The sequence below is a fragment of the Phasianus colchicus genome, chromosome 10, assembly GCF_987193195.1.
Source record: "Phasianus colchicus chromosome 10, bPhaCol1.hap1.1, whole genome shotgun sequence".
NCBI lineage: Eukaryota > Metazoa > Chordata > Aves > Galliformes > Phasianidae > Phasianus > Phasianus colchicus.
In genome coordinates, this window is record NC_143445.1 from 13910424 (window position 1) to 14021425 (window position 111002).

The 111002-nt window shown below is 46.6% G+C and overlaps 3 protein-coding genes and 1 long non-coding RNA gene across 5 annotated transcripts; 1 reads left to right on the forward strand and 3 right to left on the reverse strand.

The window, feature by feature from the left end:
* Window positions 1-4596: 4596 nt before the first annotated feature.
* LOC116230847 (putative cation-transporting ATPase 13A5) lies at window positions 4597-32673 on the forward strand. The gene is made up of 30 exons (XM_031596224.2): window positions 4597-4767; window positions 8573-8746; window positions 9697-9843; window positions 10070-10140; window positions 10217-10297; window positions 10843-10912; window positions 12164-12298; window positions 14026-14098; window positions 14884-15015; window positions 15642-15812; window positions 15945-16102; window positions 16357-16545; window positions 16822-16883; window positions 19227-19377; window positions 20329-20412; window positions 21342-21498; window positions 22915-23032; window positions 23558-23682; window positions 23782-23945; window positions 24580-24702; window positions 25474-25553; window positions 25777-25819; window positions 26565-26674; window positions 27699-27795; window positions 28363-28435; window positions 28611-28785; window positions 29495-29685; window positions 30631-30719; window positions 31278-31358; window positions 31853-32673. The coding sequence occupies exons 1-30, from the start codon at window positions 4705-4707 to the stop codon at window positions 32045-32047; spliced, it is 3582 nt and encodes a 1193-aa protein (XP_031452084.2). The 5' UTR covers window positions 4597-4704; the 3' UTR covers window positions 32048-32673.
* LOC116230849 (uncharacterized) lies at window positions 23272-29295 on the reverse strand. The gene is made up of 4 exons (XR_004167318.2): window positions 29133-29295; window positions 27292-27407; window positions 25444-25664; window positions 23272-23612 (listed from the first exon to the last, which is right to left on the reverse strand). It is a non-coding gene; the product is annotated as an uncharacterized LOC116230849 (long non-coding RNA).
* Window positions 32674-32932: 259 nt separating the features above from the next.
* PLAAT1 (phospholipase A and acyltransferase 1) lies at window positions 32933-35862 on the reverse strand. Of its 2 annotated transcripts, none has more exons than XM_090147384.1 (4): window positions 35715-35862; window positions 34862-35067; window positions 34372-34640; window positions 32933-34074 (listed from the first exon to the last, which is right to left on the reverse strand). In XM_090147384.1, exons 2-4 carry the CDS (start codon window positions 34998-35000, stop codon window positions 33973-33975), a joined length of 510 nt encoding a protein of 169 aa, XP_090003510.1. In that variant the 5' UTR covers window positions 35001-35067; window positions 35715-35862; the 3' UTR covers window positions 32933-33972. The 2 variants fall into 2 exon arrangements, with proteins under 2 accessions (XP_090003510.1, XP_090003509.1); XM_090147383.1 differs by lacking the exon at window positions 35715-35862 and adding an exon at window positions 35519-35670 and having other exon boundaries at window positions 32934-34074.
* A 2514-nt stretch (window positions 35863-38376) lies between these two features.
* LOC149916620 (IgGFc-binding protein-like) lies at window positions 38377-109532 on the reverse strand. The gene is made up of 104 exons (XM_090147783.1): window positions 109465-109532; window positions 108021-108070; window positions 107781-107930; window positions 106178-106440; window positions 105433-105514; window positions 103748-103813; window positions 103235-103479; window positions 101600-101883; window positions 100697-100974; window positions 98194-98789; window positions 97448-98018; window positions 96676-96875; window positions 96195-96575; window positions 95322-95608; window positions 94360-94631; window positions 93129-93278; window positions 92263-92519; window positions 92087-92171; window positions 91887-91967; window positions 91530-91771; window positions 91153-91436; window positions 90776-91053; window positions 89937-90532; window positions 89191-89761; window positions 88834-89033; window positions 88358-88738; window positions 87706-87992; window positions 86856-87127; window positions 85996-86145; window positions 85132-85388; window positions 84944-85028; window positions 84744-84824; window positions 84387-84628; window positions 84010-84293; window positions 83633-83910; window positions 82793-83388; window positions 82047-82617; window positions 81690-81889; window positions 81214-81594; window positions 80562-80848; window positions 79712-79983; window positions 78852-79001; window positions 77988-78244; window positions 77800-77884; window positions 77600-77680; window positions 77243-77484; window positions 76866-77149; window positions 76489-76766; window positions 75649-76244; window positions 74903-75473; window positions 74546-74745; window positions 74070-74450; window positions 73418-73704; window positions 72568-72839; window positions 71708-71857; window positions 70844-71100; window positions 70656-70740; window positions 70456-70536; window positions 70099-70340; window positions 69722-70005; window positions 69345-69622; window positions 68505-69100; window positions 67759-68329; window positions 67403-67602; window positions 66927-67307; window positions 66275-66561; window positions 65425-65696; window positions 65006-65089; window positions 64131-64280; window positions 63267-63523; window positions 63079-63163; window positions 62879-62959; window positions 62416-62499; window positions 62027-62110; window positions 61638-61721; window positions 61249-61332; window positions 60860-60943; window positions 60471-60554; window positions 60082-60165; window positions 59693-59776; window positions 59295-59387; window positions 58061-58308; window positions 57588-57765; window positions 56382-56490; window positions 55792-55883; window positions 55046-55222; window positions 52783-52985; window positions 52346-52490; window positions 51375-51613; window positions 50706-50870; window positions 50154-50278; window positions 49147-49415; window positions 48258-48466; window positions 47684-47825; window positions 46193-46443; window positions 45458-45587; window positions 44588-44753; window positions 43203-43379; window positions 42071-42201; window positions 41163-41362; window positions 40116-40254; window positions 39668-39799; window positions 38934-39048; window positions 38377-38605 (listed from the first exon to the last, which is right to left on the reverse strand). Exons 1-104 carry the CDS (start codon window positions 109530-109532, stop codon window positions 38452-38454), a joined length of 23847 nt encoding a protein of 7948 aa, XP_090003909.1. The 3' UTR covers window positions 38377-38451.
* Window positions 109533-111002: the final 1470 nt, after the last annotated feature.

Consider the following 111002-nt stretch of genomic DNA (forward strand, 5'->3'; position numbering starts at 1 on the left):
TATCCATTGTTAAATGGTGAAGGTGAGAGGTTTTATCTCTTGCCCTATGCAATGCATGCAGCTTCAGAAGAAACCATGAGAGTAGGTTAGCGGTGTTATTCCTGCCATCCTCTCTTTGGGATGCAGTAACAATTTCCTTGGAGACCAAATTGACTGTCCCATTTACAAGCTCCTGCACACAAGAAATGTTGCCGCATAGAACAAACTGGCAGCTGCAGTAGTTTGCAGACTAGGCATATAATTTATGTTTATGTCACAATTGGGAATGGCATAGAAGCGTCAGCTCTTTGTAAATGTGTGGTTCTTGTAGCGTTGACAGGATAAAGACCTACTTGCCTACTAAGACTGAAAGACAGCTTTACCTGCAGGAAGAGAGAATAAAGATGCTAGGTGGTATTTAACCAATGCTACTCATTCAGATGCCAATCATTTGCTCCATCTCCCTTTACAAGTCCAGTGTCTCCAGCCATAGTGGGTGTAAAACACCAGAAATATCAATGCAATGGTATGGTAATAGAGGAGGTGTAACAACAAAGGGACTAGCACAATGGAAAGGTGTTACAAAGAAAAAGTGCTCACCTGTCTCTGAAGCTCTAGGCTCACAAGGAAAACTCCACAAGGGAGGAATCTCCAATCAGAGATCCTTTCACAGCAGCAGTCAGCCCTTAAATGAGGTCTAAGAGAGGTGCAGCCAGGCTCCACCCCTTCTGGTGTCACAGGTGAATTGCCTTCACCTGTGCTCCCAGGGCTGACCAGGTCCTTTCACCAGGCACTCAATCAGTGGTTCAGGCTGGGACTCGACAGTTATCATAAAGTGGGGGTGTGTTTTATCATCTCTCCTCACTCATGTCAGTCACAGATCAGCAGTGCTATGTGGTGTGCCCCTGCTGCACTGAACTGGTTATGCAATGTAACTCTGTGGCCATCAGGAGGCAGGAGAGGTGCTGCAAACATCATCTCTGCAGAGCGGTCATAAGCACACATCCAAGACCCCATGTTGTGTATCCTCACCTCTGGTGGGACATCAGAGTTCACCCCCAACATCTTACTGATAGGGCAGTCCCCTCAGACTTGGAATGGGGTGATATTTAGGATCATGCTGAGGAATAAGTTTTCAATTTTGCTTTTTGAGATGCTCATTAATTTGGAAGAACCTTATCCTTCTGGGTACCAGGTTGTCACGAGCAGTAACAAGCAGCTTCCACTTTCACAGTCTGTCTGTCAGATATGGGCCATGTGCTTTTTGTCCATACTTATATGTCTGTGCATAGAAGAGAGGCAGGTACAATCTAGGTGCTCAGTTCTGCCTATTTGCTGCTTAGCTTTCCCAGGCTGTTACACTGACAGAACAGTTGAGAAACAGAGACAAACCTTACCCATTTAATGAGAAACATTTTTTCAGGGGATATGAAATGAGTGTTTTGCAAGTTCCAAGGCTGCATAAAGGCAGACACAGCCTGGCAGACCTGGATGAGCCTTCCACAGCCCTTGTTGGCAGCCCTAGCTATCCAAACAGAGCTCAAATCCCCCTGAGGCAACTGAAGATCTGGGCTCACTTTCTCCTTTTATGACTGGCAGTGGACACCGGTTGGATGGACACCAGTGATCTTTGCCTGCAGAAATGTCCATCCCAGTTAGCACAGTGAAATCAAAGGGGCAGGCTGCCTGCAGCGCTGGCAGTGTGCTGAGCTGTACAAGCCATTCTTAACAGCTAAGTTCAAAATTGGATTTTTCTTTGAAACACAATTGTCCTAGATAATGAGAAAAGGAAATTGCATTATTTTTGTCCTTCTCCTTTATTTGTTACTTGTTTACTTTGATACAGTCATCACAGTTTCTGTCTACTGCTCAGCACGCCTGCTTGGCAGTGCACGGGAGCAAAGGAGGAACAAAGCTCATTCTAAAAGATGCAGATCTTTTGCTTCTTTGGGGACAGAGAGTGCTATTTTACTTCTGTCTGCACAGTACCTGCTTTTTCTTTATAATGCAACTGAGCCTTTTGGCATGGCTACAGCTTCACATTTCTGTATAGTTGAGTGGACACCTGGCTCTCATGCAAGAACAGAGTTTTATTGAGTGCACAAATAAGAAAAAGAAGTTGGATTGCCCTGCAGAAGGGCCTACTTCTCCGCTGCAGCCCACAAAAGCTGGAGACACAGCCTTCTGGTTTGACCTATTGGTTAGGAAGGCAGCAAGAGCCTCTTGGCATAACTTCCCACATAGAATGAAGGCAACTGCGATGCATCTCAGGGAGTGCTGGCAAAGCAGAATTCTGATCAAACATATCCATGTGAAATGGAGAGTACCAGCAGGGCACCATCCTGCCCCAGCTCAGAAGGGCTCCCAGACTTGCCCTTTGGTTTTAGGGTTCACAAGTGCATTTTTGCAGGGTTCTACTTTCACCTGTGTAGAGTTACTGCAGAAATTGAAGGAGTTGGTGGGGCCCTGACATGGTTGTTTTGCTTGTCTCCCTGCTCTGAGACAAGATCCACCTACCCTGAGATCATCCTTGGCAATTTTTGTCCTTTTCCTTAAAGCAGGTGCAAGATTTTCCTCTGCTCTAGGTAGCATTTAAATACTCTTTAAGTTAGAAAATCTTCCTGAATATCTAACCTAGCTCCAAGAATCTAATTGTTTAATCTAACTAGAAATGTAAGTTTTCTCCCTGATCTCTAACAAAAGTAAGAGAAAAAAAGAGTAGATGACTATCTTGTTTTACAGGAGATACAGTATGCCAGTTCAGCCTTTTCTTTCATCATTCAAACAAACTCAGTTACTCAACACTGCCTCATGGGTCACGTTTTCCAAACATTCATTCTTGTTACCATTTGGACCCTTTCCATTTAGCTCACACCTTCATAGAGCCTGACCTCCCAGTGAGGCCTTGCTAGAAGCAAGTGGGGTGGAATAATGTCCTGTCTCATGTATCTCAGCAGCCTCCTGTAACCATGACTCAACAACAGTCACATTTCTGGCAAGGATAGACAACTGTGGTGACCTGCCTCTCCTTCTCCAGCACACACCTGCACCACCTCCCCTGTTTTTTGCATTTTTTCCCTTCAACTACTAAGTGCAGCATTTGGCTGAACTTCCTATGGTGATTCCATGTAGCTAGCAGCCCCAAATCTTGCTGCCTCATTTCATCCCCCTAAGGTAAGTGACTAGAAGCTCTGCGTTATGAAAACATATTAGGTGCTTCTCCATCCTGTTATATAAGCTGCTAAAAAAATACGGATATTTTGGGTTCCATGGGATGGACAATGAACCCCTGACAGCTACTTTGAGTTCAACCCTCCAGACCATCATAAAAGCATTCTATTTCCCAGTACCGTAACATCTCATGGAGAGTGCATGGGTGGACATAAAACATACCTCACCCAGATGGTCAGAATGGAGAGAATGAGTTAAACATCTCTCTAACGACACCTTGCATGAGTTTCCTTCCCCTAGTAGGTTGCAAGAGGCATTGGTTGGCATCAAGAAGTCACCTGCTTGCACTGGATTGCTCTTTATCTCTTTGGGAACAAGTGTTTTGCCACAAGAATGTCCTCAGATGGACCTTGTAAAAGGCCAGGAACCAGTACTACCCAGCCTGTCACGAATGAGTATTTCTTTTTAAAAGGAAGGCCAGGAGTGACCTGCAAGTGTATCATATCTGTTGGGCTTCAAGTTCTCAATGGTTCTAAATGACACTGCTTAGAAAAAAGAAAAAATGTGTTTTCTTACCATCATTCTGATTTTTCAAGTTTCTTCAGTATTTGGTCCATCTTTGCTGCTTCATAGACACAAGTGCAGCTGACAGAACTCCCCAGACATGGATCTGGTTGAATCATGCAGATCCATCCTTTTTAGGAGCGTTAGTCTGCCATGAGGCCTCCCCTCAGCCTCTGCTCTGGGCTCAACAAACCAAGGAATGGCTGCTCCTTGTACATCTTGCCTTCCAGCCCCTTCCCCATCTCCTTTGGACCAAAATTCAGGTTTGGGGAGAAGCCCAGAGCGAGAGGGAGTATTCAAAATAGGTCTCCTGTGAAGACCAGTGCCATAGCATGCACCTGCACTGTGCTACAGCCAAGCCCAGGCCCAGCTCTGTGACTTGGACCCCAGGGGAGATACCTTGCTGACACTGTCACAGGACACGGGGTCTCTTTGGATATTGGATTATATAACAACAGACCACGGATGAAGTCTGATGGATTTTATTGTAACTACACACACCGATTACCAGTATAATTAAGCCTGAGTGGAATGTGAGCAATCTAAGCATAAGAAAAAAGAAAAAAGGGAAAAGCCACTTGCCATGCAGGCACAGCACAATACTGTTAGCAATCAATCTTACCTGTCGATGAGCCATGGTTGGGCAAATTTTTGGCATCTCATGTTCTCTGTCATGCTATTTGATTTCTCCTTCACTGGGCATCCCCCCTGGGCCAGCCTGTCCCACCCTGGTAAACTCAGCAATGTCAGGGAGCAGAGAAATGCATGGGTTACACAAGCTGGGCATTTAAGGGCTTTACACGTGAGGCTGGATTTTCCTCCCTCTCTGGGAGTGTATTAAAAACTGTGCACATTGTGAGACATTCAAAGGCAGCAGGAAGGACCATGGGGAGAGCTATCTGTAATGCTGCCCTGAGTTTAAGTCAATAGCTGTGCTTGATGTTGCGTGACCTCACCAAGGACATCCAGGGCTGAAAACAAAGCAGTCAGATGGAGGAAAAGATTTGGAAGGATCATTATGTGCTCCTCAACAAGGATGAAGAAAATGAGCTGGTAAGGAGTTGGGGGCTGTGTTGGGGGTCGGTTTCCTTGTGTGCCTCTTTCTGCTTATGCTTGTTTTGGATCTGCCTCTGCTTCTTCACCTCTGCTCCTTATTTGGGTATGGTTCAGCACAGCATTGGGGAATGATGTTGGCCAAGTAAAGAGTAATTGAGCAATGTAGTACTTCAGTCCAGAAGAGCTAAACATAGAAAAGACCACTGCCCACCAGAAATCATCCAGCCACAGAGCAGTGTCCCCTTCTTTTCTATTTCATTATCTTTTTCACCCTAACCATAAGGATCTCTACTTACTTGGCAAGGTGCCTTCCCCTTGCCAGGCCATCAGAAAGCAAGTCATGGGAAAGGTGCTTACAAATGAGGTTCATCCTGGGTCCTTCTCTGGAAGAGTGGTTAAATCTCTTCTCCTTGCTTGTTAGGGTCTCTGCTGCTTAGCAGGTCTAGGAAAGCTGGGCAGGTGTCCAAAGTCTACTGCAATTCCTATGAGAGCAATCTCTTGTTCCTCACTCTCTTATGGCAGCATTTACAAAGAAAAATTCTGCCCTTAGAAGGCTTTTAATTAATGTTAATTGAATCTTCTTCCTGGTTTTGACTGTAACTGATTATTGACTATTGATCATTGATTATACACACTAAGGTACTGCTTTGCAAATGCAACGAGTTGGAAACTTCCTGTACATGGACTGATTACTTTGAGCCAAGTGAGGGTGGGAGTAAGGCTTTCTTCTCCAGCCTTCTGTGCAGACACCATCTGGAATTCAGGTATTCCCAGTGCACAGAAGTAGATGGCTCTGCACAGCTGTAAAATATAGCCCTGTTGATCCATTTTGTGCTAGAGATGCATGTGTGATGCATACACTGGGAGCACAGCTGTGCACTCATCCCATGATGCGATCTTCTGTCCTCTGCTTCTAGTATCTCCACCATGTCACCCCTTAACCAGCCATGGGGACTGAGATGTGCATCCTCCATGAAATGCAGATGCTCAGGGCAGACACAGGTGGAAGGGATCCTGCCCTACACTGCACAACTGTGCTTTTGCCTCAGGATTGCTCACAGGGCTGCTGATAGCGGTGGGGCTGCAGCTCTAATGCTTGCCTCTGGTAAATCCCTGTTGGGCTTTGCTTGCTGCTCATGCAGCTCATGTGAGCTTGCTGTAGATTAGGAACCTCAGGCTGGTTGAAACTGTTTGCATTCAGCACAAAATCAGAAAATCTGCCTTGGAGGCAGGTAAGGAGTCAACCAGTGATTGTCTGTGTCATGTTCATAGCTACTGTGTCCTTCAGGGTGTCCCTTGCTGCTATGGGGGAAGTGATCCTTCATGCATGCATACATGCATGCTTCTGTTAGTGTAGGAAGCAGCAGCAGTATCAACTGCCAGATGAGGATGGAGGGCCAGCAAGGGTGGGTGGAGCCAGCCACTGCCACAGGCAGCCTTTATCTGTGCTCCCCAACTGAGCTGTACCCACTTTCAGAGACATCTCCCTACCCATCCAGCTTCCATCCCTGCTGGCAGAGAAGGGCCTGACACTGCCTGCAGGCTGCTGACAAAGCATGACATGTGAGAGACTGTCTGGCTTGGGCTGGGCATTGCTTTTTGTCAAACATTCTCTCACTGCCCTGTCTGCTAGAGCAGCCTTGCCTCCATGTACTGCACTTCTTGGGAAATGTTTCTCAGTGCCAGCTCAGCGGGGCACACACTGCAGCTCTTCCCAAGCCTGGACTGAGGACTTGATCCTCTCAGTGCCTTCTGGGAGAGCTGTGGTCCCAGCTACCACACCATGATTACAACTTTCCAGACCTGCCTTCAGATTTTATCTATAAAACTGCTGTTGTTACAGAACAAGCAAGCAAAGATCACCATGAATCTAGCTGTGGAGACTGGTTTGTCCTCCAGCCCTGAGAACATCTGTAATTATTGCTTTAAACTTCTGAGTCCTTCAAATAAATAATATTTTGCGTGCAGCAGGGCTGTGAACTCCAAAGCTGCAGAGCTGTTTTGAAAAGGGTTTTGCTAACCTGGTACAAGGGCCGCATGACTATTTTTATTTCAGTTGAACTGCATTGATTTCAGCTTAGTTTATGTTGATTATGATCAGAGTTCAGATAAATCAAGTTAATTGCTCTCTTAAAACGAACTAGGTGCTTACTCCACTGCCTTTTAATCACTTCAAAATTATACCTGAAGTTGAACCTGTATAATTGTTGATACAAGCCCTTGTCAAGGAGCTCTGCTTTGTTGCATATTCTATCCCGTAGAGCACCACTCTTCCTTCTGGCATTTCTATCATGTATAATTCAGAACTGAGACTTCCTCATTTTTATTCTCTTTACATTTTAAAAGTTTCCTCCCTCCACTCAAATTCTGTGTCAATAGCAGGTTACACTGCCCCATCATGCTGTGTATTTTAATTGGCAGACTGTGTCAATTAGGCATATCCAGGCTGGACGTCATGATATGCCCAATGGGTTTTCACCCCTGGGGACTGTTAGCCCCAGCTGTGGATGGAGCGTCTCCTCCTGTCCCATGGGGGCTTAGGTCCTGTCCGAGCTGAGCTCTGCTGTCTGCTCAGAGCAGCGCCTCTATGGCAGGGGAGGAGCCAAAACCCCAATGTGAGAAGTGATTCCCTGTGAACTTGGAGTTGTGGGTTTCACTCCAGGCGCTGCTTCCTTTGGAAGGAGATATGAGCGCTTTGCTGTGCAGAAACTGTGAAGAAAACACCCTGCTCGCAGGGAAGGATCCAGATATACTACAAGCATTAAAGTTATCATTAGCCCTGTGGGGAAGCTTAAGTCAAGCCAAAGTGTACAAAAATTTAATGTTTTTCTCAAGGGGACAAACTAGAACCAGTATCACTGCTATCATAGAATCATAGAATTGTTTGAGTTGGAAAAGACTCTTAAAGGCCATCTGGTCCAACCCTCTGCACTGAACAGGGACACCTACAGCTCCATCAGGTGCTCAGAGCTCCATCCAGCCTGATCTTGGGTGTCTCCAGGGATGGGGCACCCACCGCCTCTCTGGGAAACCCATGCCAGTGCATCACCAACCTTACTATAAAAAACTTCTTCCTATATTCAATATAAATCTCCCCTCTTTTAGTTTGAAACCATTTCCCCTTGTCCTATCACCACAGACCCTGCTACAGAGTCTGTTCCCTTCTTTCTTATAGCCTCCTTTGGGTGCTGAAAGACTGTGCTAAGGTCTCCCCATTGCCTTCTCTTCTCCAGGCTGCACAGCCTCAGCTCTCTCAGCCTGTTCTCATAGGGAAGGTGTTCCATCCCTGGGATCATTTTTGTGGCCCTCCTCTGGACGTGCTCCAACAGGTTCACGTTATTATCTCCTATGAGAAGATGAGTACTGGGTTATCAAAGAGAAAGAGCAAGTAGGGGAGATGATGTGATTGGGGAATAAATAAAAGGAAGAGAATGTACAAAGCTAAAAGTTCCTTCCTACACTTGTTTTCAAAATGTGGTGTACATGGTAGAAAATAACATGGCAGTAGGAGCAGTACCTGGCAGCTGAGAGGAGGTGCAAGGGGGCTTGGCCATTTTCTTTCCCTGAGGCAGAAACTGTTCCTCTTCTGCAAAGTGCTTAGCTCCATGGAGAGCATTCTCCTTGCAGAAACTGCATGTACTTAACTATGCTATGTCAGTCAGCAAGATCTAATTTACAAAAATGACTTTATGCTGTTAGGAGGCCTCAGTCGCCAATCTTTCTTTCCAATCAGCTCGGGCTTTCTGATGAATGAACAGCATGGTTAAGCTTGGTAACAGAGTGTTTTGTCTTTGCTGTGCAGGAAGCTTTTGGCTACAAAACCCAGGTCTGCCGGAGGGCCCTGAGCATTGCTGGGTACATCTTGTCCTGCGGAGCTCTGCTGCTGCTTTTCTACTGGAAACCAGAATGGGATGTGTGGGCAAACTGTGTCCCCTGCAGCTTGGAAGAAGCAGATGTCATCCTGCTCAGAACAACTGTAGGTTAAACCCTCACACCTTACTGCTACTGTGAAAACTGATGGTTTTCACAGATAGAGCAGCTTGTCTCTCTTTGCCCACATGATGCAGCAGGTTGATAACACTGTCTGTGTGTGGAGATCTAGGGGCAGGGATGAGCCAAGCTTCCCATTCCCTATGCACTGTGGTAGAGCCAGCTGAGCCCTTTGAAGAACGGAACGTTCTCAGACATTATGGCTGTTAGTAACCTTTCTGCTTGGAAGTTATCAGTCAGACAATGTTGAGGAAATGGGCTTTGGAGAGCTGGGTTTTAGGCTTTGGTTATACCCTAGGACTCCATCCCTGTACATTAAAATCCCACACAATTCTTTCAGAGCAAATACTTACTACACTTAATGCTCAATATTGCAACGATATCCCTTATACAAATGCACTCAAACCACTTAATGAGTAATGTTTAGGTTAAGGCCAAACTGATTAAAGGATAATTCAGTCTGACAAGTGCATCTGCAGCAGCAAAACTGAATTGCTTTTGATTGTAGATTTATAACGAGTAGCAACATTATAGATTTGTAGAGCTAAGTAGCTGGTGCTGAGGTTTCAGTGCTCACACTGAGGTATTTCAGAAGGCTCTTACATGCAGCTAGCTCTAGTTTGGTTTATAGACTGAATATCCATCCAGTATCTATTGAAGCACATCTAGTTCCATTTCATCTTCTTTGAAATAGCTCTGAAGTATAAATCAAAGCAAATGGAGATGATTGTGTGTTTGACTTCAAAGTGCGTTACTGCTTGGTACTGAAGCACTGATATCTGGCATCCCTGTTGCTATGGACTGACATTCACTGTGATTGCAATGAGGCCACAGGATTGTAGTTCTCTGGGAGTCTCATATGCATCTTTCAGAGTCAGGAACCATTATCACGGGCAACATTTCAGGTTGTCACTGAACTGGGCTCTATTTCTCTAGGATGAGTTTCAGAAATACACCCGGAAGAAAGTGACTTGGATTGATTTGTCCACTTTGGCACTACCCATTGGCAGTTACTCAGAATGTCCTCTCGTAGCTGATAAAGACTCTGTTATAAACAGAGCCATAATGAAGCCACAGTTAAAGGTAAGTTGTCTACAAAATGGAGAAGAAAGGTGGAAGGAAGATGGTGGGTGAACTGCAGGAGTCAAAGCATTGATAGGCTTCCAGAAATGCACTGTTAGCATCCTCCTGCAAGTCCTCTTTTAATAAGCTGAAGCTTTCTCATAGAAGATTATGGAAATGTTTCCATAACACAGTGAGGTCGATTTCCCTGAATGCCAAGAGGAATTTTTGCTGTTTGATCTTGCAGATGAGATGTATCCAGGTACAGAAAATCCGTTACATTTGGGACTTTTCTGTAAAAGAGTTCAGGAAAGTTGGGTGAGTGTTGACAACTTGCCACAAATCCTTTTGCAACATGGGAATCCCCTGTGTGAGCTTTCTCCTGTTATCTCAGATCACTGGAAGACAGCAACACGTGTCACAGCATACACCACAAATTTGGAGCTGGCCTGACAGGGGAAGAACGGAAAATCAGGTACTGTCTGCATAAGAGTAGGTGCATGAGTTAATTATAACAGTATGACCTATTAAATCCCCTTTTAAATTCATGTGAGCTTCTTGCTGCTCACTGTAGTAGTAAAGCAGTGTGAACTATGTGGGTGGCATTCAGAAAGGTGAAAAGTTATCACCCCCACATCTTACTGAACTTATTCTGTTCTGAGCGATGCTGAGGCAAGGCTGGGTTCCCCACCAGTTCCAGCCATGTTTTAGGGCACAGCAAGCTTTGGCTATCTGCCTTTTCCAACACTGCCTTAAAAGACCTCTGGAGAGCTCATCACAGGGCTTAACAGCAAGGTTTACAATATTTTCAACATGGAAATAGCAAACTTCTGCCCCTGGGTGAAACCCTTTCAGGTACAGTAGCTTCCTGACAGATTTCTTTGTGCTGCTCAATTGTCTGTGCCCCCAGGAATCACCTGTTTAGGTAAGTGTTAATATTATTTGAGCTCACATCTTTCCTGCTGCCTTACCTGTGTGACTAAGCTGTAGCATCAGGAACTCTTCTCTCCCTCCCTACAGGCAGCTGGTATGTGGGCCTAATGCCATTGAGGTTGAAATCCGTCCCATTTGGAAGTTACTTTTTAAAGAGGTCAGTAAGTCAGGCTGGCATGGGGAAGGACAGTCGTGAGATGGTTTTGAGTCTTTGTCTACGAATGATGAGTCTCCAAGAAATATGGTCAGCACATTTCTGAACTTTAGGAAGAGTTTGTCTGAAGATGTACAAAATACATGAAAAGCTCCGTGGCTCCTGAAATTGGTTGGATGTGATATCACCGACTTTTCAGTGCCCCTGGAGATGATCTTGAAGAGAATTCCAGTACAGTGCTCTACAAAAGTTTATCTAATTTGAACTTTGCACTTCCATCCAAGTCTGAAGATTCGTGTTTGAAATATTAATGGTACTGCCTGAAGGCAGAGGGGTCCTCACAGGCAGGTGGTATTTCAGCCCAGATACAGCTTCAGCAGCTGTAGACTGGCATCCTGATTTAGTGTCTGTCTCTTTGTCCTAGTGAATCTTGAATAGTGTATTAAATTTTCATTGAGGGACCAAATTTGTCAGATGAATAATTCATTTCAATTCAAATCCATATGCAGAAAGCTCTTTCAGTTGGTATTTTCGTTATATCAGTTCTACAGAAAGTCTGTCACTCTTCACATAGTGGGCAATTCTCTGAAAAATTTCATCTAATTCTTTTGTTGTTAGTTAGAGAACGAAAACTGTGTTCTCTGCTGGACTTCATTAGGGCTTGTTTCCTGTTTTAGCATATTCAAAGTGAGCGATGACTAGTATTGTAAAACTGTCACAGTGTGGAGTGGCCAGCAGTGTGGCAGTGTGAGAAAACCCAGTCTTCAGCTTAGTCGTAGTCTGAGACTTATTACTGATGGCCTCACAGACCCTTAGATTCTTCCCTTCTTGCAAAAAAAAAATTATATCCACTTGACTTTCTTAAATTACAAACTGTTCAATACATTGTCTGCAATTCACTCTTTTTCTCCCATATTCTGTGTAGAAATTACTTAGAATCAGCAATGTTAAGGTCACCTTTGTCAGTGGGAAACTGATTGACTGAAAGGCTCTTAAATTCTGACTTTAAATGGCCAGCATAGTTGCTGCTGCATAGTTACCAGTTAGCAACAGCTTTCAATTACAAACACTGTGAACAATTTTGTAAGCTGTGAGTTCAGAGAAGAAGCTATGAAAGCATATTACCTTGAAATGGAAAATAATTCAAGTTGGTGTTGGAGACATTGTGGTGATATGTTCTCTCCTCTTCCTCCACCCCATTTCCCGCTATGCATTATGTCCATTCTCTGACAGGTACTATGTTTGCATTTGCAGATTTTAAACCCCTTCTATGTGTTTCAAGCCTTCACTCTCACCCTATGGCTGAGCCAAGGCTACATTGAATACTCAGTGGCAATCATAGTCCTGTCAGTCATTTCTGTTGGCCTAACTGTGTACGACCTCAGACAGGTGAGTGCCATGCAATCTGCCAACTAGAATAATGAAATTGTTTGAGTTGGAAGAGACCCTTACAGGCCATCTATTATAACCACCCTGCAATGAACAGAAACCCATCCAGCCTGACCCTGAACATCTCCAGGAACTGGGCATCCGCCACCTCTGTTGGCAACTTGTTTCATTGCCTCACCACCCCTGTTGTAAAAAACTTCCCATACCATGCTGTTAGTGACTTCACTGCAGGTGTGATAAGCAGCTGTTTCTGTGCTTTTTCTGGTTATTTTCTATTTCTCTGTATTTTGATGTGTTACTGTAGATTTATTACAATAGAAGAGTTAAAAGGTTCGGTCCCAGTAGTCTTGAGCTTGTCAAGAATTAAAGAGGACTGAAGTCTTGACACATAGGATTCATAAGAATGAAATGGCCAGTACCAGTGAATCTGGTTCCCACCATAATTTAACAGTATTCTCCTGGAGAAGCAGCCCATGGCTTGGACAGGTACAATTTTTCTGGGTAAAAACCTGGAGGGATGGCTGAGCCCAGAGAGTGGTGGTGACTGCTGGCAAGCAGTCACTAGTGGCTTTCCCTAGGGGTTGTCTGATTGATGATCTGTATGAGGGAATTGAGTGCACACTCAGTAGGTTTGGAGATGACAGCAAGTTGGGGGTAAGTGTTGATCTACCTTAGGCTAGGAAGGCCTTACAGAAGGATCTGGACAGGCTGGTTCAATGGACTGAAGCCAGTGGAGTTCAACAAGACCGTGTGTCAGGTCCTGTACTTTGATCACAACAACCACATGCATCTCTACAGTCTTGGGGCAGAGTGGCTGGAAAGCTGCATGGAGAAAAAGCATCTGAGAGTTGCAGATAACAGCTAGCTGAACATGAGTCAGCAGTATGCCCAGGTGGCCAAGAAGGCCAATGGCATTCTGGCTGGTATCAGAAATAGTACAGCCAGCCAGAGCAAGAAGGTGATCATCCCTCTGTACAGTATGTTCAGTGCTGCGCTCACATGGCACTCCATACAGATCTCTGCCAAGGGCATGCTTTTATTTGCCTTATTCCAGCCTCACACTGCTCTCAGAGAACTCCTTGTGAATAGCTGGGGCTCCTATCAGTGCAGGTGTATTGGCCATGAACCCTGTATTTTTAATCTCTGACTAAATCTGTATGTGTTATGTAGAGTAAATAGCACTCCTGTGTTGAATGAGCACTTACATTGCTGTAAGAGCACCTGTATCCTTAAAGTGAAGATGCTGTGTTCTGGTGTAGCAGAGCACCAAGGAATGGTGTGTTCAGCTTTTTTTTTGCAAGGCTGGTTTTACTGTGTGACTGGTAACTTTGGCAGGAAGAATTACATTAGGAAGAATGCTTGAGACCTCCGAATATTCTTCAAATTGGTTTGACATTCTCATAAGAACAAATGAAGTAATCCACTCCTGGGGTTAACTTTTTTCAATTGCAACTTTCTAAATCAAGATTGTGCTTTCTCTCTGGTAGCCTTGCAATGACAGTTGACTTCATCGTTATCTCAGGGTACGCAATTGCTTGAATTAGATTGCCAAAAAATAGAAAAAGCCTAGATTCAGCATCCTGACTGCTAAAGAGAGGTGTGAAAACTCCCCTGGATAACTCGGTGGAACTCAAGTTTCTCTGATATTAGCTCAGTCACCGAGTTGTAACATGCTACTCAGCTTGAATGTTGGTGTTTCAGCATTGCGATCTCTTTCCCACCAACAGCAGTCTACCAAGCTGCATGACCTCGTTGAGGAGCATAACAAAGTCCAGGTTACAGTCTGCACAAAGAACGAAGGTGAGTCATCTGTGTCTCGTTTTCCTCACAGCCTGTGTAATTAACTGCCGTGTTGAAATGTATCTGAAATTGCACAGCTCCTGTTGATTTCCACAGCTGAAATGTGCAGAGTGAGCTGTGGGGAGAATGGGGTGGAGGGAGGTGAGTGGGGCAGGGCAGCAAGAGGAGTGAGCTAAGGCCTGTGCAGTAATGATGTATCTGTGTCATTGTCATCAGTATCTGCAGCATCTGTAATGATACAGGTGAACCTACTAATTTGTGTTAAGGGCTGGAAACAGCTTGGAAAACTCAATTTCCCAAACAAGCAATCAAATAACAACTCTGGTCTTCAGAGATCTGTTTCCCTGCTCTGCTATAGGCTACTTTCGCAATCTTGTAAAGTAGCTAGTGAGCAAGTTTTCAGGAGTCTAGATGTATGTTTAACACTGAGATATGCACTTCCTTCCCCACACCTCTCTTCCTTGTCCATAGAATAGGAAATATAGCTATTTTTGCCTCCCAAAGACTGAGATGTGCAGTCACTGGGATGGTGGGGGATGTAAGGCCTTGGTGAGCACTTTATGGACACTAAGCCAATAAAACTGCAGGCAGCCACTTGGAGGCAAATGCTTAGGGAAGGGCCAAACGTTACACTATTGTTTTTAGGCCAATATTATTTCTAAGAGGCACTGGCTTTAGATCAGGCAGTGGAGAAATGTAGTGATGCTATGTGTGCCTGAAACTTGGTTTTTTTATGTCTTGGAACTTATGCACAAGTTAAGTTCATTTTCATATTTTTTCTACAGGTTTCAAAGAACTGGAGTCTCGTTACTTAGTCCCAGGAGATGTTTTTCTTTTAGATGGAAAAAAGCTCTCTCTCCCATGTGATGCTGTCCTGATTGATGGAAGTTGCATTGTGAATGAAGGGATGCTCACAGGTACTGCCATGGTGTTAGGAATGCTAACGCCCTATGCAGGTTCTCTGCCAGGGAGATGTCTCTATCTGTTCTGACAGCAATTTTTTTTTACTATTTATTTAGAATAGTTTGCAGCAGGAGATGGAAGAACTGTGGCTTGAATAATTCACAGTTATCTTGGGCTTTTGAACATTACCATTGTATAATATACATTTCAAATCCACATGAAAACCAAGTAGGATTAATATACTGTCAGGAGTAGAAAGTGCAAATATTCAAATTCATTGAATATGGTTTTTTTTGAGTTTTTGGATTCTGATCTTGCAGCAGCTCAGCTCAAGCAGGTGGTGTATAAGCATGGGGGTCAGTGCCACAGCTAACACTGAGCCACCACAAGGCATGATCTTGGGTCAGGGCAAAATTTGACCTGTGCCCACTGACAGAAAATGCTCAGAGAAGCCATCTGATATGCTCTGAAATGAAAACTGCAGTGGCTGTCAGCATAAATCCATATCTGTAAGGACATAAGCTAGCTAATTAGTCAGGCAAGCTTAAGCACCAAGAGGGTACTGTCATTATTTAACACACACACAGTCTGATAAGACCTTTAGATCCCCTTTAAATAAAGCACATGCTGCTCTTCTCAGGTGAGAGCATTCCAGTTATGAAGACCCTGTTGCCTCTCACGGAGAGCCCGGAGCCCTGGAAAACCCACAGCATGGAGGACTACCGGAGACATGTCCTTTTCTGTGGGACTGAAGTTATCCAGGCAAAGTCATCTGGCAGAGGGCTGACGCGGGCTGTGGTGTTGCAAACCGGTATGTCTATCCCTAAACTGGTAAGAAAATGGCAAAAGTGGCCTCCAAAGAGGCTTCCCATTTCTCACAGAGCTCCCTTACTGTCTCACCATTTGGTCAACTCAACAACCTGAGGGTCGTGTCTTCACACAGGGTTCAACACTGCTAAAGGTGACTTGGTGAGATCCATCCTCTACCCCAGACCTCTGAACTTCCAGCTCTACCGAGATGCCTTCAAGTTCATTGTAGGCCTCTCTGCCATTGGTGTGTTGGGATTGATATACACCATTTGTGTGTTCACATACCACAACGTAAGTACAGGCCATGCCTCCAGGTTTCAAGCCAACTCCAAGACCTCGGTTGTCCATGGTCATTAGAATATTATCCAATCCTGTAATCCAGTCTTCTGATGCCAGAAGTGAAGTGTTGGGGGCAGAACCAGGATGAATAGATCCATTGTTCCCATGGTCAGAGCTTAGGGTGCATTGCTCCATGTCAGGAGGATCAGGTCCCAGAGTAGCAGGGCTGTTCCTACCCTACCGCCTGTTGTTCTGGCCGTTTGCAGAAGCCAGTGGCAGACGTCGTGGCCATGGCCCTCCTCCTCCTCACCGCGGCTGTGCCTCCCGCCATCCCTGCTGCCCTGACCACAGGCACCGTTTATGCCCAAAGGAGGCTGAAGAAAAAGAAGATTTTCTGCATCACTCCACAGAGGATTAATATCTGCGGGCAAATCAACCTCGTTTGCTTTGACAAAGTAAGACACTTCCTGAGGCAGTGACAGATGCTGAAGGCTGCTGGGAATATGGTGGTTATTTTATTTTTTTTATTTTTCTATTTTATTTTTTATTTAATTTATTTCTATTCCATCTCCTCTAACCCACTCCCCGGATAACGTCCTCTACAGGTGCCTGTGGGGCAGGGTGGCACTGCAGGCAGGAGGCTTTCTTTGCTCTGCCCATAAAGGAGCTCTGGGGTCTCAGAGGGGAAGCGGTGAGCAGGAACAGGATAACAGATATTTATCTCAATTTAGACGGGCACGCTGACAGAAGATGGACTGGACCTGTGGGGCATCCTCCCTTCTGAGGGAAGCCGGTAAGGAAAGATTTCCTGCAGTGATAACTCTTCCCCAGTGTGGATGTACTGGCCCAAAGTCAGGTTATCAGGGCTGGTATTCCTGCTCAGCTCATTTCCCCTCAAGGAAGTAGGCTGGCCATCGTAGCTGTCAGCGTGGCTGCTAATTCAAAGCAAACACACAGCCCAGAAGCCAGCAGCAGTGGGAGTGCTTTTAATTACTCTATGGGGATTTAGAGAATACGCACAGAGCTTTTCAATTATGTCATTCACAGCATATTCAATAAATATTCCTAATCTATTCAATAAACCTTTCATCCTTTAAGTGTTAGGATAATGCTCCCTCTGTTGAAATTAAGTGTTGCTAGCTTCAGTGCCTGTCAATTCTCACCTATCTTCTGTAAACACTGCAAAAATCCATGAAAGCACAGATCAGACCTGCAGAGCCTCGGTGTCCTTACAGACTGCCTCCCAGCCGTGGCAGGTTCCATCTCAAATTCAAGCCCAAGGAGCAATAAAAGCCTCAAGAGATATCCAGTATGTAAATATTAAACTTGACTACAACCAGAATTATGCTATTTAATTCATATTATTAAAATACAATAACAGACTTCAGCTTTGCAGTATAACTTGCTTGTTACACCAACTCAAAATATCAATCTTTTGCAGTGGCCAGGACAAATCACACACCCCATACCTACTCCCAGATTTCATTAGTTGCTGTTAATATATCAGATACCTCAACACCACAGAGATAATCATGCCGTAATGAATGAAAGGATGAATTGATTACAGGAGGAGAAAAATCACATTCCCAATGCTTTCTCAAAGGACAGAAAGAATATTGCTATCTGATGCAAATTAATGAGAAGAGATTAATAAGTGTCAGCTGATAAAATATTCCTCCAGCAGTACCAATCCATTGGCATATAGCATATTCTCTTCTAGGCACCCACCCAGTGCCCCAGGGGTTCAGGCTAAGCTTGGGCATGCTGAGTGGGCTGGGAGCCCACCAAATAGCAAATGGCAGTGATTCCACTGAGATAGCCTTCCAGGCAGTGTCTGCTCATGTGAGCAGCAGGACAAAACCGAACTGATATATGAGGATAAATTCATGTAATAAAGAATTGTGAGGTGTCAGAACAGAAGGCTCTCTTTGCTGACGTGCCCAGTCTACATCCAGCTGGGAAGTAGTGCTGGTGGCTTGCCAGTACACAAGGAGGAGCTATCACTGGCTGTGTTGATCTCATTAGTGCATTTACATAATTATTCTTTCTTATATATTCACATTCTTAAGCACATAAGACTAGCTGTCAGCTAATCTGAATACTGCGAGGCAATGACAGTAAAGGAATTTCATTCCACTTGCAAAATATCCTATTGTATGCTTAATAAGATACGAGCGTTTGTTGGTTTTGTGTTGTTTAACATTTTCATGGTGTCTCTCAAGTATTAATTAATTAATAAGCCAATTATGACCAGCCTGAGAACAAGGTATAATTTGCTGGAAACAGAACAGACTGTGATGGCCCAGAGGGATGACAGGTCCTGGGATGCATTGTTCCTTTTAACAGAGCTGCGAGCTGTCACGCTGCTCGCTTCCAGATTCATCACATTGTGCTTCTTTCAGTAACAGGGGATGCTTGCGGTGATCAAAGGTAAATAAAATCTATTTAAATTTCTCCTTAACATGCCAGCCTAAATGGTAATGGGCTGTGTTCTGGTCTGGCAGGCAGAGCTTGTCAGCTAGCCAGTTTCTTAGAAGGAAAATTGTGAGAAAACTCTGAGAAATGGTGCAGTAACAGAGCCTTGCCCCAGCCCAGCCCCAGTGCTCTCTCTGTTCTGGAGGGGTCACACCTCAAGGCTTTCAACAGAAATACATCAGGGCATGCATCTTTAATAGCATGCCTCCAAGTAACTCAATAGGAGTCAAACATCCATTTTTAAAACCAAAGTGAGGGACAAGTAACTGATGTCTGGAAATGTGGATGGAGCTCTACCAGTGGAAGCAGAGGCTCTCCTGGGATATATTGCTCGGATTTTTGGAGATCTCAGCTGCAAGTTTTCTTTCTCACAGTGTCTTCTCTGCTCTAAACAGCAGCTGTCAAGCAGTACTCCAGTGCCCATGCAAGCTCCTCTGAGTGTCTTACCTTTCCAATTGCTTTGCATCAAGTTAAACTATATACTTAATAATTTTGGGAGATTTCTTGGCCACCTGAGTGCTGATGAGTAGGACAGTGCATTGCTTGATGTAATTGGGCTCAGTACCACTGAATGCAGCAAAGCAGCACCTGTACACACTAACTGAGGACTTCTCTGCATCCCTCTCCCAAGCACTCCCTCTAACCCTCTGCTTCTTTTCAGCTTTCAGAAAATCCACAAGTTTCCATCCAGCACTCCTCTGCCATGGGGACCAGTGTGTGGAGCCATGGCAAGCTGCCACTCCCTTGTGGTTCTGGATAAAAAGATACAAGGAGACCCACTGGACCTGAAAATGTTTGAGGGCACACACTGGGTAATGTGACTCATGTCTTCTGCACCCTACAGAGTACAGCCCCAGGGCTTATTCAAGGTCAAGCCCAAATACGTGTCTGTAGGGATGTGTGCAGGCATGTTTCTGTGCCCACATGCTGAGGGCTGTTTTCTCCGATGAGCAAAGGGATGTATCCCAGTGGAGAAGCCTCGGGCTGGATGAACAGCAAATCTGAGAGTTGGGAAGGGGACAAGGGGCTGAGCCCAGGGCACATCTGTGGGGATGGGGAGTGTTGTGCTGGTGGGAGCAGGATGGGAGGAGGCACCAGAAGGAAAGCAGTGGCTCTTCTTACAACTGCAGCCTGTATGGGCTCAGGGATCACTGCAGTCAACTGCCCCATCATCCCTTTCTTCTTCAGCCTTTTGCTCGAGAGAGTTGAGTCAATAAATAAAACAGATGGTAGCTCTTGCAGCAGCACTGCGGGAAGGCACCAGGCTGGTGCTTGCTGCTGTGGAAGGATAGACAGAAGTGGAGCTGTGCAACGGCAGAAGGAGGATGATGACAGCAAATGAGCCTTGGCAGCATGTGAAGTAGCAGAGCTAGCCGGCTAAAGCATCCTACACCCGAACTCTCCACCCTGTTCCTGCATAAAGTCTTTTGAAGCTGGAGATTGGAAAATAAATTCAGTTAGATAGGGACTATTTCTCTTTCTCAATGTTGTACGGCATTAGACTGATGTGGAACTTGAAGTTAGAGAAACAACAAAATTTGATGCAGGTTTTTTTACTCTCATCAAGTCAAAAGATGGAGGGCTCCGTGGGCTTCTATTAAGGACAAGACCGCAGGGAGGCTGTCAGTTGTGATGGCTAGAAAGACCCCACAGCAAGGGGGAAATTCTCCCATATGCTGCTGCCTCTGCTTTTAACAGTCAGGTGTGACACCAGGAAAAAAAAAAAAAAAGCACTATCAGAATTAATGCTTTTCCCCGTACAGGAGATAGAAGAGTCCAGCACAGCTCGGGACAGAGCTGGTGCTACTGATGCCTGCATCGTTAGACCGGGACTGAATGCCAGCAGTGTGAGTCCGGCTCTTTCTGGGGATGAATGCTCAGTGCTTTCAACCTGCAGCTTGTGAAGATTCTTGCACGTGCACAGTTAATTTGCTGGGTTATAGGCTGCAAACTGCCCTTCCCTCAGTCTTGGTCTTATGTTGCATCTTTCCTGCAAACAGACCTCCTGGGAGCTTAGACCAGAAAAACTGTATGAGTGTTCTAAGTAAAAACCAGTGCAAAGAAATCTTGCGAACTGGATAAAAGTCTAAAGCAGGAATACACCTGCAAGAAGATGCACTGTAAGGTCAGGACACAACAGACAGGAGTGTGGACCATAAGTCCAACTGGTACTGGTTGTGCAGAGCCACTGATAGGTTTACCAGCCTGAACCCAAAGCAGAGTTATTTGCTTCCTTCTCCCTCTCAAAAGGCAGCAGCTCTGCATTTTGATGGTTGAAAATTTTTATGTTTCCAGCCCAAATGCTGAGCCAGCCAGCTTCTTCCCAGAGAAAGGAGGCTGATTTCTGTTAGCAGCACCAGAAAGACGGTGCTGTGGCAACAAGGAAATCAATCTTGTTTCTCACATTGCTCTGTTCCCTTGGTAATGTCACTGTAACATCAATTTTCAGTTCCCCTGTCTGTAACTCCAGGAATATTGCATCAGGATGTAATTGCTAAGAAAAAGCCTGGGACAAAGCTTGAAAAATTGAATACTGGGAGAAGAACTGAGGTTCCCAGGAAGTATGCTAGGAAGCCACTGTTTTTGAAACTGTGACTCCTAAACTTATCAACGTTGATCTGATAACATAGTCAAAAGACACTGAAATATTCTCCTATCAATAATAAATCTCCTAAGCCAGAAAGGCTCAGATGAGCTGAAGCTCAGGATGGATTTACTTTGTGTAATCCGTGAATCAAATCCCCAAGCAACATCTCTCTTTCCTGACCTCTTCCAGGCTCCCGTGGAAGGAATTGCAATCCTACATCAATTCCCATTTTCCTCTGGGCTGCAGAGGATGTCTGTTGTTTCGCAGAAGATCGGAGAGGAGCAGTACGACCTGTACATGAAAGGAGCACCAGAAACAGTGTCCAGCTTTTGCAGACAAGAAACCGGTATGGATGTGGGGGAGGGCACCTTTCTAGCATTTATTAGAACTTAATCCAAAGCAGACCTTGAACTGTAATCCTAAAAGATTTGCAGCACTCACTCTGCAACTGCATGTATACGATTCCTCCTACAAACAATCTTGGGCTTGTGCAGAAGTAAAGTGTCATTAGTTAAAAGCACAAATAAGCTTTCGTTGCTTATTTGTTTTTTATTTGCTTATTGTGCATGTTGGGATGCACACAGCCCAGCAGGTAGAGAGATGCACAGCCTGTGGTTCAGCTGCACTTCATCACTTAGCTGATGTGCATCAGCTGAAGATACAGCTTGTAAATAATGCTGATATGTCAAAATACTCAGGATAGGTGTGGGATGGTGGTAATTGCATGTGTCACAGCCACTCTGTTGTGCTGCATGAGTTCTTAAATTTTCTGTTAATTTATTGACCTGTAAATTCAGTATTTATTTACTGACCCAGCTTACATAGGCTTTAAATCTCAGCAATGGGAAACTTGCTGTGGACATACAAATTACTGTTATTAAGGATAATTGCTATTAACACTCGAGCCAAGGCTTCTGTCCTCTCTCTGCAAGTAAACATCAGCTTTTCTTTTGTGTGTGAGAGCAATATAATAGGCCTGTTCTCAAATTTGCCTGCAAACTTGAAACCGAGGTCACATTTGCTGAGCGTTTTGGAAGGGTGCCAGCTGTGCAGGAGCAGCGGTCTGTGTCTCTGTGGTTTGTTATTTGAGATGGCAATGACCTGAGAACAGGTGAAAATGGTTTTGAGGGACAATGGAAAGGTTTAGTTTAAAGACCTCATGACACAAACCGCCAAACAATTCCGCGTCAGTAAGAAAAATATCTTTTAAAAAGTTGTTCCACTTTCTCAGGTTTCTAAATGGCTCCTCTCATTTGGTCTTGATTGTTTCTCTATTGATTACAGCTTAATAAATAATAGGGTTCCACATTGTAAAGCTATGATGGCAGTATGTTGTGATTACAAAATACTGTGAAGTTAAAAGGAACCCTTTGTTTTTAGAGTCACTGGAACAATCAGAATTGAAAATTCAGGATATGGGAGAATTTTCCCATTAAGGCATAAACATAAAAACAACTTTCTGAGCATTACTCAGCACACACACAGAAAAGATCAGGCCAGAGCTATGGAAACACTCATTTGTTCTCTGCTGGGTGATGCACTGTGCATAACTGCACCTTAACATGCATTTTAAAAGTATGAAATCGATGCATGGATCAGTCAGTTGCACAGCCATTGTACAAACCAACTCACCTGTATGAGAGGGCACGGTGTTGAAAGGCTATTGAAAGGCTATAAAGTATGTTACACAGACTTTAACCACAGAGGAGCAATCAGCAATGATGGAGCATTCTAACTATATAACTTTCTATCCTGTAAACAGTCCCATCTGATTTCTTGGAGGAGCTTAAGACATACACAAGCCAAGGCTTCAGAGTCATTGCCCTGGCTCATAAAGTGCTGAGCCTCCCAGAGGATGTAGATGTGGGTGACCTGGAGAGGTAAGCAGAGCTGAAGAGCTGTGAGCATCGCTGTGGGATCACTTCTCTCCCTGTTGGTTAGGCCTACCCAGCTCAGCCTGGCCCTTCCCCTCCTCTCCTGCCCAAGGATGTACATGGGGAAGCTGAACCCCATCACACCTTCCTCTCAGCAGATGCTGATTATGCTGTTAATTGCCTTGCAATTAACTACTGCTCTTACAAGGCTCACTGAGCTGAATCTCTCAAGCTGGTAATTGTGCTTCAAAAGGGTCGTGGATTAGGACTGTGCTATGCTGATGTGTGTTTCAGCCAGCCTGAGCCTGCCACTCTCTGCATTTACCTCGGCTGTGCAGGTCCTTCTAGGAGACAGCATAGCAAGGACTGGCAGCTGAAACATGGACACTTGTTGAGCAGTGCAAGCTCATGCCAGTCATGTTTCATGTTAGAGTGAACATGTTTCCAGCTAAGCATGGCTTTGCCAGCAGTACAACCACTGGAGAGCCTTGTTCCCAGGAAGCACAACCATGTTTCTTTCCTTCTCCCAAGAGAGGAGGTGGAGTCTGGGCTGGAGTTTCTGGGCCTCCTGGTGATGGAGAACCGTCTGAAACCAGAGACAAAGCCTGTGCTGCAAGAGCTGGCTGCTGCCCGCATCAGGAGCATCATGGTCACAGGTGAAGCCCCTGCAGCCATGGCAGATGGCAGCAGCTCGCTCCTACAGCAGCCCCATGATGGAGGGCTTGGGGAGCCAACCTCTCTGGTACCATTGGCAGGGGACAACCTTCAGACAGCAGTCACGGTGGCCAGGAGTGCGGATATGATTCATGAGGCCAGCAAAGTCATAATCGTTGAAGCCAGTGAACCAGAGGGCTCTGCTCCAGCTTCCATTGCCTGGCGGCTGGCAGAAGGCAGCAAAACAAGTGCAGCTGCTCCCAGCGTGAGCACAGCCAAGGGAAGGCTATTGGGTGCCAGGGTGAATTAGCAAAGCATTGATGTCTAATAGCTGTTTTTTAGGTTTGGGCTCTCACTACAGATTTTGAAGCAACCCAGAGGAGCATTGGGTGGGTTCCTATCTAGCCAGGGTATACAGAGTGAATCATCCATCTGCAAGGAAAAAATAACTAATACAGACGCTTTTTACTCAGGACTGCATATATAACTGGCAATGCTCTGCAGATCTCATGCTTGATGTGTACCTAATTAATGCATTTAGAAATACTTGTTTGGTCCAGCAAGTGTTCTCACAGACTTCAGTGTGTAAATGAGCCAGCTATGCCTAACAGGTATGAGTGACGCATCAGAACATAGCTAGAAAAATCCAGCATTGCCAGGGCTGAAGCCCAGGAAAGGCTGCTACACACCAGCCTCTTTCATGGGAGGCTGAAATATGGTGTGGGTCCACGGAAGAGATGGACGCAAAGTAGAAGGGAACATTCTGCCCAGTGGCAGGCAAGCTGCCCTGGCTGAGAACTGGTGGCTGCCTGTCAACTCTAGAGATGGGTCTGTCCTGGGAACAAGTCTTCAAAGTCTCATGACCTTCAGTCTGAGGATAAATGCTGTCTTGTCTCTAGGAGGTGTGTGCCAACGCCCAGGAAAAGATCCTCCAGGAGGGAGAAAGCTGCCACTACCATTTTGCAATGAATGGGAAGTCCTACCAGGTTCTTGTAAAGCACTTCTACAGCTTGCTGCCAAAAGTAAGTGCAGAGGAAACAAAGAATTTACTCATCCCCCCTCCCCCCCCCCCGACTTTATGTAAGTGACAGTATTGTTCCAGCTGGGGAAAGGTGTCAGTACCCGAAGTGCTGACACTTCTGACAACTCAGAAGCCTCTAGCACAGTTCAGGGTTAGACCAAGCAGCTTGCTGTCAGCATCTGAGACACCTTGGGTGACCAAGGCAGCTGAGGTGTGCAAAGAGCATGCCATGGTGGAATGACTCTGTGGTCACCTCCTCCACTTCGATTTAATTAAAAACAGCAGCCCCATTCCCACCTACTACTACTACCAGAACTAGCAACGTCTTCTGCTCAGCAGTGACAGAAGCAGCATGAAATATCTGAATTTAGCAGCAGAAACCTTCAGCTCCTGTCACCCTCCCACAAAATAGCTGCTGCTGGGAGAAAGATTTCTCTGGACAGAACTTTATGTTGGAAATACCTTGATGTGAGCAGCATTATTGCCACTGTCACCAGCAGCACCATCTGTGCTGCAACAGGGAATGGCATGGGACACCTTATTGCTCCAAGGCTGCTGCAGAGCACGTGGTGATGCTGGTCTGCCACAGAGAGGCAAGACAGAAACCAGAGTAGGATGAACTTGACTTAAGGTGAAATCTGATCTTAAGGGCAATTAAACCACTGTTGGTGCTGGGAGACAGCATTAGAGGTTTGTGCCATCAGGGATCCTGACCCTGCCTCCATGGAGCATGAACACCCACCTCAAGGCTGTCCCTTGCTCTGTCCCGCAGATTCTTCTGAATGCAACTGTCTTTGCTAGGATGTCTCCTGGCCAGAAATCCAGCCTTGTTGAAGAGCTTCAGAAACTCGAGTAAGATCCTGTTCCCTTTCTTCTTAAACCCAAGCAAAGAAAGGTGCAACCAGCTCCACCAGACCCTGCTCCCACCTGCTGTGGCTGCATTGAAGGCTCTGTGAAATGGAGCTGAGATAAAAAAAAAAATAAATCACAAACAGACTCCAACATACAAAGACCATCCTTCCCCCCCAAATTTTCACTCCTTTCATTACTTTTCTCCCTCCTTTCCCTCCACCAGTTACTACGTGGGTATGTGTGGTGATGGAGCCAACGACTGTGGGGTACGTAGGAGCAAATCCCCCACTCTCCTTCATATCACTTCTTTCAACCTATGGGGTAAAGGGGTGAGATATCGCCTGGCACTCCATGTCACAAGCACTTCCCAAGTTAGCCCCTACGTATGCTCAGTCAGAATGCTGTTATAAAACACTACCTATGTGCATATTTCCCCTAGAAATAAGAACAGATACACTTCTTACATATTTGGTCAAATGCAAATCTGAGGACCTTAATGATCAAAATCATCACTATGTTGTCTATTACACTGCTACAATAAATGTGTTATTATAATATAGTTTTGTAACAGCATTAGCTGGTTTGATGTAAGCTATCTATAACCTGTTCCTCAGTGCTAGGCCAGAGGGGACAGCTGGCTCACATGGACCTCATAAGACAGGAATAAAAGAAATATGATCAGGAGATGGAAAGGAGTGGAATGAGAACATGCTAATTTAAAGTTTGGCAGTTGTTCAACAGGAGAGGTATGCACAAACCCCAACAGGGTTTGTGGGAGACAGAGCAGGGTAGTTCAGAGAGCTGTAAATAGGCACAATGGGATTAAATGAACAAAAGAAATATTTAAGCTCTAGAGGAGGAAAGATATCTGAAAAATGAGATCAGCTGGGCCATAGAATAAGGGAACATCAATGACAAAGCATGCTTGAATTAAAACATGTAAAGTACTACTAAATACAATGGGAGGGGTGGATGGGTGCCTCTCCAGCCTCCTTCTCTTGTGCATTTCAGGCTTTGAAGATGGCCCACGCTGGGATATCGCTGTCTGAGCAGGAGGCATCGGTGGCCTCGCCTTTCACCTCACAGATCCCCAACATCCAGTGTGTGCCAGAGTTGATCAGGTTGGTTTGCTGCTTCCCTGCGTTGGGCTCATGGCAATGCCTGCACCAAGCTCAGTGTGTGGGATCATGAGTGGGAGCTGCACAGCAGTGCACAGGCATCCTGGGGAGCTTGGCAAAGGAAATAGGTTGTTTATGTTTGTATGGCTGCACACATATACATATGTTTATGGATAGCTGTGTGCACATGCTACCCTCAAATATGCTGATAAATCAAACTTAATTTCTCAGTAACTACATAAAATCCATAAGTTCCAGAGTGTTGTGCATAGGAACTGATACGTCTGAAATAGGTAGGACAAGAGGGAACGGCTTCAATTTGTGCCAGGGGAGGTTCAGGTTAGATAATAGGAAAGACTTCTCAGAAAGAGTGGCTGGGCACTGGCACAGGCTTCCCAAGGAGATGGTGGGGTCACCATTTCTGGAGGTGTTCAAGAACTGTGGAGATGTGACACTGAGGCCATGGTCAGTGGGCATGCTGGGATGGGTTGGGGTCAGACTACATGATCCTAGTTGTCTTTTCCAACCTTAATAATTCTATGACTGCAGGTACAGAAGTACAGTTCCATGAAAAGGCAGGTATAACAGTTAACAGAACAGATTTGCTTGTTAGTACTTACAAATTTCATATCCAAATGCAGTCATTAAACAGCCAGGAATAATGCCATTTAGCCAAATGTATGCAAAGACGATTTTGTGTGGCAGTGCACTTGATTCCCAGAACTGCTGAGCAAATCTGCAAAGAAAAAACAACAGCAGCTTAAGCCAGGTATTAAAATCGTAGCAGCAGAATAAACATGAGGAAACAAAACACTGCAGATGAGGGGTAGCTAAGTGGCTCTGCAATATCTTAAGGCCAAAATACATCTATGGAATTTAAACTATTTTCCATTCTTCTTTAAGACTCTTAACCAAAGGATTTACTCTGCTTAGAAGCAGTAGCAACCTGCAGCACTATAGCATCAGGATGGCACAACATCTGCTGTGGTAAGGGGGCAGTTTCAGCTTTGTTTTGTGTTTTGAGCAGGGAAGGTCGAGCTGCTTTGGTGGCTTCCTTTGCTGTGGTTAAATACCTCACCCTGTATGGCCTGATACAGTTTGTTGGCACTGCTCTGCTGTTCTGGGTAAGTGTATAATGCCCACCTCTCACTGGCAAGCTGTGCTCACGTGGGCTTTTGTCTTTAGTTGTATTACTCAATAGGGACGAAACAGCATATAGGTCTTCAGGGAATAACAAACATGTGAAAAGCTGGATAACCTATTAAATGATTATTCTGTTAAGCATTTCAGTTAATATCAGGATAGTTGAATCAAACAACAATGACATAACCCTGCTTCAGCAGCCATTAATTTGGGTGCACCAACCATGTCTGTGTCCTCACTACTCACATAAGTTTAAAGCTTGGCACAATGTGGAACTCTGGCCGTGCCTGTCATTACCAGGGGCTACAAGTGACCTGGGTGCTCTATAGGGAATGGTGTCTGCTGGGATAAGGGTGGAAAAACATTCACCTGCCACTGGGTCACTCACAAGCGTTCTGAGTTGTAAGAAGCTGGGTGGAACTTACCTGGGCTCACTCTGCACCTATGGGTGCATCCAGATGCTGCTGCTCTGAGATAGTATGGGGCTGTGTTTTGTATTCCCCAAACAGATGTTGGTAGTCAGGTGGTGCTTTCCTTCTTTGTTTCAGCAGCTGCAAATCTTTGGGAATTACCAGTATCTGATTCAAGACATGGTCATTACCCTCCTGGTCTGCCTAACAAGTAAGCATTGTGGGAAAACCCTTGTGCTTGTTTGAAGGCATGAGTGTAAGTAGTCAACTTAATTTCCGAGTAAAGATTAAAGCAAGGAGCCAAGTTCTGCCATCAATAACTGTAACCACCGATAGCAGAACAATCCCTTGGCTGCAAACTACAAATCTCTCTGCTTTCTCTCCAGTGAGCCTGACCGAAGCCTACCCAAAGCTAGCAACCTATCGCCCTCCTGGCCAACTCATCTCCCCCCCTTTGCTGCTTTCTGTTGTCCTCAACGTGTGCTTTACTATAGCCATGCAGACCTGTGGCTTCCTCCTGGTAAAGAAGCAGCCCTGGTATGTAGCGCTGGCCAGCTGGAGGTGAGTCCCTCTCCTCACCAGGACCCCCAGAACACAGCTCTGGTTATGGGGTACACTGCAGCTGTCAGCAAGACCAGACCACCAACATGTGGACATGCCACAGAGCCAGCATTTCTGGAGCAGTATGCAAGAAACTGGGCCTGCTCCTCATTGCTGTACCTTGAGTATTGCTGTGGCTGCCTAGCTGGGGGCTGAGATGTGGCACACAGCAACAGTTAAGCAGCTTTCTAGGAAATATATTGTAATGTGTTAGAAAGCATAACAGCAAAGTCCTAGGCTGTAGCAGGTGAGGAGCTGCTCAAACGTGGCAGCTGTGGGTACAGAAACAAAACAAAGAACCTCCTTACCTTTAGAAGACCTCAGGTAGGCAGGGATCTCGAGCAAGATCCTCTTGCCTCCACTGCCAACCCTTAAATGAGGTCTGGGAAGGGTTGCATCCTGGCTCCATCCCTTCTGGCCACCCAGGTGCACTCAATACACCTGAGCTCCTTGGGTTGGCCCTGCCTTCCCACCAGGTGCTCAGTCATTGCTTCAAGCTGTGACTTTCAGCTACGTATATGTATACATAATATCTATTCACTGTGTTTTTTATTGCTGTGGTTAGATTGCTGTGGATATCTGGTTACTGTGGGTAGGAAAGGAGAAGGGGTTGCTGTTGCAGCTCACTCTTGCAGAAGGCAGGGACAAGATGCTGATTGTCACTTTGCAGACACTGTTCACTCAGGAACCACACCTTGCCCCCCACTGGCCCAGAGGAGAACAGTACCAGCAGCAGTGCCCAGAGCACCGTCCTCAGCTACGAAGGAACAACGTTGTGGCCGCTGTCCTCCATCAACTGCATCATTGTGGCCTTTGTCTTTTCCAAGGGAAAGCCCTTCCGCAAGCCTATCTACACCAATTGTGAGTAGAGCTGGAACACACGTGCTCTGTACACTTCCCTTCCTGCCCCAAAATCTTCCTGGCAGGAGAGAAGGCAAAGGATGATGTAGCTTTTTCTGTACCCACACCAGTGACTGGCACGTGATGTAACTGTTGTGTATGTGAGCTCCTGCTTCCCTTCTTAAAGTATCTCAGTGAACACTGCCTACGTTACTTTCCCTCTAGCAAAAAGGAGAAGCAGAGCTGAAAAAGAAGACTGTGTTTTGGAAAATAGATGCTTTCCAGAAGATGATGTACTGCATTTAGTGCAGAACTGTGTATTACTGAGAACACAGTGTGCAAGGATCAGACGTATTTGTTTCAAAATCCACACATCAAATAGAGTTCCTTTGAGATTCAGTTTTACCTTGCCTGACTTCCATTCCTAGAGATGAGAGAGAAAAGCCTGTGATAATATCACTGTTAAAATCCTCTCACAATAACCTTTCCTTCTCTATTTGAGATTTGCAGAGATGATTTACCCCTACCAGCCTCCAGCTGACTGATAGCTTCTTTGAAATTGCAGCTTTTTACTCATGGATGAGAGAGCAGGATCTTGCTTAACCTTAGAAGAGCTGATTTCATTAGACTTTTTGGCAATAGGCTGGTCCCAAACTCATTTCACAGAGCCCTGATGGCCTGCAGAAGAGAGGGGACATCAGAAGGAATCTGCTCTGCAATGCCAAATCACCTGGGTGAGAGAAGAAGTGTAGGTTGGGAGGTTTGCAACAGACCTCTAGGGAATAGCTCAGCTAGGTTTCAATCCCATAGGTCTTCTAGGCACAGCACCCCACCAAACAAACAACACCAAAAATGTACAGGCTAGCAGCAATACAGCACTAGTGTTTGGGTCTGCCTTGAGTGTACCTGAAGAGTCCACCCACCAAAGCCCCTTTCCCAGGGCCACTCATGCTCTTGTTTCCTCAGATGTATTTTCAGCCATCCTGATCCTCCAGCTTGCCATCTGCCTCTTCCTCTTCCTCGCTGACATGGATGCTGTGTACAGTGGCATGCAGGTAAGTGAAGACAAAACATGCATTTATTTTTTGTTTTGCTGGACCTTTACCTATGCACACAGAGCACAAGCTACAGGTATGGCCACGCTGGAAATGAACTCACTGGTTTGATGTTGCCTGGGCATCTCTTTCAAATTTCTCTATCATCCATTCAATAAGGACTTGATTAATGAGGCAGCCCTCCCCTCCAGACTGCAATGGGCAGAAGAAAAAGCGCTTTGTATCTTGCTGAGCTGTTCTTCCTAACAAAAAAAACACAACAGCACAGAGCGTGGGTTTGCATGTAGGAGGCTGCAGCTCTCTGGAATATTTGAGCTCTGAATGCTGAGCTGCTGGTATCAGTCACAGGGTCAGTGGTGATGTGAGGCAGCTGCATGCTGTGGGGAATCTGGCATCAGCCCCTCCAAATCTCTGTGACAAGGAATTACTGTCACTGCCTACGGACTTCTCCATGCTTGCCATCGAGAAAGTATTAGTCAGCCTCTCCAGTCATTAGGAACAGATGCAAATCTTGGCAAGGCACTCAAACATAATTGCTTCTCCTGTCTTTTCCAACAGTTTCTTTGCACTCCTGTGATCTGGAGAGTTTATGTCCTACTGATGCTCCTAGTCACCTTCTGTGTATCTTTTTTTACAGAGGTGAGTGCATTCATTTACTGTCTGTTCCCAGCAGTGAGAGGCATCTGTTCAGGACTTTCTTCCTCTGTTTGCAGCCACGTTCTTCCTACAGAAGGACAAACCCTTTTTTTCATTTTTCCTCCTTTTTTTCCTTATTAGCCACTGTGTGTCAATCAAATCTACCTGATAGAGCACCAGAGATGACTTAGCCCACATGCCTTAAGCTTGTAGTGTGTGAGCACTGCCACACATCTGACACAAATGATGCTTTGTGGGCCCGAGATGATTGTGCCACCCTGGGTGGGAGCATGGAGTTGCATCCAGTGGCAGGTATTGTTGCCTGCAAGGCAGCAAGTGTGCAGGTGTCCCTCACAACAAGAGCAAAGTGCAATATCTGTACCACTGAAAAGGATTGCTGTGGCTCATACAGGGAGTTGAATGTATATGGGCTGGCACGTGTCACAGGGTCTGGCTTCGGTCTCCTCCCACTAATGCTGTGCTGTATCACTCCGCAGGATGTTCTCCTGCAGAACAAGCACCTCTGGATGCTGATTAAAGCCTGCGTTGGGTATCAGTCAAAAAGCCAGTACCGAAAGTGGCAGCGGATGCTGCAGAGGGATCCAAACTGGCCTCCCGTGAACACCAAGGACTTTGAAGCAAGAAGCACAGCTGAGGTTTACATTAACCCCAGCTATGAGCACAGGGACTAGGCGAGAGCCTGCAGCTGGGCACAGGGCTGCCTTGTCCCCGCTGACTGGTCTGTTTGCATCGCTCCACAAGTGCCAGGCTTGGATTTCTGTGCTCGCTGAACAAAACCCTCCATTCAGAGGCAAGCTGGCTGTGTCCTGGAATAGGGGCGAGGATTATTCTTTCTCTTGCTGCTAAAATAACAGCTTTGACTCTACACCATGGCAACGGTAGCTCTCGAGCCTTGCTAGCACCTCCTACAAAGGCTCAACAACTCTGAGCACAGCAAAACTATGATTGCTGCTACTCCAGCACTTAAGACACTGCTCCACTAAACCCTGTCACTGCACCCCTGGGGCTTGATGACCCAATTAGTGACCTAACCTTGACTGCACCAAGGAGCACATGAGCAACTGCAAAATCCTGCATTAAATGAAACTGCAGCTTCCAAGCAAAATTCCACTTACAAAGCAATTCTGGTTTTCTTCTGTTCTGGAGTGAATTACGAATGTGGGAGGGTGCAGTGCTGTCCTTACTTCACCCTCCCTTGCCAGTTTTTGCAGACACAATGTGCTGAGCACAGGGAAGATTTCAGCTCAAGCATTGCAGCAGGCTGGAGCCGGGCTGCGATGCACCCAGGGAATGAATAGCTGCCTCCTTACCCAAATTTAGTTCTATCTTTGGTGCCACGTGGCTCTGTTGCTTTCAGGGCACACTGGGTGGAAAGTTGCACAGAACTGTTTGCTTTACCCAAGTCACGCCACAAAGCAGAGGTTAATGTGCACCACTGCTCTTCAGTTGCATCGTTCAGGAAGCTGAGCCAGGCTGCTTGTTCTCATCCTCATATTAATCAGACACTTCCTAAGTTTAGTCTTGAAAAAACTTCTGGCTATATTTACAGGAAAACAGTACAGGGCTTCTAGGTTCTGTTACTAAGAGCCCAGTTTTATTTTAATACATTTCCCATGTTAAGAAACAAACAAACAAAACAAGCAACAATATTATTTCATTGTATTAACTACAAAATATGTCCAGAAGGCTTGGCTTTGTTATTTCAAACACTGAAACAACCGTTGTTTAAAAAAAGCTTCTGGTCCAGTTATATACACGGTGAGAGCAGACAAAAATAGCAAGCTGCTTACTGACAGCTCTTGCTCCCATCTCTTCTTACAGTCCAGAGAGCTGCATGTGGTGAAGGCACAGTTAAATTTCATTTCCTATATGCAACCTGCAAAAAAATACAGTTCCAAATATGCAAGCTAAATACTCTCAGTGAAGAGTAATAAAGCACTCTTCCACTCAATATCTTTCTCCTAGGAAGAGCTGCACGCCATCTTTGTGGCTGGAAACAGTAAGACTCTGTAGGCATGGAGATGTTACACAGCTCAGCCTCCAAGCGGGGACCTGGGCGGTGCTGTCCTGCTGGTTAGGAGAAGACTTGTGCTGGAACAAGGGTCTGTCATGCTGGTCAGTGCAATGGGCCCAGCACCAGGCACAAAGACCACCCTGAGGTGCCCAGGGACTTTTCTTTATATTCATGGAACCATAGAATCATTATGGTTGGAAAAGACCTCTATCATCATCTATCTAGTCCTGCACGGGCCTCTACAGGAGCGCTGCTGCATTACTTCTGGTAAGGAGAAAAAAAAAAGGTTAGAAACAGAAGTAAAAAAGTGCTCCTTCACACAGGTTAGGAAAGGTTATTCATAGAAAGCCCACAGGATGCAGTCTGTAAAAACAGCTTCTGTGCCAAAAGCCCTCAGCAGATCCCTGAGGCGCGAGGATAATTCGCTCGTGAGCGCTGCCAGACATTGCTGGCGATGCCATGACAGCAGCTGTAGCAAACAGACTGGGGCTGTCCTCTGAGAGAGGAACTGCTGGGAGTAAGGACACGAACCACCTTGTGTCGCCAGCAGCTCCTGCCTGGCATCTCCTGCCTGGTGGGCTCTCAATACTGCCTCTCTCGGCTTCGGCTCCGCAACAGGCCCAGCAGGGAGAAGGCACCTGCAGCCGCCGTCACAAACCCAATGGCACTGATGGCTCGGTTGGCCTGCAGAGGGGGAGCAAAACACAGGCACATGAATGAAGAGCAGGTAGAGCTAATCAGGGCAGTGAAATGAATAAGTGATCCCATGCCTTCACCCTTGGGCTGAACAAAAGCAGTACCCCAGGCCCCAATGAGCATCCTGGTTCAGGGTTCTTTTGTGAGCCTGTGATGATTGGGACCCCAGCCCAGGGGGTGTACTGTCACCATGCACTGCTAGGGCTGTGCCACAGTGCAGGGACACACTAAGCGTTTCCACACCAACCCCACAAGGATGGGCCCTGGGCAGTACGTGTTGCCTACCTGCTCAGAGACCCCCTCGCCATAGCGGAGCAGCGTGACGAAGTGCTCGCAGTTGTTGCCCAGCAAGTCGTAGGACACCTCTTGGTTGATGAGGTACTCAGCACGTCGGATGATCTCCTCCACAGGGAGGGGAGCGTAGGTGCCATCGTACTTGTTGTTGATGCGGTAGGTGTCGTTTCCCACCACCTCCTTCAGAAGCTGCATCCTCACCATGGCCTTTCGGCTGAACACCGACTTGGCGCTGCCAAATGTGGCTGGCGGTCCCTCCTCTGTGGAAGACAAAGGGTGAGCCAGGCAGGTCCCACACAGCCTGGCCAAGACACCAGAGAGCTTCTGTCTAGCCCCTGGAGGTGCCACCCATGGGGTTTGCAGCCCCCATCCTTTCCTCTCTCCCATCTCTGCCATCTGGGGCTGACCACTTGCCCTCAGTACAATGCAGTGCTCTCAGCCATCCCAAAGCACCCACCCCACCCCACCCCACCAGCCTTACCCACAGGTGTTACATTGATGATGTACCCATCTCCCAGGTAGAGGGCCCAGTGCTGGTACGCCGGCCGGAAGATCTCAATCAGGTCCCCGGGCTGGGGATCTCCAGGGTGGGTGGCACCGAAGCTCTCGTTTGCTGCCATTCTGCAAGATCCAGCTCAGGACATTCTTCTCTGGCTGGGCAGCCTAGGGCAAGGCACAGGGGGAGATCTGGGGTACACAGAGGTTGTTTGCTGGGGGCTGGCATGTCAGGAGGTCATTAGTGCCTGGCACTTGCAGCACAGGCAAGTGACAGCTGGCCACTGCTGTGCTGGATGCTGTTTGCAGGGCCTGGCTGTGATCAGTGTGCTGGCAGAGGGCAAGGAATGAAATCCACCCTTGTCCTGCTGAGCAATGGAAGCAAAGAGTGAAGCCATCGTGGGCCAGCAACAGCTCCCAGCACTCACCCCCATCCCGTTGCTCTCTGCTGGGGTGAGGGGGCCAAGCTGCCCCCCTGACAAGTCCTGCTCCCATTGAGGCTCTCCCCAAAACAGCCCCCCCGGGCCGGCTCCGTCGGGCGATGGCAGCCGCTCTCGCACGCCGACGGGGCCGCAGTGCCCCAGGCTGCCGGGCCGCATCCTGCTGCAGGCGCCCGCTCCCCTCCCGAGCTCTCCCCGCTCACCCCTGCGTGCGTCCGTCCTGCTGCCGCCGCGGTCCCGAACGAGCCCGGAGGCGGAAACCGCCCCGATCCCAGGCTCCTCCCGGCCGCTATAAATAGCGAGGAGCGGGCAGCTGCCTGCTGCCCTGCGTTGCTGCTGAGCCCGATGGCCGGGTGTGCAGCGACCCAACGGAGAGAGGGGTAAATGAGCATCTCTCACCGGGAGTCCTCCAGAGAAGGAGCTGCGGTGCGGTGTGGAGCGCTGCGCTGCCACTTCGCTTCTTTGCTGGCAAAGGGAAGAGATGGAGGTGGAGCTCAGAGCCCGTCCCAGTTGCCGTTTTAGGGCAAAGACGTCCAGGATGGCTTTCCATGTGTCTTTGTGCTGTGATCCATGGATTTCCTCCAGGTATAGGAGTGCGTGGCCGTGCCCAACACGTCCTCCGAGCTGAGGGGTGGGAGAGTGCAGCTGAGCAGCTGTGGCCACCCCCATGGCTGTTGCCAGAAAGAAAGGTTCACCACCAGCAGATGTGTGCTCTGAGTGAGCTGAACCAGGCGGGGGATTTAATGCCCAATGTCGGGAGAGCTGATGATTTGCAAGATCTGAGTAGTGTCAGATTTGTCATCTTTCTGGCTTCTATTAACAAGAATTAGATAATTCAGTGAAGCACTGCATTGCAGTTCTGCTTTATTACCCCCTTTAAAGTCTGAAGCACTTACAAGACTTTGCAGTGGAAACCCAAAGCAATTCCTATGATACTGAAATAGCAAAGTGTAACCATGGAAACCCCCAAATCTGCTTCACCTGCATACATATAGGCTGCATTACCTGGGAGAGATGGAGCTGTGATCCTGCAGGGTGTGGGGTATCCTGTGCTCCCAGCAGCTACAGCAGGAGGTGAGCACGGTCAGCAGCACTCAACGTTCACAGAACTGCACTGTTAGCAAGTACAGGAGAGCAATAGGAAGCTGCTGCTGAACAGGCAGGAAAGCTGCTTTTAGAAATGTATGGACAGCTGGCATGTTCTTGAATGGACCCAAGCTAAATGCCTTTTGGCCACCTGACTGCCCATGGGGATTACAAGTGCTTTTCTGGCTAGCAGTGCTGAGGGAGGTTGGGAAGCAAACATTTGGTAGAGGGGTAAAAGGAGGTCTCTGCAGGAAGGAGGTAAGGTGTTGGTGAAGGAAGGGGCCTTGCTGAATGCAAGGAAGCTCTTGTCTGACATATTTCCTTAACTCATGAGACCATGCAGAACTGCTGAGCAACAACAAGTGAACTTAGAGCAGGGAGAGATCATCGCAAATGATACCTGGGCACTCAGGAAGGTTAACAAGCAGTAATTTTGGTGAGGGGAGACCACTTGAAGCCCCACCAGCCCATTTCCAGAGTATTTTAAATCTCAAACTGCACATGTGAAGTAATGGTGTATAAACAGTGTAACTCAGTGGAGCTGTGTGTGCACGCACTATCATCACCAACAGATCAGGAACTGGACCAGAAATGTGGCTGAAACCCAAGATGGCCATCCCAACCTTTCCTCTACCTCTCTCCATCACTCCCTCCCCCCATTATGGGTTGTTCAGCCCTTTATAAAATAATGAGGTTAACTAGCTTCTGCCAAAATGGCTGCTGCTATCAATAAAATTTTTAGTCAACTGTTCCTTGTGTCTAAGAGCTTCACTGGAAATTTGTTCAGGGCTTATACAATGCCTAGGCAGAGCTTCTGCCCCCTGAGTGGTGTTGGGACATTGGGTTAACACTGGAGATCCAGCCTGTCCAATGCAGGAGCACAGGAACACCAGCAATATCCTGTTATATCTGAGCATGATGTCATGTGGTTTGGAATATTCCTCTGCTCATTGGGACCAGCTGTCCTGGCTGTTCACCCTCCCAACTTCTGGTGTGCTGCAAGCCTGCTCTCTGGCAGGGCGATGTGAGGAACTGAAAAGACCTTGACTTTGTGTAAGCACCATTTGGGAGTAACTAAAGCATTGGTGTTTTATCAACATTGATTTCTCTTTGTTGTTGTTGTTTCTTTTCTTTTTTTCCCCACAAATCCAAAACACAGCACTATTGGAGCTGCTCTGATAAAAATCAGCTCTATCTCAGCCAATATCAGTACAATGCATAAGTCTTGCCACAAACACTTTTGATATTCTGCTATTGAAGAGTTCTTAGTGGAGTCCCAGCCTGAGCTGATGCAAGTCTCTAACCACATCTGTAAGTGTGACAGCTTCAAAGTTTGCAAAGACCTCAAGGAGAACTTTTGACAGGATCTCATTGTTGATGTAGGTTTTGTTGCTTGGCATTAGCACCCATAGGCAAGGGCCAATGACAGTCCTCATTCTTGTCCACTCCAGACAGACAGCAAGGAGGGTGCTGTGATTCAACCAGTTACTTCTTTCAGACTGGCACTCCCAGTGGGGTGGATGGAGTGGGGTTATCTGTTATCAGATGAGTTTGATGTTGTCTTATTTTTTCTTTTCTCCCCAGTCAGTCATGCCTTGCCAAAAGAGCAGAACTGTTTCCAGCTCAGTCATCTGTTTCTCTCCTGTTTAAGTATTTGGATATGGTGGTCTCATGACAACCTGCTCAAGATGCTATCATTAATTCTGACCTTGTCATTCTGCTGCTAGTGCCTCTATCAGAGGTATGGATGTGATGGTGTGCAGCACAACTGTGCTTCTGAAATCTGCCTGGATTTAATGTTATCTCAACAGCCTCTGTGGACAATACAGTGTACAATGTGAGTTAAGACTTACTTCGGTTTGAGTCTGCAGCATGAGAGCTGAGATATATTCCAGCTGAAAAACTTCAGAAGCCTTCAGTAAATGCAATTATTTATTTATTATTTTGAAAGTGTTAGAAATATTATTAAAATACAAGAGCAGAAAGTAATACATATGAATTGGAAACAAACAAACAAACAAACAAACAAACCGCAAACAAAACACGCTAACTACAGGTATGTACTCTGGGGTTCATCTTGGTCAAATGCAGCGTTCACTACGTAGCCATAATTGTGTTCACGTACTCTGTCACCTGATGTATCCTCAGACTTGTGCAAAGATGAATTCCGTGCACTGATATTTGCATCTGCCTTTCTCCTCCTTCTGTACACAAACAAACAAACACCAACAACCATCTTTAATTTTTTATCTGCAATGGGAGGTCAAACTGTGGTGTGAGTGTGTATGTCAGACCCTGAAGAATCCTAAGTTTTGTGGTAGTGATGCATATGCCTTATGTCATAGGAATGGCACATCTTCATTTCTGTAGAAAAAAGCTTTCTCTCATATTCCTCAAATGATATCTTTAATGCTGTACTTCCTTTCTGTTTTTGCAGATGTGGGAATAGCAGGGTTTGGGGGTGTACAGTTGCTAAAATGAGTGTATGTGTCTTGCCCTTGCTGAATGTAGCAAAGCCAGGAATAGTCTTACCTGAACAGATACACTGCAGAGGTGATAAGAATGACAACAGCAACCACTGCTACTGTAACTCCAACAGCGATGGCAACTGTATTGCTCTGAGAACTCTCTGGGATACTTGCGTCATCTGAAGAAGAAATGAGCCCGGTCACTATAAGCTAAGAGAACCGAAGATTCTCCCCAATTTCAAGTGCGAAACTGCACTCTGTGGAACCAGACGTGTTTGTCTGTTTGGTTTATATTCTGTTCTCTGACTGAACTGGCTTTCTGGAATGGTGTCAGAGCAAGGTCCTGTACGCCATGCAGAACCCTGCTGTCATGCCTTCTAATACCTCTTTGCTGAGGGACCTGCCCCCTTCTTTCTGTTTGAACACACCAGAACAGACCTGACCACCCAGCTTGTGGTACAAGGCCCGGTTTTTACCTGAAGGAATAGTGTCACTGATTTGGTAGGAACGTGTAGAGGAATATTTCAGCTTCCACTCTGCCTGTGACTAAAATACAATCTGCCCTTGAAAAGATGCGATAAGGTCCCAGACTGATCTGACAACCCCTCCCACTGGGTTACTTATTGATTTGCAGCATGGAAATTAAAAGCCAGCTCAGTCTTCTCCATAATGACACATCTCTTTTTCTCTCTCTCTCTTTTTTTTTTTTTCTTTTTCTTTCTCTCTCTCTTTTTTTTTTTTTTTTTTTAATAGTGGTGTGAGTAATTCAGGCAGCAAAATCCAAAATAATTTTATTACCTATCCTTTCAATGTTGCAGCTTTGTCCTGTGTACAGCTCTGTACATTCACAATAGTAGTTGTCAGAGGTGCCATTGGTTGTTTCAGAGCAAATTCCATCATTCTGGCAAGGACTTGGCATACATGGTCCAACTAGCAAAAAGGAAGGAGAAACACTTGAGAACCTCAAGTAATCCAGCCCTGAGAGAACTGCTCTTGGTTAGATTACACTGCTACTGCTGGACATGCCCTGTATTTTAAGGCCTGTTATTTGTTTTGTGTTTGATAACAGGAGTATGGGAAAGAAACACTTCCTATGACAAACCATCAGAGGAAGTTCTCCAGTAAGCTTATTAAGTCATCTTATTATTTCTTCTGTTCAGACTGTTGCATATACCCCAGACCCAGATACGTCCTATAAGCAGTAACTCAAGACTTCTTAGCAGTGAAGGTTTAGTGGTTCACTTACTCCTGTAGCACCCACGAGTGTAGTTTGCGATGTTACAGATTTCATCAGAACCACACACTATGTTAGAGCAGGTGACAGTGGAGCTCTCTGTGCACTGGCATTTCTGGGAGCAGTCATCAGTGGTGAACACTTCTCCAATCTGGAAGATAGCAGTTGAATGTTAAAAAATATCAAAATATCAGTATCAAAAACATGGCTGGAACACCGGAGCCCCATGGTACTCTGATTCTTCCTGATGAAAGACAACATGGCAGATCTCTCTTTTTTGTACTTTAAATACAGAAAGCAAGCAAGCAGCTCATTAACACAGCTTCTTGGAACTCAAGGAATATTGATGAAAATTTGAGGTGTGAGATCCTAGCCCCAGGTTGGGTACACAAACAACCATCAATATCAAACTGTTGCTGGCAATAAAGTATGCATCAGGTTGTGCCTCCAAGACAATGTGCAAAGGTGCCATGTGCCACTTCTCTAGCAAGCCCCATTTGTTTAGAGTGTCTTCCTCCTCCCATAAAACCATTTTTACTTGCTTTAGGCCTTGTCTGTACCAAATCTTCAGTGCCAAAATCACTACAAAGCTTTTTATCCCACAGCTGGAAGGGTGGGATCTCTGGATTCCTCAGAATCCAGCCTTGCCAGGACTCTCTTCATGCTGCAGCCAGCATTACAGACTCAGCCCCTCCTGTGACACTCTTCACTGAGAGGAGAGGGACCATGGTGTCCAATGACTGGTGTATTGTAAGTTTTAGAGCCTATTCTGGCTGTTCACCGTATTAAAGGTGAAAAATTAACAAGGAGGTCAGAGTGTAATCATATTCTTCCCCCAAGTGCCTGCAAAGTATTCTGACAGGCAGAGTTTCAGAGGCAGACTGAGCAATGCATTCTCTCTTCCCTACCTCCAGGGACCAGAATATTATTAAATAAATTGCTCTTTGTTTCTAATGCAAAGTTACATGCTGAGGAGAACAAAGAGATTATCAAAATAATTAGCACAAGAAAATATTGTTTAGCACTGCGGGAGCTGTCTGGCCTGCTGAGACACTGTACCTCATAATATTTGTCAAGGTATGTGCAGCCACATTCTCTGTAAGGCACGCAGTTAGAGTCACTAAGAACGTAGCCAGGGAGACATTCACAGCCTTCAACACAAGGCGATTCACACTCAGAGGGGCTGGTCATGTCGCTGCAGGATGCTGGGCATGCAGTCATGCATGAGTTGTATTTGCTGTTGGGTGGACACGACATCTCTGTAAGAATAAGGAGAGTCCAGTTATAACAGGTTGCTGCTACACATTGCCTCTTCAGAGCTGTTTTGTAAGGGCAAAATGATGAACACACATACACAGAAATGTTCATATGTATATAATGGTAATGAAGTGAATGACTCCAGAGTAAGGAAATCCATTCTCAAAGCTATTCATATGCTGTGCTCGGAGTCCAGGTTTTCTCTGATATCAAATTACTTCTCACACATATGGAGTAGCTATCACTGAAAGCATCAGAGTAGTTTCACAGCTCTAAGAAGTGAGTTTCATCAGAAATACAAAATTCTCTGCCCATGGGTGATGCAAGGTAAATATGGCCTGGATTAACTATTCAGCTTGGGAAAAAAATGTTAGGAAAAAGTGTTTTGAGATTATCATAAATTCTGTTTCAGCATTTTTCAGTCTGAAAGATCAGTTGGGAATGGAGATGTTTTATTTTTCTCATGGAACTTCTCATGGCAGGGGAGCTGACTGCTCTGCTCCCCTAAGTAGCTTTGTAAGGTGGAGTCTAGTACAAAGCATCAGCAAAAGAGGCAGCAACAAAAGAGCAAGTGAACAACGACTGAAGTGTGCATCAATGTTCGTAAGACCTAAGAAGCTTTGACATACAGTCAAAGCAAAAACCTCTAATCTCACATTTTGAGAGTCTATTTGGCCGAAACCACACTTTCATTTTCTTCCTGTACTTACCACAAGCCGTCTGTTGCCTCCAGCCTTCCATACTGACTCCTTGCTCCTGACAAGCAAGCACATACTCTTTCAGATGGCGACACAACGTCTCAGCAGCATCTTCTTCCACACACATATCGAAGACGCAGTTCCTATGTGCAACATGAGAAAGCATTCATGCACTATACCTTTTATTTTTTGTTTGCTGGTGCTACCTTCTCAACTTTGCTGATCATCTGATTATCAGCGGCCTGATTTCCAGAGGCAGTGAGAACTGAGGTAAATGGGATCTGCAAATATACAGTATCTCAGAAAAATAAAGCAGCCACTAAGAAAGTAAAATGGGCTGCCCAACCAGATTCTAGAGTGAGGAGAAAGTGGTCCATTTGTTTGGTTTAAGGCACTTTCATGTTCCTCTCACAGCTAAGAGAGGCTTGGAAGTGGGCACCGTTCTTTGTACGTTACTTACAACTATATGAGTAAAGAAATTTGGTAGCTGCTTGGCCATTCTTTGACTGATGATGGATGAATGATGATCCTAAGATCATCAGGTCACCAACAGGTTTCATATGGTTCAAAATCAGGTGTGTGGGAACTGTGTATGTAGGAGGCCAGATGAACAGAGGGAACTTTCTTGCCACTGCCATGTGAATTAATCTTCACTAAACTTTTTTTTTTTGCACCACTCTGTGAAAGTATGAAGAACTGTCACTGACAGCTTTAGTCTCTGCAGCTCTGACTTGAAGACTGCATTTTGCAAAACTACAATTGCTGGAAAGAATCCAATAGAGACAGGTACTGATGGAATTATCACTGAATGTGAATGAGAACTCTGAGCACACTGGAAATCCCAGCCTACAGGTATAATGTTCAATGCTGCTGCCTTAGGTAAAGAGGAAGCTACTTTCTAGAGATAACAGAAAAGTAAAACTAAATAGAGAGAAAAACAGATCTTAATTAAAAAACAACAACAACAACAACAAATAAGGGGAAGTAAACATATAATTAATAGAAGCTCTGGGCCCAGTTTTCCAAAGACATTTGCTATCCTCTGTTCCTAGAAACTGAAGATGTACAGTTCTTATTAGAGACAAGCTCCAAAATTGTTTTGGAAGTGCAGAGAAAAATTGCCCAGATTGCAGCAGACACTTACATGGAATAGGGCTCTGGTGGGACTTCAGAATGACAATTTGCAAAAGGACCATCCAATGCAGTCAGAATTTGACATTTAGAAGTGCTGTTTTCTTGCATCAGCTTATTTTCATTGCAGCCTTGATAGAGCCCTGTATCTGGTTCCTCATCAGGCTCATCTTCCACAATGGTTTCTCGCCTGGAAATGAAATCATTATGAAACCATCAGATCTCTGTACATCCAGCATTCATAGCACTAGTTTGCAAGTAGCAGCATCTCTGCCTTGTGATAGAAGTGTCAGCTTATTTCTCTCTCAATTTTTATACTGAATGTGAAGTGGGTGTATAAAGTAAATCGAAGATGTACTAGAACAATTCCTACCATTTCAGAGATATATGGGTTTTTAGATCTAAAAGAATAGCTGTTGTTATCTCCATGAACATTCTATATGACATAGGTTTCATCCAGGCCTCCTTCATCTAAGCCATTCAATAATAATTGAATGCTAGGCAGCTGGAGTACAGACCACCATTTCTTAGAGGTATGTTCACTTTTATTGAAGAACTGGCTACATGCCTGAAGTGTCAGAATTCTTCTTCAGACATAACTTTCCAGAGCCTCTCTACGCTCAACATTAGCCTACTTGCTGCCTTCTGCTATTCTGCTGGACAGGTTTTCACAGCTAAATTGTATCCTGACAACTAATACAATTCTATTTACATACTGAAAAAAATACAAATAATATAATAATTTCTGTTGGTGATTAAGCAAGCTCAAAAACATTTCAAAGCAAATTGAAAAGCTGGAGGGAGAGAAGAAAACTTAGTTCCCTGTTTCAGTGTTCTGTATGGACTAATTAGGGCAGCTTGGCCTGATCACAAATACCACACTGATTTTTATTCAAAAGAATGTCCCAGGTTTTTTTTGTACTAGCAGAAAACACAATGTAGTTGTGAAAATAGGGAAATTAAATACTTGAAGAATCTCTTCTGTGAGGAACTGTGAATTCATCTTGATGGATTTTGAAAGTGCCTTCATGTTCCAGAGGGAGGGATGACACTAAACCAGGATCTGCCTGTCCATCCAGCAAAAGATGCACTTAATCTTTGTCAGGACACATAAGCTTGGCAGATACCTTATTTATCCCTGTGCCCTAGCTGTTGTAATGGCTGTGACTCCAAAGGACACTGAACTAAAGCAATGCAGCTCAGGACTCTTTTGGCAAGACGGAAAGGCACTGGTATTCCACCTTAATGTTGAGTAGGAAAAATCCCCACATGAAGACCAAGGGAAGAAGAAGTAACAGAAACGTGACTACATAGTTAGACCTGAATATTAACTATGGCTTGATTTCCTGACTTCCAGTGGTTGTGCTTGCCAGGGATATTAAGTAGAAAACGAGGTACCTGAAACGAGAGGTTCTTTTCACAGGAACCTTCCAGCTCTCACCAAATGCATTCACACTCTTCAGCCAAACACCATCTGGGTTTGTGAAGTCATTTCTAGATCTCCCGTCAAAGTCACCACACAAACCTTCTACTCTGTTGTTGTAGGTGTTGGCCAACTTTATATCTAGGAACGTTCAAAGGAAAAAAATAGCTATTACTAAGAAATATTTTCTTCCAAGTATATGGAGGAAGTGGAAAGAAGTGTGAAGTATGAATTCCATGATTTAGACTGAAGCTGGTAGTGTGATGCAGGATTCGAAATCATGTAACCATGGCTGTGTTACATTGTAAAGCAGGGGTAACTCCACTTTGAATAGAGGAGGTAATGTGTTTTCAGCTTTACACCAATGAGTTCTGTATGCATGATATAGAAGTCCTGCTGAGAAACACTAAAGAATGAGATTGTCTGGAACACACTTGAGAGGAAGCATGTAAAAGAATGCACTCTCAGTTGTTCAGCTTGAGGACCTTGAGTTGTGTAACTGGGTTAAGCTGGGAAAGGGGCAAATTCACACTTTGCCCCTGTCTTTCTGATCAGCAGCTTAAAGTCATTTGCTTTTGTTTCCATCATTCAGGCCTTACTTAACATTAAAAATAGCAGAACAATCTGACTCCACATAGAATTTCTCCTAAATTCAGGTGGATGCAGATAAAGAAATGCCAACTTCCATGAGAAAAATTTTTGTTTCAGTTTTCTGGAAGTTCGTGTCACAAAAAACCACAGGCTTAAGGGGTTAATTTTACCTTGAGTTTAGACCTACTTGGTAATGATAGCATTTTTTGACATAGTGCATAATTACTCCTGCAGATTGTTTTAGTATCACTTACCTGCATTTTGATCGCCATCATAGCTCAAGTATAAGCCAAAATCTGTCTCCAGGTAAATTCTTGTTATCCTCTGATATATACGAATACCATCATGGGGACGAACAGGGGGTCTCACCCTTACACCATCCAACTAAAAGGAAAAGAATAAGTTAATGCTTATAATATACTTGCCAAATTCATATGTGGCTTTGATACAGTTAAATACTGCAAAGGAGCATTCCTCTTTTCTGGTTTTATGATAAATACTTGATATTTTAACCAGGTAAAAAATGCAGTATTTAACTTTTAAAGTAACAAAATCATATATTAAGGAAAGTGATCTGGACACAGTATTCTTACATCACTGTCATTCCTGAGAGATTTCCATTGCTGAAAAATGTATGTATGAGCCAATGTAAACCATTATGGACCAACAAAGAGGGCAGAAATGAAGTTTTCCCAGCATAATTCACTCTTGTCCCTACCACTGATCATATTTTGTGTGGCTTTATTGTAAGTTTTGGATATTTGGTATTTTATTCCTAAATGTCCATTTATTTATTCATTTTAAGTGGAATCTATCTTTCACAGCATTAGAAAACAATAACACAACTAAAACCACACTTTTGCCCCATAGTACTGCTGTAATAACATTGTTAGCTTTAACATTACATTCTTTAGAACAAACCTTTTATTTACCCGTTTTATTACAAAGGAGAACCTTTGTCTGTGCTCTGCAGTCAGTGAGAGACTTACCAGTATCTGCTTGCCTTGCCTAAATCGCACTTCGTGATTGTAAACATTGATGATGACCTCTTTCAGGTAAGTAATGTGTCGATTCAGACGAAGAGGATAGTTCACGCCTTCAATGCTGAACTGTGTCAGAGTATCAGGTAGGTCAGGGATGGTCTGAGTCAGAATATACGTGTATTTCCCTTGGAAGTGGTGCACCAAACCATCAAATGTGATGTAATGTGGATCACCTATGATCCGGCACTTCCCAAAACCTAAAGAAAAAGAGCTTCATTGCCTTCCAATCTGAATACACAAACTAAATCTTATACATAAATCTGTTTAATACAGATTAGATAAAAATAATTGCTGCTGACATGCAATCCTCTCAAAATAAAGATGGGTGCTCAGGCATCACCCTTGCAAATCGGCACTCAGATGGAGAGCCAACCAGAGAAACTCATTCTTCTGCTGAGAACCAGTGGGAACCAATAGGACCGAAGCATGGCAGTAGGGTTTATTACCTTTATAGGCACTAAGCTGTATACATCTGTCCTCTGCAGAGGACATGGCTTGCAGTGGGCTTGTAAAGATGTTGATTTCATAGTCCTCAGCAATATATTACTACAAAATTATTTGAACATGACAAGCAGCGTCTAATTTTGAAATTAGACAGTGTAACTGCTGTAACACTGATCTGTTTCGAGGTTACTAAACTGGTCATTGTGTTCACCAGACCTTTCAGATGCAATGACTATCATCTAAGTAATCTCTTTCGCTACAGTGTGCAAAGCCAATTCCTTGAGACTGCTGTGGTGCTTCAACTGTGAGATTCTGTGAAAAGGGAGCAAGGGCAAGATGGATTTGCTCTATGCTCCCGCACTGATCATCAATACAATAGGACCTATGCCATTCTATTCTTGAAAATTGAAGTGTAAGGGCATTGGGCAACAAGATACCTACTAAACTGTCCAATTTACCATGAGAAAATGGGATTAAACATAACATAACAGGGCCGACACCTCAGTGTAAGAACTTAGCCAAAGCAAGTACAAGATTGGCTATTAAGTACTTGTTGAGATATGCTCTGTCCTATTTTGCCTCTATTTTTCATATTTTCAAATCAATATGCAGGAGAAAATAAAAAATTAATTGCCAAAAGGATTCATAGATGTACATATTAGACTTCTATTTTTAGTAAATGCAGTGGATATATATATATATATATATATATATTTAAATCAGCCAGAATGACCTGCCAAGTTCCTAGATGTACATAGATTTTCAAACTCTTGTTCTACTCCTCTCTTCAAATTCCCTGTCTCGTACTGTAACTTCCTATTCTGAGAAATGAGGCTTTTTTTGTGCTTAATAATGTGTCATCAACAGTACTATCAGACCTGCCTCTTCATGTCGTAAACGTGGGAAGTGCCATGCAAGACAGAACGGGCACTCACATCCCTCCTCCTTCTCTAGTCTTCATGTAATAGCAGATGAAGATCTGCTTGCACATACCTGTTGGATTGCACTTGTATTTTCCACTTTTGATCAAGCAGGTTTCTTTAGAATCACATCCATAACTCTGACATTTGATGACACCATTCTGCTGACACTGACATCTTTTGGTGCAGTGCGGAGTAATCCAAGTCTCCCCAGCCTGGACACAAATTATGCTATATTACCAAGGTGCTGAGCAATGGAAAGTCAGTAGCAAAATGAGTCTGGTTAGGTGCATCCTGCTGGCCATTCCACAACTGCTCAATCTAGGTGTAATCTTATCAAGAAACTGGGAGGGGGGCAATCTCAGTCCATTTATCTTCCACAAGGGAATTGGAACATATAACAGGAATAGGATAGACCACCCAATTAATTCTTATCAAGTTTCCAGTATGCCTCAACATTGGCTTCAAGGTGCAAATTACCATGTTCCTGCATCCTCTAACAACTTAAGCCCACAGCTTTTGCTAAACAAACGAAATGTATTTAAAATGGTAGACTCTGAAGACTTTTCTTTCTCATTCTGTTGGACACAGGACCAATTTCCTGCAAGTTTTGCTGGCAGAGATTTACCCTACAATGAACTACTTACACTGTAGTAATTGTTGTCATCATCCCTGCAGCCACAGTTGCTGAGTGGAACACACTTGTCATTACTGAGCACATAATTATCATCACACTCACAGCCCTCTGTGCATGATTCTGTCTTCTCACAAAGGGATGAGGCAAAGATGTCATTGCATGTTGATGGGCAGGCAGAGGCACAGGCCGTGTAATGGCTGTGGGATGGACAGGGCAATGCTGTGTGGATGAAGAGAATAGAAGCAGTGTTATTAAACACATTAAAACAAATGTTCTTGCCTGATATCTTCAACTTGACCTGTAAAATAGTAGGACCACCTTCTTATAGATCATTTTGCTCATCAAACAAAAACTTTACCTTCTTTTCTTTCTTTTTTTCTTAATTAGATGTTAGCTTTGTTGAATGGATGGAGTGTGGCACATACAGTGGAATTAATCCAAGAACTTGGCCCTTAGTAAGCAATTGCCTGAATTGTCAGTGAGTGGCTTTGATCCCTGTGTTCAGTTCAATTTCCCATTTTGTTTTTAATTTATGATTGTATTACGGTTATTATAGTTGGACTTGAAGATCTTTTCCAACATAAATGGCTGTGATTCTATTATTTCTCCATTTTAGACTCAATGAAGTAGCTCAAGATATTCATTTGGCTATGAAAACAATTCTAACTCCACACTATCATCCACAACTCATCTAGTTGTTATCACTGGGTTTAGTTCAGCTCACAAACAGTTCAGCAACAGAGCCAAGTCATAAAATCATAACAACAGAATTGCTTATTTTGAAAATTTTGTCTTAATTATCCTTTATATAACTTGTCTACCTAATAATGCTAATTTGTCTTACACCGTCAGCCATCCAATTTACTGTTTTTTTTTTTTTAATTTCTTTGTGCACTTACGACAAAATGTGCTATTCCTCCATGTAATGGTGATGCCTTGATTCCTGCAGGTGTCCACATAGAACTGAACTATGTCGCAAAGAGCAGACTTCATGCCATCATATCGACACATGTCATAGGTGCAGATCTTTATGAAGTCTTCAGGCTTCACCAGATCATGACATGCTTTGAATTTGTCTGATTTTAGGACATTGCACTGGCTTTCAATGATTGGTTTATTCTCATTAGTGCAAGGAGGAACATCATCTTCTCTTGAGTCTGATAAACAACTGCAAGAAAGCACAGAAACATCTGCACTTGAGTTTCAAAGACATATGTGAGACTGAGAAAGAAACTGGAAAGTTTGTTGCCACTGAAAGGTACTAAATAAATAGTGCTGGAGACTGCAGTCTTACTTCTGTCTACAAGTGGAAGAATAGCAACAGAAGATCTGCATGACAATCACCATGCTCCTTCTTGACCTTGGTTACTCACTCAACCTGACCCCGACGAGAGGACTGATTTCCCAGCTTGACTTTGGACCCGTCTCATCTCTGCAAAGTTGTGTGGTGATCTGGACTCTTCACTGAACCTGGCTGCCACCCGTGGGCATGCACTGCTTGCCTTCTGTGGAGACTGTGGCATGGGCTTTGGCTGGTGAACCCATGGTTGTACAAACTGTGTTACCATGATGTACCTTAGGGAACATCTGGCCATCACTATTCCTGAACTCCATCCTCCTGCTATAAGTATTTTTTTCAGTGTAAAATAAACACAGGCTGTGTCCACACTGTGGGCTATTCCAAAGCTTAATCCCCAAGTGTTTGTGTGGATCAGTAAAATGGCTGTGGTTTCCATTTGGCCTGTATGGTGATTTCTGGTGGTGATGGTTTTTTCTTTTGAGCTTTTAACTGAAGAAGAAAAAGATCTCATGCACACTGTTTGTATGTTATGAAGTCGTAAAATAGACAAGGCAATTAGAGGAAGAGTGTTCCAAAGAAAGATGGAAGGTATGAAGTAATGCTTACCCTGCATCACTGTCTTCTTCCACTTTCCAGCTATTTCCAAACTGCGTGACACTGACAATTGTACCATTTGGCAAGGACAGATCATCTTCATAATTGTCGTTGAAGTTACCACACATGCCTTGTACCTGCAAGCAAACGAGAACTATACTTCAAAAACAATCTGCTCTACAGCAGCTTCCTCAGTAAGTTCTTAATCATTGCCTCTGGAATGATGAGGTAGAAACACTAATGACAATCAACCCTGTACTAAATATTTCAGACACACTGACTGCAACAATAGAAAATAAATAGATGCTATGATACCCTAAGACTTCAAGCCATTTAATTCTATAAACTGGGATGTATTCCCCTAGCTGGGTCATTTTCTACCAGTTCTCCTTTGGAACACAAAGAAATTGGTGTGAAGAGAAAAAATAGGAAAAAAATGATGTGTGTTACAAAACAGCTATGAAGAAAGATGCAGTAGCGAAACATGAGAACAAAGAAAATGAAAATAAATACACAAGCAGTGATTTTGAAAGAATACCAATATGTTAACACAGTAAATCTTACCTTTGAGAAGTAAGATTGTGGGAGGGTTATTTCCAGATGATCATCGCCATCATATTTCACTGTCACACCAAAGTCTGTTTCCACTACTAGGTAATTGCCAATATTTCCTATGGACACGCCCCGCACCCGGTTCTCCACTGGAGTGTAGACCCTCTCATTGTTCAGCTGGAGACATAAATCATTTGTCAGTATGGATGATCTCCCATGAATGCTTTTCTGCTCGAATCTAAATTCCTCGGAGTGCTGAAGATTACTCTGACAGTTTTAGATTCTTCATACTTTCACTATTACATATTCCACCTACAGGTTGCAAAAATCAGCTTTTCAGCTGAGGTGGGCTGGGCAGGGCTCTAGCTATAGGTGATTGAGCTGACAACAGTTAATGAAGAAGGGAGGTACATTCTTTAGTTCAGACAACAGTTCTTAGATCCAGAGGCTCTGAGCTCTACCTCCAAGATAGGCTAATAGAACAATGAAACTAGAAGACAAGCCTTGGGAAATGGTCAGAAATTATATTTCCCCCCAACATCAACTTAAGGGAGATGTCTGTAAATATTAAGGATATGCATACATGTTTCTTATGAAACATAGAGGTCCTTTTTCCTACAGCTACTGTACTGAGCTGATTTTAAGATAACTCTTGCTGGAATAAATAGCACCAACACCTACCAGGATTTCTTTGCTTTTCCGAAGGGTGATTCGTGTGCCATACACATCTATGTAGACTTCTTTCAGGTATGTGGCCCCTCTTAGCCCTCGGTCTTCATTCTTGCCAAGGATGGTTATTGGGTTGACATTGTAGCTGACAGACTTAACCAAGGTGTAGGTGCAGGTACCCACAAATGTGTACATCAATCCATCAAAAGTGAAATAGTGAGGATCTCCTGCCACCTGACACGTTACTTGGCCTGAAAGTGAAAAAAAACAATCTAAGGATTTTGGACTGGATTTCACCATGGACTCAACTGATCACAGGCATTTGTATTAGTGCAGCAACTTAATCCTCATCATTATTACAAGGAGAAACTTTCACAGAGGTATTTCAGATTCACGGCAATGGCATTTACCTGGAAATGAGAATTTTCCAGTAGATATCTCCTAAATTTAATTTAATAATTACATACAAACTGGCAATTTGTCAACAAATCAACCTATTTATCTGCTTCTATATGCTGTTGTAACCATAATGCATGCTAAATAAGAGTAGTCCAGAGCTTTCCTATGTAGTAATATGAGAATACATAAATATATGAGTAAATATAGGTATCGATATGAATGTAAATAAATATGTATTTGTATACATAATTATGTAAGAAACTTGCTAACAAACAGTCTCTCAGAAATGGCTCTCAGACCCAAATTTAGAACTTGTAGCACTGCTGATTTGTTTCTTCAATTTGTATGATCAAGATAAAAAGAATCCAAGGGACCTTACAGGCTGTTGAGCAACATCAATTTTTGCAGATATCAATTACAGTAGAAGGGAATCAGTGACCACAAGACAGATCATCATGTCTTCTTTTATCTTACTACTAGCAGCAGTTAGTTGGAATTGGCCATCGCACATGAAAAGATGTTTATGAGAAAGTTAGAGAGAGTCATGGAACTGACCCTGGGAAGAATTTTCTGGGAGGACTTACCATTGGAATGGCAGCCCAGCACACCATCCTTAACACTGCATTCTTCTCGTACTCCACACTCCCAGACTGAACAAGCAATCACGTTATTAGCATTGCAAGTGCAGCGTTCTGTGCAGGAATAACTGGTGAACCAGCTTTCACCCAGCTGAGGGTACAAAAATACATAGAATTATATACTATATGATAAATAGGATGGTAATGTCATAAGAGACAATCTAATTACCAGTGTTTGAATGTACACGATATGTGATCATTTACTCAGTTACAACCACAGAACTCAATGATCAAGAAGGCTGGCAAAGTGAATCTTTTTCACTATTATTAACAGTGTAAATAGCAATTGTGATAGTGTTTTTTTTCTCATAATGGTAGCAACTGAGCTAATTTGTTCTTTCTTTTTTGTTGTTTTTCTTTAAATGCTGTCTATGGTAACTTGCCTCGTGATAGTGGTTTTTATCATCAACACAACCACAGTTGCTTTCTGGCACACATGTGTCTCCACTCAGAACATAGCCGTCCTTGCAGAAGCAACCCTCCACTGGCAATGAGCTACAGGTATTAGCAGCCGAGGAGCTCACACAAGTAGAGGGACACCTAGTTCCACAGCCTTTGTAGATGCTGCCTCCAGGACAGGACATTGCTGGAGGAAAAAGGAAAAAATAAGATCACTAAAAAGGACAAAATTATTATAAAAATTATCCCGATGCTTTCATTTTCACTGTTTGCTCCTGAAAATTAGGAAAACTGTTGGATGAGAGTCTGACACTGGAGAGTACTGATTACCAAGAATTTTCTTGCACCAGGAGATGGTGAGTGGCATTTGGCACTGATGGGCAAGACTAGTAGGCCACCCTGCACTTATCTCACTTGTGAAGTCAAACATTGCAGGCTTGCCCTGAGTGTTGGGCTGATGTGATCATACAGACCTAAATGTGCTTTGTTCTGTAATCCTTCTTCTAGAGGTTTAAAGACATCCAGATGTGCTGGAAACTAACCTTTCTGGTTTTGGCTGCCTTTATTGTCTAAACAGGATTACAGCAGCAGTACAGAGCTGTCTGGTAGTTTTTATGAAAACAGTTTAGCTGTGTTCAAAGCCCTGAAGATCACTAGCAGGCGACAGGCAGTAGGGAGGTCGTGGAAAAGAGGAGCATGGAAAAGATAAAACACCTAAGTATGTACAATGCAGCTATGTCATGACAGGTAAAAGTTGCTGAGGCCACTGCTTTCAAGTGTCATCAGTCAGAACCATCTATGCTCTGTCCTCCCACCTTTGGGCAATTTAAGACAGAAAAGAGAGTACAGAGAGGAGCTGGTTAGAAAGCTTGGGCTGGCCAGGAGGGATCACATCTTTTCAAATCCAGTTTGCATTACATGGATCTAAACCTCATTTTCAGCAGTATAGTGGACAATAATAAATTTCATAAAGCTTTAGTTTGAACCATCACAACTCTCAAGGCTACTCATATCCAGGGATTAAATAGAGCATTTCACTCCTGTGAGCTCTATTATTTCCTGACCACTCAAGTCACTCAATTTAGGGAATAGAAGCATCTCTTCATGTACCAGCTGGTATGTCTCTGTTACTGCAGTTACTATCTGAACACCTGTCACATTTGAAAATGGATCCAAAAATCAGATTCTTTTCCATTGAGATCCCCTGAGAAAATACATTGTACTCTCGCACCCCTCCCTCTCCTCAGGGAAAATACTGTATTTTACAGAAGTCTTGAAGCATTTGTCTATTCCTGTGGTCTGAAAAAAATGCCTAAATACTATTTATGTGATAATCTGTGAAAGATCACCACTTGTGAGTCTCACTCACTTCTGTAATTGCAGTAGGATCTCTTACTCCTGACAGCAAAAGCCGCCAGTCATCTGCCTACTTCAGATTCCCAATTGATTTTTTGTTTGAACTACTGATGGAAGGACCATTTGAGAGACAGTCCTACTAATATGACTGAGCAGTCATCTTCTCTAACACCATTACCAAGCCATAGGTATTTAAGTCCTGGAATATGGCCTTATACTGTAGAGCCTGGAAGTCCATACTTTCAATCTGAGTTGGGGGCTTTGAAGCTATTTACTTCTTCTGTCTTCTCTTTATAGACAAATGGTCAGTGCTCTGTCCTAGGGTTGACTTATGTATGCTTCTAATCAGAGGCCATTCTAAAATCATTCTTTTACCAAACTGAGCAGCTCCTGCTTTAATATTATCCAAAACATAATTAGTCTGGAGGTAAATGAGAATACTTCTGTAAACTTTCTAGAAACACCTGTATCTTAAAATGTCTTACTAAACTAATTTTTGTCCAAAAGCCATCAATGAATATTGAGAGCCTAGATTTATCAGTGGTTTGCTCTGCAGATGATGGATTTTCAGCAAAGCAAAGTAAAAGTTACTCTCCCAGCGTAGAAGATCACATAAGATACAGCTGACTATAATTCAAACTTTGCAATAAACTAATAGGAAATTATAAATATTTGAAGAATTAGACCCAAATGTATCCAAAAGTTCATTCAAATTATTAAATTATATAAATACTGGAATAGTACTTAAGGTAAAGCAGACTCCCAACATACCAAAAGACTATACTTGAAGCACCACATACAATGAAATATTATACATGAAAAACATAGAGGAGAATGTGAATAATTTAAAGTTTAAATACAGAATAAATATTTATAAACCACAGCACTCACGGCAAAGAGTAGCATTTCTCCACTCTATACAAATTCCTGCATTGATACATGACTCAGCGTAGGCCTGCAGTCCATAGCATAAGGATGTTGCCTGTCCCTCAGTGAAACACATGTCATAAACACAGTTATTGAAGAAATTTTCTGGAGGCACTTTGTTGTGGCAGTCCTTGAAGATTCCTGTGTAAACAAAGAAAGATATATAGAGGAGAGAAAAAAAAAAAAGGGGGATTCATCACCATCATCATCTATTGTATGTCATAGCAAATGTATTGAGTTTTCCAGTCTGACTTTGTTTAGTAAGTTAAACCAACATTTGAAAATGAGCACATACAATAAAACCCAGCCTGCCGGATCAGGCTCATTTCTTCTCCCAGTGTGATTTACACAACATAGCATACATAAATTAGGACCTGCTGGCTAGGCAAACCAATAATTACAAACAACTTCAGGGGATCTCTAATGTGGGAAATGTCTACAGAATTTCAGATGAAGTATCTATAATTTATGCAGTGACAGTGCCCTCTGAACTATTTATTTAGAAAGCAGAAAGCAAGTCACTACAAATCAAAGAGCAGCAATGATCTGATGCTCATTCTCACATAATCTACATGAACATCTTTGCACTGTCTCATCAGTTGACATGTCTTGACCTATGAATTTAATTTTGGCTGTTGGCACTGGAGATTTTATACACATTCAGTGTAAGCTCAGAACAATGGGCAAAAAGACAACTACAAGAATTCTACCTGTTGGATCTGTGATCATGCCACATGCTGTATTCTTCTTTGCTTCACTCTCCAGCACAGCATCACATTGGTCTTCTGTTCCAACAGAGCACCTTGTGAAAATAAACAAAATAAAGTGTTTATGTACATCTCTTATTAACAGATCTTTTGTGGAATTCTGATACATAATATCCCCACATAACAGGGTGCATTTTGTTACATCAAAAGACTTTATCTAGCTTCTTTGAATGGCTGATATGATCCCATTTCTGAATGAATGCCCTTTTCAGTGCCTTTTGGGATAATTAAAAGACTGTTCTTGCTGGGGGGGGGGGGAAAGAGCTATGGGATCCATTAAGTTAGTGATTTCCAGTTAGGAATCTGGACAGAAATCACATCTGACTCCCATACACAGTTCTTGCTTTGGAAAACAAGGCTTAAAGGATGCAACCCCTCTTCTCCTTCCCACTTTAATTAGAAGAGGGTGCTTCCTACTTCTAATGGGTAATTGGAAGATGCAGAATAGTACCCAGATGACAAAGCCAGTGAGTAGATAGATATTTGATTTCATAGAGTTTGATTAGCAAATGCGATTGGATTCCTGTACATACATGGTGTTATTCTCAGGTACAAGCCAGCTTTGTCCAAGTTCATTGGAATTACTTGCAATGTCACCATTAGGCTTTATGTTGTCATCATTTGGATCACCATTATAGTTACCTGTGAGGGTAAAAAAAAAAAAAAAGTATTTATAGGATACATCAAGTTCACACCTGTAGAACAAACAAACATTTCAGGCTATAAAAGAAACTGCAGTTGAACTAGTGAGAGTATATATCCAATGCCAATGTGCACGAGGCAAAATAAGAAGAGTGCCTGTGTTTGGATCTCATCCGTAGTGCTGGACTAAAAATCAAATAGTATCATTTGCATCATTACATTCTTGGGTAGGTTTCCTGAACTGAAAGTGAAAAACAAACACACAGAGATAATTTAACTATAAAATTTCACATAATCTAGATCAAAGAATAAACAGAAAACCAGAAACTCATAAACAAGATACTATCACAGTTTCTATAATCCCATTTCCATCCTGATGTATGTTTCATGTAATCAACTGGGTTCCAGAATGTTGTTCCAACTAAACCTTCTCAGATTCAGGCATTGCCAACATGACTGATGAAAAATGACTGATTGCTACACCAATTACACCCCATTCTCATTAGCTACATAAATTGTCTGTAACTCTGTTACTTCATGTTTGTACTGTAAAAGAATTTCTTACAGAATGTAGTAGAATATGCCCTTTATGTCTGACCTGTCCTTTCTCAAAGAACTGTCAAAGGATTCTATCTTTAGTGTTGTATATAGCACTTAATGTTTTGTGGCATTTGAATTTTTGAGATTACATATCTATTTTTTCTTATTCATCAGGTCTGTCACCTGAGGATCATCCATACTTGTTTTACTTCATTGCTTTGTTTTACTCTAGACACTACCTATCTAAGGTAGAATAGAATCATTACTTATGCTAATTTACACTGATAAGTGAGTTCTGTGCTTTTGTATTTTTAAAATCCAGCTAAAAATATTATTTGTAGTTATCCCTCAAAGCATTCCAGGCAGTTAACATATCACTAGATATTTGTAACAATGTGCAGACACTGAAAAAATTCAGTAATTTTTCTTTGCTGCTGTAAAGTCTAGTTCCTTCAGTAAATGGTAGTTTTATGTAGATTAAATACAACACTAAGAAAAAAGTTTAAGTATCCACTAGTCTATACAGCTCATTAAAAAGTGATTAGACTATGACTTACCACATAGGCCACAGAGCAGACCACTATAATCAGAGGGCACAGAGACTTCTGCATAGTGATTTCCATCATATCTCACCCACAGTCCAAAGTCAGTTTCCAAGAGAACATAACCACCGCTACTTTGAATACTGATCTTCTTTTCAATAAATATGGGTAGATTCATTCTGCTGCCATTCACCTACACAGCAAGTTGTAAGAGTTAGTGTGTGGCTGCTGGAACTCATCCAACTGCAAGCAACTGGAACAGTTTAGTAAAAGATGTCATTTTGTGCACAAGGAGAATGGGACACAATTAGATAATATTTCATCTAAGCAAATTTTTTTGAAATCTCACTAGAAAAGGTGCATGTATCCAATGACAAGAGAAAAAATACTATAAATTCTACAACAAACAAACAAACAAACAAAAAACCCAAAACTTAATTGTCTGCACGTTAGTTTAAAAAATGTATTTTAAATAAGTATTTTCTTACATTCACTTTCTTGCTTTTCAGCATAGAAATCTGGTAGCCATAGACTTCCACTTGTACTGACTTCACATAAGAGACTTTGGTGTTGGATCCTCTGTGCTCATTTGTTGTGGACACATCGAAGTATGGAATATTCTGAGAGATGTTACACACTTTGGAGAGGGTGTAAGAACAGTTTCCCATGAAATTATGAACTCTGTGGTCAAAAGTGTTGTAATGTGGATCCCCAGAGGCACTGCAGGAAGCATGGCCTGGAAATAAAGACAGAATAATTTCCTCTGAATTTCTGCTGTAAATGCTGCAGTCACTTTGTTTTACTTTCTAATTGCTGCTCAGCTGTGACAGTGATGGCTACAGTCAAGAACAGAGTACAAAGGAGGTATGAAAACTTTCCACAGGAGAGACTACCCTTCTACTGCAAGTGGAAATCACCCACGTTCTGTGGTAATTCATGAAGAGCAAGCCATCTGATCCAGGGACTCATTTTCTGTATATTGGAGACACACCATATGAAACATGATACCTAGGAGTTGATCTGAATAATGAACATCCAACTAAATGTCAATAACTACTACAGCCAAAACTAGAAAGGAGACTGAAAACAAGACATTCCAAAGCCTGGGCTAGACTCCAGACTTTGTACCCAAAAACAGTATGTACTCTGGTGTACCAGAAATCTCTGCTAGAGGCCAAAGAAGAAATATGAGAAAAAAGATATTAAAACATCAGTATATAAAGTGAAACAGTGAATTTGTAGTGGCCTATTCTGAAAGGTGATCTCTGAATGTATAGAAATAATCTACACAAAAACATTAGAAGGCTGGCTCCTATGTTATGGCAGATGGAATGAACTGCTACAACTGCTCTCAAGAGTTCTGAAGTAATTATGGAAATTAAGCAAAACCTCTGACTCTCCAGCATAACACTGCTACTTTGGCAGTTAGACCTGAAGTAAGAAAACCAAACAGGTAAAATAGGCAAAAAGAAATGGGAATGGGAAACAAAAATACTTGAGCTTGGGTGGGGAGTGGATTGTGTTTGTAGAGGCTTAGGTGAGGTGTCAGGCAATGGGCTTGTGGGCTTTGGTGTCGATGGAACTGCAATAAGACAGGGTTAAAGGAGGTATGAGTTACCATGGGATATTCGCTCCAAGCACCTGATAGAAATTATATTAAGAAATTTGTATAATGGCAACAATTATCACAGATAAATAGACATTGGGAAGAGAAAAACACACCTGAACTTGGTGTAGGTGTTGGTGCAGTAGGTGAGTGTGGAGGTGGCGTTGTGATGTCTGGCAAGGGTGTCCCAGGTTTTGGTGTTGATGGACCTATTGCAAGAGAGAAGTAGTGGAGAGGAGAATCAACAGGGCAGTTTTCTTCCCAGCTGGCAGTATACCATTCCCAAGCATCCCAGTGCCACCCAGCTGAAGGCACTGGATAGGCTGCACACAGGGACACTTCTAAGAAAACTGTGCCACTCAAGTACTCTCCCAGCAGCATGGCTGGGGGAAAAGGAAAACACAACCTCTGTACTACAGCCATACGTGAGAAAAAGCCGAGCCATTGACCCTGAAGGAAATCTGCAAAACATTTGTCAGAAACAGCACAAAACGCTCACAGGTCATGACAATACCTGAGCTTGGAGTGGTTGTTTTCTGGTGTGGAGGCGGCGTTGTGATGTCTGGCAAGGGTGTCCCAGGTTTTGGTGTTGATGGACCTATTGCAAGAGAGAAGTAGTGGAGAGGAGAATCAACAGGGCAGTTTTCTTCCCAGCTGGCAGTATACCATTCCCAAGCATCCCAGTGCCACCCAGCTGAAGGCACTGGACAGGCTGCACACAGGGACACTTCTAAGAAAACTGTGCCACTCAAGTAGTCTTCCAGCAGCATGGCTGGGGGAAAAGGAAAACACAACCTCTGTACTACAGCCATACGTGAGAAAAAGCCGAGCCACTGACCCTGAAGGAAATCTGCAAAACATTTGTCAGAAACAGTGCAAAACGCTCACAGGTCATGACAATACCTGAGCTTGGGGTGGTTGTTGTCTGGTGTGGAGGCGGCGTTGTGATGTCCGGCAAGGGTGTCCCAGGTTTTGGTGTTGATGGACCTATTGCAAGAGAGAGGTAGTGGAGAGGAGAATCAACAGGGCAGTTATCTTCCCAGCTGGCAGTATACCATTCCCAAGCATCCCAGTGCCACCCAGCTGAAGGCACTGGACAGGCTGCACACAGTGACACTTCTAAGAAAACTGTGCCACTCAAGTACTCTTCCAGCAGCATGGCTGGGGGAAAAGGAAAACACAACCTCTGTACTACAGCCATACGTGAGAAAAAGCCGAGCCACTGACCCTGAAGGAAATCTGCAAAACATTTGTCAGAAACAGTGCAAAACGCTCACAGGTCATGACAATACCTGAGCTTGGGGTGGTTGTTTTCTGGTGTGGAGGTGGCGTTGTGATGTCCGGCAAGGGTGTCCCAGGTTTTGGTGTTGATGGACCTATTGCAAGAGAGAGGTAGTGGAGAGGAGAATCAACAGGGCAGTTTTCTTCCCAGCTGGCAGTATACCATTCCCAAGCATCCCAGTGCCACCCAGCTGAAGGCACTGGACAGGCTGCACACAGTGACACTTCTAAGAAAACTGTGCCACTCAAGTACTCTCCCAGCAGCATGGCTGGGGGAAAAGGAAAACACAACCTCTGTACTACAGCCATACGTGAGAAAAAGCCGAGCCACTGACCCTGAAGGAAATCTGCAAAACATTTGTCAGAAACAGTGCAAAACGCTCACAGGTCATGACAATACCTGAGCTTGGAGTGGTTGTTGTCTGGTGTGGAGGCGGCGTTGTGATGTCTGGCAAGGGTGTCCCAGGTTTTGGTGTTGATGGACCTATTGCAAGAGAGAAGTAGTGGAGAGGAGAATCAACAGGGCAGTTTTCTTCCCAGCTGGCAGTATACCATTCCCAAGCATCCCAGTGCCACCCAGCTGAAGGCACTGGACAGGCTGCACACAGGGACACTTCTAAGAAAACTGTGCCACTCAAGTACTCTCCCAGCAGCATGGCTGGGGGAAAAGGAAAACACAACCTCTGTACTACAGCCATACGTGAGAAAAAGCCGAGCCACTGACCCTGAAGGAAATCTGCAAAACATTTGTCAGAAACAGTGCAAAACGCTCACAGGTCATGACAATACCTGAGCTTGGAGTGGTTGTTTTCTGGTGTGGAGGCGGCGTTGTGATGTCTGGCAAGGGTGTCCCAGGTTTTGGTGTTGATGGACCTATTGCAAGAGAGAGGTAGTGGAGAGGAGAATCAACAGGGCAGTTTTCTTCCCAGCTGGCAGTATACCATTCCCAAGCATCCCAGCGCCACCCAGCTGAAGGCACTGGACAGGCTGCACACAGGGACATTTCTAAGAAAACTGTGCCACTCAAGTAGTCTTCCAGCAGCATGGCTGGGGGAAAAGGAAAACACAACCTCTGCACTACAGCCATACGTGAGAAAAAGCCGAGCCACTGACCCTGAAGGAAATCTGCAAAACATTTGTCAGAAACAGTGCAAAACGCTCACAGGTCATGACAATACCTGAGCTTGGGGTGGTTGTTGTCTGGTGTGGAGGCGGCGTTGTGATGTCCGGCAAGGGTGTCCCAGGTTTTGGTGTTGATGGACCTATTGCAAGAGAGAGGTAGTGGAGAGGAGAATCAACAGGGCAGTTATCTTCCCAGCTGGCAGTATACCATTCCCAAGCATCCCAGTGCCACCCAGCTGAAGGCACTGGACAGGCTGCACACAGTGACACTTCTAAGAAAACTGTGCCACTCAAGTACTCTTCCAGCAGCATGGCTGGGGGAAAAGGAAAACACAACCTCTGTACTACAGCCATACGTGAGAAAAAGCCGAGCCACTGACCCTGAAGGAAATCTGCAAAACATTTGTCAGAAACAGTGCAAAACGCTCACAGGTCATGACAATACCTGAGCTTGGGGTGGTTGTTTTCTGGTGTGGAGGTGGCGTTGTGATGTCTGGCAAGGGTGTCCCAGGTTTTGGTGTTGATGGTCCTATTGCAAGAGAGAGGTAGTGGAGAGGAGAATCAACAGGGCAGTTTTCTTCCCAGCTGGCAGTATACCATTCCCAAGCATCCCAGTGCCACCCAGCTGAAGGCACTGGACAGGCTGCACACAGTGACACTTCTAAGAAAACTGTGCCACTCAAGTACTCTTCCAGCAGCATGGCTGGGGGAAAAGGAAAACACAACCTCTGTACTACAGCCATACGTGAGAAAAAGCCGAGCCATTGACCCTGAAGGAAATCTGCAAAACATTTGTCAGAAACAGTGCAAAACGCTCACAGGTCATGACAATACCTGAGCTTGGGGTGGTTGTTGTCTGGTGTGGAGGCGGCGTTGTGATGTCCGGCAAGGGTGTCCCAGGTTTTGGTGTTGATGGACCTATTGCAAGAGAGAGGTAGTGGAGAGGAGAATCAACAGGGCAGTTATCTTCCCAGCTGGCAGTATACCATTCCCAAGCACCACAGTGCCACAATAATGGAGAGACAGGAAAGTGTCAACCGAGTGACTCTTCCAAGAAATATTTGCAATTCAAGTGGTTTTCCTGCATCACAGCCGAAGCAAAGGGACCATGATAGAAAGCAAGAGAAATACTGCATAGGATATACAATATCACAGTTTTTTCATTTGATACAGGCCATTAAAAAAATGGCGGAAGGTACAGAGAAACCAGTCAGTTATCAGCACCACCTTCCAGCTCTTCTCCCCTTCCTACAATGCTAAAAGCACTGCGTCCCAACAACCGCTCTCCTCCATTCACCTGAGCCTGGCTGTGGTGTTGGTGTGGATGTTCCTGTGCCAGGTGTGGTGGTGCCAGGGCGTGGCGTTGTGGTCACATCGCCTACAAAAGATACAGTGGCACATGCCAGTCAGTCCTGCTTGCACACCTCCTGCTCAAGGCAGAAAATACATTGACTGCCAAAACAAGCAGGCTGCCTTTCCCCAGGCAGTGTCACGTACCTGGACAGTATCCCTGTTCAATGGACAGATCATCCAGTGCCACGTCGCTGCGGAAATCTTCCCCCCATTCTCCCTCAAGGACAAGCTAAGGGAAAGGTTGGTTTCTACCGTTAGCTCCGGCCATACACTCCGAGTGACATTCTGCAGCACTCTTTGCATCAGACGGCAGTTAGAGCCCCTGTCCCTACCTGCAAGTTTCCTGTACTGTGCACGGTGACCTCTCCCAAGATCCATCTGTCCCCGTGGTTCCCAACTCTTTTCCAGACCTCCAGTAGCTTCCTGTCCTGAGCCACGTACACCCGCAGGGCCATGGTTTCAGCCACTCCATACATGTGATACCAGAAGCGGAAGCAGTGTGGTCCCGTTGAATTGCACACTGGGCTGACCAGCTGTGACACGAAGCCGGGGTAGTGATCGTCGCCATGCAGGTAGATGTAGTAGCCATCTGAAACAAAGTGCCAGCCATGCCTCATGCAACATCAAGCCTAGACAACAGCCCCAGGGAAAACCCTCCTGAGAGCACATCCTGCGGCAGTTTGAGGCAGGGACAGGGAGTCTAGAGCAAGAGATTGTCCTTCATTTGCCACAGTTCCCTCAGCCCTAAGATGTTCTAAGGAAACTGGCTCTCTAGGCCCTGACAGCTGTATGGCTTGATGTGGGAAACGCCGTCACCCCCAAAGCATCCCCTCAATCCAACCACGGCTCTGCAGCTTTGGGGCTTTGGGGGCACTCATCAGCGGCTCCTGGAGAAGCCAGCATCCCCTAAAAGAAACCTGTTCCTGTTTCCCTGAGACAGCCCGGCACCACGGTTTTATACTACTGACCCCCTTGCCTGGCAGATCATTCCCTGTTCTGATTACACCAGACTGATCCCAGGGCAGAAAAGCTTCTTTGAAAGAAGGCTCCGACCCTGGGGGAGGCTGCTGCAAAGGCCTCTGGATCAAAGCCAGGGTATATATGGTTTGTATTTGCTCTTAGAAGATGTTTGTCACCATCTTTCCAGGGACACCACTCTGCTTGAATGACCACCGTGTGCTGGCTGATGTTCCTACCTCCAGTCGTGTGGTCAAAGGAAGGGCCGGTATCTGGAGAGGGCGTTGGTCCCTTGTGCCTTATCCAGTCAATGCTGCTGGACGGCTCCTGGACCCACTCACAGAAGTCGACATCAAACGTGCAGGAGAAATTGCAGGCTGCTGGGGAAGCTGGACATGGTACAGAAAGGAAAGCAGAGTTTTAAAAGTGAGACTGTGCAAAACTTTCCCAGTATCCCTCAGTGTCCCTGGCGTGATTACAGCCAGGTGACGATGGTCAACAAAATGCAATTCCACCCTGGCCATTGCACACTGTTCATTGCTCAAGGCTTCCTCCTTTCTCCCTCAATTTCATCACAGTCCCCAGGCTTCCTCTCTCCACCTCTACTGGTGCTACCTTGCTGAGTCTCCCGGGAGGGATGGGGCTCTCTCTTGGGCTCAGTATTACCAGTGATTTCCCACAACTTTAAAGCCTTTCTAACTGGTACTGGAAGAAGCACTTCAAGGCAGAGAGGCAGCAAGTCTGAAGTCTCTCGATGCGCAGTCAAGATGCCACAGCCCGGCATCCCTCTGGAAATGTTTGCCTTCATAAAGCCCTCCATACATGTGATACCAGTGGCATACCGACACCACAAGCTGGGTGTGCTGCTTAAGGACTAAGGACAAGACTGCCCTTAAAAGACACTGTGCAAGACAACACCGGAACAATACAATTTTGGAAAGTGCAGGGTGAACTCCCTTGCAGCATTTAGGGTGTCTGTGATCTTTATACTGCTGAATTGTAGCCAAAGAAGTCAAAAGAAAAGAACATCCATGAGCACCAAAAAAAGGATTTTGATTTTTCCCTCCCTGCAAATACCACAACCCATAGAAGTTTGGAAATAAGAGAACCATACGTGTGTTTGTCCCAGGGGGTGTTGGGCTTGGAGGCTTTGTTGAGATGTCTGGCAAGGGGACCATGGTCGTTGGTGTTAATGGACCTACAATAAAAAAGCGTAAAAGGAGATCTGAGTAAACATGGGAGTCTTCTTCCAAGCACCAGATACAAACTGCATGAAAACTCTGCATCATAGCAACGGAGACCAGAAGTAGATATTCCATAGTGACATCTCAGTAGCAACAATATAATAGGATGAGAAACTGAAGCAAGCAGAAGGTCAGTCCCATTTCAAAAGGTGTAATACTGAAGGTGGGCACTGAAGATGATGAATGGAATAGTTAGACAAACCCACATTAAGGTAACACAGAGAAGCATCCACTAGAGATGTACACATCTGTGAACCGGGGCCACAAAGGAGACCAATGGAACACACACCGCAGACCGTGCCAGCGCTCCAGTCTCCCAGAACAACCCCTGCCGCAGCACAGGCTTCAGCATAGGAACTCAGGTCACTGCACAGCTGGTCCGTGCTGCCACCTGTGCCACACTGGTCATAGACGCAGCTCTCAAAGTACTCCTGGGGTGGCAGAACTGCATGGCACGGCTCAAACGGGCCACCGGCTTGTGTGAGCATTTCACACTTCTTGTGAGCTGCCTCCTCCTCCGACGGGGAGCAGGACACAGGAGGGACAATGGTCGTGTCACACCTGCAAAGCAGAGAGACAGCCCTGAGCTCTCAGCAGCCCGTGAACCTCAGCCACAACCTTTCCCCACTGGCATGCCATGCAAAACTTCAGTCTTTGTGGAGTCCACGTCTCTCCCTAAGACAAGGCACACGCAGCTGCCATCTGCAAGGGTCAGCAATGAGGCCCACATTCACCGTTCCCCTCTGGGGCTTCACAGGGGTTGAGGAAAATGACAGAGGCAGCACTGACCATGGCTACTTGGGAAAACCGCCCTGCCCGTGGCCCGGCCTACCTCACTCTGGGGTCGGAACGGTGAGATACAATGGGATGCAGGGCTCTGCACAGAGGCAGCTGAGGGCCCCAGAGCACAGTGCCCACGCACGGGGAGAGAGCACCGCTCACACCATGGGTGGATGGAGCAGAGGGGGGAGATGCAAGGGCTGTATGCCTGCTGCCTTGGAGCTTTCATGCGTTCAAACACGCTTTCCCACAGCTTCCCCCGTCTCCCCTTCCCCATGCCAGCCCTTAACCACCCTCCTCCCTTGGGCCGCTCACAGCTAACTTCTGCCCGGCCTCTATGCAACAGAACAAGCGCTCACTTCCACTCGTCATCAGGCACCATCCAGCTGGCTCCAAAGTCATTGAAGTCAGGCACAACGACCCCATCAGGTCGCCTGAAGTCATCTTCCTTGCTGCCCGTGTATGTCCCACACAGCCCACACAGCTTGCCCTTGTGCTTCTCCGACACCCTCACCAGGAGGTCCTGGTCCCCGTTGAACTGCAGCTGCAGGCCCAGCTTGGTAGAGACTTGCACGTAGGAGCCACTCAGGGAAACGGTCACGCTGGGCGTTGGAGAAGAAGGCAGGGTGGCCAGAACACCATTGATCTGAAGAAGAAAGACAGAGGGAGAGAGAAACATAAAGAGATGCCCCTCCGGTGACAAGTCGCTGGTCTTCACTGCAGTGCTGATGCCAGGAGTCAGAGGCAGTGACGGCAAGAGAAACCTTGCCCAGGCCTACAAGAACAACAGCTGCTCTATTACCTACGGCACACCAAAAGCTGCGGGAAACCAGTTGGATGCCCGCCTCTGCACCTGCACTCAGGTCTGCCTCACTCAGAGACCTGCCGTGCTCTCGTGTGAGCATGCCCGCAGGCTCAGGGAACATCGAGCTCTTCTAGGGGATGGGTACGCGGCTACGTAATGGTACTTTCGATATCTGTGGTTGCCTGGGCTAAAAATCAGGGGCTTACATAGACGTCCTTCTTCTTGCGCAGTGCAATGTGGAGGCCTTCCATGGACAGTGCCACGGAGTTCAGAGCCGTCCAGCTCGGGTTGCCCCGATGTTCGTTGCGAATGGTGATGCTGAAGCCAAGGGAGGAGTTGTCACAGGCCGTCACCACTGTGTAGTTGCAGGAGCCCTGGAAGTGGTGAAGCTTCCCATCGAAGGTGTTGTAATGCGGGTCGCCATAGATGTGGCACAGAGCCGTGCTGGCTGGGAAACAGCCCCGCTGGCCGTTCTGGATCTTGCAGACCTCCTCCTCACCACAGGACAATGCAGAGCAAACCATCTGGCCGCTGGCTTCACAACGGCACTGGCGAGAGCAGTTCTCGCTCACAAAGGACTCGCCTTCCTGCAGGCAGAGAAACCCCGAGCACGTCAGACACAGAAGGAGATGCAAAGCAGGGCCGTGGGAGGGGAGGGAGACGGGGCAGGGTTTTCACTCACGCTGTAGTAGTTGTCCTCAAAGAGGCAGCCACAGCGGGCCTCGGGCACACAGGTGTCACCGCTGAGGAGGAAGCCAGAGGCACACGCACAGCCCTCCATGCAGGGCTTGGAACAGTTCTGCGGGGCTTGTGGGTCAACGCAGGTGGCAGGACAGCCAGTCATGCAAGGGTCATAGTAGCTGTTGGCAGAGCATGGCAGGGCTGCAAAGGGAAGGGAACATTAGGGCCAGAAAGCCCACAAGGAAGGGAATACCAAGGGAAAAGGGAAAGCCAAGGGAAAGCCCAAAGAACTGGCCAGAGCTACAGGACACAGGGAGAGCCCCATTTCCCTCTGGCAATCCAAAGGTGGGTACTCACGGCAGAAGGTGGCATTCCTCCAGGGGAGCAGAGTCACACCAGCTGCCTGGCATGCGTCAGCGTAGGCCTCCAGTGCACCACACAGCACCTCCTGCACACCACCCATGGCACAAAGGTCGTAGGAGCAGGTCTCAAAGTAGCTCTGCGGGTTGATCACGGCATGGCAGCTCTCAAAAACGCCTGGTCTGGCTGTCAGCATGCCACAGAACTGCTCGGACTCGTAGAGCTTCTTCTCATCCTCAGGGCAGGGCCCCGGTGGTGGGGGCACGCCACAGCTGGGGTCACTGTCATCGCTTGGGACCTGCCAGCTCTCCCCCAGCGCATTGGAGTCTGCGGCTTGCTGCCCGTTGGGCATCATGTAATCGTCCTCTCTCCAGTTGTTGAAGTTCCCGCACATGCCACAGGTCAGGTTGAAGTAGCTGGTGGGCACCTTCACCTCCACTGAGTGGTCAGCGTCGTAGGACACTTGGAGGCTGAAGTCCGTCTGCAGGACGACGTAGCGGCCGCTGCTGCTCACGGTGATGGCTCCTCCTGCTGCGCTCACCGGCAAGGTCCGGAACACACCGTTCACCTGGGGCAGACACAGCGCAATGCACCGTGGACTCCCTGGGGCCGTCAGCCCCATGGCAACAGGCTCCCTTCTCACACCAAAACTCCTGCTGCTTGCAGATAAGACCCTGCCCAAAAAAGCCAGCCCTGCCTTGCAGACCCACCACCTTACGCACACGCCAGCCCCGCTCGCTTACCAGCACTCGGCTCCTCTCCTGCTTGAGTATGGTAATGCGCTCTCCGTACACATCAACCACGACTTCACGCACGTAGGACACTCGGGGGTTGCCACGATGCTCGTTCTTTGCCTCAACATTGAAGTAGGGCACGGAGGTGTTGGAGCACACTTTGGCCAGCGTGTACGTGCAGTTCCCCATGAAGTTGTGCGTCACCTTGTCAAAGGTGTTGTAGTGAGGGTCCCCGTGGACGTGGCAGATGCCGTAGGAGTGATCCAGGCACTCGGGCTTCCCATTCTGCACTCCACAGAACTGGCCAGCAGGGCACGACGCACTGGAGCACTGGACTTTGCCTCCTCGCGCGGGACACGTGCACTTGGACGAGCAGGTGTTGTCCGTCCAGAACTCTGAGCCCACCGGGTAGTGCTGCCCGTTGTGCCAGCACCCGCACTGCTGGCTGGGCACGCATTGCTTGTTGTAGAGCAGGTACCCGCTGTCGCATACACATGCCTCCACACATGGCAATCCACACGTAACTGGTGCCATGGGGTTAACACATGTAGCAGGGCAAGCAGCAGCACAGGGCTCGTAGTGGCTGTTGGCTGGACACGTGATGGCTGCCAAGACAAGAGGAGAAGGAGTGAAATCATCAGTCATCCGACACTCGCAATGCTCTCAAGGGAGACAAGATTCTCTGGAGGCTTTGGAAGGATGCAATCACCCCACAGCCACACCCAGCTGCCCACGTGAGATGCCTTCTGCATAGAAAGAACCACGCTAGTGATTTGACCAACAGAGGGTTAGCCACACACAGTGGCTAACCAGCTCGGAAAATGGGGTGCTTTTCTGCTTCTGACTTACGGCAGAATGTTGCGTTCCTCCACACGGGGATCTGGACACCAAGCGCCTGGCAGGCATCTGCATAGGACTGCAGGCTGTTGCACAGCGCCTCGCGATCAAGCCCCAGCTCACACAGGTCATAAAGGCACGTGTTGAAGTAACCGCTGGGACTCAGCACAGCGTGGCACACCTCAAACGGGCCGCTGGTGTCCGTGAGGAGCCCACAGAAGCTGCTGCTGGCAATGACTTGCTTGTCTGTCTCAGTGCATGCTGGTGGGGACTGCGTTCCGGCTGAGCAGCTACAGTGAGGCAGAGAGAAAGGCCTCCAGGTTATCCGTAGGCTTCCCCTGGCACCTCCACTCCAGCCCTCCCCAGACCTGCTGGGGCACCACACACACCTGCTGTCGTTGGACACCTGCCAGCTGTTACCCAGGCTGGTGGAGTCTGGCTCCTGCACTCCGTCCGGGTTCAGGAAGTCATCTGCTGCCATCCCGTTGTAGTTGCCACACATGCCGCAAACCTTCTGCCCAAAGGTGCCTGGAAGCGTCACCTCCACCCGATGGTTCCCATCAAACTTCACGCTCAAGCCAAAGTCTGTGGTGACCATGGTGTAGAACCCGCTGGACGACACCTGCACACCCGCAGATGGGGTGCAGGGCAGCACCTCTGGCTCTCCGTTGACCTGGAAGGACAGAAACCAAGACAGGGTTGGAGCATTGCCTTTGGCACGGCTCTCCCTCTGCACAGCCCCGCCATTGCTCCCCTTTGTGCTTACCATCACCACGCCATCCTTCCCAAGCCTTATGCGCTGGCCGTACACATCAACGTCCACGTACTGGACGTAGGACACGCGAGTGTTGCCTCCTCTGTGTTCGTTGGCCGCCTCCACGTTGAAGTAGGGCAGCGAGCTGTTGCTCTCGCACAGCTTGGAGAGGGTGTAGGTGCAGTTGCCCATGAAGTGGTGTATTTGCTTGTCAAACGTGTGGTAGTGAGGGTCTCCCTCCACCACACACGTTCCTGACAAAGGAAACACCAGAGAAACCAGTCAGTTATCAGCACCACCTTCCAGCTCTTCTCCCCTTCCTACAATGCTAAAAGCACTGCGTCCCAACAACCGCTCTCCTCCATTCACCTGAGCCTGGCTGTGGTGTTGGTGTGGATGTTCCTGTGCCAGGTGTGGTGGTGCCAGGGCGTGGCGTTGTGGTCACATCGCCTACAAAAGATACAGTGGCACATGCCAGTCAGTCCTGCTTGCACACCTCCTGCTCAAGGCAGAAAATACATTGACTGCCAAAACAAGCAGGCTGCCTTTCCCCAGGCAGTGTCACGTACCTGGACAGTATCCCTGTTCAATGGACAGATCATCCAGTGCCACGTCACTGCGGAAATCTTCCCCCCATTCTCCCTCAAGGACAAGCTAAGGGAAAGGTTGGTTTCTACCGTTAGCTCCGGCCATACACTCCGAGTGACATTCTGCAGCACTCTTTGCATCAGACGGCAGTTAGAGCCCCTGTCCCTACCTGCAAGTTTCCTGTACTGTGCACGGTGACCTCTCCCAAGATCCATCTGTCCCCGTTGTTCCCAACTCTTTTCCAGACCTCCAGTAGCTCCCCGTCCTGAGCCACGTACACCCGCAGGGCCATGGTTTCAGCCACTCCATACATGTGATACCAGAAGCGGAAGCAGTGTGGTCCCGTTGAATTGCACACTGGGCTGACCAGCTGTGACACGAAGCCGGGGTAGTGATCGTCGCCATGCAGGTAGATGTAGTAGCCATCTGAAACAAAGTGCCAGCCATGCCTCATGCAACATCAAGCCTAGACAACAGCCCCAGGGAAAACCCTCCTGAGAGCACATCCTGCGGCAGTTTGAGGCAGGGACAGGGAGTCTAGAGCAAGAGATTGTCCTTCATTTGCCACAGTTCCCTCAGCCCTAAGATGTTCTAAGGAAACTGGCTCTCTAGGCCCTGACAGCTGTATGGCTTGATGTGGGAAACGCCGTCACCCCCAAAGCATCCCCTCAATCCAACCACGGCTCTGCAGCTTTGGGGCTTTGGGGGCACTCATCAGCGGCTCCTGGAGAAGCCAGCATCCCCTAAAAGAAACCTGTTCCTGTTTCCCTGAGACAGCCCGGCACCACGGTTTTATACTACTGACCCCCTTGCCTGGCAGATCATTCCCTGTTCTGATTACACCAGACTGATCCCAGGGCAGAAAAGCTTCTTTGAAAGAAGGCTCCGACCCTGGGGGAGGCTGCTGCAAAGGCCTCTGGATCAAAGCCAGGGTATATATGGTTTGTATTTGCTCTTAGAAGATGTTTGTCACCATCTTTCCAGGGACACCACTCTGCTTGAATGACCACCGTGTGCTGGCTGATGTTCCTACCTCCAGTCGTGTGGTCAAAGGAAGGGCCGGTATCTGGAGAGGGCGTTGGTCCCTTGTGCCTTATCCAGTCAATGCTGCTGGACGGCTCCTGGACCCACTCACAGAAGTCGACATCAAACGTGCAGGAGAAATTGCAGGCTGCTGGGGAAGCTGGACATGGTACAGAAAGGAAAGCAGAGTTTTAAAAGTGAGACTGTGCAAAACTTTCCCAGTATCCCTCAGTGTCCCTGGCGTGATTACAGCCAGGTGACGATGGTCAACAAAATGCAATTCCACCCTGGCCATTGCACACTGTTCATTGCTCAAGGCTTCCTCCTTTCTCCCTCAATTTCATCACAGTCCCCAGGCTTCCTCTCTCCACCTCTACTGGTGCTACCTTGCTGAGTCTCCCGGGAGGGATGGGGCTCTCTCTTGGGCTCAGTATTACCAGTGACTTCCCACAACTTCAAAGCCTTTCTAACTGGTACTGGAAGAAGCACTTCAAGGCAGAGAGGCAGCAAGTCTGAAGTCTCTCGATGCGCAGTCAAGATGCCACAGCCCGGCATCCCTCTGGAAATGCTTGCCTTCATAAAGGCAAAAAGCTGCTGACAGCATAAGCTGGGTGTGCTGCTTCAGCACTAAGGACAAGGATGCCCTTAAGAAGACAATGGGCAGGACAATACAGGGAAACGTTATGGGAATTCCAAACTGTCAGTCTGCAAAATGCAATGCAAAACCAGCTGATTCAACGCAGTAGTGAGTAGGAAAGAAATCTGAAATGTCAGACACCAAAAAAGGGAAGCTAAGAATCCATTTGTGAAGTAGAAATTCAAGAAATTATTAGTGATAGCTCCTGAATAGAAACCAAGCCGATTCCTCACCGCAGACCGTGCCAGCGCTCCAGTCTCCCAGAACAACCCCTGCCGCAGCACAGGCTTCAGCATAGGAACTCAGGTCACTGCACAGCTGGTCCGTGCTGCCACCTGTGCCACACTGGTCATAGACGCAGCTCTCAAAGTACTCCTGGGGTGGCAGAACTGCATGGCACGGCTCAAACGGGCCACCGGCTTGTGTGAGCATTCCACACTTCTTGTGAGCTGCCTCCTCCTCCGACGGGGAGCAGGACACAGGAGGGACAATGGTCGTGTCACACCTGCAAAGCAGAGAGACAGCCCTGAGCTCTCAGCAGCCCGTGAACCTCAGCCACAACCTTTCCCCACTGGCATGCCATGCAAAACTTCAGTCTTTGTGGAGTCCACGTCTCTCCCTAAGACAAGGCACACGCAGCTGCCATCTGCAAGGGTCAGCAATGAGGCCCACATTCACCGTTCCCCTCTGGGGCTTCACAGGGGTTGAGGAAAATGACAGAGGCAGCACTGACCATGGCTACTTGGGAAAACCGCCCTGCCCGTGGCCCGGCCTACCTCACTCTGGGGTCGGAACGGTGAGATACAATGGGATGCAGGGCTCTGCACAGAGGCAGCTGAGGGCCCCAGAGCACAGTGCCCACGCACGGGGAGAGAGCACCGCTCACACCATGGGTGGATGGAGCAGAGGGGGGAGATGCAAGGGCTGTATGCCTGCTGCCTTGGAGCTTTCATGCGTTCAAACACGCTTTCCCACAGCTTCCCCCGTCTCCCCTTCCCCATGCCAGCCCTTAACCACCCTCCTCCCTTGGGCCGCTCACAGCTAACTTCTGCCCGGCCTCTATGCAACAGAACAAGCGCTCACTTCCACTCGTCATCAGGCACCATCCAGCTGGCTCCAAAGTCATTGAAGTCAGGCACAACGACCCCATCAGGTCGCCTGAAGTCATCTTCCTTGCTGCCCGTGTATGTCCCACACAGCCCACACAGCTTGCCCTTGTGCTTCTCCGACACCCTCACCAGGAGGTCCTGGTCCCCGTTGAACTGCAGCTGCAGGCCCAGCTTGGTAGAGACTTGCACGTAGGAGCCACTCAGGGAAACGGTCACGCTGGGCGTTGGAGAAGAAGGCAGGGTGGCCAGAACACCATTGATCTGAAGAAGAAAGACAGAGGGAGAGAGAAACATAAAGAGATGCCCCTCCGGTGACAAGTTGCTGGTCTTCGCTGCAGTGCTGATGCCAGGAGTCAGAGGCAGTGACGGCAAGAGAAACCTTGCCCAGGCCTACAAGAACAACAGCTGCTCTATTACCTACGGCACACCAAAAGCTGCGGGAAACCAGTTGGATGCCCGCCTCTGCACCTGCACTCAGGTCTGCCTCACTCAGAGACCTGCCGTGCTCTCGTGTGAGCATGCCCGCAGGCTCAGGGAACATCGAGCTCTTCTAGGGGATGGGTACGCGGCTACGTAACGGTACTTTCGATATCTGTGGTTGCCTGGGCTAAAAATCAGGGGCTTACATAGACGTCCTTCTTCTTGCGCAGTGCAATGTGGAGGCCTTCCATGGACAGTGCCACGGAGTTCAGAGCCGTCCAGCTCGGGTTGCCCCGATGTTCGTTGCGAATGGTGATGCTGAAGCCAAGGGAGGAGTTGTCACAGGCCGTCACCACTGTGTAGTTGCAGGAGCCCTGGAAGTGGTGAAGCTTCCCATCGAAGGTGTTGTAATGCGGGTCGCCATAGATGTGGCACAGAGCCGTGCTGGCTGGGAAACAGCCCCGCTGGCCGTTCTGGATCTTGCAGACCTCCTCCTCACCACAGGACAATGCAGAGCAAACCATCTGGCCGCTGGCTTCACAACGGCACTGGCGAGAGCAGTTCTCGCTCACAAAGGACTCGCCTTCCTGCAGGCAGAGAAACCCCGAGCACGTCAGACACAGAAGGAGATGCAAAGCAGGGCCGTGGGAGGGGAGGGAGACGGGGCAGGGTTTTCACTCACGCTGTAGTAGTTGTCCTCAAAGAGGCAGCCACAGCGGGCCTCGGGCACACAGGTGTCACCGCTGAGGAGGAAGCCAGAGGCACACGCACAGCCCTCCATGCAGGGCTTGGAACAGTTCTGCGGGGCTTGTGGGTCAACGCAGGTGGCAGGACAGCCAGTCATGCAAGGGTCATAGTAGCTGTTGGCAGAGCATGGCAGGGCTGCAAAGGGAAGGGAACATTAGGGCCAGCAAAGCCCACAAGGAAGGGAATACCAAGGGAAAAGGGAAAGCCAAGGGAAAGCCCAAAGAACTGGCCAGAGCTACAGGACACAGGGAGAGCCCCATTTCCCTCTGGCAATCCAAAGGTGGGTACTCACGGCAGAAGGTGGCATTCCTCCAGGGGAGCAGAGTCACACCAGCTGCCTGGCATGCGTCAGCGTAGGCCTCCAGTGCACCACACAGCACCTCCTGCACACCACCCATGGCACAAAGGTCGTAGGAGCAGGTCTCAAAGTAGCTCTGCGGGTTGATCACGGCATGGCAGCTCTCAAAAAAGCCTGGTCTGGCTGTCAGCATGCCACAGAACTGCTCGGACTCGTAGAGCTTCTTCTCATCCTCAGGGCAGGGCCCTGGTGGTGGGGGCACGCCACAGCTGGGGTCACTGTCATCGCTTGGGACCTGCCAGCTCTCCCCCAGCGCATTGGAGTCTGCGGCTTGCTGCCCGTTGGGCATCATGTAATCGTCCTCTCTCCAGTTGTTGAAGTTCCCGCACATGCCACAGGTCAGGTTGAAGTAGCTGGTGGGCACCTTCACCTCCACTGAGTGGTCAGCGTCGTAGGACACTTGGAGGCTGAAGTCCGTCTGCAGGACGATGTAGCGGCCGCTGCTGCTCACGGTGATGGCTCCTCCTGCTGCGCTCACCGGCAAGGTCCGGAACACACCGTTCACCTGGGGCAGACACAGCGCAATGCACCGTGGACTCCCTGGGGCCGTCAGCCCCATGGCAACAGGCTCCCTTCTCACACCAAAACTCCTGCTGCTTGCAGATAAGACCCTGCCCAAAAAAGCCAGCCCTGCCTTGCAGACCCACCACCTTACGCACACGCCAGCCCCGCTCGCTTACCAGCACTCGGCTCCTCTCCTGCTTGAGTATGGTAATGCGCTCTCCGTACACATCAACCACGACTTCACGCACGTAGGACACTCGGGGGTTGCCACGATGCTCGTTCTTTGCCTCAACATTGAAGTAGGGCACGGAGGTGTTGGAGCACACTTTGGCCAGCGTGTACGTGCAGTTCCCCATGAAGTTGTGCGTCACCTTGTCAAAGGTGTTGTAGTGAGGGTCCCCGTGGACGTGGCAGATGCCGTAGGAGTGATCCAGGCACTCGGGCTTCCCATTCTGCACTCCACAGAACTGGCCAGCAGGGCACGACGCACTGGAGCACTGGACTTTGCCTCCTCGCGCGGGACACGTGCACTTGGACGAGCAGGTGTTGTCCGTCCAGAACTCTGAGCCCACCGGGTAGTGCTGCCCGTTGTGCCAGCACCCGCACTGCTGGCTGGGCACGCATTGCTTGTTGTAGAGCAGGTACCCGCTGTCGCATACACATGCCTCCACACACGGCAATCCACACGTAACTGGTGCCATGGGGTTAACACATGTAGCAGGGCAAGCAGCAGCACAGGGCTCGTAGTGGCTGTTGGCTGGACACGTGATGGCTGCCAAGACAAGAGGAGAAGGAGTGAAATCATCAGTCATCCGACACTCGCAATGCTCTCAAGGGAGACAAGATTCTCTGGAGGCTTTGGAAGGATGCAATCACCCCACAGCCACACCCAGCTGCCCACGTGAGATGCCTTCTGCATAGAAAGAACCACGCTAGTGATTTGACCAACAGAGGGTTAGCCACACACAGTGGCTAACCAGCTCGGAAAATGGGGTGCTTTTCTGCTTCTGACTTACGGCAGAATGTTGCGTTCCTCCACACGGGGATCTGGACACCAAGCGCCTGGCAGGCATCTGCATAGGACTGCAGGCTGTTGCACAGCGCCTCGCGATCAAGCCCCAGCTCACACAGGTCATAAAGGCACGTGTTGAAGTAACCGCTGGGACTCAGCACAGCGTGGCACACCTCAAACGGGCCGCTGGTGTCCGTGAGGAGCCCACAGAAGCTGCTGCTGGCAATGACTTGCTTGTCTGTCTCAGTGCATGCTGGTGGGGACTGCGTTCCGGCTGAGCAGCTACAGTGAGGCAGAGAGAAAGGCCTCCAGGTTATCCGTAGGCTTCCCCTGGCACCTCCACTCCAGCCCTCCCCAGACCTGCTGGGGCACCACACACACCTGCTGTCGTTGGACACCTGCCAGCTGTTACCCAGGCTGGTGGAGTCTGGCTCCTGCACTCCGTCCGGGTTCAGGAAGTCATCTGCTGCCATCCCGTTGTAGTTGCCACACATGCCGCAAACCTTCTGCCCAAAGGTGCCTGGAAGCGTCACCTCCACCCGATGGTTCCCATCAAACTTCACGCTCAAGCCAAAGTCTGTGGTGACCATGGTGTAGAACCCGCTGGACGACACCTGCACACCCGCAGATGGGGTGCAGGGCAGCACCTCTGGCTCTCCGTTGACCTGGAAGGACAGAAACCAAGACAGGGTTGGAGCATTGCCTTTGGCACGGCTCTCCCTCTGCACAGCCCCGCCATTGCTCCCCTTTGTGCTTACCATCACCACGCCATCCTTCCCAAGCCTTATGCGCTGGCCGTACACATCAACGTCCACGTACTGGACGTAGGACACGCGAGTGTTGCCTCCTCTGTGTTCGTTGGCCGCCTCCACGTTGAAGTAGGGCAGCGAGCTGTTGCTCTCGCACAGCTTGGAGAGGGTGTAGGTGCAGTTGCCCATGAAGTGGTGTATTTGCTTGTCAAACGTGTGGTAGTGAGGGTCTCCCTCCACCACACACGTTCCTGACAAAGGAAACACCAGAGAAACCAGTCAGTTATCAGCACCACCTTCCAGCTCTTCTCCCCTTCCTACAATGCTAAAAGCACTGCGTCCCAACAACCGCTCTCCTCCATTCACCTGAGCCTGGCTGTGGTGTTGGTGTGGATGTTCCTGTGCCAGGTGTGGTGGTGCCAGGGCGTGGCGTTGTGGTCACATCGCCTACAAAAGATACAGTGGCACATGCCAGTCAGTCCTGCTTGCACACCTCCTGCTCAAGGCAGAAAATACATTGACTGCCAAAACAAGCAGGCTGCCTTTCCCCCGGCAGTGTCACGTACCTGGACAGTATCCCTGTTCAATGGACAGATCATCCAGTGCCACGTCACTGCGGAAATCTTCCCCCCATTCTCCCTCAAGGACAAGCTAAGGGAAAGGTTGGTTTCTACCGTTAGCTCCGGCCATACACTCCGAGTGACATTCTGCAGCACTCTTTGCATCAGACGGCAGTTAGAGCCCCTGTCCCTACCTGCAAGTTTCCTGTACTGTGCACTGTGACCTCTCCCAAGATCCATCTGTCCCCGTGGTTCCCAACTCTTTTCCAGACCTCCAGTAGCTCCCCGTCCTGAGCCACGTACACCCGCAGGGCCATGGTTTCAGCCACTCCATACATGTGATACCAGAAGCGGAAGCAGTGTGGTCCCGTTGAATTGCACACTGGGCTGACCAGCTGTGACACGAAGCCGGGGTAGTGATCGTCGCCATGCAGGTAGATGTAGTAGCCATCTGAAACAAAGTGCCAGCCATGCCTCATGCAACATCAAGCCTAGACAACAGCCCCAGGGAAAACCCTCCTGAGAGCACATCCTGCGGCAGTTTGAGGCAGGGACAGGGAGTCTAGAGCAAGAGATTGTCCTTCATTTGCCACAGTTCCCTCAGCCCTAAGATGTTCTAAGGAAACTGGCTCTCTAGGCCCTGACAGCTGTATGGCTTGATGTGGGAAACGCCGTCACCCCCAAAGCATCCCCGCAATCCAACCACGGCTCTGCAGCTTTGGGGCTTTGGGGGCACTCATCAGCGGCTCCTGGAGAAGCCAGCATCCCCTAAAAGAAACCTGTTCCTGTTTCCCTGAGACAGCCCGGCACCACGGTTTTATACTACTGACCCCCTTGCCTGGCAGATCATTCCCTGTTCTGATTACACCAGACTGATCCCAGGGCAGAAAAGCTTCTTTGAAAGAAGGCTCCGACCCTGGGGGAGGCTGCTGCAAAGGCCTCTGGATCAAAGCCAGGGTATATATGGTTTGTATTTGCTCTTAGAAGATGTTTGTCACCATCTTTCCAGGGACACCACTCTGCTTGAATGACCACCGTGTGCTGGCTGATGTTCCTACCTCCAGTCGTGTGGTCAAAGGAAGGGCCGGTATCTGGAGAGGGCGTTGGTCCCTTGTGCCTTATCCAGTCAATGCTGCTGGACGGCTCCTGGACCCACTCACAGAAGTCGACATCAAACGTGCAGGAGAAATTGCAGGCTGCTGGGGAAGCTGGACATGGTACAGAAAGGAAAGCAGAGTTTTAAAAGTGAGACTGTGCAAAACTTTCCCAGTATCCCTCAGTGTCCCTGGCGTGATTACAGCCAGGTGACGATGGTCAACAAAATGCAATTCCACCCTGGCCATTGCACACTGTTCATTGCTCAAGGCTTCCTCCTTTCTCCCTCAATTTCATCACAGTCCCCAGGCTTCCTCTCTCCACCTCTACTGGTGCTACCTTGCTGAGTCTCCCGGGAGGGATGGGGCTCTCTCTTGGGCTCAGTATTACCAGTGACTTCCCACAACTTCAAAGCCTTTCTAACTGGTACTGGAAGAAGCACTTCAAGGCAGAGAGGCAGCAAGTCTGAAGTCTCTCGATGCGCAGTCAAGATGCCACAGCCCGGCATCCCTCTGGAAATGCTTGCCTTCATAAAGGCAAAAAGCTGCTGACAGCATAAGCTGGGTGTGCTGCTTCAGCACTAAGGACAAGGATGCCCTTAAGAAGACAATGGGCAGGACAATACAGGGAAACGTTATGGGAATTCCAAACTGTCAGTCTGCAAAATGCAATGCAAAACCAGCTGATTCAACGCAGTAGTGAGTAGGAAAGAAATCTGAAATGTCAGACACCAAAAAAGGGAAGCTAAGAATCCATTTGTGAAGTAGAAATTCAAGAAATTATTAGTGATAGCTCCTGAATAGAAACCAAGCCGATTCCTCACCGCAGACCGTGCCAGCGCTCCAGTCTCCCAGAACAACCCCTGCCGCAGCACAGGCTTCAGCATAGGAACTCAGGTCACTGCACAGCTGGTCCGTGCTGCCACCTGTGCCACACTGGTCATAGACGCAGCTCTCAAAGTACTCCTGGGGTGGCAGAACTGCATGGCACGGCTCAAACGGGCCACCAGCTTGTGTGAGCATTTCACACTTCTTGTGAGCTGCCTCCTCCTCCGACGGGGAGCAGGACACAGGAGGGACAATGGTCGTGTCACACCTGCAAAGCAGAGAGACAGCCCTGAGCTCTCAGCAGCCCGTGAACCTCAGCCACAACCTTTCCCCACTGGCATGCCATGCAAAACTTCAGTCTTTGTGGAGTCCACGTCTCTCCCTAAGACAAGGAACACGCAGCTGCCATCTGCAAGGGTCAGCAATGAGGCCCACATTCACCGTTCCCCTCTGGGGCTTCACAGGGGTTGAGGAAAATGACAGAGGCAGCACTGACCATGGCTACTTGGGAAAACCGCCCTGCCCGTGGCCCGGCCTACCTCACTCTGGGGTCAGAACGGTGAGATACAATGGGATGCAGGGCTCTGCACAGAGGCAGCTGAGGGCCCCAGAGCACAGTGCCCACGCACGGGGAGAGAGCACCGCTCACACCATGGGTGGATGGAGCAGAGGGGGGAGATGCAAGGGCTGTATGCCTGCTGCCTTGGAGCTTTCATGCGTTCAAACACGCTTTCCCACAGCTTCCCCCGTCTCCCCTTCCCCATGCCAGCCCTTAACCACCCTCCTCCCTTGGGCCGCTCACAGCTAACTTCTGCCCGGCCTCTATGCAACAGAACAAGCGCTCACTTCCACTCGTCATCAGGCACCATCCAGCTGGCTCCAAAGTCATTGAAGTCAGGCACAACGACCCCATCAGGTCGCCTGAAGTCATCTTCCTTGCTGCCCGTGTATGTCCCACACAGCCCACACAGCTTGCCCTTGTGCTTCTCCGACACCCTCACCAGGAGGTCCTGGTCCCCGTTGAACTGCAGCTGCAGGCCCAGCTTGGTAGAGACTTGCACGTAGGAGCCACTCAGGGAAACGGTCACGCTGGGCGTTGGAGAAGAAGGCAGGGTGGCCAGAACACCATTGATCTGAAGAAGAAAGACAGAGGGAGAGAGAAACATAAAGAGATGCCCCTCCGGTGACAAGTCGCTGGTCTTCGCTGCAGTGCTGATGCCAGGAGTCAGAGGCAGTGACGGCAAGAGAAACCTTGCCCAGGCCTACAAGAACAACAGCTGCTCTATTACCTACGGCACACCAAAAGCTGCGGGAAACCAGTTGGATGCCCGCCTCTGCACCTGCACTCAGGTCTGCCTCACTCAGAGACCTGCCGTGCTCTCGTGTGAGCATGCCCGCAGGCTCAGGGAACATCGAGCTCTTCTAGGGGATGGGTACGCGGCTACGTAACGGTACTTTCGATATCTGTGGTTGCCTGGGCTAAAAATCAGGGGCTTACATAGACGTCCTTCTTCTTGCGCAGTGCAATGTGGAGGCCTTCCATGGACAGTGCCACGGAGTTCAGAGCCGTCCAGCTCGGGTTGCCCCGATGTTCGTTGCGAATGGTGATGCTGAAGCCAAGGGAGGAGTTGTCACAGGCCGTCACCACTGTGTAGTTGCAGGAGCCCTGGAAGTGGTGAAGCTTCCCATCGAAGGTGTTGTAATGCGGGTCGCCATAGATGTGGCACAGAGCCGTGCTGGCTGGGAAACAGCCCCGCTGGCCGTTCTGGATCTTGCAGACCTCCTCCTCACCACAGGACAATGCAGAGCAAACCATCTGGCCGCTGGCTTCACAACGGCACTGGCGAGAGCAGTTCTCGCTCACAAAGGACTCGCCTTCCTGCAGGCAGAGAAACCCCGAGCACGTCAGACACAGAAGGAGATGCAAAGCAGGGCCATGGGAGGGGAGGGAGACGGGGCAGAGTTTTCACTCACGCTGTAGTAGTTGTCCTCAAAGAGGCAGCCACAGCGGGCCTCGGGCACACAGGTGTCACCGCTGAGGAGGAAGCCAGAGGCACACGCACAGCCCTCCATGCAGGGCTTGGAACAGTTCTGCGGGGCTTGTGGGTCAACGCAGGTGGCAGGACAGCCAGTCATGCAAGGGTCATAGTAGCTGTTGGCAGAGCATGGCAGGGCTGCAAAGGGAAGGGAACATTAGGGCCAGCAAAGCCCACAAGGAAGGGAATACCAAGGGAAAAGGGAAAGCCAAGGGAAAGCCCAAAGAACTGGCCAGAGCTACAGGACACAGGGAGAGCCCCATTTCCCTCTGGCAATCCAAAGGTGGGTACTCACGGCAGAAGGTGGCATTCCTCCAGGGGAGCAGAGTCACACCAGCTGCCTGGCATGCGTCAGCGTAGGCCTCCAGTGCACCACACAGCACCTCCTGCACACCACCCATGGCACAAAGGTCGTAGGAGCAGGTCTCAAAGTAGCTCTGCGGGTTGATCACGGCATGGCAGCTCTCAAAAACGCCTGGTCTGGCTGTCAGCATGCCACAGAACTGCTCGGACTCGTAGAGCTTCTTCTCATCCTCAGGGCAGGGCCCCGGTGGTGGGGGCACGCCACAGCTGGGGTCACTGTCATCGCTTGGGACCTGCCAGCTCTCCCCCAGCGCATTGGAGTCTGCGGCTTGCTGCCCGTTGGGCATCATGTAATCGTCCTCTCTCCAGTTGTTGAAGTTCCCGCACATGCCACAGGTCAGGTTGAAGTAGCTGGTGGGCACCTTCACCTCCACTGAGTGGTCAGCGTCGTAGGACACTTGGAGGCTGAAGTCCGTCTGCAGGACGATGTAGCGGCCGCTGCTGCTCACGGTGATGGCTCCTCCTGCTGCGCTCACCGGCAAGGTCCGGAACACACCGTTCACCTGGGGCAGACACAGCGCAATGCACCGTGGACTCCCTGGGGCCGTCAGCCCCATGGCAACAGGCTCCCTTCTCACACCAAAACTCCTGCTGCTTGCAGATAAGACCCTGCCCAAAAAAGCCAGCCCTGCCTTGCAGACCCACCACCTTACGCACACGCCAGCCCCGCTCGCTTACCAGCACTCGGCTCCTCTCCTGCTTGAGTATGGTAATGCGCTCTCCGTACACATCAACCACGACTTCACGCACGTAGGACACTCGGGGGTTGCCACGATGCTCGTTCTTTGCCTCAACATTGAAGTAGGGCACGGAGGTGTTGGAGCACACTTTGGCCAGCGTGTACGTGCAGTTCCCCATGAAGTTGTGCGTCACCTTGTCAAAGGTGTTGTAGTGAGGGTCCCCGTGGACGTGGCAGATGCCGTAGGAGTGATCCAGGCACTCGGGCTTCCCATTCTGCACTCCACAGAACTGGCCAGCAGGGCACGACGCACTGGAGCACTGGACTTTGCCTCCTCGCGCGGGACACGTGCACTTGGACGAGCAGGTGTTGTCCGTCCAGAACTCTGAGCCCACCGGGTAGTGCTGCCCGTTGTGCCAGCACCCGCACTGCTGGCTGGGCACGCATTGCTTGTTGTAGAGCAGGTACCCGCTGTCGCATACACATGCCTCCACACACGGCAATCCACACGTAACTGGTGCCATGGGGTTAACACATGTAGCAGGGCAAGCAGCAGCACAGGGCTCGTAGTGGCTGTTGGCTGGACACGTGATGGCTGCCAAGACAAGAGGAGAAGGAGTGAAATCATCAGTCATCCGACACTCGCAATGCTCTCAAGGGAGACAAGATTCTCTGGAGGCTTTGGAAGGATGCAATCACCCCACAGCCACACCCAGCTGCCCACGTGAGATGCCTTCTGCATAGAAAGAACCACGCTAGTGATTTGACCAACAGAGGGTTAGCCACACACAGTGGCTAACCAGCTCGGAAAATGGGGTGCTTTTCTGCTTCTGACTTACGGCAGAATGTTGCGTTCCTCCACACGGGGATCTGGACACCAAGCGCCTGGCAGGCATCTGCATAGGACTGCAGGCTGTTGCACAGCGCCTCGCGATCAAGCCCCAGCTCACACAGGTCATAAAGGCACGTGTTGAAGTAACCGCTGGGACTCAGCACAGCGTGGCACACCTCAAACGGGCCGCTGGTGTCCGTGAGGAGCCCACAGAAGCTGCTGCTGGCAATGACTTGCTTGTCTGTCTCAGTGCATGCTGGTGGGGACTGCGTTCCGGCTGAGCAGCTACAGTGAGGCAGAGAGAAAGGCCTCCAGGTTATCCGTAGGCTTCCCCTGGCACCTCCACTCCAGCCCTCCCCAGACCTGCTGGGGCACCACACACACCTGCTGTCGTTGGACACCTGCCAGCTGTTACCCAGGCTGGTGGAGTCTGGCTCCTGCACTCCGTCCGGGTTCAGGAAGTCATCTGCTGCCATCCCGTTGTAGTTGCCACACATGCCGCAAACCTTCTGCCCAAAGGTGCCTGGAAGCGTCACCTCCACCCGATGGTTCCCATCAAACTTCACGCTCAAGCCAAAGTCTGTGGTGACCATGGTGTAGAACCCGCTGGACGACACCTGCACACCCGCAGATGGGGTGCAGGGCAGCACCTCTGGCTCTCCGTTGACCTGGAAGGACAGAAACCAAGACAGGGTTGGAGCATTGCCTTTGGCACGGCTCTCCCTCTGCACAGCCCCGCCATTGCTCCCCTTTGTGCTTACCATCACCACGCCATCCTTCCCAAGCCTTATGCGCTGGCCGTACACATCAACGTCCACGTACTGGACGTAGGACACGCGAGTGTTGCCTCCTCTGTGTTCGTTGGCCGCCTCCACGTTGAAGTAGGGCAGCGAGCTGTTGCTCTCGCACAGCTTGGAGAGGGTGTAGGTGCAGTTGCCCATGAAGTGGTGTATTTGCTTGTCAAACGTGTGGTAGTGAGGGTCTCCCTCCACCACACACGTTCCTGACAAAGGAAACACCAGAGAAACCAGTCAGTTATCAGCACCACCTTCCAGCTCTTCTCCCCTTCCTACAATGCTAAAAGCACTGCGTCCCAACAACCGCTCTCCTCCATTCACCTGAGCCTGGCTGTGGTGTTGGTGTGGATGTTCCTGTGCCAGGTGTGGTGGTGCCAGGGCGTGGCGTTGTGGTCACATCGCCTACAAAAGATACAGTGGCACATGCCAGTCAGTCCTGCTTGCACACCTCCTGCTCAAGGCAGAAAATACATTGACTGCCAAAACAAGCAGGCTGCCTTTCCCCCGGCAGTGTCACGTACCTGGACAGTATCCCTGTTCAATGGACAGATCATCCAGTGCCACGTCACTGCGGAAATCTTCCCCCCATTCTCCCTCAAGGACAAGCTAAGGGAAAGGTTGGTTTCTACCGTTAGCTCCGGCCATACACTCCGAGTGACATTCTGCAGCACTCTTTGCATCAGACGGCAGTTAGAGCCCCTGTCCCTACCTGCAAGTTTCCTGTACTGTGCACTGTGACCTCTCCCAAGATCCATCTGTCCCCGTGGTTCCCAACTCTTTTCCAGACCTCCAGTAGCTCCCCGTCCTGAGCCACGTACACCCGCAGGGCCATGGTTTCAGCCACTCCATACATGTGATACCAGAAGCGGAAGCAGTGTGGTCCCGTTGAATTGCACACTGGGCTGACCAGCTGTGACACGAAGCCGGGGTAGTGATCGTCGCCATGCAGGTAGATGTAGTAGCCATCTGAAACAAAGTGCCAGCCATGCCTCATGCAACATCAAGCCTAGACAACAGCCCCAGGGAAAACCCTCCTGAGAGCACATCCTGCGGCAGTTTGAGGCAGGGACAGGGAGTCTAGAGCAAGAGATTGTCCTTCATTTGCCACAGTTCCCTCAGCCCTAAGATGTTCTAAGGAAACTGGCTCTCTAGGCCCTGACAGCTGTATGGCTTGATGTGGGAAACGCCGTCACCCCCAAAGCATCCCCTCAATCCAACCACGGCTCTGCAGCTTTGGGGCTTTGGGGGCACTCATCAGCGGCTCCTGGAGAAGCCAGCATCCCCTAAAAGAAACCTGTTCCTGTTTCCCTGAGACAGCCCGGCACCACGGTTTTATACTACTGACCCCCTTGCCTGGCAGATCATTCCCTGTTCTGATTACACCAGACTGATCCCAGGGCAGAAAAGCTTCTTTGAAAGAAGGCTCCGACCCTGGGGGAGGCTGCTGCAAAGGCCTCTGGATCAAAGCCAGGGTATATATGGTTTGTATTTGCTCTTAGAAGATGTTTGTCACCATCTTTCCAGGGACACCACTCTGCTTGAATGACCACCGTGTGCTGGCTGATGTTCCTACCTCCAGTCGTGTGGTCAAAGGAAGGGCCGGTATCTGGAGAGGGCGTTGGTCCCTTGTGCCTTATCCAGTCAATGCTGCTGGACGGCTCCTGGACCCACTCACAGAAGTCGACATCAAACGTGCAGGAGAAATTGCAGGCTGCTGGGGAAGCTGGACATGGTACAGAAAGGAAAGCAGAGTTTTAAAAGTGAGACTGTGCAAAACTTTCCCAGTATCCCTCAGTGTCCCTGGCGTGATTACAGCCAGGTGACGATGGTCAACAAAATGCAATTCCACCCTGGCCATTGCACACTGTTCATTGCTCAAGGCTTCCTCCTTTCTCCCTCAATTTCATCACAGTCCCCAGGCTTCCTCTCTCCACCTCTACTGGTGCTACCTTGCTGAGTCTCCCGGGAGGGATGGGGCTCTCTCTTGGGCTCAGTATTACCAGTGACTTCCCACAACTTCAAAGCCTTTCTAACTGGTACTGGAAGAAGCACTTCAAGGCAGAGAGGCAGCAAGTCTGAAGTCTCTCGATGCGCAGTCAAGATGCCACAGCCCGGCATCCCTCTGGAAATGCTTGCCTTCATAAAGGCAAAAAGCTGCTGACAGCATAAGCTGGGTGTGCTGCTTCAGGACTAAGGACAAGGATGCCCTTAAGAAGACAATGGGCAGGACAATACAGGGAAACGTTATGGGAATTCCAAACTGTCAGTCTGCAAAATGCAATGCAAAACCAGCTGATTCAACGCAGTAGTGAGTAGGAAAGAAATCTGAAATGTCAGACACCAAAAAAGGGAAGCTAAGAATCCATTTGTGAAGTAGAAATTCAAGAAATTATTAGTGATAGCTCCTGAATAGAAACCAAGCCGATTCCTCACCGCAGACCGTGCCAGCGCTCCAGTCTCCCAGAACAACCCCTGCCGCAGCACAGGCTTCAGCATAGGAACTCAGGTCACTGCACAGCTGGTCCGTGCTGCCACCTGTGCCACACTGGTCATAGACGCAGCTCTCAAAGTACTCCTGGGGTGGCAGAACTGCATGGCACGGCTCAAACGGGCCACCGGCTTGTGTGAGCATTTCACACTTCTTGTGAGCTGCCTCCTCCTCCGACGGGGAGCAGGACACAGGAGGGACAATGGTCGTGTCACACCTGCAAAGCAGAGAGACAGCCCTGAGCTCTCAGCAGCCCGTGAACCTCAGCCACAACCTTTCCCCACTGGCATGCCATGCAAAACTTCAGTCTTTGTGGAGTCCACGTCTCTCCCTAAGACAAGGCACACGCAGCTGCCATCTGCAAGGGTCAGCAATGAGGCCCACATTCACCGTTCCCCTCTGGGGCTTCACAGGGGTTGAGGAAAATGACAGAGGCAGCACTGACCATGGCTACTTGGGAAAACCGCCCTGCCCGTGGCCCGGCCTACCTCACTCTGGTGTCGGAACGGTGAGATACAATGGGATGCAGGGCTCTGCACAGAGGCAGCTGAGGGCCCCAGAGCACAGTGCCCACGCACGGGGAGAGAGCACCGCTCACACCATGGGTGGATGGAGCAGAGGGGGGAGATGCAAGGGCTGTATGCCTGCTGCCTTGGAGCTTTCATGCGTTCAAACACGCTTTCCCACAGCTTCCCCCGTCTCCCCTTCCCCATGCCAGCCCTTAACCACCCTCCTCCCTTGGGCCGCTCACAGCTAACTTCTGCCCGGCCTCTATGCAACAGAACAAGCGCTCACTTCCACTCGTCATCAGGCACCATCCAGCTGGCTCCAAAGTCATTGAAGTCAGGCACAACGACCCCATCAGGTCGCCTGAAGTCATCTTCCTTGCTGCCCGTGTATGTCCCACACAGCCCACACAGCTTGCCCTTGTGCTTCTCCGACACCCTCACCAGGAGGTCCTGGTCCCCGTTGAACTGCAGCTGCAGGCCCAGCTTGGTAGAGACTTGCACGTAGGAGCCACTCAGGGAAACGGTCACGCTGGGCGTTGGAGAAGAAGGCAGGGTGGCCAGAACACCATTGATCTGAAGAAGAAAGACAGAGGGAGAGAGAAACATAAAGAGATGCCCCTCCGGTGACAAGTCGCTGGTCTTCGCTGCAGTGCTGATGCCAGGAGTCAGAGGCAGTGACGGCAAGAGAAACCTTGCCCAGGCCTACAAGAACAACAGCTGCTCTATTACCTACGGCACACCAAAAGCTGCGGGAAACCAGTTGGATGCCCGCCTCTGCACCTGCACTCAGGTCTGCCTCACTCAGAGACCTGCCGTGCTCTCGTGTGAGCATGCCCGCAGGCTCAGGGAACATCGAGCTCTTCTAGGGGATGGGTACGCGGCTACGTAACGGTACTTTCGATATCTGTGGTTGCCTGGGCTAAAAATCAGGGGCTTACATAGACGTCCTTCTTCTTGCGCAGTGCAATGTGGAGGCCTTCCATGGACAGTGCCACGGAGTTCAGAGCCGTCCAGCTCGGGTTGCCCCGATGTTCGTTGCGAATGGTGATGCTGAAGCCAAGGGAGGAGTTGTCACAGGCCGTCACCACTGTGTAGTTGCAGGAGCCCTGGAAGTGGTGAAGCTTCCCATCGAAGGTGTTGTAATGCGGGTCGCCATAGATGTGGCACAGAGCCGTGCTGGCTGGGAAACAGCCCCGCTGGCCGTTCTGGATCTTGCAGACCTCCTCCTCACCACAGGACAATGCAGAGCAAACCATCTGGCCGCTGGCTTCACAACGGCACTGGCGAGAGCAGTTCTCGCTCACAAAGGACTCGCCTTCCTGCAGGCAGAGAAACCCCGAGCACGTCAGACACAGAAGGAGATGCAAAGCAGGGCCGTGGGAGGGGAGGGAGACGGGGCAGGGTTTTCACTCACGCTGTAGTAGTTGTCCTCAAAGAGGCAGCCACAGCGGGCCTCGGGCACACAGGTGTCACCGCTGAGGAGGAAGCCAGAGGCACACGCACAGCCCTCCATGCAGGGCTTGGAACAGTTCTGCGGGGCTTGTGGGTCAACGCAGGTGGCAGGACAGCCAGTCATGCAAGGGTCATAGTAGCTGTTGGCAGAGCATGGCAGGGCTGCAAAGGGAAGGGAACATTAGGGCCAGCAAAGCCCACAAGGAAGGGAATACCAAGGGAAAAGGGAAAGCCAAGGGAAAGCCCAAAGAACTGGCCAGAGCTACAGGACACAGGGAGAGCCCCATTTCCCTCTGGCAATCCAAAGGTGGGTACTCACGGCAGAAGGTGGCATTCCTCCAGGGGAGCAGAGTCACACCAGCTGCCTGGCATGCGTCAGCGTAGGCCTCCAGTGCACCACACAGCACCTCCTGCACACCACCCATGGCACAAAGGTCGTAGGAGCAGGTCTCAAAGTAGCTCTGCGGGTTGATCACGGCATGGCAGCTCTCAAAAAAGCCTGGTCTGGCTGTCAGCATGCCACAGAACTGCTCGGACTCGTAGAGCTTCTTCTCATCCTCAGGGCAGGGCCCCGGTGGTGGGGGCACGCCACAGCTGGGGTCACTGTCATCGCTTGGGACCTGCCAGCTCTCCCCCAGCGCATTGGAGTCTGCGGCTTGCTGCCCGTTGGGCATCATGTAATCGTCCTCTCTCCAGTTGTTGAAGTTCCCGCACATGCCACAGGTCAGGTTGAAGTAGCTGGTGGGCACCTTCACCTCCACCGAGTGGTCAGCGTCGTAGGACACTTGGAGGCTGAAGTCCGTCTGCAGGACGACGTAGCGGCCGCTGCTGCTCACGGTGATGGCTCCTCCTGCTGCGCTCACCGGCAAGGTCCGGAACACACCGTTCACCTGGGGCAGACACAGTGCAATGCACCGTGGACTCCCTGGGGCCGTCAGCCCCATGGCAACAGGCTCCCTTCTCACACCAAAACTCCTGCTGCTTGCAGATAAGACCCTGCCCAAAAAAGCCAGCCCTGCCTTGCAGACCCACCACCTTACGCACACGCCAGCCCCGCTCGCTTACCAGCACTCGGCTCCTCTCCTGCTTGAGTATGGTAATGCGCTCTCCGTACACATCAACCACGACTTCACGCACGTAGGACACTCGGGGGTTGCCACGATGCTCGTTCTTTGCCTCAACATTGAAGTAGGGCACGGAGGTGTTGGAGCACACTTTGGCCAGCGTGTACGTGCAGTTCCCCATGAAGTTGTGCGTCACCTTGTCAAAGGTGTTGTAGTGAGGGTCCCCGTGGACGTGGCAGATGCCGTAGGAGTGATCCAGGCACTCGGGCTTCCCATTCTGCACTCCACAGAACTGGCCAGCAGGGCACGACGCACTGGAGCACTGGACTTTGCCTCCTCGCGCGGGACACGTGCACTTGGACGAGCAGGTGTTGTCCGTCCAGAACTCTGAGCCCACCGGGTAGTGCTGCCCGTTGTGCCAGCACCCGCACTGCTGGCTGGGCACGCATTGCTTGTTGTAGAGCAGGTACCCGCTGTCGCATACACATGCCTCCACACACGGCAATCCACACGTAACTGGTGCCATGGGGTTAACACATGTAGCAGGGCAAGCAGCAGCACAGGGCTCGTAGTGGCTGTTGGCTGGACACGTGATGGCTGCCAAGACAAGAGGAGAAGGAGTGAAATCATCAGTCATCCGACACTCGCAATGCTCTCAAGGGAGACAAGATTCTCTGGAGGCTTTGGAAGGATGCAATCACCCTACAGCCACACCCAGCTGCCCACGTGAGATGCCTTCTGCATAGAAAAAACCACGCTAGTGATTTGACCAACAGAGGGTTAGCCACACACAGTGGCTAACCAGCTGGAAAATGGGGTGCTTTTCTGCTTCTGACTTACGGCAGAATGTTGCGTTCCTCCACACGGGGATCTGGACACCAAGCGCCTGGCAGGCATCTGCATAGGACTGCAGGCTGTTGCACAGCGCCTCGCGATCAAGCCCCAGCTCACACAGGTCATAAAGGCACGTGTTGAAGTAACCGCTGGGACTCAGCACAGCGTGGCACACCTCAAACGGGCCGCTGGTGTCCGTGAGGAGCCCACAGAAGCTGCTGCTGGCAATGACTTGCTTGTCTGTCTCAGTGCATGCTGGTGGGGACTGCGTTCCGGCTGAGCAGCTACAGTGAGGCAGAGAGAAAGGCCTCCAGGTTATCCGTAGGCTTCCCCTGGCACCTCCACTCCAGCCCTCCCCAGACCTGCTGGGGCACCACACACACCTGCTGTCGTTGGACACCTGCCAGCTGTTACCCAGGCTGGTGGAGTCTGGCTCCTGCACTCCGTCCGGGTTCAGGAAGTCATCTGCTGCCATCCCGTTGTAGTTGCCACACATGCCGCAAACCTTCTGCCCAAAGGTGCCTGGAAGCGTCACCTCCACCCGATGGTTCCCATCAAACTTCACGCTCAAGCCAAAGTCTGTGGTGACCATGGTGTAGAACCCGCTGGACGACACCTGCACACCCGCAGATGGGGTGCAGGGCAGCACCTCTGGCTCTCCGTTGACCTGGAAGGACAGAAACCAAGACAGGGTTGGAGCATTGCCTTTGGCACGGCTCTCCCTCTGCACAGTCCCACCATTGCTCCCCTTTGTGCTTACCATCACCACGCCATCCTTCCCAAGCCTTATGCGCTGGCCGTACACATCAACGTCCACGTACTGGACGTAGGACACGCGAGTGTTGCCTCCTCTGTGTTCGTTGGCCGCCTCCACGTTGAAGTAGGGCAGCGAGCTGTTGCTCTCACACAGCTTGGAGAGGGTGTAGGTGCAGTTGCCCATGAAGTGGTGTATTTGCTTGTCAAACGTGTGGTAGTGAGGGTCTCCCTCCACCACACACGTTCCTGACAAAGGAAACACCAGAGAAACCAGTCAGTTATCAGCACCACCTTCCAGCTCTTCTCCCCTTCCTACAATGCTAAAAGCACTGCGTCCCAACAACCGCTCTCCTCCATTCACCTGAGCCTGGCTGTGGTGTTGGTGTGGATGTTCCTGTGCCAGGTGTGGTGGTGCCAGGGCGTGGCGTTGTGGTCACATCGCCTACAAAAGATACAGTGGCACATGCCAGTCAGTCTTGCTTGCGCACCTCCTACTCAAGGCAGAAAACACATTGACTGCCAAAACAAGCAGGCTGCCTTTCCCCAGGCAGTGTCACGTACCTGGACAGTATCCCTGTTCAATGGACAGATCATCCAGTGCCACGTCGCTGCGGAAATCTTCACCTATCATGCCTTCAAGGAGAATCTAATGGAAGGGATGTTTTCCAGCATTATTCCAAACTATACATGTTGAGTGACATTTGGAAGCGGATGGCAGTTAGTGCCCCTGTCCCTACCTGCAAGTTTCCTGTACTGTGCACTGTGACCTCTCCCAAGATCCATCTGTCTCCTTTGCTTCCAGTTTCTTTCCATACCAGCGTTGATGTCTCATTGTGTAGTACATACACCCGCAGGGCCATGGTTTCAGCCACTCCATACATGTGATACCAGAAGCGGAAGCAATGTGGTCCCATTGAGCTGCACACTGGACTGACCAAGCTGGCTATCTCACCTGGATTGTGCTCATTTCCTTGCAGATAGATATAATACCCATCTGGAAATAGCACAGAGACAATTTCTCATGTTGTTGAACCAGGAGAAGTCTATCTTAGTTCATTTAGATTTTTTTTGCAAATACAGTTTTCAGGGGGTGCAAAGGCAGTAGTCATCACATAGGTTTCATGCTACTGAAACTGGATCACTTATCACTAGAAGAGGTCATGTCTAGACAGTTCTGGCCTGTAAGAGTGGGAGTGTGATAAGTTAGCCAGTCTGTCATACTTCATTATGCCTCCTCCCAGCACTGCTACTAAATTTCCACTTCCCAAACAGATTTCCTGCAGATTATGTTGTTGTTCTACTTTGGGAAAGACTAGCATGTTGAAGTATGGGCTGGCTCTTAAATGATCCAGTGTCAGTCTGGATACGTCTTGGCTGAAGCCTTTCTGCAGCTGACTCTACAAACATATGTTACACACATTACATGCTCATAAATGTGCTGCACTGTTCATTCTCTCCAGGACAAATTCCTGACTGCTGCAGAAAGCTCTGGACAAAGCCCAAGAGGCATTTTGCTTGGATTTCCTGTTAAAAGAGGTTCTTTGCACTCTTCCCAAAGATTGCTGTATCTGAAGTACAACCAGAGAGTATTTTCTGTTCCTACCTCCTGTTGTGTGGTCATGGGGAGGGCCTGTATTTGGTGACTGTGTTGGCCCCTTGTTCCTTATCCAGTCAAAGTTGTCATTGATTGCCTGTTCCCACTCACAGAAGTCAGTGTCAAATGTGCAGGACATGTTGCAGGCTGTTGGTGCGGCTAGACATGTTGCAGAAAGAAAAGCAGTTTCCACAATGAGGTCTGGAATCTTCTCTCTGTTCTGATAATATCCTTCTAGATCTAATGCATTCATGTCCATTAAACATTGGAAGATGTTATGGAATGAGTAGAAGTAATCCATACAGAAAGATGGATTATAAAATACGAAATTCTAAGTGTCTGAGAATGTCTGTTACTTGGCAAGTCAATTCATTTGTCATCATAACGCTCTAATATCCTCGGTTTTTACACTGTGCCACAGTTTCAATTTTTAGTCAGTGAAAATCATTCAAAGCTCTCCTACTTGGAACAGTGGCATTCGGCTGTTCAGAGTATAGCTTGGGTAGAAATCTAAATACTGTAAATGGGAATGGTCTGACATTTCTTTTTATGGTTTCTAAACTGCAGTGAGAAGTGTTGTCTGAGTTAGAAAGAGTATGGAATGGCTTTTACTATCATAGACTCATCCTGTTCCTTCTGCTGGTTTTGGCAGTCACATCTGCTAGTACAGAAGAAGCAATTTCATGTCTCCGACTTTACTACTATGTTCACTTCTATGTCCACACAGATAATAAGGGTCAAACAGTGTTTGGGAGGCTAAATCGGCCTTAACTTGGATATCTTATTAATTTTAATATTCTAGTTTATACACTTCTGAAGTTATTTCACATTTGGTGAAAATCTGGAGTTGTAGACTAGGTGTAAATGTTGTATCAACACTTCTCAAAAACATGAAACATTTTAATGAAGGCAAAAAGCACAATAAGTTGGTTTGGAAGAAACCAGTAAGTGCTTAGTTTTCCCTGGCTGATCATTTAACTGGCAGCATATCTCAGCTTTCACAATCCAGTAATAAACAAGATAAAAATGTTTAAACATCATGGCTTAAAGTGAACGCTGAATGACCATTACACGTGTAGATTAGAAGACTGACTTCCTCAGATACTAAACAACCAAAATACTTCTGACTCTCTGAATTACCTTTTCAGAAATTCTGTTCAGCTCTTTAATCATTTGAGTTCATATTTGTAAGATGAGAATATAACTGGATGTCAATTCGCTGAATGACCTTATAACTTACCGCAAATGGTATCTTTCCTCCATTCTCCCAGATTTACACCTTCACGCTCACAGGCAGCAGCATATGCCTCTAAAATTTTGCAGAATTGTTCAGAACTCCCCTCTGTGGCACACAGGTCATAGACACAGCTCTCAAAGTACAGTTGTGGTGGAATGTACCAATGGCAAACCTCAAAAGGCCCACTATTTTTCAAAATAATTTTGCAGACTTCTTCATATTCTTTCTCTTTTCCTGTGTCACAGGTGGGTGGTACAACTGCAACTGGATTACATCTGTGTTAAAAATAAACAGTAGCATATTTATATTTTGCTCTGTCTTGCAAGGTAATAGAAGTCTATGCCAAATTCTGTGGACTTATTGTGTATTCTTGTCTTTAGCTTGTCAAACCCCAAAGTGAGTAATATTGTAATTTGACTCACAGTTCCCCATTAAGAAAACAATTGTGAATTGTTGAGATGTAACCGCCTGTCCATAGACAGAAGTTCAAAAGAAATCAACCATCCATATATCTAGCTCAAATAATTTCAGTTCACTATTGCCCATAGGAAGATCACTACTTTGCATATGAAAGCATTAATAGGCAAAGAAATGCTCTGTGCCCCACTTAGTGTAGAGTTACCTCAGAAATAGAAGCTGAAGAAAATATTTAGCTTTCTTACAGTAACATGGTATAAAGGAGATATTTTAAAATAGAAAGATAGGGAGAAATGAAGTTAACATCCAAAAAAAGAGCTTGATTTCAAATAAACTGTAATTTATAACAAAAATCTTTGAAGGGTAGTTTTAAAATTTCAGTGCTTTCTATTGAGATGTAAAATTAGTAAAAAGGTTAAGATTCTAGCCAATATGTAATATCAAAAAAAGGGATTCTATGGAATGCATATCATGTATTTGAGGTAATCTCTTAAGCAGAAGATTTATGACATATTTTGTTGTTTCCTATAGTATTATCATATACTTACACCCAGTCATCATCCTTCACTAGCCAGCTGTCACCAAATTTATTTGGATCCTGTTCTAGGACTTTATCTGGTTTTAGAAAATCATCCAGCTGGTTGTCATTGAATGTCCCACACAAACCACATAACTGTCCTCTGAGACTTTCATCAACCAGAATAAAAAGGTCCTGGTCACCATCAAACTTCACCTGGATCCCTACAGAGGTATCAATGACTACATAATTTCCTTTTACAGCTACTCTGGCTCCATACTTCAAATCCACAGGAGGGAAAACCTGAACTCCATTCACCTAAAGAAAAGAAAACCAACATGAATGGGTAAGTCAACAAAGTTCCTAGGAAAAAAAAGGAGAGATCTACGCTAGTAATTCTGCAACTTTTCTACACTGAGTCAGCTTTACCCTAAGGAGAAATGTAGACACAGAAGTTTGAAGGGACATTCATACTTGTCCCATATCTTGAATTCAGGTTTGTAGAAAAACTTGAGCTCTGTTTTGTTGCAACTACACATATAGCAATACTTTGAATAGCTAGTTTAAAGCTAGATCTGGTATGTAAGCATATAGCAAAAATGTTATTTCTGTTCTAAAGACCAGAACTGTAAAATGCAGACTGACATTTAGTTTAGCAAAAGCTTTCTATTAAGGATAAAACTCCAGATGAAGATGCTTTTTCTAAAACGTCATGCACAAAATATTTGAAAGGATATAATGAAGCTATGCTGATTTCTACATTTTTGAAAAAATATTTCAGTGACTTCTCTCATATACATTCCTGGAGGTGAATAAAGCAGAGAAACCTGATTCTGTTATTTTGCATGGAAAAATGCAGTGCATTGATATGACTGATTATTTGTGCTTAAAGTGGAACACTTACAAAGGTCTCTTTGTCTCTCCTCACAACAATATGAAGATTCTTCAGTGTGACAGCAACTGAATCCAAGGCTGTCCAGTTTGGGTTTCCTCTATGCTTATTTCTGGTTGTCACTGAAAACTGTTCAGAAGAATTTGTGCAAGTCTCAACAGCTGTATAATTGCAGTCTCCTTGGAAATGGTACAGTCTCCCATCAAAGGTTACATAATGTGGATCTCCGAAAATGTGGCAGGTACTGGGATTTAATGGATAACATCCCAGGAGTCCATTCTGCACCTTGCAAACTTCACTTGCTTCGCATGTGTCTGAACTGCAAAGCACAGTCCCATTTCCAGCACATACACATTGGCCTGCGCAGTTTGTTTGCCAAAAAGCTTCTCCCTTCTGTAAGAGAAGACAAAATAAAGAGAAGTTAAAACAGTTAATGTTAATGATCAAATGATCAGCTGTAAAATAAACCTCTGAACTATGTGATAGAACAAACCTCATAGTACTTGTCATTCTGTAAGCAGCCACAGTTGCTCATGGATACACATTGTGCCCCACTGATGACAAAACCATCATTGCATTCACATCCCTCTACACAAGGTTTGCTGCAGTTGTTTGATGCAAGAGGGTCAGTGCAGGTTGCAGGACATGCGTTAGTGCATGGATTGTAATGGCTATTAGCAGGACATGCAACAGCTGAAAAAAAATAAAAGGCTCTCATATGATGATCACAACTCACAAAACCCAAAACGTGAAACTGAGATTATTTTAAACTATTTGCAATATTTTACCAGAAATATTAGAAAATGAAATTTCTTTCTGTTTTGAAATCAGAAAGAAAAATAACATTCTACAAGAGAAGGGTATGAATATTAACATATATCCTTGATATTTAGCAAATTCAAATCCGAGTAACTCTGCACCAGGTCTAGTACTTAGCTGGAACATGAATTATTGAAGCTATTAGATGTAGACAGGAAATTAACAAACATATTAAAACCAAAATACATGATAAAAACTAGATGTGATTGCATATTATCACGTACTTACTGATACCTCTATGACATAGATACTTGGAACAATGAACATACTTTTCAAAAGATATTTAGAAGTAAAAACAGAGCAATGTAAAAGATTATTTTGCAACTTTTGGTGGGGAAATACATGTAGAATTTAAGACCACAAAGCTATGACAGTCAACGCCTGAAAGCAACCTCTTGACTGAGTGAGGGATCTATTCTAAGATTCAGTTCTACATAGGTACTCACGGCAGAAGGTGGCATTCCTCCAGGGGAGCAGAGTCACACCAGCTGCCTGGCATGCGTCAGCATAGGCCTCCAGTGCACCACACAGCACCTCCTGCACACCACCCATGGCACAAAGGTCGTAGGAGCAGGTCTCAAAGTAGCTCTGCGGGTTGATCACGGCATGGCAGCTCTCAAAAAAGCCTGGTCTGGCTGTCAGCATGCCACAGAACTGCTCGGACTCGTAGAGCTTCTTCTCATCCTCAGGGCAGGGCCCCGGTGGTGGGGGCACGCCACAGCTGGGGTCACTGTCATCGCTTGGGACCTGCCAGCTCTCCCCCAGCGCATTGGAGTCTGCGGCTTGCTGCCCATTGGGCATCATGTAATCGTCCTCTCTCCAGTTGTTGAAGTTCCCGCACATGCCACAGGTCAGGTTGAAGTAGCTGGTGGGCACCTTCACCTCCACCGAGTGGTCAGCGTCGTAGGACACTTGGAGGCTGAAGTCCGTCTGCAGGACGACGTAGCGGCCGCTGCTGCTCACGGTGATGGCTCCTCCTGCTGCGCTCACCGGCAAGGTCCGGAACACACCGTTCACCTGGGGCAGACACAGCGCAATGCACCGTGGACTCCCTGGGGCCGTCAGCCCCATGGCAACAGGCTCCCTTCTCACACCAAAACTCCTGCTGCTTGCAGATAAGACCCTGCCCAAAAAAGCCAGCCCTGCCTTGCAGACCCACCACCTTACGCACACGCCAGCCCCGCTCGCTTACCAGCACTCGGCTCCTCTCCTGCTTGAGTATGGTAATGCGCTCTCCGTACACATCAACCACGACTTCACGCACGTAGGACACTCGGGGGTTGCCACGATGCTCGTTCTTTGCCTCAACATTGAAGTAGGGCACGGAGGTGTTGGAGCACACTTTGGCCAGCGTGTACGTGCAGTTCCCCATGAAGTTGTGCGTCACCTTGTCAAAGGTGTTGTAGTGAGGGTCCCCGTGGACGTGGCAGATGCCGTAGGAGTGATCCAGGCACTCGGGCTTCCCATTCTGCACTCCACAGAACTGGCCAGCAGGGCACGACGCACTGGAGCACTGGACTTTGCCTCCTCGCGCGGGACACGTGCACTTGGACGAGCAGGTGTTGTCCGTCCAGAACTCTGAGCCCACCGGGTAGTGCTGCCCGTTGTGCCAGCACCCGCACTGCTGGCTGGGCACGCATTGCTTGTTGTAGAGCAGGTACCCGCTGTCGCATACACATGCCTCCACACACGGCCTGCTGCAGTTGTATGGTGCCATGGGGTCAACACATGTAGCAGGGCAAGCAGCAGCACAGGGCTCGTAGTGGCTGTTGGCTGGACAAGCTAGTGCTGTGTAATATAAAAGATTAATCCACAAGTTTATATTTTAAATATTGAAGTATTTGGATTTATTTAATTGCATATTCTGTTTTGTTCTGCAGTCTTTAGGATATCTTGGAATCCTGTGGCAATGCAATCCATGCCTTTTCTGTTTAACTACCCTTTACCATAGTTTATGGCTCCTAACATTTTCTCTGAGAATTTCCTACAGGATCTTCTACACTGGTCATTGTTTGCCTTTTTTCGAGCTGAGGATATCTGTGTCTTGTTATTTGTCCTTGTCATGTACCCTATTTAGGCTGTAGGTCTGATAATTCTAATCATATCATAGCTTCTTGATTCATATTTTTTCACTCACTGAAGATCTTTAATGTTTGTTACACAATCATGATATATGCACCCTATACTGTTTTTATGCCTTGCTACACTTGTCACAAGTTAAAAAGTAAAACTAAGCTAATTTAAGTTCTTCTTATCTCAATCTTTTCAGCTTCTGTACACTTACTTCATGTAGTTCAGTTTTTAATGACATGCCCCCACTCTATTTTTGTCTGCTCCCTTAAGCAATAGAGTTCACGTAATTATATTGTATATTTCCCTGTCTTAATTAAAACTAATAAGTTAGTGAGGTTGGCAGAGGACAAAGGCACAGTTTGAAACAGGAGGAGGGCAAGCAGAAGAGATCCTGAAATCTCCTGCAGCAGAAAGAACAGCTATAGAGAAGGTTTATTCCTGCTTAGAAACCACAGAACTTATGTAGGAGAAAACCTCAATATCCTTAGCAAATAAAATGCTCCAGCAAGAGATTACAATGAATTGTGAAACAAATGTTCAGAGTAAATTTGGCTTCAGACATTTCAGTGTTTGCAGACCAGCATCTTTCTTCAGACTCCTCATCTCCCTCAGGGCAGAGGGCACACAGGCCACAGCAGAATATACTGATTCCCAGATCTTCTGCTCAGTTCATCAAGCATTTTTCTGCCTCATCCTGCTCCCTTTACACTGGTATAAATTCTGAATTTCAGACATCTTCACTTTTCAGTCTCAGGTCTATTCCTCCCACCAATTTTGATTTTATCGTTCCTGCAGAAGCAACAGCTGGCCCCTTGACTGGCTGCCTAGTCCATGTTTCTTCTACTTAGCCTAGCCAGTTTCAACATGTGTTTTCACTTTTCCATAGCCTCTTAGGCACGTTCTCATTTTCCTTTCTAGAACCTACTTTCCTTCTCAAAATCCAGGGCCTCCCATTTACCCCATTCAACGTTTCTCTGCAGTTCTTAATCAAAGCTCCTTTCTCATTGCCCCAGACTGCCTAGATTCCTTATCCACATATGCAGGTCTGCCCTCCATCTGGTCTGGCTCATATCCCTTCTGTGTTCACAAATCTGATATCTGTCTTAATGTGCTTCTGCTGGAGTTGCTGCAAGAGGAGAAGGCATAACTTCCTTTCTGTTGGCTGGGTGCCTGGTCACCCTGCAAGGTAGAGAGGCTAAGAGAATAGAATAAGCTAGCTCAGCGTCTGTACAGGGAGCATGGGTGGGGCTCTCACACACATATCTATTAAGCATGTGCAAAATGAGATTTTTTTTCCTCAAAGACACTAAAGTTTAAGCACAGCTTCCTCAGGAGGTAAAAAGCCCTCAAAATCAAATGTTTCTGACATACTTAATACCTCTGAACAAAAATATAGGGACAGGAGAAGAATTCAAAAGGAAATCTCCCTATTTTGGTCAGTCTTTCGAAAGAACTCAAGGACTCAAGCTGAGAACTACACATGGTCCTGAAATCTTTAGCCTGATCAGTCAAGATTCACAGTGTTACAGGAATTTAAAACAGTTTATTGTTCTTGCTCTGTTTTCAGGCAGCCCTAATTGTATCCTGACAAATGGTAATTTCCAGTAATCTCTGGTACGTACGGCAGAAGGTTGCATTTCTCCATGGTGTCAGCTGGACTCCCGCAGCTTGGCACATATCTGCATAAGCCTGCAGGTTTTGACAGAGGGCTTCGCTGCTCAAATGAAGCTCACAGAGATCATACTGGCAATCTTCAAAATAGCTCTGTGGATCAACCACTGAGTGACAGTTCTGGAATGGACCACTGGGATCAGTGATCAGACCACAGTATTCATTGCTTTCGATGATATGTTTTTCATCAGCAGTGCAATTTGGGGTATGGCCATCGTCTGGCAAGCACCTAGTGTGGAAAATATAGATATGGAAAATGTCACTGGTGAACTTTGCATACAATTGCACTCAAGATACTTTTCAAATCCCAACTAATAAAACTACAGGGCTGGCCCAGACTAAGGATGACTTTTTAATCTCTACATTTCAAATGGGATAGGAATTCAGATTTTAAAATGATCTCAACATTATAACTTCTGTAATGCCTGTAAGAAACTTAAACAGTAATTTTGGTTTTAAGTCTAAAACTAATCTTTGTACGAGTAAGACAACTAGGAAAGGCAAACAGAAATTAAAAGTATTCAAAGTTAAACATCTATCATCATGAAATGACATATTGTATAGCTATAAAGTAAAACAGTGAAGTATCTCAGAAGATTTCTTGCAGGATCATTAATACGCTACAACAATAGTTGAAATCCTCGTGGGCAATTGCAGATATATTCAATTTTTCACTTTTTAAGTACACTTGAATTTGTTACAAGTTTTTTCCCAGATATGTGAAAGAACTATACAGGCAAGAATATATTTTAATCCACATTCCTGACATTTTGGGCCTACATACAACAGCTGCTTAAAATACTGCTCATTACATAACTCCCAGATAAGGCCAAACATCTTGATTGGATTCCTACCTTGAGTCATTGTAAACTTGCCAACTATTTCCAAGGCTGGCCGAGTCTGTTTCCATCCCTCCATCTGGGTTAAGAAAGTCATCTTTTTTGTCCCCATTATAATTTCCACATATCCCACAGACTTTTGATTTATAGGTACTGGGAAGAGTGATTTCTGCTCTGTGATTTCCATCAAACTTGACCTTCAGCCCAAAGTCAGTAGTAACCACAACATATTGACCGCTGAGGGAAATGCTGACACTATTGCCCAAAGTCAGAGGGAGTACCTGGCTGACTCCATCAACCTACAAGGACAGAGAAGGACAATTATTATAATCACTGTAAAATATCTATTTTAATGGTAATTTTCTTAAACCATGTTCCTATACAGAGCATAGGTCTTGTACAGTGAGCCTGTACTAGCATTAAGAACACACAGTATTGTGTTTCTGGGTTTTTTCAGGTCTTACGTAACACGAATGCTATACATGGGCAAAGATCTTGGGCCCCAAGACTTCAGAAAAACACCTACTTATCTTCCAAGTCTCAGCTGTGGTCAGAGTAAGCTTGGTGAACTAGACCCAGCTGGAAAAAGTCCAAAAATTATCTAGGTTTTTCTGCTTATAGGCTTACTGGTTCAAACAAGAGCATGGCATAAGATTTAAAAGATGTAGCTAGAATGGAATCTCAGAAAATTTTCAGGATTGGACACATTTTTAAAACATTTTTTGTTTCTTTTCCTTTTATTTTTCTTTTCCTTTTTTTCCCCCTCCTCTTCTTTTTCTTTCTTTTTAATTTTCGCATGTGAAATGCCAGCAATAGGAAGGAAGTGTTCAAATAAAATTTTCAATTTATTTTAAATTCAATAAAACTAACATATTCTTTGAATATATGTTCTTATTATGTAATTAATATATATTTTTTTAACTAAGAAACATGCATAATGAAAACAGTAAATACAATGAAGAGATGGAAAAGATAAACTTTTGGACAAATGCAGATATCAAGTTCACTGTGCATCTAAGTTGCAAAAAGTCTCTGTGTATATTTAAATTCTTATCTCCTGTCCTATTTTCTTTATAAGAAAAATGATAATGAAGAAAGGTGATCTATTCAATTACTGTGAATTTTAAATCAAACTTGTATCTGCTACTTTGGCGCTTCATGGAAATAAGTTATAAAAAAGCCTTAAAATACAGCAGCTGGTCCAGTGACACAATCAAGAGTGATGTGAGTCATCAGGCAGTCTTTCTGGGACTCTCATCCAGCTGTGCTTTATGGCAGGTGCCAGGTACTAAGTGAAATTAGCAGTGATGTAGAACAACTAGAAGTCAGAGGTGAGCACGCAGCTTTACAGTCTGGTAAATATCCACCAGCACAAGCTCTGTTAATGAAAGGCCTTTTGTATTCCCTGCTGCAACCAAGCTTAGGAATGGAGGGCAATCCCAACTATTATCAACACAGCACAACATCTTGTATTTTCTTTCTGTTCTGAAATCTCAATGCTTACTTTGAGGAACCCATAGTACTACTGCTCCCAAATATTTGACTGTCTTCTAAATATTGCTTTATGCTTGCCTAGAAATTTGCAGCCATTGTACTACAGTTTCTTCAAAGTCTGATTTACTGCTAGTAGATTGTGGGATCCAGCCTTACCTTAACAACTCCGTTTTGACCCAGATTGATCCTGTAGCCATAAACATCAATGTCCACAGATTGGACATAGGACACATGAGTGTTGCTTCTCCTGTGTTCATTGGCAGCTTCCACATTGAAGTAGGGCAGTGAGCTGTTGTTCTCACACAGCTTGGAGAGCGTGTAGGTGCAAGTGCCCATGAAGTCATGACGCTGCTTATCAAAAGTTAAATAATGAGGATCTCCATGTATAGTGCAAGTTGCTTCTGGAGACAGGAAAACAGAGTATGTTTCATTAACATATTGGTGCATCCAGAAAAGCCAGCTCAAACCTTCATTGTGCTGTTCGAAAATATAGATGCCTCCATTTTATAGGTTACATATGAAAGAACTGAAACAGCAAAGACAAATTCCTACGGCCTGAGGCATTGCCACAGAAACACACTCAGATAAATTAACTCAAGTAACACTGGTAGAATGCACAGCTGCCCTCCTCTAAATCATTGACTATCACATGTGATTTGTTAAAATTACCTGTCACAGCAGGTGGCATAGGTGCTGTTGGTGTGGCTGTTGGTGGTACAGGGGTGCTGACTGCATCTGTCAGTAGAGAAGACAAGGTAACAATACATAACATTGCATAACATCACACATTAAACACTGCATACAAACCGACATACACAAGTTTCAACTTACTCCTAACCACCTTAAAGTTAGAAGACTTTCACTGAAGAAAATGCAACTGTCTACATTTGAAAATGAGGACATTTGGCCTTTTTGAGGTCTTAGGGAAGCTCTGACTACTAGCTTGGTAACAGTGACTGAGCTTGTCCTTGCGTGCTTCTCTGAAACTGGAAATGTATTTACAATTGTATATGTGATTCTCTCTGCTTTGTATGTTAAAGCATGAAGGTCATGCTCTTTGCAAGTGTTGGCAGGTCTGGAAATGAGTAGCCTGCCAGCAGATGCCATGTAACAGTAACAAATTACTCTCAGGACACGGTGGTTTCTAATCAGAGTTTATTTTTTTTCTACGAAATGGCATTAATTTCTTAGGAATGTAATGAATGTAGGAGCTTCCTGCTGACAGATATAATAAACAGTGTTGTTGAGTCTTTGCTGATGCCCATTACTGCTTGTTAATATGTATTTAATACATATTAGCATCTTCTCCGCCTATTCTTTATCCATCACAAAGACATATCTTAAAACAAGTGGTCCTCTTGGTGCATTTGTATGTATATGCTAACAACCCCAAGGTGTATTGTAGGCATACGGTTTAGCAGAAGGAGGAGCACTTCACTAGTCACTTGGGATTACATTAGTGCACCATCCGGTGGCTGAATTGTGTGATAATAAGCCTGGAAAAATGAGCAACTGGCTCTCCAAATGGGTCCCAAGTATTTTTCACAGAATTTTAAAGAAAATTATGTATTCTGAGGTTATGAACATGAATGGAACTCTTCATTATCCAAAAATCCTGGCTAGAGTAAATTTAAAACATTTCACTGATATTATATGAGTAATGTTTCACAGAGAACTCTATTAAGACTTGATGATGTTTTCTGTACCATATTCAGGATATTTCTTGTAGAATTCACATCTTGTAAGTTTTGAATTCATAACAGTAAAGGTGATATTAAATTGTAAGTCATTTCTGGCTCCAAGTCTTCCATAGATTGTGCAGATCTAGGCTGATTTATTAGAGGGTCAGAGATCTGATATACTGATATAATCAGGTATCATAGTGAAAGTCATCATTATTGATTCACCAATATATATATATATTAATTACACATGACAGTTCTGTGTATTTTCTGGCTCATACTGGACAGAGATTTGCTGTAAAAAGATATTTGGAGCATCAAAACCAGGAGTTGGACTCTGTGACCCTTGTGGGTCTCTTCCAACTCAGGTTATCCTATGATCCAAGACCTTGGCTGAGTTTAGAGATGCACTTCACACTTAAAGTTTGTTGGACCATGTGAAAATGGTCACATTTACAGAGAAGTGAATGGCTTAGTCTCTGTGTTTGAGGCATTGAGGAAAGAACTGGGGAGGATTTACAATAAAAGAGGTAACATTTCTATGAAGTGAGCTGGAAAACTTTTTCCATTTCTCTTTTGTGGCTTGGAGTTATGAAGAGTTTCTGTATTGCAAATGCAATTGAATAGTTGTCAACAGCTTAAAGAGAGGTGAGGACACAAATACAGACTTACCGCAAGGTCCATCTCTTACTCTCACGTTGTCCAGTGCTGTATCTGCATACTCTGTCAGTCCTCGGACAGCCTCAAAAATGACCTAGGCAGGATACAAAGTGAATTGCTGCATCAGTTCTTCAGGCATATGTGAGAGAATTTCCCTCAACATGTTTTCAGAATACTCTTTCTGGTCTATTTTTAAGGGCATTCAGGGAACTAATAGTGGAACAGTTTCCCTAGTATTCTTCAGAATTAAAATATATAATCTGTAATAAGGCAAGGACATAAAGAAATACTGTCCTCTATTATTTATTTATTAGTTTATTTATTGACGGGTTACTGACTTTTGAAAATTTTCTGGATTGTACAGAACAGCCCAGTGTAGGGAGCATCCTGAAGCTTAAACCTAAACTCACAGAAGAAAAACTTGTATAAGTTTGTTGCAGAAAAAGTAAGACACCTAATGTCCTTGACATCATGGTAAAATGAGGGAAGGAGGGAATATGGGAAGGAAGGAAAGAGAGAGCAAATCAAATATATTTTATCTCCTAGCTAAAAACACCAGTAAACCTCAGGGAGTTGTTTGTTTTTTCTATTAGTTTATTTGCACAAAGCACAAAGGCATTATAATTACAAAATATAAACCAAGAAAATCTTGGCCATCCTTTCTAGCTTACACATACAACATTTTACAGCCTGCAAAGGGAGAGCAAATTGTAAATGCTGACACTGTACAAATAAATTTATTCTGAAAATATATTACCTTTATCTTTCTCTGTGTTGGAAAAGTATGTGTGACAGCACCATAAATCCAAGAGGAACTTTGGTTTCCCTTCCGACTCCATGCCATAAACTCTCCTGTGCTGTCTTGGATAAGCACTCTCAGTTCATTCCTGTCTTCTGACCCAAACATATAGTACCAGAAGTCTATGCATATTTTTTCAGAAACCACAATATCTGGGCTTTCAAGCCTGTTAGTGTCGAATGGGATCAGATTACTTGCTTCTTGGTAGATGAAATAGCCTTCTGCAGAGTGAAAAAATAAAAAATGTCTGAATCTTTCTAACATGTTAGGTGTCACTTAAAACTGAAGTGCATCTCAACTCTGGAAGAAATCGTTAGCAGTACAAAGATGCAAAGGAGCAAATGATTGTAATTTACACTGCAACGCTTAGCACTGTGTAGTTAGCTAAAGTACAGTAAGACCTGGAGAGCAAAGCAAATATATCCTATCTCATATGGACAGTTAGTTTGGGATTGCAAATAAAGTTTTAGACTTCTTTCAAGAGACAGCATGTCCAGATGCAGTGCCCAACTTATTCTTGTTCAGTTCCCACTTTCCTCCAAGAAAAATAATATGATCCACTATGCATCTACTATACACCTTCTCTTGCAAGATACGGTCTAATGATAAACAGATTTTTGACATAAGGAAAATTCCAGCCCCCCAATATTTGGTTTTGTCTCAAAGCAGGAGGGTTATTTCCACTAAAATGTAAGGTTTGACATTATCAAAAGGAATCGATCTTTTCAAAATTCAGAATCTCACAATATTTGCTTTTGGGATTTAAATACTTTACTTTTAACTTGTTAATTGTTAGATCACATTTTTCTTTACTAAGGCTGGAGCTTTTTGCTTCCTATCACTTCTCTGTACTAAGATGAAAACTATATTTTGTCAGTGCAGTTATATCAAGTCTCTCCCATCTGACTATGGAAAGGAGTAAAAAAGAAATGACCATTTCTACATTATAAAGCACTACTCCGCACATAGTATCTAATATTCAGTCTACTTTTTTAGGGCTTTATTAAGAATAAGAAAATGTAAGTAGCACTTGAAGTTATATGAACCATGTCAATTGAAAAAATATATATATAATAAGTGACCTTTCCAGTCATGGAATAATTACTGAAAACAGTATGGCTACAGATTGATCTCCTATAAATGAATCTTCTAATTTCTGACTGTAATTTCCAATCTTGTAATGCTTTGCTAGCATGAACATTATCCAGTGTCAGTACAGAGATCATTACATTTCTCAGCATCAGCTGATATCACTGTAATTTGACTATAAAACTTCTCTGAGTAATGATCTGTTGAATGTGACTGCATCCTCAGTGAGGTATTAAGCAAGAGGTAGTTAGCATTATTCTACTTTCTTTTACTGCACTGATAAATATTTCCAACCCATGATGGAGCAAGTCAATTTAATCTTGTGACTGAACACGGTGAAAAGTCGAAGACAGATATCATGCAAACCGACACATTTCAAATGATTTAATTGATCTCTTCATGAAAAAGAAAGAGGAAAGGTAGTCAAGCTGTATTCAAAATGAAGTATACACTGACATCAACAAGCACTTACTTCCATCAGGATAGTCTCCATCAGGACCTGTTCCATCCGTTGGAGTCTCATGCTTGGTTCGTATCCACATTCCCTGGTTCACAGTGCAAGGTTGGGTCCAGTCACAAAATGGTCTTGAGTTGTTGTTAAAATCACATCTCGTGAGGTAAGCTGAAACACAGAGCAAGGAAAGTAAGGAAAAGGAGACACTATATTCAAAACCTGCCTTGGACATTAACAGCACTAAGTATGAGCAGTTACCTGTTTCAGGATCCCATGTTCTCAAGCCACCAGTTGGTCTGTGTTTGATCCTGCCAAGAAAAATAACACAGTGAAATCCCTACAGATTTAGTGACACAAAAAAATTTTAAGAGTGTTGAGACTAACAGAAGTCATCAGGTGTTCTTACTGAATTACTGCCCTGACTCAGGGCCTCATCTGTGCCTGTCTCCTTCCCTTCCCATCTGTTCCTACTGCTTCATTAAGAAGTTCTGAGAGCTAGAAAAAAGTGTGATATGTTCACCTCATCTAAGTGTAGAAGGATCCTCTCTCTGTATCCCTCTGAAATGAAGGGAGACCAGCTAGGCAGAGGGAGCTACAGGAATGATGGCAAGGTACAGCAAAGTTTGGACAATACCAGAATAACACAGAAGACTTGTTATTAACTTTTTTATAGCATTGGCATCCTAACTGCTGCTAAGCAAGATATGTAAGTGCCAGTAAACTGGTATGTCACAAAACTATCTGTTATTTATCAGAAAGTTTATGTTTCCTTTAACCACTACAGATATCCCATGACCACAAACTGTCATCTCATTCAGTTTTTCCTCTAAGTTATCCTAAAAATCCTACAGGGCAAGGGCAGTTAGAAATATGTATAGTCCTTGTGGTGCTACAAAAGCCTGCAGAGATGAGATGACATAAAACCAAATCTTTGTCACAGATCACAAGAAAGATGCTCTGTTCATTGGGTGTTTTGCATCAGAAAGGGATTTCCAGGACTGCAAGACTAAAATAGCTGCTCTTGACATGTTCTGATGGTGGTCTATAGCTTTAGGAGGTGGGATCCAGTTCCCACTCCTGTGTTGCCCACCATCCCTATTGTCCTTCTTGTACTTGACACAGTATAATCTGTCCTTAAGCAAAGCCATCACAGCAGATGTCCCCACAACCCATCAAAATCTAAGCAGAGAGATTCAGAAAAACTAGAGAGATTCATAGTATCACATACAAACAGGATCTACTTCATCACTGAAGTACACCAAGCAACTGGAAAACAGACAGTGCTAAAGCTAAGGAGGAGAGAGGTGTGAAGATAGGTGAAGTAAGAATATTTTCCTCTTTCCCCACAAGACAGCTGTAACAAGTTGCATTTAATCTCTGTTCCATGCCATCTTTAAACCGCTACATATCAAAGTCCTAAGGCAAAGGTTATTGTAGATATACTTAGAAAGTCAGAAGCATTTGATAACTGCCGCAGATCTCCCCTTGGGATCCGCCATGAGAAATTTACAGGTTATACATTCTTTCACAGACAGCAACCACCACAGAATTTGGCAACAACAGAACTCAATTATTTCCTCTTTTTACAAATGACATGGTTTAATTGTACAGCATTCATGCAAAAAATGCTAAGAAAGGACATTTAAAATTAATTGTAACTAAGTTTCTTGAACTAAGGTACATTCAGCATTGTGCTACTTACCCTGCGGTATTCAGCACTGAAACACAGAGTAAAATTAAAATGCATTGTAAGTGCCAGAGGGTCCCCATGCTAGAAGACAGTCAAGTCTTCTGTGTGATACAGTCTACATAGTAATCCACGAGCTGTACTCAGCAACAGTGAAGTGAGGACGATTTACAGTGCAAGAGAAGAATATATTGACTAAAGGGTGGAGGCGACTGTAAAACCTCTGTCCAGCCTTGTTTGGCTGGGCTGCCTGGGTAATCTACCTGAAGAAAAGTACATATGAACAGAAAGTTCATATTCTGCATGACTTATTTTTTCACCCTTCATTGCCTACTGGAGAAAATGATTTGATTCTTGAAATGTTTATTGCTACTCCTGTATATTTAAAATGTTTGTATTTTTATAGAGAATACTTCTCATGCTGACAGCAAGATAACATTGGTAATTTTAAAACTCCTGCCCAGCTTTCATTTCTAGTGTGAGATTTCTTTTGTTCACTGAATTTTCTCCCTTCTGTTAGTTGTAAGCAGAGAAAAAGCAGGCTGGTTGTTCCCTCTGCCAGCTGGGCCTCTGCAGACCACCATTCATTCTACTAGGGTCTGGAAGAAGTGGCTTGAAGGCTGTTACATTTCCTATGTCACCTAGATCTTGAGTGATAAGAATCAAAGGAAAATCAGAACATGTACATTTCCTTACATTGCCTTCAAAACCCTGACTACTGCTTGTTTTCCCCATTTTTTTTCCCTCATTTTTTTTTTCTTCTTTCTCTCTTTCTTTCTTTCTTTCTTTCTTTCTTTCTTTCTTTCTTTCTTTCTTTCTTTCTTTCTTTCTTTCTTTCTTTCTTTCTTTGAATCTAAAAGGAATATGGTTCTGGAAGTAAGGATTTCTTACTGTAATTCTGAGGATTAAGATCATTAAGGCCTCATTATTTAAATGCCTAGAACTTCCTCGATCCCATCTCCTTTACTCAGCACAAAATATTTTCATTTGTCATTAAGGTGTAACTGAGGAAGGTGCTTACAGAAACAGGAAAAAAAGGAAGAATCAAGGAGGCTGAGCAAGACCATAAATATATTTGAAGTTAATTTCCGTTTCCTGAGGTTGTATTCTGCTACAAGCTCTTGACCTACAGGAGCCCATCAAAAGCCATCAGGTGGATATAGCTGATGTTCAACTGACAGGTAAACCTCCCTCCCCAGAGAAAATCTCCCTAGAAAATGCATGCATTTTTGCCAGTCAGAACACAAGGAAGAGCATTTCTGTGACTTGGAGATAGAGGACATTTACTCCCTGAATAAAACCATTGCCCACACTTTTTCTATTTGGTTGAGGAGACCTCAGTGTGAAGGGGAGAATATAAGCAACCTTCAATGAAAAGTTGCATTGAGTACATTGTGTTTACAGCAGGGCTGCTGAGGTGTCAGTCCAGCAAGTGATAATCCTCATGAATCTGATGTTGCACTGTATGATTCTGAGAAGATATGAAACATCTGCAAACAGCCACACAGGTCTTCCTGGTGAGGAGATACTGCCCACCTTGGAAAGAAATCATC

Coding starts and splice junctions, on each gene's coding strand:
- PLAAT1 (XM_090147384.1), bottom strand. CDS start 35,000: ATGGCAGCAAACGAGAGCTTCGGTGCCACCCACCCTGGAGATCCCCAG. Junction 34,641..34,861: donor CATCAATGTAACACCTGTGG/GTAAGGCTGGTG, acceptor TGTCTTCCACAG/AGGAGGGACCGCCAGCCACA. Junction 34,075..34,371: donor GCGAGGGGGTCTCTGAGCAG/GTAGGCAACACG, acceptor CCCCCTCTGCAG/GCCAACCGAGCCATCAGTGC.
- LOC116230847 (XM_031596224.2), top strand. CDS start 4,705: ATGGAGGAAAAGATTTGGAAGGATCATTATGTGCTCCTCAACAAGGAT. Junction 16,546..16,821: donor ACCTCGTTTGCTTTGACAAA/GTAAGACACTTC, acceptor ATCTCAATTTAG/ACGGGCACGCTGACAGAAGA. Junction 27,796..28,362: donor GCACTGCTCTGCTGTTCTGG/GTAAGTGTATAA, acceptor TCTTTGTTTCAG/CAGCTGCAAATCTTTGGGAA.
- LOC149916620 (XM_090147783.1), bottom strand. CDS start 109,532: ATGGGGACCCTCTGGCACTTACAATGCATTTTAATTTTACTCTGTGTT. Junction 92,520..93,128: donor CCATGACCACACAACAGGAG/GTAGGAACAGAA, acceptor TGCTATTTCCAG/ATGGGTATTATATCTATCTG. Junction 38,606..38,933: donor TCTGCAGTGTATCTGTTCAG/GTAAGACTATTC, acceptor GTTTGTGTACAG/AAGGAGGAGAAAGGCAGATG.